Raw genomic sequence first — 121,545 nt, 5'->3', positions numbered from 1 at the left:
TGATTTCTCTAAATTAGAGGAATCCACCAGCAGGAGACTGATCACCTATGAAAGAGATCTCATTTTAAAAAAAGTGAAAAAATTAAAAAGAGACCAGGCAGATTATGCCATTAACCCTGTAGGTGACTGGAAGTCCAGCACCCTACCTATCCCTCACAAAGATACCATTTTGCCTGATTATGCCAACACTCAAAATAGGAATACTTTGGGCAAACCTAATCCTGCAACCCCACAGGATAGAGTCATGACTTACAGCAGGTCTTTCAGGAACAGCTCTAAGTCCAGACCTATCAACCGATTAAACGAGACAACATTACAAAGAAAACAAGTAAATCTTTCAGAGACCCAAAACCACCCTTCGAGAACTAACACTCCAACACCTGTCTCCAAATCCAGTTGCCACGACACAGTTCCAATCCCCACCCTGAACCCCATTCCAGAACCCAATTACCCTCCCTCACATAGACATTTCAGCCCCATGGTACCAATGAATGCCTTCAAATCCTCTGACCTAGCTATCCATCTATCTCGGTTACCCTCCACTTCTGAACCAATGGAAATCCTCCTACCCTCCATTATCCATTCCCCCATATCCCTGACCAATGACTCCACAGACGACATAGATGAGGACGATGGCAACAATTTCTCATCTCTACTCCAATTATCAATACACAATACTCCCTATTTCACCAATCCAATTTCACCCGAGGACCATTTCCACAGCCCACCAGAGGACCATAATACAACCCAGGGTTTCACAAACCCCAATATGGACCTGGCCACATCGGTCCTAGACTTTACATACGCAACAACGTCTTTTTTAGGACTGCCCTCCCAGTTAGTCAGACCTCCACTAACCCCCACTGTGGTGAGCAAGGACATCCTGATCCCCTACATCATAAGTCCCAAAGCCCAAACCATAACCCATTTCTTTCCAAAAATTCAAAAAATCACGACCAAAAGAAAATTAGACACAGACCTAGAGGACGGAGAGGAGGCAAAAAACGCACCAAACCAACATCTATCACTCAACAAAAAGAGGAACCTGGTCCAACAGTAAAATTGTTTAATCTGTCACTACACATCTTAAACAGTTCCGAGCATAGCCTTTTGAATAGGGGCCTCTCTTTCTGCCCCACAGCATCAACTGACAGTTTTGAACTCTTTATGGACCTTAACAGGTTCATAAGAAAACTCACACTCACTAGACACTTTGCTATGACCAAATCCACCACCACACCAGGTCCAATCATTGAATTACCTGGAAACCCTTCCACACTCAATGCCATCCCAGTGGAAGTCCACCCTAAGTCTAATTTTTACCCGACCCACCACCAGGGCCCAATGATAGAAACATTCTCGTCCCTGGTTAGCAACGAATTTAGGACACTAGACCTACCATCCCACTATATTGACAACCTAACTAATCATGAAAGAAGAGCCATGAAAAATCTCCAAAAGAACCAAGAAATTATAATTCACCCAGCCGACAAAGGGGGGGGGGGGCATAGTTATCCATGACAGACACAAGTATTTTGATGAGACCATGAGGATTCTTAGCGACACTACTTTCTACAGAAAACTCACTACCAACCCATTATCCACTTATACACAAGAATATAAAGACCTCATTGAGTCAGCTGCCAAGTCAGGACTGATAAACAAAAAAGAGAAGCGTTTCCTAACTGTCCCCTTCCCAAACATGCCCTTCATCTACCACCTGCCAAAAATCCACAAATCATTAATCGATCCGCCCGGACGCCCCATCATTTCGGGAATAGACTCCCTCACAAGCAATCTTTCACATTTCATTGACCTTCACCTCCAACCCCTTGTCCTCACCTTACCATCCCACCTCAAGGATTCCACACAATTAATTAGAGATTTAAATGACCTAAATTTTGACCCTTCAACATCCCCAATCAGTTTTTTAACAGCAGACGAAACTGCACTGTACAGCAACATCCCCCATAACAAAGGCATAGAAGTAGCCCATTCATTCCTCTCATCCACTAATACAATCCCCGAACCCCAGGTAGATTTCCTAATCAACTATATCGAATTCATCCTTAAACATAACATCTTCAGCTTCAACAGCAGCTTTTACCACCAGATTAAAGGATGTGCTATGGGCACCCGCTTTGCACCCTCATATGCCAACCTTTACATGGGATCCTTCGAAAAAACACACATCCATGGTGAACACCCCTATAAAAACAACGTAATGCTATATAAACGGTACATCGACGACCTGTTTATACTATGGAAAGGCACTGAGGAGGAGGCCGCTCGCTTCATTGAAACTTTAAACAACAACAACTACGACCTATCATTTACACACACATTTTCCCCTACCTCCATAGATTTTCTTGATCTCACCATCAATTACGACAACGACAGCAACAAATTTACGACAAATACACATTTTAAATTAGTAGACGTTAACAGTTATATAGATTTTAGAAGCGCCCACTATCGCCCTTGGCTCAAAAACATCCCTTTTGGGCAATTCAGGAGGATAAGGAAGAACTGCAGCACCGATAAAGACTTCAACAAAGAATGCATAATCTTAGAAAAAAGATTCAAAGATAAATATTTTCCCATAAACCTTATAAAAGGCGCAAGATCCAAAGCTTCGAAACTTACACAAAAATCTTGTTTAAACCCCTCCATAGAGAAACCCAAATCTGGCCCTAATAACTCCAATACCAACTTCATCACCACCTACAATAGAGGTAATAAAACGATTAGGAACATTCTCTCCAAACATTGGCACATCCTAAAAAATGATCCGCATATTAAGGACACACTACTAGACAAACCAAACATCACATTCAGACGTTCCCTAACCCTCAAAAATATTCTGGCTCCCAGCAGAATAAAGAAACACCCAACAACAAACACCAATTTCCTTTCCAATCTCAAAGGTTCCTATAAATGTGGACATTCACGCTGCCTCTGCTGCAACACCATAAGCCACAAAAAATACAATTACACTTCCACCGTCACCAATGAAACATTCACTATCCAAACACTCCTTAACTGTGGCAGCTCTTATGTCATTTACCTCTTAGAGTGCCCGTGTCACCCAATGCTTAAGAACCCGAGTCAATAATCACTGTTTCAATATTAACACTGGGTATCTCAAACACAGTGTATCCCGTCACTTCTCTCAGGCACATGAGTGCCAATCAAATAAAATTACAATCACACCCATTGAATACATTCACCCCGACGTCCCGAATAGATTCAACAAATTAAAACAAAGAGAAAATTTCTGGATTTTTAAAATGAATACACTATATCCATTGGGTTTAAATGACATCACAGAGTCATCCCTAGACTAACTATTGAACCATTCCTAAACATTGAATAAGCTCTGGATCCCACCAGCCCATACTTGCACATATACCTAATATTAAATATCTATAAATCTATACAGTACAATGAAACAGCCCACATATGAAACTATGGGACTCCTTTGATACTAATGCTCCGGCATTTCCCACTAACACTATTACAACTAGTTAATCCACCTTCCCCGCCCCTTAACAATAACCAGACAACCCCTGGTTCTGCATCTGCGGTTTCATACACAAACCCTAATGCACCAACGATCCTTGACAGAGACGCTCCCTCTCTAAGTAACTCTAAAAGTTAATCCAAAGGTATGCACCCATCCGTCCAGACAATAGAACCAACCTTTTCATTCCAATGAATCCAGGTATTGCCCCAACAAAATTCATTGATGCCATCCTCACCTTTATAATTATTCTAATTGTACCAAGCGACCCCTCAAATCAACCAATAATAATAATAATAAACATAAAATAAAAACTAATCATCACATGGAACACTGCGTCATGCCAATGAAAACATTAAGTCTAGTTTCCATCACTCACATTTAATCTATATTTACCTACTCCTTTTCGACAATCCGTTCTCTGTTCATCTGTCACTGTTCCTGCTGCATAGCTCGGCGACCTTTGGCGTTTTGCGGGTCACCGTGCGTTCCATCCTGTTCTGGACCGCGTCGGCCACCGTAGTATAGTTGGTCTTCTTGACAACAAGTAACAAATCCAACTTTCACACGTAACCACTCATGTTTCAGACACACAAACCTTTTACGCTCTAAATAAACAAATAAACTACAAATCGGTTACTACTTGTTCACCACCCGTTCCCTCCCGTTGTCACCAGTTAACCATTCAACCACAAAACACTGCCGTCTCCCATACACAATGTTCCTAGCCATCCCTCGACATTGTCATATAACAACAAAATAAGAGTTCTTTATCGTGACAACTCGTCTTTTATTTCTCTTATTGTTTTTACTTTGTTTTATTGATTAAAAACTATTAATTGTCATTTCAATAGACTGTACCCTTTGAACTCTGATCCGCCTGAGTTTTTGGCGTTTTTTTTACCTAATTGACCAGTCTGAACTGGCCCTAACCATATGACTTCCTTTTTTGTATATATACATGTCCTTTTCTTTGTGTTCACCATGCCTGACGAAAACGCCAGTTCGGCGTTGAAACGCGTTGCATAGCAATAAAACATTTACGTTTACCTGGATTTATCCTGTCTACACCACGCAGCAGCGCCATTATAGATCCAAACTTTCTCCACTTGCAATCATCATACCCAAGCGGTCACCTCGGTAACCGGCCTGGATCTGGCAGCAGCTATTTCGTGGACCCTTCAACTCTCCTAACCTCACGGTGAGCATTTACCGTATATACCGTTTATTCCTCACCTCCACCTTCTTTGATCCACACCAAGTGGCGCCGTGGTTTCTTCATTATTTTACAGTATCTATCAGTACCAGCCTTTCTGAAAGTGCATTGTATAGTTCCTATTATATCAAACAATCTTTTTTTTCCAACTAGAAATTATTTTTTTCTATTTTAAGACAGTCTTCTGTGAAGACCATAAATTAAAGGAGCTGGCACAAAATGCTTGGTTATGATTACAAGGAAGGAAAATATGCCAATATGGATGATGGTAATTAGGAGACTCACTGGGGACTAAGTGGAAGGGTTTCCAATCCCTTTATATAAACTGATATCAGGTCCAATGCAGGGACAAAAAGATTACCTCTCCTGCGTATAACACTCCAGCCTTGTCCTCCCATTCAGCCTTGTCCTCCCATTTACCATTGTTTGAACTAGAGTAGAAAACCAGAAGAATTGTCCCTTGGGGGAGGATTTATTTTGACAGGTTTTGCTTTGAGTGCCACCCCTGAACATGTTTTTAGTATTTCTTAGTACCTATAATTTCATGTTTTCTTAAAAGTACAATAATAATAACAGTACCATATTAGTATTAAAAATAATAATCATGAAGCTATTTGTAAAATTAATAGTACAATATAGCAAACAGATTCCTAGATTTTCCAAAAGTTTCATAAAAGTTCCACTTGGAGGTGTTAAAGCAATTAACAGGGATAAAATAATAAAAAGCAAAGGCATCTACTTACTTGTTCTGTGACCCGGTGCTCACATCTCCTAGCAACTGGTGACATTAGCAGCGGAGCCTGTGGTGATGGTAAATGATGCCAAGCAAACCTTGGGCTTGCTATAATCTCTAGTATCCCCTGTGTAATATCCCTTTGTCAGTTTAGCACAATGTTTATGTGCACACACCCATGCTTAGAAATGAAGACTACAGGGTATATTATTTGTTATTTTCTTATTTTCATCTTTGGTGGGATTGATAGATTTGGGAACTCCTGGAAATGTTCATGATTTGCTTCGATACATAGTCCAGGTCTTATCTCTCTTTCATAAATGACATTATTCCAGAACAAGGCAGTTGTCATTTATAACCAACGTAGAAAAAGAAGATAGTTCTGTTGCTTGTATTTATTATAGGAAGTTAATGGATGAACGCCCCCCCCCCTACCTAATTCTTATTGTATTCCCAAAATATTCATCTAATTGTAGCCAACAGTTGCTGCAAAGAGGAAAGATGATTTGGGCTCCTTATTTTTTTATTTTTTGGGGGGCATTCTTTATTTAATGAAGAACTTTCATAGAAGAGTAAAATAGAAAGTCATGAGCACAATTATGAGGAAAAGAGGCAGTAAGTGTACATGGAATGGGCACATATACCACGATGATACAACAGTCAATGGACACAAGGATATATCTAAAAAATGTCTTCCTTATAAACCATATGTAACTAAGTAATCATGACCATAGTTGTTATATCAATACTCTAAAAATGGAGAACTAATAACCGGGGAGGGAGAAGGGTTCACAATGCATCATCATCATCAAACGCAGTAACCATGAAAGAATACAGAGAATCTATAAGATAAGAACTATTATGTATATCCCAATACCATCTGTATCAGAAGCGAAGGGGAAGCAACAGTTTGGTGGGTCTACAGAGATACTATTAGGTAGAGGAAGAGTGTAACTCTTGGTATGTTTTGTAACAGCTCAGCCAAGATTTCCAGGTTTTGAAGAAAGATGAGTGGGTATGATTTTCCCAGCTGGAAAGTTCCTCTCACCTATAAATCTGGAGGGTTTTATTAATCTATTTTATATGAGAAAGTAGGTCTATTTGAAGCCAATGTAGTGGTATTAACATCTTAGCAGAAACAATTAAATGGGTCAAAAGATCCAATTTGGGCTCTTCATTTTATAAAGGAACCAACCCTATGTTCACAACGTATTTGGACCATATTTGAGGATGCTAATTTATTCAACTTGTCTCACTATTAGGGCATATGGACATCTTAGGGAAGGTCCCCTGCTTGAGGTCCCTCAATAAGCCAGAGAGGAAAGTCACTTACAAAGAACTACTCCCACTCTGGCGGACTCTGCCCATCCATCTATTTCATGGTTGCTTATTCCTTTAAAGTCCTGTTACCTATACAATATATATACAGTTACAGTTAGGTCCAGAATTATTTGGACAGTGACACAAGTTTTGCCATTTTAGCTGTTTACCAAAACATATTGAATATACAGTTATATAATCGATATGGGCTTAAAGTGCAGACTCTCAGCTTTAATTTGAGGGTATTCACATCCTAATTTGAGGAAGGAATTAGGAATTACAGCTCTTTAATATGTAGCTGCCTCTTTTTCAAGGGACCAAACGTAATTGGACAATTATCTCAAAAGCTTTTTAATGGGCTGCATGGGCTATTCCCTCGTTAATCCATCATCAATTAAGCAGGTAAAATGTCTGGAGTTGATTCCAGGTGTGGCATTTGCATTTGGAAGCTGTTGCTGTGAATCCACAACATGAGGTCAAAGGAGCTCTCAATGCAAGTGAAACAAACCATCGTGAGGCTAACAAAAATGAAGAAATACATCAGAGAGATCGCACAAATGTTAGGAGTGACCAAATCAACAGTTTGGTACATTCTTGAAAATGAAAAAAAGAGTGCACTGGTGATCTCGTGAACTCCAAAAGGCCTGGACGTCCACGGAAGACAACAGTGTTGGATGATCGCAGAATCCTTTCCATGGTGAAGGCAAAAATCTTCACAACATCTACCAAAGTGAAGCGCACTCTCCTGGAAGTAGGTGTATCAGTATCTAAGTCTACCATAAAGAGAAGACTTCATGAGAGCAAAAACAGAGGGTTCACCACAAGGTGAAAACCATTAATCAGCCTCAAAAATTTAAAGGCCAGATTAGACTTTGCCAAACAACATCTAAAGAAGCCGCCCAGTTCTGGAACAGCATTCTTTGGACAGATGAAACTAGGATCAACCTATACCAGAATGTTGGGAGGAAGAAAGTATGGATAAGGCTTTGAACGGCTAATGAACCAAAGCACACAACATCCTCTGCAAAACATGGCGGAGGCAGTGTGATGGCATGGGCATGCATGGCTGCCAAAGACACTGGGTCACTAATGTTTATAGATGATGTGACTGAAGACAGAAGCAGCCGGATGAATTCTGAAGTGTTCAGGGATTTACTTTCTGCTCAGATTCAACCAAATGCAGCAAGGTTGATTGGACGTCGCTTCACAGTACAGATGGACAATGACCCAAAACATACTGCAAAGCAACCCAGGAGTTTTTTAAGGCAAAAAAGTGGAATATTCTGCAGTGGCCAAGTCAATCACCAGATCTCAACCCGATCGATCATGCATTTCACTTGCTTAGGACAAAACTTAAGGCAGAAAGACCCACAAACAAGCAACAACTGAAGACACTGCAGTAAAGGCCCGGCAAAGCATCACTAAGGAGGAAACCCAGCGTTTGGTGATGTCCATGGGTTCCAGACTTCAGGCTGTCATTGCCTGCAAAGGATTCTCTACAAAATATTAAAAAAAACATTTTATTTATATTAAGGTCGTTTTGTTCAACCCCTTGAAATAAATCTAAATGTCTATACTTCAATTGCATCTCAGTTGTTTCATTTCAAATCCAATGTGGTGGCATGCAGAGCCCAAATCATGAAGATTGTGTCACTGTCCAAATAATTCCGGACCTAACTGTTTTTACAGATGTGATCTCCCTTACACCCTTACCTTATTTATAAACCCGACATATCCAGAAATATATGGCGCAAGATGTTAATCAAGCATGTAAAAAAAAGTATATCCCCGACAAATACCTCTGATTGGTGTCACCTGTCAGCTACATTTGCTTACATGTGATTTCTCAATGTTGCAATTAATTCTAATCATAGTCACATGGTATAAAGGAGAGGCACCAAATTCTAGATGGGTGGTTTAATCGCCAGACCATCTAACAATTGCATTTACACACAGCAATTTGCGGATTTTACAATCCAATTTTTTCTGCATATCCTGAAGTTTAAAAGTGGTCTCCTATTTGTATTTACACGTTGAAAAAATCGTCATTGACGATTTGAAATTATTTAAATCATACACAAGCTCAAAGTGTGTAAAGGCATCTTTATGGCGTTGTTACCTTCACACACACTGTAAATGACAAGTCGTATATAATTCTAGTATACGCTCAATGTATTGTCGGAAATGCATTAAAAAATCTGCATCATTGTGTCGGGACTAGATAATGATATTAATTAGAAGGTAGAGTATATTTTATTATATGTGGAACTTATAAAATGATATAAATATTTCCACTAATGTCATCACTATAATCTAATTAGAAATTCTTTATAGCTTCAAGTGTGAAAATATCTTGGTAACAGCCATACCGGTTTAACATAATAATTCCCATTTGCAGAGAACCTTTTTCGACAGTATAAAGCATCTGTCCTCCAGGCAAGTCATAGCTCTTTTCTTTGGGTGCTGCTATTTAGTCTTTAAGTGGCAAGTAACAGCCGAACAGCACCAAGAGTTAGTGTTCATGTCATGAGTGCAGAGATTTCAGGACCTGACAAGCTGTCAGTGCCGCAGGGAGGCGGAAACTGTGACCAGCTGATTTTTTCCTGCCAGTTTACCACATTTCAGTGAACATACTTACAGCTCACAACATGCAGCTGAAGCTTGGCAGGGTTTATCTTGTCCTGGTAATGCCGTAAACAGTTAAGACAAATCAGTCATTTATAATGATGGAGACATCAAAGTTGCGCTCCACCCTTGGTTTGATATGTCCCATCTGCTTTGCCAGGCTGTTAAGTCTCCCCTCCCCACTTTAATGACTTTTAAGTATATTCTTTATTTAAAATCACCATTAACATGAACCATATTTCTTTGTATTGTTCACTATAGTAATACAATTCCAATAATTCTGCATGATCTGGACCGGAAATGTTAATTCATTAAATTTGCCTAATCTGAAATTGAAGGTTCAACTGTTGAGTCAGAATATATTAGGGATTTACATGAATAGTGACACCTACTATAATGTTGTTATATGGAAATATGACCTTTATCTGTGAGAGTACTCTAATAAAAAAATCTGCAATACTATAGTGAACTTTAAGCTCCCTGCTTTTTCCCTGCTTATCCGGCAGTCATATAAGAGCCTATGCCTGCTTATGGGCCTGCAGGGCACAGCTTCAATGAATATTTATTCTGGATGACTACAGCAATTTTTGGCTCAAGGGCCACGTTATGAGATTACACTATAAGACGCGGAGACACTAACCTTTTTATATATTGTATATTCAAGAGCAGACTCGGAGTGGTCTGGGATGTGACGAATAATGGTCATGTGCCCCCTGCCAGCTTACCATACTTATAATACACTTGAGCTTTAACACATTGCGTTGTACATTATGGTTGTACATTAATGAGTGCCGCATTCTGACTAAAGACATGTGGGCACCCCTTCTTCTGCCCATGGGCCATTAGACACTGCCCAGATGCTCAAATGATCTGCACACATTTAGTTAAACTTTTCTGTATCAAAGAAGACATGTTTTTTATGACGGTAGATCTTAAGAACCTTCTGTATTATTATACAGTAGTAGATCCTTTACTTACCCAGGTTGCCTACCCCTGCTTTAAAGATTACCTGTCACCTCGCCTGACACGTCTATTTTATAAAATACTTGTATTCCTTATTTGATAATAATTATGGAACATATTATTTTTTAAGATCTCTGTATAGTGCTGTTTCTCTGCTATTACTCATAGAAAACTATGAATAAATTGACAACTGGGTGAATATAACAGTGCTTTTTACTGTCTACCATTTACTGTATACTTCAAAATAACTTTAACCTTACAATTATTATTATTGTTATATAAAATGGCTAAAAGTTGTTTTCTTGGACATGAAAATACAGTAGTAACAGTAGGGAAAAAAAAGACATTAAAGGGGTTGTCCAGGCACGTGGCGGTTTTTAATACTGATGACCTATCCACAGAATAGGTCATCAGTATATGATTGGTTAGGGTCCGGACCCCGCACCGATCAGCCTTTCTAGCTGCTTCCGGGCACCGGATACTATGCAGTGGTCAGTGTCGGAAGTAGAAGGCTCTAATCACAGCATAGCGGCTGTGCTACAGCTCTGCTTCTATTCACTTGAATGGTAGCAGAGCTGCAGCACGGCTGCTAAGCTGTGACCAGAGACATCTTCTTCTGGCACTAACAACTGCATAGTATCCGGAGCCAGCCGGAACAGCTGATTGAGCGGAGTCCGGGTGTTGGACCCCCACCGATCCTATACTGATGACCTATCCTGTGGATGGGTCATTAGTATTAAAAACCGCCCGGTGCCCGGACAACCCCTTTAAAATATATATATTTAGTTAACTATGTTTTCAGGTTAAACTTATAAAGTTAGAACTGTCATTTAGACCATTAAAATCTGAAATAATTTTTGCCTAAGGGATTTTACAGCTAGGGAATGGTTCAGGAATTAAAATCACTAAGTGGAGCTCCCATAGAAATGATAATGTCCTCTTATGCCCCCCTCCTCCATCTGTAACCCTCACTATATAGAATATTAAGGGTTATAGAAACCTGGTGTACTTTTGAAAACTGTATAACTTCAGGTTCCCCAGGAACACACCCCTCGGAGGTTAACAGATGAGCCTGGCAGACTTGAGATCATATTCACTTCTTTCCCTAGGTTCTCACTTCACTCCACATGATATCAGAAGAATCTTTTGATCAATCTCTGCTCCAGAAAGAAGGCAGCTCCCTACGGTGTAATGCTGACAGACAGTATGAAAGTTTTACTTGCACATGGCTCTTCCAATTCATCTTATTTCCCACCATGGTGTTCCTGTGGTTTTCTTCAAGTCCTAAAACCTCTGCCCAGAGAGGTTAATGTACCTGAATCGAACTTGATTTCAGAACTCCCTGCAGTGTCAATGTCAGGACTCAGGACTGCTGTGTGTTGCGGATTGTGATAGCGGAAATCCTATCAGATAAATCCAATTGTTCTCACACATCCTAGACTTCTTGAAAGATTGAGTTTATTTTTTTCCAATTCGATTTTCTGGATTGTAGAAGCTTGCAACTAATGGAAGAAGTCAATAACTACCCAGGCATCCATTCCTCCTTGGTCTCAATTTAATTTTACTAAGTCATGTCAGCTCTTTATTCGGTACATGCTGCATTTAACCATGTGATTTAACCCAAAAGACGGCACAAAGTATATTTACCAGTCTTTGACATGGAGATTTCTGTCTCTGCTCACTTGGCCGTGATGCTGCCTCTATGCTGAGCAATATCATATTATGGTATTTAGAAACATGTTAATGTAAAATTTTTGTTGTTCATATTGTTAAAGTGTATGTCCACTTTGGAGAACCATGTTACAGTTTACTCATAGAATAAGGAAAAAAAAAACAGATGAGTAACTTCATATACATGATATTACTAACCTTATTACAGCTTGTACTATAGTCCATAGCTGCGTTAAAAACTCTATAGGCTTCAGAGCTGAAATCTCCCAACATTCTTTGCTGGCTCATTATCTGCACAAAAGTTCCTCTGGTTATTTGCATTCTGGGAACTGGAGTCTTTACAGAAGTCTCTGTACAGCAATCTGATGTAAGAACTAACTGTCATACTGCATTATGGGAGTTCAGCCAAGATGTTAATGAACTGTCTGACAGCAAGCAGAATTGTGAATGCAGCTCTGGAGTATAATTCTAATAATCATCAGACTTGTTGCTATTGGACTTGGGATAGAGAAACAGAAATGATCACATTTGGTTTTATATTGGAAAGCAGGTCTTAATATAAAATTAGGAAACATTAGAATTAATCTATGGGGCACTGTGAAGTATGAACCTCACAAATCACTCAGCAATATGATCGCGCTGGCAAATGTAGAGGGAAGAATAGAGTATTAGTCCCTGTTTGACTGGCTTATATATGTAGGCTACAATAGAACAATTAAATATCTTCATTTATGTGAGTGCCTTGGACAATATTCTGTTATCTACAGCATTACAACATTTTTATCTTTTACAACTGAAGTCCACATATTTTTTTCATACAATCTCATACATTAACACACTATTTGTTGAAACTATAATACTCCATTAAATAAATCATCAGTGAAGTAGAAGTCGCTTGGCGGTGTTTAGTTTGGCATGATATGATTTTCCGCAGTAATTATAAAGGATTAAAATATAATCTACTTGCTTAAGACAATCCTGTTTATTTACAGATCCAAAATTCAAAAAATTATATGTATAAAAAAGTGTGTTGATACAGTAAGTCACATGCTAAAAATACTGGACGTTGCATAAAAATATTGTGCAGATAACAATACTAGTGTTCAAAGCGAGAAGTGTGATCCATATGTGTATTTCTTCAAACAATGGTCAAGAAAATCCATGTCACCGGCTGATAGGGCAACACTTCTGTCTTTGTTTGTGTGCACTATTTTTTTTTAAAAAGACCCTTCGTATTATTACTCTATAAACTAAGAAGAAAATCATTGCAAATCTATAAACATTAAAAGCGGTTTTATGGGTCTTTTAATTGAAGGACTGTCCTTTAGGATAGGACATCAATGTATGATCAGTGGGGGTCCAACCCCCTGGACCTCTGCTGATCATCAGATCAACATGGGATGTGCTGCTCTTTCATTGTTTCTCTGGGCCCATTGATGTGCAAGTGAATGTGCTGGGCAGGACTGAGCTACAGTGCCAGGCACAGCCACACTCCAGTATATGTCATTGTGCCTAGATATACAATAAAGGGATCATGGCGCTTATGTGAGCTGCTTCATTTTGATGATCATCAAGGTTTCTGAGCAGTTGGACCTCCACAGATCATACATCAGGAATAGAGTAACTTTATTTTATTGTTTACTAGAATTTTTAGGCATGGTAAAAATGGAAACATTGATAATAATTACTACTACTACTACTACTACTACTACTACTACGTATTCCTACAAGAAGGTTTGGCCAATAGTTCTAAAAATATATAACCAATTTTTGCGTCTGCATAGGTCTTTTTTGTTGCCGGTAAATATCCTCTTTCTTTCCATTTGTCCAATGTTCTGGAGACTCTCTGAGTATGAAATTAATGGATTGAACATTTATCCATTAGCTGTGACTAGTAGATAACTCTTCCAATTTAAATGTAAAGGATCTGCCAGACACAGCTTCTGTGTCGACGCCCATTGTTAGTCAGTCTGCACCTGCTCCTAAGTCTGATAGAGTGACTCCTTCTTCTACCACTCAGGCTGGGAGGCTGAGGAGTGGGAGAGCCTATCACAGCCTGGCCAGACGGAGCTAGCTCCCGCCCTCTGTCTATTTATACCTTAATTTCCTGCTTCTCCTTTGCCTGTGATTCTGCTTGTTTCCTGGCTCTGCTGCTGCTCCTTGTACTATTTGTCCTCTGCTTCATATTGACCCTGGCTTTACTGACTACGCTCCTGCTCTGCGTTTGATACCTCGTACACTCCTGGTTTGACTCGGCTCGTTCACTACTCTTGTAGCTCACGGTGTTGCCGTGGGCATCTGCCCCATTTCCCTTAGCTTCTATCTTCCCCTTGTCTGTTTGTCTGTCGTGCACATAGTGAGAGTAGGGACCGTCGCCCAGTTGTACCCCGTCGCCTAGGACGGGCCGTTGCAAGTAGGCAGGGACTGAGTGGCGGGTAGATTAGGGCTCACTTGTCTGTCTCCCTACCCCGTCTTTACATTAAATATGTCCCTGACATCTTTTCTTCTATAATGGTCAGTTGACTACAACGGTTGTTGCCAAACTGGAGATACTGGTGATGAACATTTTTTCGGGTAACCCTTTGGGGAACATGATTTCTTTGAAGCCAACCTGTCTGAAAATGAATGCGTAGAAACGGGGCTGTGTTGTATGATCAGGGCAGCATTGTAACATTAGCTGCCATTGCTTATAACAGTTGTACCATGTTTCCTAACTCTGTGGTGTCAGTTGTTGTAATTCCATACGGCACTTATAATAGTCCTCGGTGAATTATCTAATAATATTCTTACTGCTGTAGAACTCTCTAGAGCTAAGAAAAAATCTGAAATGTGCTCCGTTCTTTCAGCAACCTTATATATATTGTGTCAGCTTCTACATTACAATCACCTTGAAAATTGATTTTACGTGTCATTCAAGCCTGCCATCATCTGAACTGTGATGTCCGACTTAAATGAAGGCCTTGTAGTGTCGATATTCAGTTACTAGGACTTAGAAACTGTCATCAATAGGTCAGGCAAGAAAAAGAGTCTGTGTGCAGTTGGAGCGTTATATAAAGTCCTGCTACCAAAATTCACAAACCTGTGAAGCACATTGTATAATGGTATCTGTAGTCCAGAATGCAAGCAATGTATGCAGCACTTGTGCATTGGATAAAATAAAGAGGTACAATCTTTATTAGTATACGGTATGTGTGGCAACGCAATAAACAGGTACAAAGTACCGGTCTGAGCCTATAATGCGACTATCTCAGGCTCTTTCCCTAGTGAGAAGATGGTTATACATGGGCAACGGATCCTGAAATAATTATCTTTTGGGTTTTTTTTTGGTTTTTTTGTGTTTCTTTACATCACATAAAAATCATTCTTTAGGCTTAGTATATCTAGAACTGTTCATGTTATGCCCATATGGTTCAGATATTTATTTTCTATACCAATAACCATTCATAATGGTTAAAATTGTTGATGTGTTCCCCATAATGCACTCTGAGACATGCTATGCTATTCCATTTAGTGGCAGGTTAGGGAATAGCTCATGTAATCCACATATTGAATTAGCCAGGGAAAGGGATCCCAGAACAGTCATTATATGTTCCCTTGGATCCCTCCATTAGCCTTTAAGAGACATTTTTTTTTTCTTCTCTGTCTAATATTTCTAGTCAGTTGTAGGTCATTACCCGCGCCAATGTAATCTAGTTGCCGTGGTTTATCTATATTATGTCAGGGAAGAACTTTAATTGGTTGTCAGAACTTACAAAGTGCTGGAAGTCCCAATTCTCACTTGTGTCTCCTTGTCTTTTGGTTTCTGAGATCTACAGTTACATGGACAACCAACTATCTCTTCCTGTAATATAAATCCTGAAATAATGAGTTTTATAATATCTATATATCTATCAATACATGGTAAGGCAAGCAATTCCCCTTCTGCTCAGATGAAAGGAGACCAAGACTTACTCCAGATCAAGAGGTACAAAAGATTTGTAGTGTTGGGACAATATTAACACACTTGGCAAAGGAAATCTAAATGTAAAATTAAATTTCTGTCGCTTTCTTTTATTATTATTCAACATAACATGTGTTCATTACATTTTTGTGCTACCATGGCAATCTAGTTGCACAGTGAGACATTTTGTTGTTGGCGCGGATTGTGCTGCGGATTCACATCGCATTACATCCTGTACATTTGACAGTCCGCAGCACGCTTATTTTTCCTTGCAGAATATTTCCGCTGGGGAGAAAACCAGATTCACATGTAGTGTACTATAAATCCACGTCAAATTAGTGACCTTAGAGTAAACTCACGTAGACAACTCAAATCAAGAGAAGAATTGCTGTGCTACATTGTTGAATCGCTTTCTTCCTCTAGGGCAGCAGTGAGTTTGAGTCCTATGTAAAGATGACAACAACCAGGTCACAGTAATAATTATTACTAAAGTTAAAATTCCCTCTGTGAATTTCCTAACATAGAGTTTTTTTAGTTCAGGGCTACTCAAACTTTTTCTGCTAGGGCCTCACCGGCCATAACATAATGATGCCTGGGCATTACCATCTTTGGTTGAAGTCCATCTCAAAGTTAAAAAAATTGCTCAATTTACCTTTGTTCATTTGTCTCCTGAAACTCCTGAAAATAATCACATAAGGAGCCATTTATATTGCTAAACCAGATATTGCTACAGCCAGAGAAAGGACTGCGCAGCCTATGATCCCTTCTGTGAAAACTGACTCCCCAGCTGTTCGTTACCAACAACTAGACGGGCACCTCACAGTTAGAGAAGCACAGCTTTAAATTGTTTTGGAAATTGTATAATTCTAATAATTTTGAAAGCATTAGTTTGCTTCTGTAAAAATGCAGACACCTGGAAAAATGTTAAAGTGATGTTCCCAGAATCGATAATGATCACCTATCCACAGTACAGATGATAATTGTCTGATCACTGGGGGCTCCACAATTAAGACCCCAATGATCACAAAAAAAGGTCTCCCAAACCCCCTCACTGCAAGACTGCAGTGAGGAGGACATTGTATTAAGTGATGGTTGAGGGAATGAGCCAAGTACAAAGTCTGTTTGTTTCCGTCAGTACCATAGACATTGAATGGTGCGGCAGGCGCATGCTCAACCACCGCTCCATTCAAGCTCCTCCTCACTGCGGGGTTGCAGTGAGGATGATCTGGGAGTTCGGGCCCTCATTCTTGCGATCAGTGGGGCGCCCAGCGGCAGGGCCACCAGCGATCAGACAACTATTACCTATACTGTTGATAGGTGATAATTGTCTATTCTAGGACAACCTCTTTAAAATGTCACTATCTTTTAATATAATTGAAACACAATTACTTTGCTATTGGTTTAATTGCTTTTTTATATTTTTATGTTTTCTATTATTTAAACCTTTATTCCCAGTATCTTATTTGTTGACACCTGTCTACATATTGTAATTCTATATCTTAGAAAGGCTGGTTATGGAGGGGCAGTCTCACATGGGGTGGGTGCTCCCGATTCCCAGCCGTAGCACGCCCTGTGTAAGAGGCGGGCTCAGAATATAAATTGTAAGTGGCAAGTGAAAAGTAATGGCTTGCCAGGCTAGTAAGATGAAGACATATATAGCTAAAATAGATTACTTAATGGTGATAATGATAAAGAGGTTTTCACAAAAACACTGATAACCTCAATGTTAGATCGGATGGGGCTGTGCTGCTGTACCGGGCATATCTGAGCATACTGACGAGCCCATGTACCAGAATAAACATTGAAGTAGTCGTGGCAGTCATTCTGATAATCATCGGAGATCACATGGCTCTGACCCACACTGATTATTAAGAAAAATGTAATTCACAAAAGATATCAGTGCACAATAACACTGATCCTATTTTATTAGTGTATACTTTTAGATCTGAAAAAAAATCTTTTAAGACAACTGTAGACACAAGTTTTTTAAATAATTTTTTATTTATTTTTTAAAAATATGTTTCAACTTTTGCGAGTGTATATGAGTTTCACTGAATCATAGGTAATAGGCAGTTAAAGACACGGTGAGGGTCGCCTGAACTGTGATGAATTATATCGTTGAGCAAGAATCATTAAACATTTGAACTTGGCGCCCTATTAGTACATATACATTCTAACACGGTTTATTTTACATCTAAAATTACTGAGAGATACAATGTCAGCACTTATAAATATACAAACTGAAGTCCTAGTACCTACACATGATTTTATTCTAACTTCCAAAGGTATTGTACATGGTAAGAAGACTAAAGCAGTATTTGTTATTCTTTAATCTTTCAGGACTTTAGTTTTTAAGCACAGAATAAAAGAAAAAGATTAACACCTTCGAAATACACAATTTTGTATATTAAAGGCTTGTATGAATACATGCATGCAATTTTTCTGCAACCCTCATAGACATACCTTCTATGTCAACAGGTCAGCACATAAAAAGAGGATCAAGCACACATGAGACCTACTGTTTGTATAAGAGCTCATTCAGATGGTTGTATGGGCGGGGGAACCTTAAAAAGCAGTACACTCATTCAGTTTCCCACACAGAACTCAGCAAGTACTTACCACTAAGAGTAAAATCTGATATTAAGAGCCCAATGTCTGGATATATCTGCTGGTCAATGGTATACTCTGTAGGTGTTGGGTTAGTCCTTAACTTACCAATATTATAAGATATTTTTTCATTGGGGGCTAAACCAGAGCTTGAAGCACTGTGTATTAGAAAAGAAGAGGCACTCAGGCAGTGTGGTCAATGACAGACCAATGTCAGAGTGGTATTCCCAGTGGTGGAAGGGTTAAGGGAACCCCTAGACTTACTTTTTGTGTTTGAAGATTAGTACAAGTACACAACCTGTGTAATATGGTTTATTTGTGACTTAAATAAAGGCGAAGAGTATGTTTAGTGTGGTCAATAGGAGGTAAATAGCACCGACCTCGCAGATCAGGCACCACAGTCAATGACTAGGTCTTACTGTCTTTTTTTGACTATTTTTTTATTCTCTCTATCCAAAAGAAACAAAACAAATATTTGTAGTCAGTGAATGTCCCAATGACTTTTATAACAAAACATATAAAATATATGTAAAGTAGCTCCCTGCAAAAACAATGCATTGAAGGAAAGCCTCATCTACTCTATTCCTTCAGACAAATTCTGGGAATTTCCAATAAGGAAATCATAATGACTGGTAAACTATAGACTGTTCCCATTCTGGTCCATTGCCTGTTATAATGCCTCCATTTTCAACATTGTTCCCATACTCCAAAACTTTGCTCTCGAATGTCTTTACTTATGGACTACAGTAGACACTTTGGGTTAACCTTTTTAGCATCATTGATGGTTAATAATAGTAGTACATGGATATAAATAATCGATAAGCTTATTATTCAGGTGTCTCTAAGATGGACAACATCCTTTTTTCTTAGATACAAACCGTAACATTTCTAGAATATATAGCAAGTAATATTACACTCACAATCTCTCATACAAGCCTATAGGCCAAAACAATGGGGTCAGGATGGGATTTTACCCCCATGAGGCACAACAATTCACTGTTGAGGGGGGTTTTATATTACATTCAATTTAGTGAAGTTGCTACATTTATGAAGCTGATATTGTGGGATTTACAGTATGCCTTTATATAGTTAACTTGTAAGGACATAAAGTCCCGCTCTGCAATTAAAGGGATTGTCTGAGATTAGAAAGACATGACCGCTTTCTCTCAGAAACACCACCACTCTTGTTCATGGAGTTGCAATACCAGAGACAGCCCATTGACAAGAGTGGCACTGTTTCTAGAAGAAAGCAGCCATGTTTGAGAGAGACCCATTGATGTAAGATAATAACAACTGGAACTGTGGATTATTTGTTTAAATGGGATGATCTTAACTGACACAGAATTGTTGTTGTGATTGATGTCATCAGTTTTCATCAGTTGTGATTGATGTCATCAGTTGTGAATTTGCATTAATGCATAATTCTAAAAAATATTCTAATTAAAATTGTGCAAATTTGGAGCTAGCCTTTTAAATGCGGCTCACATTCGCTCACGCATTTCATACCACAATATATGACTTGAAGCAGTAGAATGAGGATAACTGACAGTCCCAATGGCAGAATAATCTTGGAGGCAGAATCATCATTATAACGCAACTCTTAAAGAGACTCCCAATACAGTTGTCTGCCAGGACTTTGCAATATTTAGCTGCCAGGATAAAAAGTCACAAGACTTAATGGATTCTTTTGTTAACAAGCTGTTAAGCCACAGGGGTGGTTTGAAAGTAAGGAAATCCCATAGAAATCAATTAATTTATATATCTAATAGAACTACAGCATTCGTCCACTTTGAAGATTGATAAATATTTCTTTTTGTTCTGATATGAATGTCTGTAAGATATGTCCTTTTCAATTTAAAGCAATATGTAAAGTAATGCAGCATGCAAATGTGGAGCATCTTGATAGGTGGATATTGATCAAGAATGTCTGTGTATTTATTATGATTGGATTGGATAGGTTTAGTCTTGTCAGTGTCTCTTCAAACCTACCACAAGAATGGCGTATTCTATGGAAAGTCTGTCAACTCATGTAATGATTATCATATATGGCACATGGAAAAGACATCAAAGAGGTTGTCCAGGATTAGGGAAAATGGTCTGCTTTTTTCCTCAGAAACAGCACCACTCTTGTCCATGGGCTGAGTCTGGTATTGCAGCTCAGCCTCATTCACTATAATTGGGATAAACTGCAATGCCAGACACAGCCAATGGACAGGCATGGTGCTGTTTCTGGAAAAAAAGCAGACCATTTATTATAACTCTGCACCAGTTTTGTTATATCCCCTTACCCAAAATACGATCATTCCAATACTCTTTCAATTCCCTCTACAGCATTGCAGAAGCATGATGGCTTTAAGTGCCCCTATATACGGCCATATTACAGATCCCTTTTATGTCCCATATTTACAGAACCCATAATATGGCTCCCATAGACTGCTATGGCTCCTATACTGCACCTTTGTGTGCCTCCAATTTTATATAGTGACTTTGGGGAAAAAAATGTTTAAACCTTGTGTGGCATAAAATTGTTGCACCTTCAACTGGAGGTAAAAGCAGTGGGACAGGTCAGCCTGTAGTTCCCATACAGTATGCTCTTTTATGGTGCACACAAGTAGCATAAGTGAATAATACATATATTGCGATATTGTAAATGTCCCAGCAAAGCCTCCATTGCTTGGTGAAAAAAAGTGCTATATCGTAATTAAGTACAGTGCCTATTATTATTATCATAATTTTTTTACATAATTGCACCGTTTTTCGGTATATATTTCTGTAACTTTCAAAAAGATATCTGCTGCTTAATATGTTAATAACATTTTCTGTTGTCAAAGGATATAATAATATAGAGGGCAAACACATAGAGCAAAGTTGATTTAATTGAATCATTCCGTAATTGTGATTACATGCTGCACATAATAATGAAGACCGTTCTATAGAAGATGAATGTGTCTGTACAAGGAGCTGCTGCTCTAGTGGTAGATGTCAACAATATATGTATGGAGAGAAACCAATTGTGGTCAATGTGTCCTAATGTCCCAAATATTAAAAACAGAGAGGGAGGATAGTCCACATGGAATTATCACCAACCACGAGTCTCACATTCATGTCTAATATAAAGCCAAAATATAAGCCCCTATTCTGCTTGCATCAAAGAACGTTCATCAAGCTAGAGAAATATTAAATGTCGAGATATACACTGAAATATGTGTTTTTATGGTCTATCTACTCCGCGGCACTTTCTTTCCTCCTCTGTTCACTACAGAAACACTGTTTTAATATATGTCTTGTTTGTTCACATATGACCTGTGGCTAAAAACTAGCTCTTCACCAGAAGATGAAGTGTCCCCGACATGTGTGCTTGATTCTGGAAATAACAAATAGGATAATCCAATGTGAGATTATATACCAACAACTCCATGTCTTTAAAGGAAAATGGATAAATGTGTTTGTTTTGTCTGCTGTAGAATAGCTCACTTAGATTATGGGGAGAAAATGAGCTGCAATTTCAAAGCAGTCAGTCACCAGGCACACGTGCATGCTCACACACACAATTTCTGTTGAAATATAATGTACATTCAGCTGTGTTTCCTGATCACTGTGTCATCTGATTACTATTTACTGCAGTCTTCCAAACTTGGTGGCATTGCCCATACAGGGCTGTGCAGCTCAGGGTCTACCAAATGTATCCTCCATCATCTGCCTCTCCTGTTTCTCCCTCTTCCTCTTCGGCCTCCTCACCGGCATCTTCTGTTTCTTTCTCTTCTTCGTCTTCCCAGCCAACACCGCTACCGAAATCTCCAGAGAATCCAACAATGTCATCTGGTACCAAACAGAAGAGAACAGTTTGGTCTCATGACTGAAATCAGTTGTTATGTCCACCTTGGAGCATCATTTAGTTTTATTTTTATCTAAACAGTTTCAACATTTTGTGCTGATTAATTTCTTAATATATCTTTATAGCGGTCAGAATTTATTTTCTATGATGCAGAGCTCCAATTCCCTGCATAGATGTAGAGCTAAATTATAAAAATCTGTCTGCCTGCAGCCACCACTAGAGGGAGCATAGTAGTTTATTGCAACTATTATATGATTGAGTTCAATGTATTATTAGTATGCAATAAGGTCCTATGCTCCCCCTAGTGGTGGCTGCAAGCCAGTTGATTATAGTTAAAGGGATATTCCCAGAACCTATCTATCATCTAAATAATAGGTGATACGTTTATGATCGTTAGGTGACCCTCCGCTGGGACCTCCACCGATCACTATAACAGGGGCCCTAAGCCCCCCATTCCTCCTCACTGCAAGACCGCAGTGAGAAGTCATTCAAAGTCTATGGGACTGACAGAATACAGCGCTCGGCTGTATCCGTCAGACTGATAGGCATTAAATAGATATCCAAGCTCCTCCTCACTACAGAGGGTGAGGTAAGGTTTAACAGGAGGCTTGGGAACTCATTCTAATGATTGGTGGGGTTCCAAGCCATGACACTTACTGTATCACCTATCCTGTGGATAAATGTCTATTCTGGTAATACCCCTTTGAGCTAAATATCCTACTTGTCTTCAAGTCCAACTCACAGGAGTCTGGGAAGCTGAGATCTGTATACTTGTTTGCAGTAGTACAACTTTCCCTATGTATGAAGAACTAACATGGAAAGAAAATGGTGGTCACCGGTAATCTGACAATGGCTACCTAATCTTGCCCAGCCATTATATTATTAGTCAGAAAATGAAATTTACAAGTGACCAGAGTGCTTCCAACATGTCAGAAACTAGCACAAGGACATCTAAACCATCTCTCTAATGTCAGGACCCCGCAGAAGGGAACAAGACCTCCCCAATGTGCGTGACATGGGGAAGAATAGCATACCTGACTTAAAGGTAGTCCTAGCTAAATGTTCAAGTTGTGAATTGGAAAAAAAAATTAAACATTAGGGGACAGGGTTGAATTGAGATTTATAAATATATATAATTTCATCTTTATATTTAAAGGTTCCACAGTACTTTCAAAGTAATACTTAGGGGTTGGTCAATAATGGCTCGGGATAAACTAGAAAAGAGAACTGTACTGACATTGCCATACCCTTTTAAATAATAATTATTAGCAAAAGTAAAAACTACTCAGATTTGATAAGAATAAGATTTTATTCTAATGTACTCTTCAGTAAATCTATATAAAGTGTGTCAAGATGTATAAAGTAAAACAAATGGCTTTCTCAGATGGATCCAATGGCAGACGTTGGCCCTCAGCAAGGAGAGGCATTGAGTAATATCTAAAGAAGATCTTGAGTGCCCTGCACCATAGGTTTGCCCTGTTCTGCATTTTTAATGTAGGTACCTTAGAAAAAAAAAAAAATCGTAGGCTTACAAGATAAATGCTATTGAGCATAAATGGAGCCAAAATGTTTGAGTGGCCACTACATTTACTTCTCTGTCCTAGACCCTGCTGGAATCCATTATTCGCATCAGCGATGTCTAAAAGGATGGTTTTAATCACTACCCCCTATGTGCTAAGTGGGGAAGCAGTCTGAAGTCTTGTCATCATCTATAAACCATGGTAACAGATGGAATTGTATTAGATGCTAGCAAGATTGCTGCCCAAATAAAATATGTTAAATTTAACTATTAAGACTCTTAAGGTTCCCTTTAACTTCCCTTTAAGTCAGATTTATAGAAAACACTCTATAGTAATAGTATATGATACACAATTCACCACAATTTTTTTTTTTTACTATACACAAAATAGTCATAAAAATAATCACATTTTCATTATAAATCATTTAAAACATTTTAAAGACATAATCAATTTTCAAGAAGGACCCTATAAACATCACAAAGTAATGTATAATATTACATACAGTGGTACTAGCATGACTATGGGAAATCACTTCACACAAATCACAGTAAATAAATGAGTATCAAAGTGGAGTCGCCATGTTTCTCAAAAGGAAGCCATTGATATGGCCAGGAGTCAAAATAGAGTACCTTACCCACATTTTAGATGGTAAGACCACCCTCTGATTTATGTGGTGTGCTTTATTTGAATTGTGAGTGTGATTACCTATAGTCATGCTAGTACTACTGTCTGATGCATCCACACTTTTTAGGATCCTTCTTGAAATATGATCAGGTGTGTGATATTTTGTTAATGCTATATATATATATATATATATATATATATATATATATATATATACATACATACACATATAAAATCTGTTTATTTTTATCATTGATTTGTGGATAGTAAATGTCTCTCTTTGGTGAAGTGTGGCTTGTATATCGGAATTTCTATCTGCTACTGTGATTGACTATGGCGGGGGGGGGGTGATAAGATACAAATATCAGGTGCTCAACCCTAATGTTGAACTTCTGCCTTGTGAGATATATGTTTGTAATAGTATATAATAATTCGGGAAATGGCTAATAAAGTTTAAAGTTTTCGGAACCCTTTGAAGGCTTTTTTTTTTACTAAAACAATGTATTATAGTGTTTTGTTTTATTTATTTATGTTTTTACTTTTTGAGATGCAGCTTCTATGCATCCTGGATACATAGAAGCTGCATCTTTCACTGAAACCCGAATCCGTCAAGTCAGCAGGACTGATGGTTTCGGTGACAGTGGGTCCTGAACTAAGATATGGTCGATAACAGGTGGCTCCGCTGTCCCCGCTGTCACCAAAGCCATTAGTCCTACTGATCTGACAGATTTGAGTTTCAGTGCTAGATGTAGCTTCTCTCTATCCAGGATACATAGAAGCTGTATCTCAAAACTTAATTATTATTTCTTTTTTAATAAAAAACAATTACAAAGTTGCACTAAACACTATAATACATTGTTTTGGAGAAGAAAAAAAAAGGCTTGAATGGTTTACATTTGTGCAGAAAAATGTAAACTTATGCACTTAGGATGAGGTACAAAATGTCCCCATTAGATATTAGATCTCTTGATCAAGAGGAACTTGAGATCTTGAGCATGTGAAACTTACCGCAGTCTGGGTTCCCATGTATTCTGGTGCCTGTTAGCTCGGAGCCGTGCTGATCCACACACCAACACTCCCCACTGGCCTGATCACACTGCATCTTTCTGTAATATCCGTCTTCATCACAGCTTGGAATAAACACCCCTACAACACAGACATCACTATTATTAAACCATACTTGTAAAAAGGGTTGATATATCATTACCATCCGGCATAACTAAAATACCATACAAATATTATAAAGTCTGGTAAACCATGCAATGCAGTGCATAAATGTGGAGCAATGTCTTATAACAAAGCAACTTTTTAAGCATGATCAAAACAATAATGAGGTTTTAGCGGACCCTAACTTTAGGGAGCTTCTGCAGCACAAGAAAAGATCCATAGCGCAGTTGTTAAAACTTGATGCCTTGCTATGTGTCTGCTGGCACCATTGTGTATATGCCTTCGGAAAGCAATGATTTTATACCACATTATATAATATTTTACTCACACATTTTTGTATATATTAAGCAACGTGTTAATGTTGGCACCAGGGCAAGCTTTACACTAAATTATGTTTTTTACGGTTTCTTCTATTGGTGCCCCTCCAATATGGCGTTCTATCATACAGTGCATTAATAACAAAACCATACAATGACTAATTACTGTATAAGTGCCATATATTCTGGTTCCGAAATAACAGGGCAATAAGTTGGTCAGGTAACGCTTCCAAATAACAATGCTAAACAGTGCCGCCATCACTTTACGCTGCAAAAATAATATACTGTAACAGTGTCACACAATGTAAAGAAGTATAAGAAGATATTGTGTCAGGCTCTCTGTGATTCCCCCTTCAGCAGGGCCAACTGATACGCCACCAAACCGTTCGCAGACCCCCAAGGCTTGCCCTGATGTGGACCATGCTCATGACATATAGAGCTTACCAGGCTTCTTCTTTGCTGCTTCTTGAATCTGTACTTTTTCAAGTTCAGCAAGGCATGGAGGCTCTAAAAAAAGAGGAAAAAACATCAATACTATGAACCACTACAGGCAACATGAAATCATATGGAGGTAGAGATAAGGGTAAAATTAATTACTTTGGGCCAACATTCTATTTTCAGGACAAGTATAGCATGAAGTGATGAGATTTTCTCTAAGGCTGCTAGTTACGTGCATCATGTCTTTATGTAGAAAAATCTACATTATATATAAAACCACATCATTGTCAGATTTACCAACAAAACCTTCCGTGAAGAGATTAGTCATTTTGCGTTTGCAAATACCGACAGCTACCTAGTCATCACAGATATGGTTTTATAAAAATGGCAATTTTGGAGAAACTTGTGTAGTTTTGGTAATGTCTGGACCCTTTAGAACGGCCTTCACTGGACTTGGCCCTACAAAACTCTATTGTTAACAGCTGAAATGTTTCCGTGCATCCATACAATTGTCTGCTCCATTTAAATACCATCTTAGTTCATTATCACAGCAACTGAAAGACTGGCATGGGCTATAATAGATAATAGCAATATATCTATTCTTGAAACCATGTTACACAAATGTGGATCACTTGAAAAACGATCTTTCCTTAGGGCTCATACACATGACAGTATATGAAATCTGCATGATAGGGGTCCTAAACATGGTGGTAATGCATATCTATCATAGATATAAATATGAGATCTGTGGGGGCCTGGCTGTCGAGACCCACCAATCTCTAGAACAGAGGACCTCCTTCCTACCTCATGGGCAGAATGGTGACGCAGTGGTTAGCACTAATAAGAACAGAGGTCCTGGGTTAAAATCCAACCAAGGGTAACAATCTCCATGGAGTTTGTATGAGTTTTTTACCTAGTACTCCGGTTAGCTCCCATACTCCCAAAATTAGAATGTGAGCACCATTAGGGACTGTTGTGAGTGATAACAATCTCTGTACAGTATTGCACTATAAAATAATAATCAGGACAGCTGGGGGGAGTAATAGTGGTTGGACATGAATCCTGCCGCGCCATACACTTAGAGAAATGCAAACAGCCGAGCGAGTGCTTAGCCACCGCTTCATACAACCAACCCTCACAGTGGCCATCCTGTCTCTACAACTTAATTGCTTACAATTTTAGTCTAAAAGGATGTCATAAAACAGTTTTTGTGGATACATACTACTATATTAATGGCATTAGTTTTCATAAATAGGACACACTGTAGCTCTAAAATACATGTGAATGAATGCTGGAATGGACAAGTTGTCTTTGAGGAAATGCTACAGCCCAATGAATGAAAGATTTACAGATTTGTTCACAGCTAAAGTTGTTTTCTCTGACATATATTGTTCCATTTTAATGTGACTTTCAATAATGCGACAAAGTCTTTTTTAATTTCTTGCTTACTCTCTCTCCAGAAACAGAAGCACCACTCAGCAGTGGATACCCGTCCATCCTTGTAAGTATCACAGGAGTTGAAGAAGGGCCGGATGCAGATCTCATACTTGTCAAGGTTGATGGCTGCCAGCTCTGCCAGGTCCAGAAAGAGGTCATTGTTGGAGTCCAGCTTAGAGAACATCCATCCTATTGAATCTTTGCAGCTGGCCACCAGGGTTTTGTCTAGCACTGCATACAGAACAGCCTCAGTTAATAACTTCTATTAAATGATTAAATTCTAAACGCAACATTAGAGTGAATCCGCAGAAGAATTAAGTTATAAAATAAAACTCCAGTCAGCATGAAAAGGACTATTGAAATACATCATCATAACTGGACAACATAAATACATTACTGTTACTGAAAAAAAAAACTTAAAGAGGTTATCTCATAAAGATAATCTCTTCTCTACAGATAGCCACCATGGTGATCATCTGATCGCTATAGTTCCAGCTTCTGGTACCCCAGGCAATCAGCGGTTATTGCCAGGGGAAACTCCAGCTGGCCATACACAGTATTACATGCATGTGATTCAAATTAATGGCGGACCATATACATGGAAAGAGGAAATGCTTCCGGGAGGGGACCCTCCTCGATGACGTCTCTTATAGGACATTTGAATAGAGGTTGCCTTTAATTATATCTTATTTATGAGACTCAGTGAGACATTTAGTAGGGTCTATCTCATACACATGTTCACAACTTATAACAGTGAATCCCCATTACTATCACTGTGTTACCAATTTAATGTGAAGACTTCAATATGAAGGCAGAGCTCTCACAATGGAAAATAAGTTCTCAGAAGAATCAAATGATTTCAAGGTAAGTCATTGGTACTAGCATCCATTACCAATGTCTCAGATCCCTCTTAGTCAGGGGCTACAACTTCATGATGTAGAGTGATAATACATAGTCATTTGATTCAAATACTACAGTCAAAATAGTTTCCTGCATAATCTGACGCTGTTGATTGGGGATTTAGCTACTGGCACCATAATGCCCATTCAGTGCTAAAGCCACTTACAAAGATTTAATATTCAATAAAGAAGGTTATTTATTTTCCACACAACAATTTACCTTGTGCTAAAGGTAAGAAGGAACAAATAAGAATATGAATTACAGGACAGAGAATTCATTGTCTAATTTATTAAGACTATGGCCTCAATCTGCAGAAGATTAGCATTTTTCTTGGGTTTAATGAAATATTCCAGGGCTTTTGCTCAGTAGTGTAACATCTGTGAAATGCCATTTAAGATAGACTCCATGCGTGCGTATGTTCTGGTCAGGACCATGTTAAACTGTTTGTCAACATCACTTGGTGGTACTATTGTCCCAGGGTCTTGCCAGGATATTCTGATAATTAACTTCTAAAATGTTTTGCTTTACTAACGAGGTGCTAATTAAGCAGTGAATCATTTCTCCAAAGAACTGATCAAGCTCTTGGAATGTGAAGTGCTCCAATAAATTATTGGCCCGAGTTTCATTCAAACTGTTCCTAAAACTAAGGCCAGATGCTTCATCGGAATCTTTTAATTGACACCCGCATTTATTGTTACATATGCCTCAACCATATTCATTAATTGCTATTGGAACGCTTTATTCTGGCTTCTCCTAGGAAAAAAAACAACATATATATCATGTATCTAAGAACTTCAGAGACCAAGGTTCTGGTGGCATTAGTCATAGCAAATGCAACATCTAAAATTCCAATCTATATGCTGAACACTGCCACAAATCAGTCCGATGAATATGAATTGCATTGAACTGATGAGCATATACCAATATGAAAATGAACAAACATCACAGTCATATACTATTCTGATGTTAAGCGACAACAGTTAAGTCAAATATGTAGGAAATTATTTTGCAATGAAAAAGGGACAATCTGTAGCAACGTTGGGACGAATAATAGTTACATCAACACAAAGAAGGGACACTTTATAACAGCATTAGCTCAGTAACATACAGAAAGCATTGACAGTAGCTCTAGGATGATTACCGTACCATTCACTTGTTTTGCTCCAGGATTTGCTGTGTTATTCTGCTTTGAATTCTCGTGAAGCAGTTGGAACCAATCCCGTAAACGGTCACCAAGATCCGCTAAATCCTGACCAGTACATGTTTCTCCTGAGGTAGGAAGAAAATATAAACATCAAGAAGGCACCTCAAATGTAACATTCAAACCAATCCCTTTATACATGACTATACACTGTTATATTAGATTATATAAAAAAAATCTGATCTTAAAAATAAAGTCCAAATTTAAGACTGCTTATCAATTCTCTTTTAAAGACCATAATATTCTGCATATATTCTGTCATGGTTTTTTATCTAGAATGCACACAAAATTCTAAAGTGGGTAAATGCCCATGGGCCTTCACCATCTATGAGCCTCAATCCCCATCCTGATGGTGATTATTATTTGGACAATGTATGATGGTAGAATTTGAAATGGCATAGTACTCCTATTTGTGCATGTTTGTAATCTTTACATACTATAGAAATATAATTTCCATCTTTCAACTTTAGCCTGTTTTTTTCTGAGCTACTGTCTCTTCTCTTCTCTCCAATAAAAGTGACTTCCCTCTTATAAAAGTGGGGTGTACCCACAAACATTTTTTGCCCATGGACCTCCACAGACCTGGATCTAGAGACTCTGGTACCTGCATCTAATTCTACAAGATGTCCTTATTAACAACCAAATTACGTTTCTTATTATATATATTACCCAAAATCTTCTGCAATGCTGATACACTCAAATACGTTTCGGTCACCAAAAACTTCCAAAAACTTGATTTGAAATGAAATATCAGTTCTTACAGAGAATAGCTCGAACAATTTGTATTGGGACTTCACCTTGTTTACTGGTATCCACAGTGGTGGTGGTGGTTGTTGTTGTTGTGGGAGTGTTTTCCGTTGGGCATGGGCATGAGCCTTGGCATCTAACAGTTAGCTGTTTGTTACTAAGACATGCCTGCTGCTCCAGTTTACACTAGTAAAGGAGAGAGAATCATGATCAGAGAGTTGCAATGCCAGTCCCTGCAGAGAAATGTGTGAACATGCCGGTAGCTTTTTCAAACAACCTGACTTGCTTTAGAACCAGTAATTGGAAATATACATTTCAATATCATTCCCAGACGGTACAGAGCTGTACAATATCATCACTCCACAATTGTAACGGAGTAGAAAAAAAGTTATTGAAAGTCCAGTATGATTTGTCAGTAAAAAGTTATAATTAGTTGCAACAATGTTATATCAATATTTTAATGTTGGCAATAGTAGTTACACATTTAGTATGTATAAGTATAAGTGCAAAATTGTGCAGTTTGTCGCAAAGGGGATAGCCCATCACAGAAACTGATGTCATATCACTAGGCTATGCCATTACTTTCTGATCACTGGGGGTTCGACTGCTGGGACCCCCACTGATCCTAAAAATGAAGGGGCTACAGCGCTGGTTTATCACTGTTTTTCCCTGCACAGAGGCACTCCCAGCTACTGGCTGTGCATGGTGCCATTCGCTTGAATTCTCAGGATCGATGGGATCCAAGCAATCGGACCTCCCACTGTTTAGAAAACGATGGCATATCTTAGCGATATGCCATCCTTTTCTATAATGGGAAAGACCCTTTAATCAGAGAGCTTAGGAAGGTATAGAAAAAACAAGATTATTAACTTGCACCCATGTACATGTGCTTCCAAGGATCTGTCCAATCTAAACTTGAAAGCATATCATATTTTATCTGTACGCTAAAGGGTTTTTCCCTTTACAAACATTTATGGCATATTGATAGGATATGCCATAAATATCTGATCTATGAAGGTTCCAGTGATGGTGGAGAGATGCCGGGGAGTGAACAGTCACTCTACACTATATTGTAGGTGAGATACAGAAACAGCCAAACGCATTAACATGGCTGCCTGTGTATCTTCAAGAGACTTTAATGGAGAGTGACCAAACATTCACATCCACCTCTCTGCTGTTCATTCTTTGGACCATTCTAGTTGCATGCCATAAATGTGTATGGTTGGAGAACCCCTTTAATGTATGCTACAAAAAAATCATATACTGTAATTGTGTATACATTCTAGAACTAAGTGAAGAATATGATAAAGTACAGATAAGCGAGAAGGATAATACAGTATTTCTTATGTCTCAGATAATATATTAGCTGTTTAGTACTACCCAGGGCAGTTGCCTAGGGTGCCCTTGAAAAAGGGGGGCACAATTTTTAGATTTGAAAAAAACTAAAAAACTTCCTTTTATTTTCTTTGTACATCAAACTTATGAGTTGGCACAAAGGGTACAAATTGCTGCAAATCAATCAAAATGTAATTAGACAAAAAAGTCTCACAGGGCACATGAATACTTTGGTGGGGAATATAAGTATCAACCACCTACATAGGTTGCTAGAGATAGAGACTCCAACAGGAATATATATAGACTAGAGAAAGAAGGAGTCCATTACTATCGTTTATGACAGAGTAGAAAATGTATTGATTATAGACAAAACAGAGAATCTAAAAACCAGGTCTATGTCTGGATCACCATTTAAATGCACACTGTCATAACATGTACAGAGAGTATACATAGCATGGGAAAATCACATGATCTTTATATCAGGATTAGAGATGTATCTACTCAAATAAGTACATATAAAACCTTAATAATATCTTATTTCAGTTACGCCTGTGTCGGAGTGCATATCTCTGAAGTTACTTCCCCTTTGCTATCTATCTTCCTTCATGCCAGGAATTAATTTGGGGATTTGGGTAAAGGCTGGAATATGTGACATAGGGTCATTGTATGATGGAGATGTACTAATACCTGTTTATAATTTGGTAGATAGTTACCACATTCCCAAACATGATCTGTTTAAATATTTTCAAATCCGCCATATTTTACAGTCAAGTTCTGTCGATTCCCCAGTTTTCCCTATTAGTGCACACAAGATATTTGTCTTAGCATCGTCAAAATCAAAAGGGATCTCTCTGCTCTATTCTGAAATTTCCCGATCTCAGTCGCTAGTTAAGCCTGGGTATTTGTTGCATTGGGAGCTAGATTTAAAGCTGAAAATTTCACTAAGTGAATGGTACTCTGCTATACATTGGGCCTCCAGGATTTCAAGGGGAGCTAGCCACAGAGAAATAGCGCAAAAAATACTACTTAGGTGGTATAGAACCCCTCTGCAAAATGCTAAATTTAATATTAATTATTCTCCGTCATGTTGGAGGGGTTGCGGAATAATAGGTAGTTATATGCATGTATGGTGGACTTGTCCCCTAGTATCCAAGTTTTGGAAATTAACCTTTACATTTATTTCTTCTATTGTACATTTCGGGATCTCTCCATCCCCAGCTCTGGCACTATGTTTTATTGGCCTTGTTGACATCCCTATAGAGTTTCGGTGGATTGTTGGCCATGTAATCTTGGCTGCCAGATTATTGATAGCTAGGTCTTGGAAGTCTTCAGATCCGATCACAATAATGGAGCTAAGTAACCTAGTACACTTTGACTATGTTATGGAGAAGAAGGTAGCTATACGTTTAAATACTTTCAATATCTTTCGTATACAATGGGCCCTATGGTCAGAATATAGGTTGTCCAGGACTCCTTCCCCCACTTCCCCCTCGTAACATGGGCGCTGGTAGTTCGGGGGGCAACGTATGGCTATAGGTTCATTTTCCATTTTCTAAACTTTTCTGTATAAACCAAATAATGCGGCAGGGGGAAAACTTCTGGCTCAGACTTCCATGTTTTGGAAGAAGGTAATACGGCGGCTTTTCTTTTTCTTTGTTAAATTTACTACTTATAGTCGAAGAATTTGAGGCTTGTTTATTTGTTATTTCTAATGTATTTGTACTATAAAATATTAAGATTTTTCACTAATTCTGTTGACAACGGAGGGAATTGTTTTTGTCTTTCCTTTCTTCTGATGGATTATATAGTGCAAATGTTTTATTTTTTGTTTCTTAACTGTTTTGTTGTTATGTTGAAAGCTTAATAAAAATGTAAATTTAAAAAAAGTACGTATAAAACCACCTCTATCAAAAAAAAGAACTCACTGTGAGAGTTTAAATGTAATTAAATAGAGTAACAAGTGGGGTAAATACGTGTAAGACCCAACAGATCGTTGGTAATAGACTTACCCATACCAAATGGCGTAATTACGTGACCCAGAAGGTAAGGTAGCGCCCCGACGCGATTTTCACAAGTCTAGCTTTCTCAAGAGGTCCTCAATGGGTCACGTAATTACGCCATTTAGTATGGGTAAGTCTATTACCAACGATCTGTTGGGTCTTACTTGTATTTACCCCACTTGTTACTCTATTTAATTACATTTAAACTCTCACAGTGAGTTCTTTACTCATTTTTTGATAGAAGTGGTTTTATATGTACTTATTTGAGTAGATACATCTCTAATCCTGGTATAAAGATCATGTGATTTTCCCATGCTATGTATACTCTCTGTACATGTTATGACAGTGTGCATTTAAATGGTGATCCAGACATAGACCTGGTTTTTAGATTCTCTGTTTTGTCTATTATTAATAAATTTTCTACTTTGTCATAAATGATAGTAATGGACTCCTTTTTTCTCTAGTCTATATAAATCAATCAAAATGGTACACATGGCATGATAAATTTGGTGCAACTCTTTTTGCATGTTAGATACTTTTCTCTTCCATATGCCACTTGTGGCTGGCATACATTTACACCAATATTTTTTGCCAAAAATTATGCACATTTTAATTTTATGACTCCTCTTGGCCACGGCCTTTTTAGGGTAAGGCCACACGGTGCGGCCTAGTTGCATTTATGTTGCTTTTTTAAACCGCAGCAAGTCATTTTTCAATATAAGTCAATGGTGACATTTTTGTTATGGACAGACTGCTACTATTATATGACAATGTGTTTTTTGTGCGGTTGACCGCATCTTCATAATGTCCAACCACATGCGGTTAAAGACCGCAATGCCAAGTTGTTGCTGAACTGCTTGTGTTTTTGCTGACAGTTCTGCAATTCACTGTAATGAACTATATACAGGAAGCCCCTAACAAACTTCAGCACGGGTGAAAACTATATCCATCAATTATTTCCTTTAAAAAAAAGAACAGAACTGCAGTATTACAGAGACAAAAAACGCATGCAGTTGACCGCATGCGGTTTTCAAATGCAACAAAACTGCAACAAAACCGCGTCAATGATGCACCGTGTGGCCTTACCCTTGGACATTTTTTGAAACTGTATAATAAATAAATCAATAGTGAATAAATAGTGTCTAAACTTTTTTAGAAGTTCCATATGCCCTTTATTTATTCATTGAATCAGTAGCGGCTGTTTACAGGGACTTCAATGCAACCACTCCTCACCACAGAGCTGTATGTGTGTCCATCCGAACCACAGACTGATGCAGGCTGAATTACATGGCATGGTTTGCAGAGGTTATCTTTGTTGCCGTGGAGCTTGAGGTTGGGCTGTTTAATTCTGGAGGCGAAAAACAAAATTGGAACAGAAAATTAAATGTATTTTGTGTACTGAAAAAAAGTACTTGAAATGAGGAGAATTAAGGCTAACGATTGTCCAAATTAATTTCCTTGAAATTTTCTAATATTTTTTTTCTGTGCCCACTGGGAACAGGGTTCAGGGGGGGGGGGTGTTATCTGATTGTCAATGGCAGATGTCATTATATTTGATTTTTGTCTTTGTACTAAATGCATAATAAAGAATAATTTGAAAAAAAAAAAAAAGGACCACAAAGCCTGACCCTATGTATGTATTGCATCTTTAGGCCCTGTTCACACAATGGAATTTTGAGGCGGAATCCACAGACAAAAGAAGCGTCCTGCCCGATCTTCGGATCTAAAGCTCCCATTGAAGTGAATGGGAGTAGGAATCTTCATGCTGACTGGACCCGCCAAGAAAAATCCGTCGTGTGAAGATAGCCCTATAGCAATCTGTATATATATATACTGGGGCACATTTACTAAGCTGTGTAAGTTTTAGACAGTGGAAATTTAGACCAGACAGTAAGAAGACGCACCAAATGTATTACAGTGGTGCATGCTGTATGATAAATTTGGTGCATATAGCTAGATTTGCTAGACACTTTTCTCCTCCTTATACAACCTTTTGATTTGGCTTAATTTGCAACTGAATTTTGTGCCAGATCTTTGGCAGTGTTTGGCGCATATAAAGGCGGAGGAGCTATTCTATAATGAAATGTGCCAAATTGTAATACATTATACGACACATTCTAGGCGCGGACACATTAATAAATCTGCACCAGTGTATCAAAAAGCATTGTCGTCTACAGTGATGTGAACAGGAAAGCTTAACAGATGGTGCAAATGAGAGTTAATAGTTAGTAGAAATGTTAGGCTGCGCACTGCTGCAATGTAGGACATAGACTGTATAATAATATTAGCTTCCAATCAATTAATTCATAGATTATTAATTCACCCTATAGTTCTATTTCGGGCTCATGCACACAGTCGTATTATGGCTCGGTTTTGTATGGAGCCATAATAGGACTTTCATATGGGTCCAAGAGGTACCTCCATATGCCTTTGATTGCATACAGGAGTTTGTGGCATGTTCCATCGGATGTCGTATGTACAGAAATGTTCTCCCCTAGAAGCATTACTTTTAGGTGAAGATATCTCCGTACATACAGCACTCGGCAGAATACATGGAGGATGTACGACTCTGGACTAAGGAACCATACAGCCTTCGTGCACTTCTCTACAGGCTCTGTGCACAGGGATCTGCTGTGTGTAGGAGCCCTAAAAGTAAGTTGACATCACATGGCTCAAGTCTTCAAAAGATTACATGCTTAAACCGGTTTTCCTATATTAGACATTTATGGCATATCCATTTCTTAAACGCCTACATATTGGGAGAAAGTGTGGCCCTTGACAGCCATTCTGCAATTGGTGGCTGCCTGCAAGCAGACTAAATGAGAGAGCGTCTACCTTCACTGAGATCTGCCACATGACATTGAAAATTCTGACAGCTGGTGTTCGGACTATACACTGCCACTTTCTACAATGTGGTATTATATAGGCACATCCTAGGCTCTAACTGTCAGCATTGTAAACGTCATGTGGCAGATCTCCGCAAAGGTGGGCTTGTATTTTAAGAAAACAGCCAAGCCACCTCTCCATTAAGTTTCCATACAGCTGCAGCCGGACACTTCTACTTGGTGGATGGCATTACGGGACCCCATTCTCTCAATGGGTTGGGATCCTAGAGGTCAGACCCCATTTATGATACATTTGTTTAAAATGGGAATACCCCTTTAACTCTTCCAGGAAGACACAGATGATACAGCTAATATGACTGATAATGACTACGGTGAGAAAAGATTCTTTCTGACCAAGTAAAATATTGTGCACTAGACATGCTGATTTTCCTTTTCCGGCAGATGGATTTATTGATATTCTGGTATCGTTACTGTAGTATGTAAAGGGTAACTAGCTAATAATACATTTCAATCAATTCAGGGATTTTCTTGTTATTTATCACAATGACACTTCATTGTAATAAAACTATGAGTGATTGTGCCTGAATAAATATTAATGTGGGAACCCAGATCTGAACACCATCCACATTCAACAACTGATCAGAAGGACAACGTTACCCAAAACTGGTCATTTTCCATATGTTGTCCACAAACACTGAGTCAGCAAGAGTGAGAGTAGAAGACAACTGGGAAACAACCCAAACTGGCCATTTTCCAAAGAAGCCAGAAGTCCACAGAACATATTTCATCATGAGGAGCAAAGAGAGAAAGCAACTAGGACATAGTCCGGTATCTTTTACACTCACCTGTGTTCCAACTTCTTCCGACTTATACACATTGCTTTCTGATATCCATGGGCTATGCAAATCTTATGTCGACTGCATTTCACTTTCTGGCAAGGGTCCTTTGTGGTGTCCAGGCCTGGAATGAGGAGAATAGTATGTTAATGGTATAAAAGTAAAATAAAGAAGGTTTATGGGTCTCATAAATATTAATGTAGAACAATCCCTGGGGTGACCTAACTTAAACTTCAAAATGTCTTTAATATATTTACATGTATATTTAAAAGAATATTACAAAAGTCAGTTCCTATCACTGTACTGTCTGAAACCCACAGTGTACTGTCAGATGTAAAATATCAGGAGATTTGTTGGATCTCATCAGTAGCTTGAAGTAATAACTGTTACAGGTCTCCTAAAAATCTAAGGACCACTCTGAAAGTGCCGCTAAATTGATAAGTGATTAAAAAAAGACTAGTCTTGGTGGTTAACCTCCAATAACTTCCTATGTGGTTATCTCATAAATTTAATTTTAGCTTATTTTATTAAATATAAATCAACAGACGAGAAAAAATGGTAAACATTTACTAAGCAGTTTGGGCGTAAAGTGTTGCAAAAAAAAAAAAGTAGCAAGTTGGACATCTGAAGAAATTTCACATTTGAAAAGTGTCAAGAAATGTGTTTGTGGTTTAAAGAGGCTCTGTCACCAGATTTTTCAACCCCTATCTGCTATTGCAGCAGATAGGCGCTGCAATGTAGATTACAGTAACGTTTTTATTTTTAAAAAACGAGCATTTTTGGCCAAGTTATGACCATTTTTGTAGTTATGCAAATGACGCTTGCAAAAATCCAAGTGGGTGTGTTTAAAAGTAAAAGTCCAAGTGGGTGTGTATTATGTGCGTACATCGGGGCGTTTTTAATACTTTTACTAGCTGGGCGCTCTGAAGAGAAGTAACATCCTCTTCTCTTCAGAACGCCCAGCTTCTGACAGTGCAGATCTGTGACGTCACTCACAGGTCCTGCATCGTGACGGCCACATCGGCACCAGAGGCTACAGTTGATTCTGCAGCAGCATCAGCGTTTGCAGGTAAGTCGATCTTACCTGCTAACGCCGAGGCTGCTGCAGAATCAACTGTAGCCTCTGGTGCCGATGTGGCCGTCACGATGCAGGACCTGTGAGTGACGTCACAGATCTGCACTGTCAGAAGCTGGGCGTTCTGAAGAGAAGAGGATGTTACTTCTCTTCAGAGCGCCCAGCTAGTGAAAGTATTAAAAACGCCCCGATGTACGCACATAATACACGCCCACTTGGACTTTTACTTTTAAACACACCCACTTGGACTTTTGCAAGCCTCATTTGCATAATTACAAAAATGGTCATAACTTGGCCAAAAATGCTCGTTTTTTAAAAATAAAAACGTTACTGTAATCTACATTGCAGCGCCTATCTGCTGCAATAGCAGATAGGGGTTGCAAAATCTGGTGACAGAGCCTCTTTAAGTCATATTTATTAAGTAAAATCTGTGGAAAAAGGTGCACGTTTCTGGTGCAAACCTAGATTTGATTTTTTTGACTGTTTGACAGGTCAAAATGCACCAAATTTATTAGCTACTAAATGTAAAAAAAAAAACACATTGGCTCACATTTACTATTTATCTTTTATTTTTTTTAAAAACTATCCAGGGTGCAGACATGCTGGAAGAGCACAATAATATACAGAAAAGTGTCACTAGAGTAACAGAGTCTCAAAGAAGAAACAGTTGCAAGAAAAAGTAAGTGAACCCTTTGGAATGACCTGAATTTCTGCATTGATTACTAATAAAATGTGGTCTGGTTGTTTTCTAAGTCACAATAATAGTATTTACACACCATTGTTGGCAATGCATCTTTATTATAAATTACATGTTAAATATGAAAATACATGTTTTTTTATTGTGTCATTTATGTCAAAATCTGTGTTAACATTGAGTGTTTAAGGCAATCTTGTGGTCATATTAGCTACTGTAGCGCATAGGACAAGACAACATTACTTGTTTCCTGCATTTTTAAGTTTTGTTGTGTAGACTGGGACAGGGTCCTCTGAGTCATCACATTTTCAAGAGCATTTGATGACAGTCGATAGATCTATTGTACTGCTAGAAGCTTAAATGAGGCATGATATCAACACTATACAAACAGATAAGGCTCTGTGTGCCCCTCTCCAGCCACTCCCTCTTCATTCAGGGAACATACAGTTGGAATTACCTGGATTTCTGTGTTGCTTACGAATAAAATGTGCTTTGATTGTTATGGAAGTCACAATTACAGACAAACACAATCTAACTAGACTCATAACACACAAACAGTTGTACTGTTCCTGTATTTTAGAGAGCACGATGAATAAACATGCATTTCCAACAATTGTGTGCAAATATTTCTAATTACCATTGTCCATTTTATACTTTTAGTCCAACAAGAATTATAAATCTATGGAGAGCAACCACTTTAAATTCAGCACACAGCTAAATCCCTCACTGATACATAATATAACATTGGAATAAATGTGCAGAGAATTTTACAATGTTGAATACAACCAGGAACACTTATATTAATCCACTGTATACATAGAATCTTGTCTCTAATCTTCTAAAACGGCCCTATCCAAAAGAAATTGAATTTCCAAAAGGCTTCCAGGGCTCCGTTTGTTTAGTAGGGACTCAGCAATTAAATGCAATTTATTTAGACACACCACAACAGTCTCATTGTGTAAGGGCTCATTCAGACAAGCGTAATACTCGTCCGTGTGCTGTGCGTTGAAATCACTCACAGCACCCGGACCCATGCAATTCAATGGGGCCATTCAAACATGCGTTGTTATTCACGCAACGAGTGTCCGTTCCGTGAAACTCACTGCATGTCCTATATTGGTGCGTTTTCACCCACCTAGTCACCTATTGATGTCTATGGGCGCGTGAAAACCACGAACAGCACACGGATGACATCCGTGTGCTGTCCGTGTTTCATGCATCAGTTACATAGAAAAGCAGAGAAATAAAGTTAAATAAAAAATGAAGTGCTTGCACGGATGTGAAAAACCCATGCCACACGCAAAGCACAGTGATGTCATACGCAACGCACACGGACAAGAAATGTAGGAAGAACGCTGCGCTTTTGTGCGCGCAAATCAAACATGCTCATCTTAATGTAGCCTTGGACGTCCTTCACCAGACCTGCATCCTCGTGTATTAATAATTAGTCTTTTAGATAATTGTATTGTGTATTCATCTCCATATGACCAAAATGCATTGCTTTCCCTCTTCAGGATAAAACTGTGAAAGAAATGTTAAACTCTAATCTTATGAATGGCAGACAATTAATTATAAGCTACAATATCGAAGGAAAACCTTATGTCATGACCCTTGCTGAAAGTTATCCTGGTTATTACATCACTATGGATTTCTATGACCACTTTCTCAATTTGCAACCATATTTTTATGGGTAAAGGAAATCTCCAGTGACTTCAAATATCCTTATACCTTCCAGTTGAGATTTAACACAGAAGTGAATCATTTGGAGAAAGAACAACTGGTAGTATTGAAGAGCAGCAGGTACTGCAGGACTTAGCACCCACTATATTAACTTACCATGAGGATTACATTGGTTTAGAATACAAATGTTTAATTATTACCTTCATCTCCTTGTTGGTTGTCTTCCCAACTCTTAATGTAGTCATCCTATAAAGTAGAACATACCTTGGATTAGAACGCAGTGGTAACAAATAAATTATTATTTAGCCCTACGTGTGGTCCTGGCTCAGCAAGCTGTAATAATTATGTCTCCTCCTGCCGCTCTACATAGGGGGCATGAGGCTGCGCCGCTCATGACGTATACATTAAACAAATATCATAACAGAATACGGGGGACGGTTTACCACTGTTCGGCATCCGTCACAGTCTACGTTTAATATATAAGTCGGGAACTTTTTCCAAACATATAAATGCTAAACATATACCAAAAACGTGATTTGGGGTCTCAGACACTTTTACTTACGGCACCTCTTGGCTGGCGTACTTTAAATTAATATTCTGCGCCTTTTTTTGTTTTGTTAATTAAACTAGTGCATTTTTTTTAATTTTTTTTAAGACACTTCTCAAAACTTTCTAGGAAAGTGCAAAAAGGTCTAACGCACAAAATAAATTTGGCTCACGCAATGTACCCAGCTTTTGTGGTGCAATTTGTACCAGAATTCTGGCACATTTTGTTTAGTAAATCTCCGCTATTGTACATGGTGCATCCCTGTATCACAAGAAGTTGCAGCATCCAGGCATGAAGCATATTATTACAATCCTGATGTTGAATTATTAATCGCTCCCTTGCAGCATAGTACTGTCATTTGCTTTATGGCTCTCTGACAATATAATAAATAAATCAGCATGTTTTATTTTCTCATTTTGTATCGATGACACAAATACTCTGCAATGTTTCAATCCTAATGTTAGATTACTATGTTTAGAAATGGAGAACATGCCGACGCAACAGTCCAGTGACTTCAATCAATGATGCAATTTTGTAGAATAGACACAATCATCATAACTTATTGCTTGCCTGCTAACTAGCTCGTGCTAACCTCAGATGTAACCTCTAGGCAATCTGCGCATTATATTTTATTATTTACATAACAGTAACAATACACTGTACATTTTATTACCGCCAGGTTAGCAGACATCCCTAGCCTCTTCATTCTCATAAGAATGTTAATGGAATTCTCGACTTGTGAGAATCTTTATCTGAGGCTGAAGTAATTGTGCTGATCTACAAATGTTGTCATGAAGTTCCCGTTCTAGTAAATTATTTCAATCTGCCTGCTGACCTGCCCCAAAGCATCCTTAACATACATAAATCATAACTCAATAGAACAGAGTGCTTCTGACATTCAGCATTTCTATTCAGCAGATGCAGCAAGAATTCTACTGGTGCCCGGGTACATTATTTTTTATTTTCTTTATAAAGCTAACTGCTCAGGGCTTATACAGAACAAGTCAGTGCAGAATAATTTGGTGTATACATATATAAGTGATATCTGGCCCTCCAGGGTCTCGCTGTACTCTACTTTTCACTACTTTGCCAAATCATTTCCGTTACTATTGAGGTCATAACTGGCTGTAATCCCTGATTATTGCTATGACAATCTGGAAATTTGATAATAACTGAGAATGTATGACTAATTTTGGATACTCTTATAAAAAGCAAATATAGACTAGAAAATAAATGTTCTTACAAGTATCAGTAAACAAGCATTTCTTATTACAATCAAGGTAAATGTTTGGAAAACGTAACTCTTTTATTACTTTTAAATGTCTCGTGCTATAACATGCAACAAATCATAACATAAAGAGAGATTAAGATTCAAGCATATTTAAAGAAAAAAAATTCTGTTCCGTATAAAAATTCAGGGACCTTAATCATGTACCACCTGGTATGGATAATCCTATCTTGCAAGATGTATACAGCACCTTGTAGTGTTCATTCAGGATAAAATAGCACAAACCACTTGGCTTTGTTAAGGGAAGCTAAAGTGGTATTTATCAGGTGTGAATATACCTTCCTCAACATTGAAATTGCAACAGCAAGAAGGGCGAGCCGTAAGGTTATACAAATTTAGGAAGTAGCAGGTGTCGCTAAGATCTGCAAATGATCACATTTTCAAGCTCCTAGCTCCAATCTGTGGCATGGAAGAATGGCGCATAGTGATCCACTCTGTACTGCAAGTGAAATTGGACGTCACATCCCAAGCCTAGGGGGGGCAACCAGTGTCGACACAAACCAACAGAAGGCGTTTGCACGAAATTGAGCTACGAGCCAGATGTCCAGCTACAGGTGTTCCATTGGCCACATGCCACCGCTCTCAAAGGCTAGCATGGTGGACAGCAAGACGGCAGAGGAGGCTGGAATGGAGATCTATCCCCTTCAGCGATAAGTCCCACTTTTGTCTCGGACGCAATGATAGCCGGAGATTGGTCTGGAGACCACTTGGGCAACGTCATGAAGAGGCCTTCAAAAGTGAACGTCACACTGGTCCTACTCTCGGGATTATGGTGTGAGGTAGTATAATGTTCAGTAGCCAGACCACTCTAGTCTTCATTTCAGGTACACTAACAGCTCCGCGCTACATTGATTTGGTCGTGGAACCAGTGGTACGGGCATTTCTCCAAAGTGTTCCAAAAGCGGTTTTCAACAGGACAACGCCAAGGCGTGTGATGCTCGTGCTACTGTGAGCAGCCTGCATCGCCTAAATGTGCTACCATGGCCTGTAGCGTCTCCGGACTTGTCTCCCATCGAGCACATCTAGGACGTCATTGGTCGGCAATTGCATTTATTGTGGCATAACTTTCCTCAGACAACCATTAATAACCTCATTGATAGCATGCCAAGGCGTATAAGTGCGTGTATTTCTGTGAATGGCGCTCATACTCGATACTGAATAAATCAAGTTGCTGGAATATTTTGTTTCCATTTTTCTATCATTTGCATATCATCAACATGTCTATCGATCCTGTGATTTTTACAATTCCAAATCTTTTCCTTGTTGGTGTTGCAATTTTAATGTTGAGGAGTGCATGTGCACTTTTTGTCTGGCAGAAAAAATCTCCCTCAAAATTCATTAAGGATTTTGAAATGCTATGGTTTTTTTAAGCTGTTTTTCCATGGTTTTTTTTAGGCATTTTTTGGCGGAAGTTTTATTCAGCCTGTAAAATCTAATGCAAAAAAACGCAGCAAATAACGCTCCAAATGAGTGGCGCAGGTTTTTCCTGCCTTCCATTGATTTCAACGGGAGGTCAGAAACCATTTAAATAAAGCCGCTTTTAATTTCCGCGATTGGCCAAAATAGGCCTGGGAAAATAAAACCTCTGCCTTCCATTGAAATTAATGGGGGACAATTTGGGGCATTTTCTGGTGCTGATTCCCATGCCAAAATCGGCACAAAAAAAAACCCCTGTGTGAACTACCCCTCAGGCTGGGTTCCCACAGTGCAGATTTGCTGTAGATTTTGCATGCATTTTTTTTAGTCAAAACCAGGAACAGAACCTAAACAGAAGAAATATATCAAGTAAAGCTTTATAGGTCTGCTCTCCTGGATCCAATTCTAGTTTTGGCTAATATAACGCATGCAAAATCTGCAGCAAATCTGCACTGTGGGAACCCAGCATATGAATGCAGTCAAAGGCAGCAGATTTTGTTGCAGAATTTTTCTGCAACTGAAAATCAGTTCCATTAATCTGAAGTTGTTTCTGCAGCAGGTGCATAGATTTCTGCAAATTTCATTCAGATGAATGGAACAAATTTTCAGCTGCAGAAAATTTCTGCAACAAAATCTGCAGAATTGGACTGCACTCGTAGACTTCCAACCTACCCTCTATCTGCATGGTATGGCACATGTCCTGGTAAGTTATCAGATATCTGGCTTGTTAGTATGGACTGGACTAACCTACCCTTCGTGATCTCGTAAACTTAAAAAAGTTATTCTAGTTTCAGCCAGTAAAGGTTATTTTTTTTGTATAATAAAAAGTTATCCAATTTCCAATACATTTTCTGTATAAATGCCTCACAGTTTTTTAAGATCTCTGCTTGCAGTCATTTCCTGAAAACCATCATTGTTTACTGCCAGGGAAAAAAAAATGCCCTGGTCGTGTGAGGATCACACAGGGGCACGGCTTGACACAGTACAATTATCAGAGCTGTGTATTGTAACGAGCCGTGCATCTGTGTGTCCATTACATGACCAGGACAGATGTTTAACCTCTGGAAGTAAACAATGATGTTCCGATTGAATGACAGTAGAGATTTTAAAAATCATGAAACACTGATACAAAAAGCATATTGAGTAATTAAACAAAGAATAACCTTTATTTGCTGAAACCGGGGCACCCCGTTTAGACTACTGGTAAAGAAGACTTAAGAGGTAGTAGTTTTGTGCTGGAGACTGACCTCAACCCCATCATACCCCTTTGGGATGAACTAGAACGGAGATTACCAGCCAGGCGCTCTGCTCCAACATCAGTGTCTGACCTCACAAATGTTATTGATGAATGGGAAATATTTCCACAGAAACACTCCAAAATCTTGTACAAAGTCTTCCCAGAAGAGTGAAAGACGTTTTACTGCAAATGGGGGACCAATTCCGCATTAATGTCTATGGATTTAGAATGGGGTGTCATAACAGCTCCTATAGGTGTAATGTGTAGATGTCCCAATACTTTTGTTCATATAGTGTATGTGTGTGTAACCATCCCCTTTTTTGTCATCCATTATATATTTAGGAGTGTTTTAGAATGAGAATTGCAGGAAAAAAATTGCAGCTAGAGGGTAACTTAGTCTATAATTGCACAATAATATTTTAAAAGACTTCTTTAAAAATATAATCCACAATAGTTAAAAAGAAAATGGTATCTGTCCATGGAAAGGTCGCAATAAAACAGTCCGCTTTAAACGTGAATTATGCTTAATTTTGGTGGGCATGTTCCCTGCATCATGGGTAACCTTGTATTACAACGCAAAACGAACAACGCTAAAGCCCATCCATCCAACCTGTGATCTTACAACATCAAGTTATCCACAGCAAATTAAAATGCGATCTCCGCAGGGAAAGAATGTCTGGCATTCCATAAATGTTACGTGTAGGACAGCGCACATACAGGAAGGAAAACAATATCAACAATATTATTACATGTTTGCTTTCATCCCAAGTTATTTTGCTTTCCACCTTGTAAGCCAGCTTTGATTGGGATCTATTCAGACCTGCGCTGGTTTATGTCCCTCGGTGAAAAGATGACTTTTAATAAATGTCAGAGGCTCAATAAAATATGCTCAACGCTGTGAAGAATTGTGAGGAATGGTTGGAGCAAGAGACAATGAGAACAGCGACAGCAGCGAGAGGTGACAAAACATCTACATATAAATATACAAGTAATATCACAAAAATATGACACCAGGGCTCAGCAACCGGAACTGACACTGTCACCGCTCACATGAAGCAAAACAATCCCTGTTCGATTTGGTTGTGTGAATTGCTGCCTTCACACCTTCATTATATATTATGACAGCCTCAGTGTGTATAAAGGATATTTGTTTTAGCATAATTAGGTTATTATTTATATACACTACGTTGCTAAACCTATGTGGAATCCTGTTCTTTGTTAGTGGGGTCAAGCAATTCTGCGTCACCCATTGACAACGGTATATCAAGTCAAGTACCCATTAGTAAACTGGCATTCAAGTGTTATGAAAGTAATACACTAAAATAAAGTAAAAACATACAAGCTAATATACTAATATAAAACCATAAAGAGGGTACTAATTAAAATGAAATATCACAAATTGGATATGCTGAATTACATTTGGATTTTTAATCTCTACCCTGCTAGACAACTGTATGCACCATTAGGATATGTGCACACGACCTCTTTTCAGACATAATGGAGGCGTTTTACGCCTCGAATTATGCCTAACAAGATGGCTCCAATACGCCTACAAACATCTGCCCATTGCTTGCAATGTGTCTTACATTGTTCTGTGTAGACGAGCCGTCATTTTACGCGTCGCTGTCAAAATACGGCGCGTAAAATGACGGCTCGTCAAAAGAAGTGCAGGACACTTCTTGGGATGTTTTTGGAGCCGTTTTCTCATAGACTCTATTGAAAACGCCTGGAAAAACGCAGCGAAATAAGCGAGTTGCTCAAAAAACATCTGAAAATCAGGGGCTGTTTTCCCTTGAAAACAGCTCCGTATTTTCAGACTTATTTTGTTAATCGTGTAAACATACCTTTAGGGCATGACCACACGTGGCGGATTTCCTCCGCAACTGTCCGCATCAATGCCGCACAGAATCTGCGTTGCAGATTCTGCTGCGGATCTGCACAAAATGTGCAGTACATTGATGCGGACTAGCTGCTGCGGACTGCGGGAAATGTGCTTCCCTTCTCTCTATCAGTGCAGGATAGAGAGAAGGGACAGCACTTTCCCTAGTGAAAGTAAACGATTTTCATACTTACCGGCCGTTGTCTTGGTGACGCGTCCCTCTTTCGGCATCCAGCCCGACCTCCCTGGATGACGCGCCAGTCCATGTGACCGCTGCAGCCTGTGCTTGGCCTGTGATTGGCTGCAGCCGTCACTTAGACTGAAACGTCATCCTGGGAGGCCGGACTGGAGACAGACGCAGGGAGTTCTCGGTAAGTATGAACTTATATGTTTTTTTACAGATACATGTATATTGAGATCGGTAGTCACTGTCCCGGGTGCAGAAACAGTTACTGCCGATCGCTTAACTCTTTCAGCACCCTGGACAGTGACTATTTACAGACGTCTCCTAGCAACGCTCCCGTCATTACGGGAGCCCCATTGACTTCTTCAGTCTGGCTGTAGACCTAGAAATACATAGGTCCAGCCAGAATGAAGAAATGTCATGGTAGTAAAACCAATACGCTCCGCAGCACACATAAGATCTGCGGACTTCATTGCGGAATTTTGACTCTCCATTGAAGTCAATGGCGAAATTCCGCCATGAGTCCGCCACTGCTCCGCAACAGACAGAGCATGCTGCGGACACCAAATTCCGCTCCGCAGCCTATGCTCCGCAGCGGAATTTTACGCCTCGTCTAAACGAACACTGCTAAATTAAAGTGTAAGTCAATGGACAAACGGCACCGCTGCGGATTAACGCTGCGGAGTGTCCGCAGCGGAATTTTAGTGAAATTCCGCCACGTGTGAACCCAGCCTTACTGTGAAGCAAAAACAGCTCAGCCGTGACGTGGAAGCCACACAAGCTTCTTGAAAGGGAAACGCAAGTTCGGATTTCTGTAGTTTGTACAATTTGCCTTCACTACCGACTACACAACTCCAGGCATGCCACTGGAGTAATGAAATCAGGGTACTCAATGTCTCTTGACAAATCAAGTTCTATAAAAATGGTGAGCTAAGACTTAGGGTATGTTCACACGGCCTATTTTCGGCCGTTTTTCTTTTTTGGAAGAAGAACACCTTTAAACATCTGCCCATTGATTTCAATGGGAAAAACGGTGTTCTGTTCTGACGGGGCGTCTTTTTACACGCCCGTTTTGAAAAACGGCCGCGTAAAAAAAACGCCAGCGGAAAAGAAGTGCATGTCACTTCTTGAGCCGTTTTTGGAGCTGTTTTTCATTGACTCCATAGAAAAAAGCTCCAAAAACGGCTGTAAAAAATGCAGCAAAAAACGCGAGTTACTCAAAAAACTTCTGAAAATCAGGAGCCGTTTTCCCTTCCAAACAGCTCCGTATTTGCAGACGTTTTTGAGTTTGTGTGTGCACATACCCTCAGGGCATGTTCAGACGTGGCAGAATTTTTCCACTGCAAATGTTGCTGCAAATTCGCGGCAATTACGCAACGAATCTGCAGCAACATTTACAAAGGCTGAAGTCCACAGTGAAATTCCGCTGCCTCTCCGCAACAGAATGAGCATGCTGCAGAGTGAAAATGCTGCACCGCAGCCTAAATTCTGCACTCTTATTTTCCGCATTGTCTGAACTAAGTTACCTAAAAAGGAATAGAAACTAATGAAAAAAAAAGCTGCTGCAATTTCCACTGCGAACTGTCCGCAGCAGAATTCAACAGCAATTCTGCCAAGTCTGAACATGCCCTTACGGTGCAGTCACACTTGGCAGATTTTGTTGCTGAAATATCTGCAAATGAAAATCAGTTAAATTTGTCTGAATGGAACTTGCGAAAATCCATGCGCCTGCTGCAGAAACAACCCAATTTAGATGAATACAACTGATTTTCAAATGCAAACATCTGCAACAAAATCTGCCGCATGTTAATATCAGCACTTATTTATTTATGAATAAATGAACCAGTCTTACACTGTCCAATCAGTGCTCTCAGTCTCAGGCTGTGCAGGGACACGCCCCTTTGATAAGATGAATGGTAACACCCATTTATGCATAAAATTTCCATAAGCAATAATAGAGAAACGGCACAATGCAGAGTTGTAAGGAAAGATGTTCTAGAATTGTAATTTCATGGGGAAATATTCACTATAAGGGTATGTTCACACGAGGGCGTCCGTTACGGCTGAAATTACGGAGATGTTTCAGCCTGAAAACATCCCCGTAATTTCAGCCGTACCGGCATGTGCAGGCGCTTGAACGCCGCGTCAATTACGGGCGTAATTAGCGCTGCTATTCATTGGAGTCAATGAATAACGGCTCTAATTACGGCCAAAGAAGTGACAGGTCACTTCTTTGACGCGGGCGTCTATTTACGCGCCGTCTTTTGACAGCGGCGCGTAAATATACGCCTCGTGTGAACAGACAAACGTCTGCCCATTGCTTTCAATGGGCAGATGTTTGTCAGCGCTATTGAGGCGCTATTTTCGGGCGTAATTCGGGGCAAAAACGCCAGATTTACGTCCGTAAATAGGCCGTGTGAACATACCCTAACAGACATGTCAGGAGAGGTGACAGGTCCTCTTTGAAGTGTACACACGTGAATACACTATTTTGCTAATTGATATTAACAAACCAATTCCTACAATACAAATAATGAAGAGGGGGGGGGGATGCTGGGTTGAAGAACTTTGGAGTTATAATTTTTCATTTTCTATGTATGGACTAATAACAATTAACCTTCAACAAACTCAGTATGGTTAAAGGGGTTGTCAGGTTCTCACACAACCTTTCAAATACCCTAAAAGGGAATATTGACCTGATAAAGTCATCTCTGGAAGAATGCCGGTATCCATTAAAAGAAGTGAAGCTCATTGATTGCAATGAGTGCTGTGTAACACTGCAGGGAAATGAACATTAGCATTCCTGTTATCCTAGCAATAGCAATGGATCAGCAGCTAGTATTAGTACTTCAGCCGTACGAAGCAGTAATACGGCACCACACTGTATCTCCATATGCCTCTGATTTTAGATGGAGGCATAGCATTTATATATATATATATATATATATATATATATATAAACCAAACCCATACCATGTTCTATCAAAGGGCAAATTATGGAGCTATTCACCCCTTGAAGTTGCTTCTATTTAAGAATGCGGCTATAATATGGTCACTTACAGGGGCACCATACTTGGAGTGTAAATGGCTCCTTAGTATGAGCTGTAGGGTCCCCGTACATGGTCCGTACACAAGGTATCCAGAATTTGGGAATCAGTCATTGCATTTATGACATTGTTTTCTCTCGATTAAGATTTTGACCCAATTAAAATTGATTTGAACTTAATTTTTTGATTCTGTTATTACATTGATGTAGAGCACTGGCATCTGTAACTTGTTTATTTGCAGCCACATTTCACACAGTGTTTTACTACTGGCTGACTGACGCTTCTTATTGCTGAAGCAACTACTTAAACACCAGTAAGATCATAGCTTTTCTGGCATTATAGGTTATTGATTGGCCACAGAGCAGCTGTTACAATGTCAACCTGTTCATCTATAAAATATTGCTGACTTGCTCTCTAGGGATCAATGAGTACAAGCTGAATTTGATTTGGAAATTAAGTCGAATATGGTAGATGCTTTGCTATTATGGTGTTTGTTGTGTTATAAAGAGTGCTGTATAAGTTTAGATTTTTATTTTTTTTAAACATAGAACTAGATCTATTCTATAACTGACATAAATATCTTGTATTATAAAAAAAAATACTTTATTACATTTTGGAACTGTTGGAGAAATGTATCTAGGCAATAAAATAAGGCAGCATCCTAGTACTTGGCCTAGAGCTCTATGAAGACAACAGGGCTCAACAGCAAATGCCCATCTAATGCTGTCAATGCAGTGGTTACTTTCCATCTTACATACTTTTACAGTCAGATGTTGAGTGTGTCACCTTAAGTGACATCATAGAGCCTGTATGGTGACCTCACTAAACTTTATCTGTCCTTTAAGCAGAACAGCAGGGTTATGTCTGACAGTCTGGTTACTGGGGATACACCATTGAATGTGGTTGTAAGTCCTTAGCAACCAGTCGGACTCAAATCTTTGGTTTAAGGAAGAATTGGCAAAGCACTGAAGATAAAGCACCCCCAAGGAGTTTGGAAAAATGAAAAATGTTCTTCTATTTTTATTAATGCCACATTAAACTTATAGACGTTCTTGTCGATGGCTGTAGCCTTCCACTATAAGGGTCAGTTCACACATAGCCTAAATACTGGGGATTATACTTACACAGAATTCTGTGTTTCTACATCCAGGCCGGCCTCCTGGGATGACGTTTCATCCCATGTGGCCGCTGCAGCCAATCAGAGGCTGCAGCGGTCACATAGGATTAAACAACATCCCAGGGCTGCAGAAGGTCAGAACGTCGGAGGGACGCGTCGCCATGGTAAGTATCAAAAAAAAATTTTGTGCAACTTTACGCAGCGGACATTCCGGTTGAAAAACTGCACCGGAATTTGGTGCGGTTTTTCGCTCGGAATTCCCTGTGTCGCATAGTTTACACAGCACATCCGACCTGTGTGAACACAGCCTTATTGTTCACATGAATAAAACAGTTCGAACCAAAAGTTTCCCACATCTAACTAGTAGCTATTGCCTATAGGCAACACTGACACTTTTTGTTACAACAGTTTTCATAAATTATGACCAGTGTGTTCTACTAGTCCTATGTGTCCTGGGCTCCTTTAGCTCAAATTGCTCCTACATCTTCTGAACTAAATCTTGAGTTTGAGTGCTGTCCACTTCCTCATGTTATACTTTACAATTAAATTATAGTCATTATTATAAGTGATATAACTGTTAGTAAACTGATTAGACCTTTTGCCACCTTGACAAACAGTGAATTGCTCTCAATATTGTAAGCTTCTTTTCTGATCCTTGAAGTAACATACAGTAGGTTCTTATCCCGCTGTCCTTGCTGAATCTGCCTAATTTACTCATAACCAAGGGAATTAAAGAGCTGATTAGTGTAGCATTGATGTGATTGTAATTAAACACCCACAGCAAGACTTTCAGACGAAGAGAAATCCTATCTGATCCAAGCACAAATGTGGTATCTCTAGTTACTGAAAAGATGTTAGGGAAAAGCTGAAGAGGTTCTGTCTAAATAAAGATGTGGAGTTAATTTTGGGTAAAAATTGGCTAATATACTGTATCTATTTATTCTCAAAAGTGCATATACTACTGACAATTCAATCCAAATTTATATACCGCATGACAATTGTATTGATGCTAAAGAATAAAATTGTACTGGTAATCTGTTAGAATTATAATTTTCAACTCCCATATCTATATATTGATGCATTCCTGTTGCCTACAGATTTATAAGCAAGTAATCAGATAGGCTTCATGAAATACTCTTTAATTGAGCCGTAAATGCCACAAACTCAGAGGGTCTTCCAGTATAGAACACTAATGAAATGTAAATTCGGTGGAAAAAATGGTGACATGTCATCTGTCAGGTTACAAAATAATTTCAATTTGGTCCTTAGTATTTCCTGATTATATTATTTGATAAATGATGAGATCTCAGAGCATATACTTCCTATTTGTACAATAATATCACATGTAGTACATTACTGCAAGCTGCCACTTATTTTATAGCTGCACTATGTCATGAACAAGTATCTGTATTTTTCTTGAGGGGCTAAAATGGAAGATTAACCTCAGAGCCTTCAATTGCAAATTTGAGAACATGCCATGGCCGTGTCATTTGGTCTCTGTAATTCTACTGTCATCGTCCAGGGATGTTCGATGATTTGGTGCTTGGACAATTAATTATTTTTGGCTTAGTTGATATCTTCTTTGATGTCAATTGACAACATCTTCAGTTATACCACATCTATCAAACATCAACTATCACAAGAACTGCCAATCTACAGCCATCTATTTACCTCTGCTGAAGTCTAATTTTGAGCTGCATTTTGTGGGATCCAGGCACTAATATGAATTCCATTACTGTAGTGGTTTCCAAATATAAATGTTTATTACGCTAATCATAGCCACAGAAGAAAACGTATAAACTCCCCCTATGAGGCTATTTTCTGAACATAAATCCTCTTCAAGCTAAGTTGATTTGGGAGAATTTCACTAAAAGTAACAACCAGGAGACCAAAAACAGACTGTGTTTATTATATACACAGTCAAGTCACATTATTATGACCGCCTCCTACTTTCAACATCGGCAGCACTTAGCCCATGAAGGAATTGATCTGTCGTGGGTTAGCTTGGCGAGGTGTGCGATATGCTGAGGTGTGCTCCATATGAGGTGTGCAATAGGCTGTCTGAATACATATCACTTGTTGTTGCCATGGGTAAAAGGGGTGATTTATCGGAGTTGCAAAAAGGGATGGATTATTGTCCTTCGGGGTATGGGTGACAGTATTTACCAAACAGCGCAGTTTGTGAACTGTCCGCGTGCTGCTCTGGTGAAAGCGTATCGTGAGTGGACGAATGACACCATTGGGAATAACCGACGTGGAAACCAGAACCCCACGTGTCATTGATGTGAGAGGTGAACGTCGACTACGAAGGTGTGCGAGGGCCGAATGACACGCTACAGTGGAGCAGCTCAATGTGAATATCAACTAGGGGGCTACCAGACGTGTGTCTAAAACAACAGTTCAGTGAACTCTACTGCGTATGGGGCTCCAAAGCAGACGGATGGTCACTGCTCCTATGCTAACAAAGGTGCATCGGTAAAAAAGGCTTAATTTTGCATGGCGGTATCGGAATTGGACCACCGATGTTTGGAAATGGGTTGCCTTCTCCGATGAGTCACATTTTCTGCTTCATCGAATGGATGGATGTTGGCGTGTCAGATGAGAAACATCAGAGAACAAACACTCTGCAACCATTACTGGAAGAACACAAGCTGGTGGTAGCAGCGTTATGGTCTTGGGAATTTTTTCATGGCATTCTCTGGGCCCACTTATCCATGTGGAAGGCACACTGAACCGATTTGGGTATGAATCCATCGATTTAGGTATGAAACCATCATTGCAGATCACGTCCACCCAATCATGCTGTTAGTCTGCCATGGGGCAGATGGAAAATGCGACACGTCACACAGCTAGAAATGTCCGACAGTGGTTGGAAGGGGAACGACCAAGACTTCCATGTATTTCCCTGGCCCTCTAATTTGCCAGACTTGAACCCAATTGAGAATCGGTGGGACCAACTCGATCATCTTGTTCGCTCTATGAATCCTCCCCCACGCAACCTCCAGCAAATGTGGGATGCACTGCAGTCAGCATGGCTCCACGTACCTGAGACATCCTATCAGCACCTTATAGAGTCACTCCCTGCCCGTCTAGCTGCTGTCCGTGTTGCACACGGCAGTTACTCTTGATATTAGTTGGTGGTCATAATAATTTGACTCGACTGTGTACATTACGGAGACCAAGTGTCTCTGTTTTCAATAGACTAGACTGGCCTCAGCCTTTGTCTATTTCCATTTTGTTTTTTTAGCATAAGCATACTTGTTCCCATTCTATGAGTTCGATTTGGAATGCAATATTTAGAGAAAGATTACAATATTTGTATTCAATATACAGTACCGTGCAATAGTGTTAATAGTTTTTTTTAATTAATTAACAAAATGCAAAATTATAGAACAGAAGAGAACTCTAAATCAAATCAATACTTAGTGTGACCACCTTTTGCCTTCAATACAGCATCAATTCTTCTAGGTAAACTTCAGCACAGTTTTTGAAGGAACTCGGCAGGGAGGTGGTTCCAAACGTCTTGGAGAACTAACCACAGATCTTCTGTAGATGTAGGCTTCCTTAAATCCTTCTGTCTCTTCATGTAATCCCAGACAGACTCGATGATGTTGAGATAAGGGCTCTGTGGGGGCCATATCATTACTTTCAGGGCTCCATGTTCTTTACACTGAAGATAGTTCTTAATGACATTGGCTGTATGTTTGGGGTCGTTGTCCTGTTGTAGAATAAATTTGGAGCTAATCAGCCTCCCTGATAGTATTGCATGATGGATAAGTATCTGCCTGTATTTCTCAGAATTGAGGACACCATTAAACCTGATCAAATCCCCAACTCCATTCGCTGAAATGCAACCACAATATCAATATTCTGCACACCAGTTGCTATGTTTCCATGCATAGTTGAGTCGCTTGGCCTTGTTTCCACGTCTAAGGTATGGCTTTTTACCCGCAATGCTTCCATGAAGACCATTTCTGTCCAGACTCCGCCTAACAGTAGATGGGTAAACCTGGGTCGCCCTGGTTTCTGCCAGTTCCGAGCTGATAGCACTGATGGACATCTTTCGACTTCGAAGAGAAGCAAGATGTGTCTTTGATCTGCTGCACTAGGTTTCCTTGGCTGACTACTGCATCTACGGTCCTCAACTTTGCCCATTTCTTTGTATTTCTGGAAAAGCACACCTTGAAACTCAAGTCTGCTTTAAAATCTTTGCCTGGGAGAGACCTTGCTGATGCAATATAACTACTCTGTGTCTTGTTGTTGTGCTCAGTCTTGACATGGTGGACCTGTGACATGTCTTCCACAACCTCACCTTTGTAGCTGAGTTTCCTCACCCAGATTTAAGCCTCCTACACAGCTGTTTCTGTTACAGTTAATGACTGTCTTTCATCCTACATATGAAAATGATGATTATTATCACCTGTTTGGTATAATTGGTTAATCATACACCTGACTATAATCCTACAAAATCAATGACTTAGTGCAGGTGTACCTAGAATAATTGATACTGTTTTAAAGGCAAAGGGTGGTCACGCCAAATATTGATTTAATTTAGATTGCTCTTCTGTTCATTAACTTTGTATTGTGTTAATTGATAAAAAAAGGATTAACACTTCTATTTTTGAAAGCATTTTTACATTGCAGCATTTTTCGACAACTGCCTAAAACATTTGTACAGTACTGTACAGCAAAGATGACAGTCTGACAATACTATTACAAGGCATTTGCGACATTGCTTGCTTTAAAAGTACATCAGTCAAATATTTTCTGTACAGAATCAAGTAGAGCACAGATTAACATTATTATTACAGTCCTCACATTTTCCTATGTGTCAAAAAATAACAATAAACCTGAGAATGTAATATAAACTTGTGATTAATTGCTTAAATCAATGTGTCAAAAATATGATCCTTTGATATTTGTATTAATGAAGATCCCCTAGTATTGCTTTCAAAGCTCACAGGAATAATTTCAGGAGGTGCATGGTCAATACATGTGATAGGAAAATACATCTGGTTTCATAGATAAAGGTCACACTGCAAACAACACAGTAAAGTATTACAATAAATGTAATCTTTGCTGTATATAATCCAATCTGCATTTGAATTTCAAACAGATTATTTCTCATTCTATATGAAATATTAAAGAGCAGTGAAGACAATAGTATGTATACTGATAAATTATTATATACATTGCTGCTGAGAAGAACCATCCATTAACAGTGCAAATATAAAGCACATAACATTGCATGTATCAGGTACGGATTGTGTGGTGCTGAACGGACAGCGTCACAGTCATATAATGGGAAGAATGAAGGAATGATCACATAACCATCACATGTAATGGTGAATATTTTAATACATTAAAGCAGTTGTCCAGTTTCTTGCAAATAATATAAAAAGTCTGGGATGATGTGCTAGGCACGCAGGGATTTATAGTTGTCATGTGCTGTCAATCACCTACAATTCTGCCTGGCAGAATGGAAGATGGGAAAAGACAAAGGGTCAGCAGTGATAATAAATTATATAAAAGAGAAGCACATTATGTATTTTTCCACACATTCAGGTTGAATATTCAAGAAAACCAGTTCATGTGCCGGCTCATTTATGTGTCAGTTTCATTCTGGTGACCGATCACCTTTAATAGTAGATTGTCAGACACTTTGAATATCTACCTTGGATTTTCCAGCTAGGGATGTGTTCACGTCTGCCACATACGAACATACCCTCATACTACTAGTACCAGGATGTCACACAGAATTATGTCTATTATAGCTGACATCAAACCACAGCCTGAGAAGTTCAATTTATGAATAACAAGCTTTACCGAAAATGACAAACAAAGGACAATTAGTTCTTACCTCCACCTCCTTTGTCAGATAGTACAGAAGCATGGAAAGAAAGAAAAAAAATCTGTGTTAGTCAATTTGCAGAGTTAAAGTATATCATAGTGCAGGGTAAGTACAGTCTTGTATTATACCCTCATTGCCACATCTTTGTAGATCACCATTAGAGGGCAGTAGCGAGTAAGTGCAATTGTAACACCTTTATATAACCTGCTCATAACAAATCTAAAAAACAGAGAACAGAAGAAAAGATCAATAAGGGGTAAAATAAAACAAAGCCCCGTTGTAATACAGGGATTGCGTCAGTACTCCCGATAAGCAATTTAAGGGCCCACTATTTTAGCTTTTATAGGTATCTTGCCAAAATGTGAAGGTGTCTACCTGTTAACAGATTTGCTTTTAGCCTGTCTAGGTAAGTTAAGATATTACTTAACTACAATTCTCTAAACTTTTTCATCCGTGACTGGGGATATTGGGCCTGTGTGTACTATACAGCTGATCGCTGCCATTTACACTTTCTCCGGTTCTGCTCTCTTACCTGAGTATGACCAACCTACAATGTTTGCTATCTAGTGCATTTCGTTCATAATGTAAAAGATATAAATTTCCCTAAATTAATATTGCTTTACCATTAAAACATTGGAAATTTCAATGCGGCATCCAGCCAAGTGATTTCAATGAGACAAAGCGAGATCCTGCAAAGACACAGGTGGTCCCTGCGCCACCTATGACAATATTAGCATTCAGACGAGTTAATATTCCTTGCTCTTCACCTTGTGAAATGGGAATATGTTAATTTAATTCAGCTTTGACTTTTTTGGTCTGCAAATTGTGACCACAGCTTCATATTCTACTGCTCTGCATATAAAATGCCTGTAGTTATTCAAGTTGATGCATTAAGCCCTTATCGACATTTCCCACATTGTGTCCAGATGCTCGGCAGAAGCACAGATCACACCAGTGGCTCCGCTTCAATTCTGATGGTGGCAGAAAATGAGGGAGAACTTTGACTCTTCAGCTAAAGAGTCGCTCTCCACAGGCAGATGTAATTAAAAACTTGTGATGCACAGAAAACGTTGTGATTTATGAAACGCTCTGCACAGGAGCTATTATGGGATAATCTCTGGAAGTACATTTGAGGAAAATAACAGTTTACTGTTTTCCCATTTAATACTACAACATATCTTTTTGCTCTAAGCAGATGGTACTGTAGTATTCTAAAGGGGCAATGCAGAATTTGTGGAAATGCATAAAGAAGGAGGGAGCCCGGGCATGCTGATAACCGCACCGCATACTAATCATCATAAACATCAATGTGTAATAAATGTGATAACATACAGACAGCCTTACATTCATCATTATCTTGTCTTGAATACAGTAAAAAATTGACACTTTTTGATAATCTGCCAACCCCAATTTCTTGTTCAGAACTCTTTATGTTTACTGGTATACCCCTTTATTCCTGAGCATGATACATGGGTTATACAATTTTAGATAAAAAACAAAAATTGATGGGTGTGGAGAATTTTTTAAAAAAAAGAGGAATGGTTAAAGAGCAGGTGGAGAGTGCCAAACTATCATGTACACGAGGTCCTGATGATAATGATACAGGTTGGAAGTCTTCTATATTCACAACTAACAATGTGCTGGAAGAATACCAAATGCCATTGTTGAGCATCATTACAACTAAACAAACCTTTATGAAATGTGTATATATATAAATCATCAACTGTAGACATCAGGTTGATTTTCGAGCATTAAAGACCATGTCCAACTATTTTATGTATTGCTCCAATGCAACTAAAATAAAAACAAGAAGGAACTTTGCAAGCCTTGATTTAAAATTTCCATGGTTACAGACTACAATAAACCCTGTGTAGTCTGATTATACCCCTTGCTTCTGTCCCCTGTATCCTGCTAACATACATTTGGTTATAGAATATATTATGGCAAGTAAACTTGTTATGTCTAGCAAGGGGAATATAGGTTATTGTTGTGAAATTGGGTTTGTGATATAACAATAATGTACTTTCTGTCTCCCGGTACTGTACATATTCTTTGTAAAAGTCATTTATTTTTCCCACCTACACATTGGATGTTGTTTAGCGCTCAGCTCATACTATTCATGAATGGTTTTTTGTTATAAGGTGATATAACTATCTTCTTCTAGACAAGCATACGGCCATTTATAAAGCATAGAACAGATTTATAGAAAATCTTCATGTTTAAATGGAAAAGTTTGCCATAACTTGAAAAGCTCCTTTATGAACAGGAGGAGATTTATTCCAAAAAAAACAAAAAACAACAGTGGCCGAATTGCTCCTGACTTTCTAAAACAGGCCGGAAAAGTGAAGCAGCATCCTGATTGGTTGATATGCAGCTCTTCTATGTGTCCCTTTAACTACTTTTCTGCTGCATATCTTTCACATTTTCATGTATGTAAATGTAAGGTTCTGGAATGCTGTCATATATGTGACAACATTCCAGAACCTGTTTGTTAGAAATCTTACATTGGGATAAGCATCTAAAATGCCCGTATCTGTTAAAAGGAGACCATGTTGCTTAACCAGGCAAACACTATTCAGTTATTATATTTGGACACGCATTTGAATGCATTTTGTCTAAAAACTCACATTTGAGCAATAAACCTACTGCACTTGCGGGCAGATGATCTACCCATAGTTGACCTAGTGCTAATCCTTTCTGTGCACATTGATTGTGCTGGAAATTATGCAATCGCCTTAGGGGAAAAAAAAGGGTATTTTTTATTTACTATAAACTGGAAGTCCCTGAAACCGTTTTTTCTGCTTAAAGGTTTATCATGGTCTGGTAATGCCACTGCTACCAGGCGAAAAACAATTCTACTGCCAAAGAATAATCTGTCAATAAGAAGTTATCTAGGAGACATTAAAATTTAGCAAGATTAAGGGGGTTGTACAGGATTAAAGACATGGCTGCTGCCACACCTGTCCATTGGTTGTGTCAAGTATTGCAGCTACGCTCCATTGAAATGAATAGAATTGAGCCAAAATACCTCAAAGACCCTGTAGGCAGTAGTGGCATTGTTTTTGGAAGAAAGCAGCCATGTTTTTCTAATCCAGTACAACCCCCTTTAATGGCTCATGCCCACGACTGTATTATGGCTACTTGCAAGAGATATCAACTTAGAGCCAAATACAGGAGCCGATTCCGTCCTGTGAGATCAGGAGGACTCATCTATCCATAGAGCATTGTTACAAACATTTTGGAGATGTTTTCCTTCAAATGTGCGGTGAGTATTAATACTACTCTGAAATCCTATATATACTCAGTCTCTAATTGTGTTTTTAGATTAATCTCGAAGATCTTTGGGTGTTCTTCTTGGATGTTTTGGAGTCACCACTTTGCCCTTGGAGTCATTTTGGCAGGCCAGCCACCCCCAGTAAGCCCACCACTGTTCCACATCCCCTAATATAAGAAAATGTCTTTCGCTGGGGTTTAATGAAGCTCAGTAATGTCATTGTAACTCTTTATAGTCTAGTATATGTCATCAACAGTTTATCTTCCCATTTCTTTTGGAATTTTTTAAGATCATAGCATAGTATTTTTGTAGTAACTTTATGGTGTGAGGTTTATATTCAACTGTATCTGCACTTAATCAGAAAATTCTTAAAGGGGTTGTCTGGTGTGGACATCCCCTATTCATGTGAAAGGTTTCCCAACAAAAAGCATGTCACAAGGGGCAACAAAGTCTGGAACCCATGCGATCAGCTGTTACCAACAATGGTGGTTTTTAACATTTTCGCATCCGTGATATTGAGGTTAATAATTGTAATATGGTGTTATTTGGTTACTCTAGTTCTCTTTGTTTAATTTCATAAATTGTTGTAAATATACAATATTATGGTATTTATATAAAAGCGGGCACTGACACAGCACTGTCTCTTAGAAAATCTTCCGCTATTTTGATTGGTGAAAATAGTTCAGTTAAGATTAATTTTAGTATCTTAGCATTCATTGAACCTTTCTCTAATATTTAAAGGGGTTCTCTGAGATTAGAAAATAAATGAGTCTACTATTTCTTTTCTGAACTTGCGCTACTATTGTCCATGAGCTGCAATACCAGATACAGCCCATGGACAAGAGTGGAGCTGTTTCTGGTAAAAAATAGATAATTTTTCCTATTGCCACAAAACCCTTTGTATTGCAAAAAATGTACATGACCCACATGAGAATTCATTTTTTTAGGCAAGTTATATAAATGAAATATACAGAGTTGAATCTATACAATTAACATAGGAAACATGTAGGAATGCTGGAGAGTTATAATGGATTTAATTTATACCTTTCAGCCATGTAGCAAACACTAATAATTCTTCCTCCATGACAGCAAAGCGTAAGCGCTCTCCCAGCATGCACCAATGCACACCCAGGGAGTAATGGAGTTTCACTCAATAAAATTAGAATTATGCAATTATTTTTTTATTTGCTTCACATATTACTCCTATGTGTCATTGACAGCAGTTCATAAAACCAATTTAAATCTTTGCTTGAACAGCTGAACAAATATTATAGAGGACGAAAATTATGCAAGTGGTTATTACAGAGGTGAAGTGGATAAACATACACATAAAATAATTGTGCCTACAAAAATGGAAAATGCCACAAGGAATATTCTGACAGTTAAGGACAGTGTTCTATCCGGCATGTCCTTCTGGTAAAAGAGATAGAGGCAGAAAGACATTAATGACCTACAGAGGCCCAGCAGCAGTCGTTGCCGGGAACAATGCTTCGCTGCCTCCAGGGACTCTGGGATGTATTCGTACAGTGCAAATAACAAGCAGCCAAGACATTTATTTACCAGAGCCAACTTAAATATGATAATATCGGTGAAAAGATCGGAATATTTTATCGTATGCTATAGAATCACTTGAATTTGCTCTGCAAGTACTTCTTTATGTAGTTGGGACCTAGAGAGCATTTAATGTATAAGCTGTATTTTTTAAAAACACTTTTACCGTCTCCTTACCTTATAGTAATAATTATCGTACATTATAGTGAATAAAGAAAAGCGTCAAGCAGTAGATTTAACAAGCGATTAAGTTTTCATATGCTAAAGAAAAATACTAGAGTTTAACCCACAGGGAGTTCAAAAAAATTGTAAAAAAATGATACTACAATTTCATTCCTAGAGATAAAGCTGTCGTTTTTGGTAAGGGCAGGAAAAGAATCTGTTAATATCTTGTTTCAGAACCTAAAAGTAACAGTTCTGTATCCATAAACACTTGCGATTTTTTTAAGGTGCCTGACTATAGTTGCCTTGTCGGTGTAAGGCTCAATTTGCACTAGAGATTGTTTGAATATTAGTGCGTTCCAATGTTTTTACAGAAAAACACGAAATGTTTCTGTTAACGTCCTTATTGATATACTGTAAATGGGATTTTTTTCATAGCAGGTGTCATCAGTTTGCTTCCATTTCACTAGGTTTTCATTGTAGTAGGAAGAGTAGCATAGTCTGTGACACTATACTACCCTGTAAAAAAGAACAGAACCCTGATGGATTCTCTTAAAGTTATAGGTATACCTATATGTGCGACTGTTTGGCGGCTGTAGGGTCTGTTGTATATGTATAGAAAAGTCTGTTTACTCTCAATCTCGTGGCAGCAGTCCTGCTTGTCTAGACACACGTCCATAGAGCAGCGGCATCAGCAGTTGCAGCCACAGATGTTGTATATAATTTCCTTTCTTGGTCTCATTTGATATGCAAACATTCTAGAGAACTGTTCGGTTTTTATATTCAATACATAGCAAGAATGCATCTCCAACTGGACTCCAAAGTCTAGGAGGCCTACAGGCCCTTCTGCCACATCGAGCCCTTTAGTCATTGGTGTAACTGCTATGGATACTACGGGGGCCCGCGAACTCAACAGGGCCTGGAACACAAGATCCTGACGCAGGCCAGCATAAAAAGGCATACAAAGGTACAGGGCCCCATAGACTTTTATGTGGGCCAACTCGGAGGCTGTAAGGAGCTGTAATATGGTAGGGCCTGATATAAATTTAGCTTAAACATGATATAATCAAACGTTATGTTTCAATTCCTTGCTATTTCAATATCAGTGCCATGTGTTGTCAATAAATTGGAATATTCTTTACCTGATCATAGCTTAGTGATGGATACAAGTCTATCCAGTGTCGGTATTCCTCTCTGAGCTAAATACCATGACTTTTATGTCTACTGATACATTGGTGCAAACTATCAGGACAGGAGAGAAGTCTGAGCTTCTGATGTATTAAGTTCAAGGGTTTTTAGCCTCTGAATTAAACAAGAATGGTCTCATTCACTGACAGTAAACAGAGATCTTGAAAAAACTGAAGAACCAAACATGATTATTTTTTCTTACATAAAGCTGCAAAATCCCTTTTACTTACTAAAGACATGGAGAGAAGTACATACAAATTCTCTATGGAAAACTGTATGAGGTAACAGACATTGCTCAATATTCCTGCATGTATAATACTCGTACATTATTTTTAATAATCATGATGATAATAATAACGAGTTCCTATGTCTCCCTTTATCTTAAATATGCAAGAAAAACAGCGGCAAGTATTTTAGACACGTAAGAGCTTCGCAGAACCTACTTGCTGTACAAATCGCTAACCTCACAAATTCCATCATTCAGACAGGATTTAGGTAAACCTGACCCCAGGTAAACAACAAGCTATAAATTAGGCATTGAAAATTCTAGACACATTTATTTAGAATATGTAGCAACAACAAAATATACTCTGACCCATTTAAAAAAGCGAACCACGATGATTAAACAGTTGGCAGATACATATCCAATTAAATCTGCATGCAACAGACTGAGCAGTGAAGTAATGAAAGGATAAGGATTAGGATGGAATAACGCTGTTTCACATTCCCTACTGCAATTACTTTTTGTTTTGAACTAAGTTGCTCTCATTGATCGTAGACGTGCTACATGTGTATTTTACAAGTTTATTCCATCAGCAGCTGAATAAGAACATGTTTCGAGTGGATTATATTGTAAGGTTTCCAACTAAAAAATGTTGACTGTAATATTGTATCTTCTATCAGTCCCTAAGGCTGGGTTCACACGACCTATTTTCAGGCGTAAACGAGGCGTATTATGCCTCGATTTACACCTGAAAATATGGCTCCAATACGTCGGCAAACATCTGCCCATTCATTTGAATGGGTTTGCCGACGTACTGTGCCGACGAGCTGTCATTTACGCGTCGTCGTCTGTCAAACGACAACGCGTCAAATATCAGCCTCGTCAAAGAAGTGCAGGACACTTCTTTGGATGTAATTTGAGCCGTTTTTCATTGATTCCAATGAAGAACAGCTCACAATTACGGCCGTCAAAGCCGTAATTTCAGACGTAAATGCAGTTAGGGTATGTGCACACACACTAATTACGTCCGTAATTGACGGACGTATTTCGGCTGCAAGTACCGGACCGAACACAGTGCAGGGAGCCGGGCTCCTAGCATCATACTTATATACGATGCTAGGAGTCCCTGCCTCTCTGCAGGACAACTATCCCGTACTGTAATCATGTTTTCAGTACGGGACAGTAGTTCCACGGAGAGGCAGGGACTCCTAGCATCATACATAACTATGATGCTAGGAGCCCGGCTCCCTGCACTGTGTTCGGTCCGGTACTTGCAGCCGAAATACGTCCGTCAATTACGGACGTAATTAGTGTGTGTGCACATAACCTCAGCGTGTGCACATACCCTAACATGTGTCCCTGTGCATAAAGACGGACAAATAAATTTTACTACTATTACTACTAAATGTTAATTTATTTATTTTTACTCAAAAAGTTGAAACAAATCCACCAAATATGTTGTATTAAAAGGAAGAGGTTTTTGGAATTTTATAATTAATTTAAGGTGGTCTCCCGTCATGTCATCAATGTCTGATCATTGGGGGTTGAATCCCAAGAGCAAGTAAGTACAAGAACAAGGGACCATTCACCTCCAATATGTAGATCGGTGAGGGACAAAGTAGTCAGACCTCCACTGATAAAACATTTATAGCATATCCATTCAAGACGTGACTTGAATGACCAATACTGACCACAGCATGAATTCATTTCATAAGATGATAAAGTCAAGAAAATGAACATTTCATGATATGACATCAACACATTTCTAATCCTGATGACAAATTTAATATGTGATTGAAATATGTTATTATTTACCCTCAAGTTTTATGACTTATTGAATGGACACTCAGCAGTCTCTGTAATTCAATGGAGAAAGTCACTCTTGGAAACGTTAAGGGTCCCTGTATCAAAGTTTTATAAGTCATATGACATTGTGGTGGGAAACCCTCTTAACAAATATGGATTTCTTATTTCTTCAAGCGGCAGAAAGCCATATACAACCAAATGACATGTATGACAAAATTTGGGAATGTTCTAATATGTTGAATCTTGATGTGCAATATTATCATTTCTGTTCACCATAAAATACTCTATATACCCCCTAAAAAGCCAAACTGTCATACCAGACAACAAAATCAGGTCTGCGACTAGACAGATTTATAAAGTCCTTTGTGCTACAATGGATAATTCTACACATGCTACAATGTACAAACTTACAAATTTAAATATAACAGTGTATATAGAAACATTTAGAATTTCTTGTTATGACTTGTTTATTATTTAATACGCTCCGGCCTTTTTTCAGTCTGTAATATAAAAAACAAAGAGTGGATTTTTTTCATTAAATGTGGTAGCTTTAAATGTGTCTAAATGTGGTTTGCATTTCTAAGGCTGCTAGTCTTAATGAAATGGATTTTAGTCATGGATATTTTTAATAATTCAAAAACTGCAGCAAGATATTAAAGTAAAAATGATCCATATAGTATAAGCAATGCATAAAATGTACGGATTCCATCATTAGCATGGAGTAATTGAAATAACCATGGAGATGGTTTACCAAGGAAAGTGAAAAGGAAAACATCCAATTACATATTGGCTAGATCTGACGTAAATTCCATAGAATACATCAACAACACATTGACATAAACTACTCTATTTTAAAGCAACAGCGTTTAAACCATAGAAATAAATTATTTACATGGCTTACAAAGATATTTTTTTCTTGTAAGTAATTTTTCAACACAAAAAGCTAATTTTCAGAATCACTGATCTTCAAAAGCTATTTCTTCTCTTTTAACAAAGTATTTGGATTTCCCGTAAAATTGGATTCACATCTGTAACTTTATTTTCTCATGTTCCCTTCATACTAGTCTCCGAAGAGTCTTTGTACATTTCTGCACCATGAAATTGGACCGTTTTTGGTTAATCGTGCCTTTTATAGGAATGGGAAGAGTTAATAATTAGGCAGAAATTATACCAACCAAGTAGATGATCCAATTAGCGGTTAAAAGGACTTTTCAGAAACTACCATCAAGCAAGAAGGAATTGCAAGCTTTAAAATAAGTGCCTACATTTTAATGCGGCTTTAAATTTCAAGAGACTCCTACAGGACTACATTTTTTTCGAAGCTGCAGAATCATGCAACCGTAAACCTCTTAAAGGTTACCCTATCGGGAGAATCTTTCCTTGGTGGACAGAGAGCCGGCTATATACAGCCAGGGTCTAATGAAGAGTATCTTGAGTCATAACATGTGCCACCCCCATACATTCGTTATACAGTTTTCTATTTTTAAGGGAAACCACCGACAGTATGCCATACTCCACACCTGCAACATCAACAAATAGTTATAGATCCTTACATGGTGAGGCCCACTCAATGGCGATACTATAACACCTCTGAGTGGGCCCTATTGTGGTCACTGGGGGTGCGACCAGGCCTGGAGGGGAAGGGGGCCTGCCCCTGATTTCCACAGGCTGCCAAATCAGAAAAGGTCTCTGACGCAGCGCATAGAAGGTTCTGACGCGGGGCATGTTCACTAGGTTGTGTGCTGCGTCACATACAACATCCTGACACTGCCTGCTACCTGGACCTTATATGCATTATGGCACATAGCCTGTGGGGATTTGGGATGGTGAGTAAATGTATTTTTTTTAATGTCCGATCTAGGTTCTGATTTAGTGGTCTATGCTAGGGGGGAGTCCATTCTTTGAGGGCTTATTAATGTGAGGGCACAAAATGGGATTATTACTATGGGGGCACAAAGTGGGTACTATTATTTTGTGGGGAGCACAAAATGGGCACTATAACTGGCGAGCACAAAGGGAGACATTTTATTGTGTAGGAGCACATTGGGGGCAGCTTTCACTTTGTGGGGGCACAAATGGGTTATTATTCCTTTGTGGGCACAAAAGGGGGCACTAGTAATGTGTGGGGCACAAATGAGGCAATATGACTGTGTAGGTGGCACTGAGAGGAGCATTGATGCAGCTGAAAGTTACACATGGGCCAAGGCCGTGTAGGGAAGTTGCTCGTGGGGGGTCCAAGGGTAGATTTTAGCACGAGGGCACATGAGCCTTTAGCTACACCTCTGCCAGTAAGGGATAAGCCAATCTAACCTATAAGAGAAAAAAAAGTCCAGTGTGTGCCCAAATAGTGATCAAACTGGATCAACATTCATGCAAGGATTCTTTAGTGGTTGAGAATGCATAAGATGAGTGCCATAATCATACCTCCTGTGTGTAATCCTATTGAATATTTTACTGTATCTCAAGCATGGCTCCAAGAGGCATGGGAATAATAGCCAACTAAGGAAGCACTGAGCTAGGTCAACTGGCTTACTGCTGATGCTGACCAACATTTAAATATTGTCCTCGTCAAAATAAGTTTTCATGGTCCATTCTTCAACCATCACTGATTTATCATTTTAGCTGGAGAATCCCTATAAAGTGCAAATCTGTAAATACATACAGCAAGACCTCTCTAAAAATAAACCTCCATGGGAAGACCACCACTGATCTAGAATAGATTTTTCTTTGCCGGATTTTTAATTCCTTTATATCTTATATATATTGGCCTCTTCCTTTGAGGAAGCCTCTACCCTAGAAGACCATTTTTTTCTGCGTAATCATCTTAAAAAGCTTTGATTGTATATCCAAGTCCCACCGTTGACTAACTATGAACCACAAGAGAGCACTGGAAGTGGAAGTTACCAACATTTTGTATTATTAACCTCGCCAAAACACTTGGGTTTCAGCGAGTTTACATTCCAAGCTCACAATAAGCAATTTAGCTTTGCTATAGTTTATTTCAAATCTGATACTGTATATTCCCAGTATCATTAATTTATGCTGGGGACAGTGATGGATTAGCAGGAACAATGGTATTGAAGCTGCACATCACTCATAAAAGGATTAACGTATATGATAGTGTCAACATGTTCAGGTAAAAATACAGCGTTAGATGTATTTCTTTATGACAGTTCTTATGCTCAAATGTTTCAATAATGACAAGAACATAAAAAAGATAACTGCCACCAATACTACAAAGTCACCTCTAACAAAGCTCAAATCCCTGCTCCAACTAATAACCACTATATCTGTACAGTACAAAGCCCCAGGAGCACCCGAGAAACAATCACATGATAAAAATAGCCTATTTACTTTATTTTTAGGGGAAAAGTTCTCATTGTTCTGTCTCATTCTGAATATTCCCTGGTTTCTAAATCAATTACATTGTACGATGGATATGTATTAGGGTATGTTCAAAAGCTAGACTAAAAACGTCTGAAAATACGGAGCTGTTTTCAAGGGAAAACAGCTCCTTATTTTCAGATGTTTTTTAAGCCACTCGCGATTTTTGCTGCGTTTTTTACGGCCAAGAAGTGACCTGCACTTCTTTTTTGCGCCCGTTTTTTTACGCGGCCATTTTTCAAAACGACCGCGTGAAAAAACGGCCCGTCGGAACGCCGTTTTTCCCATTGTAATCAATGGGCAGATGTTTGGAGGCGTTCTGCTTCCAATTTTTCGGCTGTTTTTCGGCCGCCCCGAAAAACGGCCAAAATAGGCTGTGTGAACATACCCTTACTGTGTTACAGATATTTGCACTTTTAAGAACCTGTTTGATCTGGTCAAGGTCAATGGGCTCTATGATCATTTATTTAAAGATTTAATTGTTCCAAACCCTAACCCCAAGGACAATCACTGATGCTTGGGTTGATATAATTATTTTTCACAGGTTGAAAATCTTGTGGGAGTTAGAGCGTTTTGGGACTAAATTTTGATGAAGAAGAAAGATATTGTAATTGAGTGATTATGTCGAGTAGCAATATATGAATACTGTAATAACATAATAATTTCACTACACTAGGCTAGGACTCCTCCTTACTATGGATTATTTGGCTCTGTATAATTGGGAAACCAGATATTTTTCTCATTGGTGAATTAGTTGCTTGTAGTTTAGAATTATTTTGTTCTTTCTGTAGAGGAAATCATCACAACAAGCACTGACTTTTTGGTGGACCTTAAAGGCAAGCTCGATGTCACCAAACCAGCGACTGTAGGAACATAGATGCTTATATGATCACTGCACCAGAGACTCTTAGGAACCCCTAGGATCCACATTCAATTTAACCCTTTTTGGTTTGATATGCCTGATATTAAACTAATTTGCATATTTGCTCCAATATGACTTAATAGCACTACATGCATGTTTTCTGTCTCTTCTCCCTTGTTTTATCCTGGTTTCATATCCCTTGTTCATAATGATGAGTTACCTGTGTCCAGAGGCATAGCTTTAAGCTCCTAGGCCCCGGGGCAAGATCTGTAACAGGGCCCCCACCTACTATGTGCCCTTTAGAGTACTCATATCTTGTTATAAGTTAGAAGGTCGTTAGGACCCACTCAGGCATCAGGGCCCGCGTGCGGCTGCTACCGCTACACCCCCTATAGCTACGCCTCTGCCTGCATCGCTAAAAGAAAAGATGCAGCCATTAACATTTTCTTAGAACACAGATGATGCATTCAGCAACTCAATACCGACTTGCATTCAGTGTGCCAGTTTCTTTCCCTGCTTTATTCAGACCCTAACACACAGATTGAATGTGCCCACGGCTTTGCCTGAGGCTGTCTCTGCCCATTGCGATGTACAAGACCTCAGAGATCACAGACCGTCTGCATGAGCATAACCAACAATTCCAATATCTGTATTGTCCCCATGACAACCGACTGGCCATACAATAGCTCCTAATATATTTTATTGAAATGACGCTCAGTCTGACAAAATCAAGAGATGTATGCCCAAAATGCCAGGCTTCATTTTATAAAGCAAACAATAAGAGTTTGATAACTTTTTGCTCAGCTTGACTTTCCATTCAATCCATTAAAGAAGTTAACTCAGTAGTTTCCCTTTAAAGGTTAATATCTACACTTCTGCCACCTCGCGAGTTTCTATGATGTCATCCTATTCTGTCTGAATGTTAATTTTCTTTCATTTTTAACTAAAGAAGTTATCGTATATGTATTTAGGATTGTGGCTGTCTGAAGATTTACTACGAGACAGTTACTAGTGGTCATTTCTATAGTAGAAATTAAGATCAAAGGAATGGCACAGCAGCAATGTTTTCCTGTTTTACAGGTAATAAGCCAACATTTAGTACAAATACATGTGTTTACCACAATGCAAGGTGGCATTAAAGGGGTTTTCCCATGAGGGACATTTATGATATATCCACAGGATATGTCATAAATGTCAGATAGATGCGGGACCCACCTCTGGGACACGCACCCATCTCTAGAACGGGGCCCCCTAAACCCCGTTCTGGCTTTTTCTGCTCACGCTGCCTCCAGGCCACTTACTGATTACATGGTTGGGAGTTACGGAAACAGAATAACTCACTGAGTCACACTGTTTCCGTAACTCCCATAGTATTGAATGGAAGTTACGGAAGCAACGTAGCAAGCATGCGACGCTATTTCCTTAACTACTATTTACTACTATGGGATTTACGTAAACAGCGTGACTCAGCGAGTTATTCTGTTTCCGTAACTCCCAACCATGTAATCAGTAAGTGGCCTGGAGGCAGCGTGAGCAGAAAAAGCCAGAACGGGGTTTAGGAGGCCCCGTTCCAGAGAGAGCTGCGGATGCCAGAGGTGGGTCCCGCATCTATCTGACATTTATGACATATCCTGTGGATATGTCATACATGTCCCTCATGGGAAAACCCCTTTAATTAATTTAACATGTTTTCAAAATAACAAAAAAGGTCAAGGAACAAACTGAAGCTGATAATGGCCTTATGAAGGAGCAGGGGAGAAAGTGAGACACCATAGAGATAATATATATATGGGTTTACACTCCAAAAACGACACACCTTTTCATGTAATACATTATAATATTTAATCTGATTTCTGAATGAAAATATGTATTGATATATTGTAAAAGATAATATATTACATAAGAAGAAATGGTGAACTGGAGACAAGGTCATTGGGGCCCAAAGCTTATGATGCGCATGGGAAGCGAAGGATGGCAGTCTGGTCCTGTTGATGCAACAACTGAGACAAAATATATTAGACTGAAATTTGTAATGGGTATGTCAACCGATACCCGCCCTCCAGTAATTTTATCCAGGTCCAAATCATGTTTTATCGATATATCGAGTGAGGAATAACACACAGACGCTGCTGGTATGACCAAAATACTCCTCTGAGGTTTATTGCCAAACTCAATTACAATAATATCATTCAGAAGGGGTGTAGGCTTGAGGTTAACCAATCAGAGGCAATGTGACAATATTTCAAATTCAGCCAATTACAGACAATCGATACATTTCAAGGTGTCAGAACAGACAGTGCCTCTCAGCTCGCTGCATTCGTGCTGAGTAGCCCTACACTTGTCAGAGCGCTGATGCTCACCCCTGTCCACTGAAAAAGCACCTACAATGGGCACATGAGCATCAGAACTCAACAATGGAGAAATGATAGAAGCTGGCCTGGTCTAATGAATCAGATTCTCATTCACATCATGTGAACGGCTGGATACGCATGTGAGCTTACCCGGGAAGAGATGGCCACAGGATGCACTAAGGCAAGAAGGTAAGCCGGTGGAGGCAATGTTCTGCTGGGATATCTTGGGTCCTGGCATTCATGTGAATTGTTTTGACACCTATCACCTACCTAAATATTGTTGCAGACCAAGTACACCCCTACATGGTAACGGTATTCCCTAATGGCAGTGGCCTCATTTAGCAGGATATAATGCCACACTGTGAAAATTGTTCAGGATTGGTTTGAGGAACATGACAAATAGTTTAAGTTATTGACATGGCCTCCAAATTCCCCAAATCTTAATATAATCGAGCATCTTTGGGATGTGCTGGAGAAGCAAGTCCGATGCATGGAGGCCCCACCTCGCAATTTACAGGACAGTATCTGCTGCTAACGTCTTGGTGCTAGATAAAACAGGACACCTTTAGCGGTCTTGTGAAGTCCATGCCTTGACAGGTCAGCGCTCTTTTGGTGGTACGAGGGGACGTAAACAACGTTAGAGAGTTGGTTTTAATGTTATGGCTGTACAGTGTACATTCAGCGAGCAGATATGATGTAATTAGAATGGGATGGAATACATGGAGTCAATAAGGTGGTGAAAAACAACACATTTTATCTTTTGCACAAGCCCTAAAATAACCGTCAGAATTGTCCACAGAGGATTTTCTAAGCGCCGGTGATGTCCTTAACAAACGAGCAAGCGCCTCAGCATGCCCGTATCACTCAAGTTAGCACATTTCATTTGGGATGGCCAGGTGAGCATGACATAACAAACAATCTAAACTGCTGCAAGGGCAATTACAATCTTATCATCATAAATGTTCATAGTGCACTGGATTAATGCCACACAGGACAACGCAGACTGGGAGAATGCCAGGTACCCAGAGTTGATGTAATTTCAGGTCTGACTGGTGCTGGCTTTTAATGTGGAGGGCCTAAGAGATGCACGGTCACACTTTACTAGAGTGGACAGCACATATATTACAACTGACATTCTGGCTGCCTTTTAAATAGCCCCAAACGTTAAGATATCTGGGAAAATGGAATTATATATACATGCCTACCAATAACTTGCTCTCTTCCAATGTCTTTAATAGATAGTCTTTCCTTCAGACTGATTTTGTTGCCTTAGCCTTGCATCTAAATACCCTAGCCAATGTAAAGTGGCTTATTACCGCCCGCACCTAGGCACATGCGCTGTCAGCCCCCCCCCCCCAATAGATTTATATATATATAGGCCTATAATTGGTTAATGATCTTTTGTATTATAGTATTTTTAGTACTGATTGTTTTTACATACTAAACTAGTATTTAATTTTGAGCATGTGAAATAAACATTTTCCTTACTGATAATAATATCTCACCCGTGTCACGCTGCGGTGGTGATGATGCCGCGCTCTTTTATTTCTGAATAATTTAAGACATGAAGGGACTGCAGCATTTTAGTGCTTATATCCTCTGCTGTACAGAACAGGACTGTCATTTCCCCTTTGCTTCTCTAAGGCACATTCTCTTGATAGTGGGCAGGGGTCTTATTAAGTAGGAAGATTGGGTACAGCAGAAAAAAGAAAGAAGCAGAAAGCAAGAAGAAATGTCTCATAAAACACAATGGTGGATAGCGTCTGTAGTGTAAATGTCACGGGCTTGTCTGGGATTAGGAGCTAATGTAGCTGTCCTTCATAGATGTATAAAACCTGACGAGCCGCAACTTGTGAATGGAGCTGCGACAGAAACTGGGGAGCGGAATATGACAAGACTGGCAGCTGCATATTAGAGATGGCGGCAGGCGCCTGAACCAGGGGCTGAGCAGCGCTTCTATGGGGCTACAGCTTCTTTACTAAATACGTAACTACATGGACATGGTATACCCAGGGTTGTGGTCACCCTATATGTTCATTGCGCACATTTCTAGCCATTACTTACTGCATAGAGATTTGTATTCTTTTTTTTTTCAACTTCATCTATTTTTTTTCTCTATTTCTATTTTTTCTTAAACCAATAGTTTGAGAAGGTATTTCAGCTCCTGGCCTATAGAATTTCTAAAGCCTTGTAATACCTGTAAGAGGATCACCTGTAAATTAATTCCTTATTGTACTACAGCCCTTTTAAGAGCTATGCTTGCTGTCAGTGAATGGAACTATTATATTTTATATCCAGAGGCTTAAACCTGTTCTACTCATGTCCGATTGAGACAGCTGCCAGGCTCTTTACAAGGGAGCTCTAAAACACTTAAAGTGAACCTGTTATGAGACTTTAGGCCCCTAAACTGCCAACAAGCTGGACAGTGATAGTATTATAAAGAAAGGCCGTGTATAATCTGTATAATGTGGAAAATGAACTTTTATAATAGCGCATGCTGTATTTAAATTACCGTTCAAAAGTCAACTAGGTGGTGCCCCTATCCTGAAGAATCATGCAGTCCGGTCCCTAAACATGCTTTTCCTGGCCTAACGGACGTCCCACAGGCCACAATAAGTGATTACAAGCCTGCTCCTGTGGGTCGTCCAGTATAATGACGTGGTGGTTTAGTGGCCTAAGAACTTGTGACAGGTTCCCTTTAATGAGCCCTGTATTTATGTCAGTTGGACATGGTCAGCACTGATTTTTAGCCTCTGGAGGTAGACATTTTTCCAATATTTCCATTCGCTTTCAGCAAGTAGAAATCTTGAAATGGGGAGGAACGTGTATAATTTGGCTTGTTTGTATTTTGCTTGGCTTTGTCTTGAATTTTGCATATTTGTCCTACTCTTTGGGCAAATACAACTTTCATGTAGTTCGTAAAAAATAAAATCTGTGATAAATGACTATTTATCATGTTCTACATGTACTATATTGTCTTTTCCTTGATGCAGATAATCTGACTCCGTCATCTGCCACTGTGCTAATAATCGTAGATGTACAGAATGACTAACGTTTAGGATATATCTCAGCTGGAATTCAGGAACATAATTCCAACAACTATTCTCCAAGGGCTCTTCAGAAAGGTACTGTGCGAAAACATAATCAATATGCAGGAAATGCTGCGTGCCCGGTTAATATTTTCAGATTCAAGTCTTTGTGTTTCCATGCAGTTCTGATTAGATAATTTACAGTTAATTGATGGATCTGCATTCTTAAATTCTGCTAGGAGACTGGAGAGAAAATGTCATATAAAACAGTCCTTGATAAGCAGAGAATGACATAGAATGTGAAGTGCACTTTACATAATTACGCTATAGACAATGGGGTAGATTTACTGTTCAAAATGCGACAGAATTCTGGCGTACATGCCGTGCGCCACATTTATTAAGTGCTTTAGACACTTTTTTCGACATGCTCGACAAGGTGGTGTGGCTTAGTCTGAAAGGGTGTAGTCTAGCAAAAAGGAAGCGGCATAAAAAATGACACCGCGTGGCAAAAATGCTCCAAAATTTTGGTGTAAAAAAACTCATAAGCAAAGCCAACTAATAGATAGTATAAGAAAAAGAAGTGTCTAGCATGTCTAACTAGATGCGCCCAATTTATTATACAATATGCACTACTTTGATAAGTTTGGTGCATTTTCTGAGTGACTTGTTTAAGTTTACACGGTCATTAACTTACATAATATTAATAAATCTGCCCCAGTGTTTTTTGCCTCATTCTAATGAACTTTTAGGATTTAAAATGAACAACACACATATTACAGTAAAGAATTTCTCCAGACATCAGTGCTTGTCTAGTTTACCAAACCCATTTCAGCAGTCTTTGTATAGGTCAGTTGAGTCTTTGAACAGCATTGGAGCGCAGTTGCTATTTGTATTGGTACTTTAGGACACATTGTGGCCAATGTGTGTGAAGAATAGAAGTGAAAATACATCACAATACATATTATAAAACAGAGTGAAACTAAGCTCTACCCCTTATTCATTTCGCAAAAGCCTGAGAACATCTAACCATAACCACTGCTTAGCAAGACCAAATCCAGTTTTGGAGTAGAATAAGAGGTGTCACATTGAAATCAGGGCTGCTTAAAGGCATGAATCACAGAACAATTTGGGGATTTCATTTAATGTCATATATATATATATATATATATATATATATATATATATGGGATTTGATATGAGAGAACTCAGCGCATGCGCATGCATCCATATGTTTAAGTATGTATGTGTCCATGTCCATGCCAATGAATCCTCCCCTTGCAAAATTCGGTATATATTTGTTTGCCCATAGGAACTAGAAGGGCTAGTCAATTCTTACAAATTACCGTTAAAGTTCCCTTTATAGCAATAAGTCACCAAATCTGGACTCGGCTTTTAAGTCTAATTTGCAGGGCGTCTTGCAGATCACCTGGGCATAGGTCTAACAGAGACTATGCCAATAGTATTGGTAACAATCACCTTTTGTGAATAAATAACCAGCCAGATTGTAATTCGTCTACAGGTTCCTTTGCCTTTAATATGGTAAATAATATCAGTTTGATATTTTTGAAATAACATTACCTAGGTACATGAAGGAAATATTCACTCACAAAGGAACGAAATAAAAAAAACATATATCAGCTTTCCTTACTCCAATCTTCTCTGGTGACAGTGTCTGGTGCTATCAAGCAATTAAATGTGTTTTCCTTTTTTCTGACCTTGATGTCTAGTCTTGGGCAGCGCTCCAAATAAAAATGTCAGCAAGAAAATCAAAGTTTTGCTGTGTTTGTTCTGATTTTGTTCTTATTACTCATCTCACTCCTCAGATCAATGAATTCAGAGCATTTCATCATGTTTGATTCATGTTTTTTTGACAGCTGGATGAAGATTTCACATTAAAACCAAGTCGCTTTGAAGGTTAGTGCAAACTGCCCTGCCACTTGCTCAGGTAAATGGGAAATGATCGTCTGTATTTCTGTAAGAGCCGTAATAAAAATTGCTCTTGATTAAGCTTGAATACATTTTACAAAAACAAGAACGTCAAATATCATGGCCACCAATGGGATCTAGGATTTTGTTCCACATTCAAAGGGAATACATATTATGGAACATCATTTCCTAAGTGATATTATGTATCGTCATTTACATGTTATCATATATAAGTTTATTCTTATATGTATATATATGTATATATATATATATGTGTGTGTGTGTGTGTGTGTGTGTGTGTGTGTGTATATATCTATATATTCTAATATTAAAGTTGATTATTAAAACTAGATAAAGAAAAATGTAGTTCACACAGTAATCGCAAAAGTAAATTCTATTATATGTATTACATATATACAGTATTTCCACTTTATATACTGTATCTATCAAAAGTAGAGGGACTGTAAAAGAGTCATGTAAAAGAGGCAGTTTTTATTATAGTCTACGATATTCCACAGAGCAGAGATGAGATTTCTCTTGGTTACTGCTGGAACCAGACCACAGTTTGTTGACAGACACACCCCTGACAGTTTAGCTGAGCTCCTGTAATGTAAGGGTCTCTGTACAGTACCAAGCGAAAAAAAAGACACTATCCATAATGAAAAACACCAGCGCAAGCTCTGAACAGACTCATCATCCACTGTGAATGCTGCCATTGATAAAAATGGCAATAATACAGGCCTTCGCCATTAGTTGTATATTTATGAAACTGAATTGATAATATTCATCATATTCATAATTTTTTTTATAAAACATCCTTATATGTATCATCTTCAAAAGAAACAAAAAACTTGGTTATTAAAAGGGTATTCCGATGTACGTCATGAATTGAAATACATAGATGTCTGCACTATTGTTGCTAGAACAAGAAACAACCCTAATTTATTATTTTCATAATTTTTTCAGATTCCTGGCGATCCACAGTAGTGCTATTTTAGTGAGTTGGCTTCCTTATTTAGCCCAAGTGACCAATGCCACTGATTGTACTACATTTCCCAGCACCCCTTGCTCTCTTTCACTATGCTGGCGTTTGCGTTCCCTTTGGTGAGCTGGCCGATACATCGACATGCCTTTCTTGCCCTGGGTGTGTAGTTATGGAGAATAAAGACATGACTAGCCAGGTTTTCACAAAGCCCACGTGCGAGTCTTAATATGTTGTGACGATTTAGCTCACATCATGCACGCGTGTGACTGCTCAGATGCGAGTGCGGAGATGTTCTCATCTAAATGTATGGCAAATCAAGTACGCATGCTCAGCCACCCTTCTATTAGCCTACAGGAGGTATCCGGGGGCAAGTATGCTATAAGGGCCCAAGTTTATGTTTAACAAATTTCTATTGATAGCAAACTTTGCAAAAGTATACAGAAAACTATAGACGGCCAGTCTTCAATATTGCAAAAGTACCATATAAAACAAGTCATTGGAAATAATATCGAAGTTATAAGAGCCCAGTTTTGATAGGTCCCTAACTCTTCAACATTTAAAAATAAGTAAATAATGTATCATTGGAAAATTATAAAATGAGCTGTTAATATCATGAAAAAACATTATATATAAGGCTGAGGTTTATTTTTGAAGCATGAACAATAAGTGTTCCAACCAACGGAGCAAATTTCCATTGGTCGGAACCATTCATTTTTAGTTCCCTCGATCATTTGTTGTTAATGATCGTAATATCGCTGGGATTATTAACGATAATGGTTACATTTATCTATCATTGAAGAAGACCCCCACCATGAAATGAACATTATAAAGGCTTTAGGTTTAGTATCCATTTAAGTCTTATGTAATGCATGTTTGGTTTAGTACTCAGAATTTGCAGCCCTATTCAGCAACATTCATTACCCTTCCTCAGCCACAATGATTCCAATCATCTAGTGACCAATGTTGCAGAGACAGTTGTTGTTAGCTAAATACACCATTTAGTCAATCGGCCACAAAAATAATATTGGTGGAAATTAAAAGTGGGATCACCTCTGGGTTTGTTTGATTGCACCATCTAAATGTGAAGAAAACAGTGAAAATGTAATCATTTAATGAAAGATGCCCTCTTCACCTTTCCAGGAATTTCACATCTAGCAAAAGAAACTGTAATTTCTTACATTGCAAATAATTATTCCTTTCTCCTTTTAAAATGTTGTTAAGACCATAGCATTAATCATAGGAGGAAAATGTAAAACTGGTAAGTATATGGTTCAGCAGTGGCCACCGACTAGTGGCTAGTGACCTAATAGCAGGACATGACTGTGAAGACTCATATGTGGAGCTTTACTGCCTTACTTTAATATGTGTGAATACGTCCATAGAGACTGCTAATCATATAGAATAGCCTGGGAGGGGAAGTCAAATACATATATGCTCATGCTCACTGTAGCCGGCAACATACATTGCAAACCAGGCCATTCCTTGGCTGCATAAGGAAAAGAGCATTTTTCTCCTTCTCATATCAAATTTTTGGCAAGGAAAGTTTTGGGGAGCACAACAACACGTAACGTGTAAGTTTTTTTTTACTGGATGGTGTGAGATTGTATTGAATTGTGAGAAATTGTATAAATTAATGCAATTCAAGAAAAGTTAAAGAGGCTCTGTCACCACATTATAAGTGCCCTATCTCCTACATAAGAAGATCGGCGCTATAATGTAGGTGACAGTAATGCTTTTTATTCAGAAAAACGATCTATTTTAAACCACTTTATTAGCAATTTTTAGCTTTATGCTAATGAGTTTCTTAATGCCCAAGTGAGCGTGTTTTTACTTTCGACCAAGTGGGCGTTGTACAGAGGAGTGTATGACGCTGACCAATCAGTGACCAGTCAGCATCATACACTCCTCTCCATTCATTTACACAGCAGCATCGCGTTCTTACTAGAACACGATGTGCAGCCACATACACACACATTAACGTTAATCAAGTGTCCTGATAATGAATATGCACTTATAATGTGGTGACAGAGCCTCTTTAAGGGTGGACATATCTGTAGCTTGAGAGTCACGCGTTAGAAATTGTTGGTATTAAGAGAAAAGGTAATAGAAATTGAGTGTATATATATATATATATATATATATATATATATATATATATATATATATATTGAACGCCAGTACTGCCAACAATACTTACTCATCCTGAGCTCCCTGATGTGATTTCAACATTGCGGTAGAGTTCCCCATATATCATTTAATGGATTTATAACTCTGTTTTGCTGACCAGGCACTATGCTTCACTTTAATGTACAAAGCGCTGGAGTCAAACGGTATCCTGTGCAAAGCACTTACAGAACACCACAGTTAGTGCTCAACTTGACTATACAGCATTTCAACATTGAAGAAAAACCTGTAATGCAATGTTGGAAAAATGATAGATCATTAGACTCAGTTCACACTAGAGTCATGTCTTCCATTTGTAATGGAGCCATAACAGTTATGCTGAATTGGTTTTGTAGAATGGAGAAAAAAAGGAAATAAAGCTCCTATGTGTGGCGCTCCCGTTGGTGAGATGTGCACAATTTGCGATGACGGAGAATAGGTTTTTTACTTCTTATTTATTTCAAATGAATATAAAAATAACAACCACCAGTACAACATGCTACGCGTTTCGACCTAGGACTACGGTCTTCATCAGGCTGAATTGGTTTTGCAAACGACACTGGCGAACCCGTTTTGCATTAATGGGATCTGCAAGGGTGTAATTTTTAAGAATAGTGCTGCAGACTGTGCTATTCTTGCCCAAAAAATTACCGGAAATACAGATGGAAACCGCAACAGAACGCAAGTGTAATAAGAGATTTGGAAGCTTCTTTCCTACCATCAAAATATGATCTATTCAATCAATATCCTACAACAATTATGTTCGGCAATTTTGAAAGCCAGTCACAGTAGTAGACTGTCACACAGTTCTCTTCCCTACAAGCTCTACAGTCTCATGTCAGTAGCAGAACCAGAGTACAGTCTATTCCAAAAAGCTGTACCCTGCTGCAAAAAATATATATTAAAATATGTCCATACTATGAAATCAATTCACTAGACTTCATGACATTGAGAAAATCCAGACAACACAGTTTCGGTCTAGAGTCACTAACCTGATTTATTTTTTTCTGGACAACCTACCCACAAATCACACCCAAAATGTTTATGGACACATTGGCAAATTAGAATGATTTATAAAGATCATAAGTAATATATGTCTATAACTCAGATACTAATACGAACACATTAGCAGCATTTACTGTGAATTGAAAAATGATGATAATTACAGTCGCAATAATCTGTCGCAATAATCTCTCCACCCCAGCTTCATGGATGCATCTATTGTTTTATGGACACTGGAAAAAAAGTCCCATATTTTATGGACTGTCCGTGAATTTACGGTGGTTGGCAACTCTTTTTCAGACCTACCAAGACCTTTATGAAATAATTTGTCGAGTACTATATACAGTGGAGGAAATAAGTATTTGATCCCTTGCTGATTTTGTAAATTTGCCCACTGTCAAAGTCATGAACAGTCTAGAATTTTTAGGCTAGGTTAATTTTACCAGTGAGAGATAAATTATATAAAAAAAAAAAAAGAAAATCACATTGTCACAATGATATATATTTATTTGCATTTTGCACAGAGAAATAAGTATTTGATCCCCTACCAACCATTCAGAGTTCAGCCTCCTCCAGACCGGTTACACGCTCCAAATCAACTTGGTGCCTGCATTAAAGACAGCTGTCTTACATGGTCACCTGTATAAAAGACTCCTGTCCACAGACTCAATTAATCAGTCTGACTCTAACCTCTACAACATGGGCAAGACCAAAGAGCTTTCTAAAGATGTCAGGGACAAGATCATAGACCTGCACAAGGCTGGAATGGGCTACAAAACCATAAGTAAGACGCTGGGTGAGAAGGAGACAACTGTTGGTGCAATAGTAAGAAAATGGAAGACATACAAAATGACTGTCAATTGACATCGATCTGGGGCTCCATGCAAAATCTCACCTCGTGGGGTATCCTTGATCCTGAGGAAGATGAAAGCTCAGCCGAAAACTACACGGGGCGAACTTGTTAATGATCTCAAGGCAGCTGGGACCACAGTCACCAAGAAAACCATTGGTAACACATTACGCCGTAATGGATTAAAATCCTGCAGTGCCCGCAAGGTCCCCCTGCTCAAGAAGGCACATGTGCAGGCCCATCTGAAGTTTGCAAATGAACATCTGGATGATTCTGAGAGTGATTGGGAGAAGGTGCTGTGGTCAGATGAGACTAAAATTTAGCTCTTTGACATTAACTCAACTCGCCGTTTTTGGAGGAAGAGAAATGCTGCCTATGACCCAAAGAACACCGTCCCCACTTTCAAGCATGGAGGTGGAAACATTATGTTTTGGGGGTGTTTCTCTGCTAAGGACACAGGACTACTTCACCGCATCAATGGGAGAATGTATGGAGCCATGTACCGTCAAATCCTGAGTGACAACCTCCTTCCCTCCACCAGGACATTAAAAATGGCTCGTGGCTGGGTCTTCCAGCACGACAATTACCCGAAACATACAGCCAAGGCAACAAAGGAGTGGCTCAAAAAGAAGCACATTAAGGTCATGGAGTGGCCTAGCCAGTCTCCAGACCTTAATCCCATCAAAAACTTATGGAGGCAGCTGAAGATCTGAGTTGCCAAGCGACAGCCTCGAAATCTTAATGATTTACACATGATCTGCAAAGAGGAGTGGGCCAAAATTCCATCTAACATGTGTGCAAACCTCATCATCAACTACTAAAAATGTCTGACTGCTGTGCTTGCCAACAAGGGTTTTGCCACCAAGTATTAAGTCTTGTTTGCCAAAGGGATCAAATACTTATTTCTCTGCGCACAATGCAAATACATTTATATAATTTTGACAATGTGATTTATTTTTATTTTTTTTATATAATCTATCTCTCACTGGTAAAATTAACCTAGCCTAAAAATTCTAGACTGTTCATGACTTTGACAGTGGGCAAACTTACAAAATCAGCAAGGGATCAAATACTTATTTCCTCCACTGTAACTATATTCATATGGAAACCTACTATGTGCACCCCACCCCCATAAGGAGGTAATTCCCATCTCCCATAGACTTTAATATGGAGTGAATGCACATGCACAGACACTCCTCAGAGAAAAGGGATCAGGTACCTTCTGATATCACGATCATGGTGGTCTTAGTAGTCAGAACCCTCGTTAATCAAACTTTTATGCCCTATCCAGTGGATAAGCCAGAAGCAGTTTTGCAGTACACCCCTCTAAATACACATATACAGAAGCAGAGTTACGTAATCGTACATTTAAACGGTCATTCTATATGATGCTGGGTTTATAGGGTTTATATATAATCTTCTCCATTTCTCTTTCTTATGCATAAGTCTAAAGCTTCTACTATACTCAACTGTATATGCCGAACTTGATCAGGTTTATGAAGATCCATACAGTAGCTTAATGTATTATTTTATTGATGCTTCAATGCTCGTAGTTAGGGAATGATTGCAAAACAAGGTTTCTTTGTATTCAAGCACAATTGTCCCATGTGCCTTTAAGCGCACAATCTCATTGGCTCTATACGTTACTGTTGCTAGGTCCATCCATCTGGGGAAAGACAAATTATAGGTATGCACCGCAGCCAGAGTCCTGTGCTAAGAATATAACAATGAATTATCTCTGTCTGAAGTGGCATTTTCATTACAATCAATAACCACCCCATCCTGTGCCATGCTTACTAATACTGCAGCAACCACAGCCAGGGGGCAGGTGTTTTGCTCGGAGAAAGAGACTGAATAAAAAATGAGAATTCATCTGGGATATTTCTTCATACACAAAGAAAAGAGACGGATCTTCAGGAAAACACTGAAAGACACTTTATCTCAGTTACTAAACCCCATTTCTCATTGAATATCACATTTTGGATATAATAAATGCTGTTTTTTTATCTGCCAACCTCTAGAATGTTTTTTTTTGCATTGTGCGGATATGAGTAATCTACAAAATTGTGCGGATATGAGTAATCTACAAAATTGTGCGGATATGAGTAATCAACAAAATTGCACTTCTCAGGCCCCATGTACACCAACGTGCTTTTGTGGCCGCAATTCCCCTGAAAATCCACGGGAGAATTCATTTCAATGGGCCCATGCGCATGACCGTGGTTTCCACGGTCTGTGCATGGCCCAGGAGCCTGGACCGCAAAAAGAACGGACATGTCTTATTACGGCCGTGTTCTGTGGTCCAGGCTCATAGAAATGAATGCACGCGGCCATGTGCATGGCCCGCAATTTGCGGGGGGCTCGCGGGTGACACTCCGCGGCCAGCCGACCCGAAAATGACCTCCGTGCACATGGCTACGGTCATGTGCATGAGGCCTAAGTAGAAAAATATGACATTGTCAAAGAGGGTATGGCATCTTTTTAAATGCCCTCTGCCATCTGCACCTGCATTGTTCACTCCATGTCCAGCACACAAATATGCACGAGAAGCTGAATATGATCAGTATCTAATAATCTTATCGCATTCATGTTTATATACTAAGCTATGGTTTGGGATGGAGCCTCGATTAGTCAATAGGCTATGCAAGATCCGTGCAAAGACAGTATAATGGCAATTTAAGGGGTATTCCAATTAAAGTCTTCCAGCTTAGTCTTCACCTGATTTAGAGCCATTGGTCTCAGAGATGCCATATTGTGTATACATAACTCAGCACTACTGATATCAATGTCTTTTCTGAAGTAGTGATTTGGCAGAAATTCTGAATTATCCCATTTTCTAACCAGGCACAGAGTGTTTCTAGTGGCCCTTTTGTTTTTGGAATCAGTGGGGCTCCCATATAATTGACCACTACTGTTGTTATCTTCTAGAGCAGTGGTAGGCAACCATGGTGAAGTAGAGCTCTACCGTAACAATAAAGTAGACTCCTAAGCTCTACCGTGATACAAAGATCTTTTTTTGGACCTGTTTAGACCATACGCTATACTCATACATGGTGCTATTTTTATGATGGTTTTAATTTTTCACAAACATTTAAGTCTGCAAATGTTTTTCCATAAAAATGGAGCAGAAATAAAGTATAAGATGTATAAGATTACCGTCTGCTGGGGCCCTGCATCTAAGCCTAACAAGTGGTAGGCTTAGATACAGGGTCCAACAGACAGTATCACACATGGGCCCTGTATCTAAGCCTACCACCTGTTTTACTACTGTTTTTTTTTGTGTATTTGTGTTTTTTTACAGGTTCAGTCATTGGACTTATTATAAAGCTGTATCAGTTGTATAAGAAAGACCAAGAACCCAAGCAATCTACTGGTTCAGAAAGCCTTAGACTAAAACCGATTATAATTAAACTGCAAAGAAGGATTCCCCCATACAAGTGGAGTGACAGAATTTCTTACAAACATGTGTTCTGCTACTGCCCCATGATAATTGGTGAAAGTCCCTGACATTTTCAGATCTATTATTAAATAGCAAAAAATAGTACACATCGTAAATCAACAGAAACAAATATGCTGATGCAGCACAGTGAGTTCTCTGCATCATTTGTATACTGCACACAATGCCCAGAGAAGGAAGTCAGGGGACAGACTAAAGTTTGATGACACATTCAGCCATAAGGAGGTCACCCTCATACATCCTTGTCTCGCTAGCACAGAATCAGGATCATAAATACAACCCTAAAGCACTAGATCCTCAAGAAAGGGGATATGATATGCAATACTACCAAAAAACACCTTTGATCTGTTATCGTGGACCTACAATAATAAATCAAATCTTCATGCTCTGTTATATTATGTACATCAACCAGAAGCTAATGGTGGTTAAAGGGGAATTCTATAGTAGACCACACCTATCTGACCCTTTATTAACTAAAATAGGTTGGTCTGAGCTGCCCCTACTATTAGCTAAACTGGGACCTAAATCTACTACAGCTCAGACCAGTAATGGACCATGTTGAATTCAATCAAAAGAATGAACACCTATTGATCTAAACTAGTTCTCTGTCACAGTCAACCGCTGATTGTGGGGGGCTCCAAGCAACACCCCTTCCCATTATTAGCATGTTTGATGGGGGGCCAGCAATGCACGCTCTGAATTTCCTGTTTCCCATCAAAAGGCCATAAAGTGAAATGATAAAATTCTGTCTGCCTGCAGCCACCACTAGGGAGAACTTGGTAGCTTACTGAAGACAGACACCAAATCAGTATGCCGTATGCCCCTGTTAGTGGTGGCTTCAGGCAGCCAACATTTTATAATTTCACTCTATGATTTGGAGCTCTGCAACAGAAAATCAGAGCTCAGAATCCTATAATGATAGATTATGAAATGTTGGATCTAAAATGTAAATAATGTTCATAAATGGAAATACACTTTAAGTTATATGGCATAGCTTGGTTCCCTGTAGTATATACATACGATATTGAGAGGACAGATTGCAACATAGTGATCATCCAACGCATGATAAATAACATAACCTTTTATAATATCTAACCACACATTTTCATTTAAAGCAATGAGGTTCTCTTTTTCCTTTTGTTATCTCGCCAGTTCCCTATGTCTAGGAGGAAACACTTAGTCATTTTGCGTATAACACATTTATTCCTCCTATGAGAATATTCCAGATGTAGTTCTGAGGATTCTGTCATTGCCACTGAAGTAATTAAATTGCTTAAAATTACAGAATCAGCACAAATTGCCTTCACCTGCTTCCCTGCTGGACTGTTAGCTCCACCGCTCACTGGGAAGCAAGGCTCCTTTGTATGGGAATCTATTGCATAAGATATCCATGACTCTATCAGACATTCTGTTATTTGCTAGCAGATGAAAGCCTCCTTCCGTTCCTTATACATACAGTGGGTATTCTATTGCTGGGCCTTGCCAAGAAAAACAGTAGCGAAAAATCACATTGATAATAATAACAGCTGTCTACTGAGTGCTTTTTTATCCATACCTAGCGCTTACTAAAAGTGCATTCACTTAATGAAAAATTACCAATCCTCTATTCAACTCATATTAAAAATCGAGCTTTACTCGTCACCCTTAAACCATTAATCCTAGATATAGTAATTTTGTATTAATGTAAAAGATTACAAGCAGCGTGCTAGGAAACTAAGATCCATTACAAAAGCAGGGTGTGCAAAAAGCATTACACATAGATACCAAACAAAATGCCAGTTTCTATGCAAATATATCTTACTGCAGCAATTAGTGTATCCAAGTGAAATTTCATATATATACCAGGGCTTTTAGGTTGGACATGAGTTTCTTTGGGTGGTAATTAAGGTTATCTTTTATCATACATAGGCTATGGTTGATGTTAGGTCTAATGATGTTTCTGCTACTGATCACAGTGTCTTAAACTATTACTGCAGGCTATGTTGGCGACAATAAAGGAGTATTCCCATTTGCGACAATTATGTCATATACACAGGATATGGCATCTCTGGGGACCCCTCAATCAAAAGAACGGGGGTCTCCTGACCTCTGATTCGCATGGCAAGGCAGACACAGACTGTAAGGAGAGGTGGGAATTGCTCTCGCTATTCAAGTCTATGGGAGTTACAGAAAGATCTGAGCAAGCTTGGCAGAATGGGGCCATCGTTCTTCCGATGGGTGAGGGGTCTATCAGACTAAGCACATCCTATGGATGACAAGAGATAGGAAAACCCTAATATATAATCTATAGGTGACAAATCAAAATAAGCAATAAAAATACAGCAAAATGTTCAGGTCAGTAAAAGAATGGATTGTACCAAGAATAGCGTTTTAACTCCTCTGGAGGGGCTGGCGATGAGCTGTGCAGCAACCCCAGGAACATATTTTCCTGTATTTTGGGGGAATGTTACAGACATCTATTACTTACTAAAACCATCTAGCCTGAAATCACTGTGGCTTCTCAGACATCGAATTAATGGATTTTACGATAAAGAGCCAACACCTCTAATTTTACCAGTCATATTGATGGCACAACCTAACAACCTTCCTGTATTCCACAATTAGCTGGCTGGGTTCAGCTTCTGCAGTGATATGCAGAATAATAAAATTCTTATTGTAATCGGCCATCAAATCTATAATTTTAATAGGTTGAGTGGTGTGTACAGATGGACATTTCACGTGCTGTATTTTCAAGAGTGCCCATAAAAAATAGAACCATGAAATCTCAAAGGCCCTTTATATATCGTAACATCTATTTATTGTTGGCCATTTAGAAGAATCACAAAATATTATGAACGTTACAACATCACTGAATCACTTTAATGGTGCTCGAAGAGTACTGCTAAGAGAATCCGGTGCGATGTATAAAGAGGAGCCTATAGAATATTACAGGAAAATGAACTTCAATCAAAATGTGTACAACTATGTCCAAGGCGGTTATATGTGCATTTTATGCTGCCTTTTTATTTAACCACATTTATTTATATTTAATTATTGTTATATTATATAGTTTTGACTACATTGATAGCAAGCTAGGAACTGAAATAGGCAAATAACCAAGACTGTAAATATGAGTTTAAACATACTTTAGTACGACGCAATAGACTGAACAGTAGAATTTTCTTTATAAAGTATAATGTTATGAACCTTCATTATTATGAGTGACAGACCAGACCCCCTTAGGCCCACCAGAGAAATTATTTTGAGGGCTTACAGTAATGTAGGGCAAGAACAGGTCCACTCTAAATTGCATTGTAAATTCTGCCTTTGTCATTGTATATATCATCAATAAGGACTAACGGGTAACCTCATATAACCCAAAAAGAAACAAAACCCCCAGTGACCCACTCTCCTTTTCGCTTCAGATAGGGTTGGCATCTGCTGGACCATATTATTGGGTAGACTCTGTTATTTTGTCTGAACCAGAGCCCATCAGGGGATCCATTAATTCTCTGTTGGTCAGTTGTATACTTACAATTTTCTATTAATATACTATTACCATATTATGCAGCAACATATGATCATACCTGCCAAGTGTGCCTCTTTTGTAGGGACCGTCCCTACTTTTGATAATAAATTATTCTGTCCCGTTATGTTCCTTAAATGTCCCTCTTTTTTGACCTGATGAATAGATTTTCATTAATACATTAACTACAGTATATTGCTCCAGATAATGTCTGCTATGTTGCTAACTGTATCTTAAACCCCACCTTGTATAGTATTTCATAATTTGTTGAAATTTTGATATAAAAAAATTCTAGATTCAGATGATATTTGTGTTAATATGTAAATGAAAAACTATTCAAGCATACAGATACAAACAAAAAAGTGAATCGTATACACAATGAACCATGTCAATCTGTACTATTCAAAAAGTTGAGAGGTACTGTATGCATACGCTGAACTTGTTCATTGACATCAGTCCCCAAGACAGAGAAGTTCCAACATAATTTTCCTTCCATTGGAATGAACACACACACATATAATATTACTTATAGGGGTATTTCCATCACATAATATTATGGCATATTACTAGTGGAACGACGGGGCCCCCGCCGATCATCAAGTGATGGCGTATCCTAGCAATATGCCATTAGTTGTAATAGTGGGAAACCACTTTAAAGGCTAAATTTGGTTAAAGAATAATCAGAGTTATCTCTATTCCTATTTAAAATTTCCATAAACCTGATCCAATCTGGATAAAAGAAAATCTGCTTAACATTCATTGCTAGTAAGTCTTATACCAGCGGTCTTGTGTTAATACAACTTAGATGTCTGCCTGGAAGTATTTTATCCTATTTCTGTACACAGAGCTGCAGGATCATATCATTGTTCCATATTTTCTATGGTTAAATACAGGACTTTGACTTAAAGACTTTCAAAAAACCTTCTAAATGTTCTATGTGAGCCGTCTTCAGCCTAACAAGGAACGCTGATCATAGCCGAAGATGCACCCGTTTCAGCAAAGACATATCAAAAGTTTTAGAAAATACAGAAACTCTATAAGGTTTTAGAAATATTTTTTGTAATGCATGATGCCCATTTTTGTAAAAGGCATATTATCTTTCTGTCAACTGGCCTTTATAAAAATTAGACCCCTAGTGAATTGAACAGGGAGGCCTAGCTTGGAATGAACAGAAGACAATTATGTTACAGTAGTTAGTACGGTTGAAGAAAGACAAACCATTAAGCGTAACCAGGGTAAGGGAGCGGATGTGGATAAAGGCAAAAGTAACTTTGTTTCACCCATTAATCCAGAGGAAAGAGGAAAAAACCATAAGGTCTGAGCCAATCTGCCCTAAAATGAAAAACATTTTCCTTGTGATTCCAAGTGGCATTTAGACAAGAATTCTAAATTTACAAAAGCACTTATCCTTTTTTGTTGTAAGAAATTATCTAGGCCTTTCGTGAAGCCATAAACTGTTTTTGCTAAAACAAGTTGCTGAGGGGAATATTTCCGATTCACAGTTCTTATTGTTTTTTTTTCTCTAATTGGGGGGAATGCCCTCTTGTCCTTTGGTGGGAATTTAACTATTTATTTTTCGTAGTGTCGACTTGAAGAGCTCTATGGATCTCTCAAACAGTCATACCGACATGGACATGAGTTCTCCATGCATTGACTTCCTGGTGGGCTTGTGGTGGGTTTATTAAACTCATTCACATTGGTACGTGTAACATTAGCATAGTCATGCATTCTGTTCACTATTATTTATTTTTAAATTGTCTCCTCCCGATGTTAATGGCTGGCCACTACACACCCCTTTATTTTCCTTTGGCCCATGACGGAACCACCAGCTGCTGCTATCATAGGACTGAAGAAATCCATTTATCTTCTCCACTTTCTTAGAAGGGTCTCTTGACAATAATCTGATCATAAAGTGTCCCACTGCTGGCACCACCAGCGATCAGCTGCAATCTGTAGGGAAACCTGGCAGTAAGTGTTCAGTTTCTCTGCAGTGCCACCACAGGGGAAATTTAAATTTCACAGTGCATACATAGTAGTGTGTGTAATGCAGGACAGGACAGGTCCTCCATAGCGAAGGACAATCTTTGTAACCGCTGTCCATTGCAGCCAAGAGACGATGATCCTGAACGAGGACCCTCCTCTATTAACTCAGAATTCCCCAATAAGGTGTATGGAAACGGGTTTTCTAAACTTGAGAACCGCTTTAATTGTTAATTTGCCTTTAATTTTATAAACATTTCATACAAATTTCTATGATTTTAACGGAGCACAGATGTTCTCACACATTCACTTACTGCTACAAAGTGCCATACAATGCCCAACAGAACAATCATACTGTTAAGTTACTCAAATAACATTACCATGCCTTATAAAGTGCCAAATGCTACCATACATATCAATTCAGTCTAGATTCTAAAAAGTAAATACTAGAAAGGAAGGAGGGGAAGCTGCAGTAGCATCTCTCCCTCAGTGTCTGTGCGCTGGGTAGGGGAGGAGGAGAGGGATCATATTTCAAATTAAACAAGATATTTCTTTACTGCATTTCTGAGTCATCCAAATAACAGTACAAGTGCCATTGTCTTGTAACTCCTACCACAAAAAATGAATTAAAAATAAGATGCCGGGTCCCTCTACCCCACCACAGTCAGTCAGGTGGACAAAGGGCAATTGACATTTGTAAAACTACACATATAAATTGTCTGTAATTATACCCTACATGTTGATTTATTGCTCAAATATAATAGAGATTTTTTTTCCATTGTTCTTTGGCAAGTTCAATTATTCTTTGTTCGCTCCATTATTTGCTGTATTTACTGTTAGCAGGGCTGTCTTTCTTCTATGGTCAAATTGACTATTCCATGAATAGCAGCAAACAACCTACAGTTTTCTAAATCAAATCACGTACCAGTTATTTATATACTGTATACTGGCGTTAAAAATATACTTAAACATCCTCTTTTTTTCTGATTTGTTTTTATTCTATGTTTGTATATTTTTTGTCCTATATACATTCAATGATTGTGTAAGCAGCAGCTACAGAGATTTTTTTTGTCTTATTCACTTCTATGGGAGAGTGTTGGGGGCATGCTTTGTGACGAGTGCAGAGGTCTACTAGGCGGGAGGATTGAGGAGGAGGAGGTGAGCTCCATAACCTATAGTATTGTCAATTGTGTGATCAAGGATGAATGTACCATGCGGTTGCTATGGAGTTCCTGCAGAAAGAGGGCCCATTACAAGTTAGTCTCGGCTTTAATTGAATAGGTGGTGAAAAGTTGACTGCGCTATTGGTTCCATCAAGAACAATGGAACCCTGTCACAACGGTGACAGACGGAAACCATTATGGTGAGGGAAACGGAAGCTTAGGTTTCCGTTTGCCTTTCCGTTGAGGGGTTAATTTGACGGAAACGTCTGACGGAACCCCTCAACGGAAGGGCAACAGTCATGTGGACAGGCCCTTAGATGGAAAATAGTGGCTATGGTCTCCCTGTTAATGTATGTGAGTGATGCTGAACACTACGAGTCTGCAAATGTGTTGATTGGTGTAACCTCAGAGCCAGCTGAATCAAGCAGTAGTGATCTGCCATTAGATCTAGAGGATCAGCCTAGTATTAATGTAGTCCCAGATGACACACCTGAGTTCCTGGAGTCAGTGAAGTGTGTGTGCTGGTGGATGTGGCCTTGGTCTCTATTGAACCAGATATATCAGAAAACATCTCTTTAGAGTTTGGGATTATCAATGTTGACAAGGTGTATGATACTGCCATGCATGATGATCACAATAAAAATGTGTATAGTGCAATAGGGGTGACTGCATCACCTTTAGAAATGTTGTCCCCTGTAGGTGATTTTAATTATGTAGAAACTGAGACCTACCGTGGTGCTTGTAAGTTTGTGAACCCTTCAGAATTTTCTGTATTTCTGCATAAACTTGACCTAAAACTACATCGAATTTCCACACAAGTCTTAAAAGTAGATAAAGAGAACCAAATCAAAAAAATTGGTAAAAAATATTAGAATTGTTTTTTATTTATTGAGGAAAATGTTCCAATATCTGTGAGTGGCAGAAGTATGTGAACCTTTGCTTTCAGTATTTGGTGTGACCCCCTTGTGCAGCAATAACTGCATCTAAATGTTTCCGGTAATTGTTGATTAGTCCTGCACATCGGCTTGGAGGAATTTTAGCCCATTTCTCTGTACAAAACAGCTTCAACTCTGTTAAGTTGGTTGGTTTCCTCCCATGAACTGCTCACTTCAGGTCCTTCCACAACATTTCTATTGGATTAAGGTCAGGACTTTGACTTGGCCATTTCAAAACTTAACTTTATTCTTCTTTAGCCGTTCTTTGGTAGAACTACTTGTGTGCTTAGGGTTGTTGTCTTGCTGGATGACCCACGTTCTCTTGAGATTCAGCTCATGGACAGATGTCCTGACATTTTCCTTTAAAATTTGCTGGTATAATTCAGAATTCATTGTTCCATCATTGATGGTAAGCCGTCTTGGCCCAGATGAAAATCTGATGCAGTTTTAGATCAAATTTATGCCAAAATATAGAAAATTCTGAAGGGATCACAAACTTTCAAGCACCACCATAGGTTTTAGTTTCTACCTAATTAAAATTACCTACAAGGGGCAAAATTTCTAAAGGTGGTGCAGTCACCCCTATTGCACTATACACATTTTTATCTGTAAGTTAAACAAACTTTAAAGCACCACTGTTGGTAGTGCTCAGTCGTTCCAATGAGGTGAGGGAAGCCATAGAGTTGGACTCTAAACCTTGTTCAGTGGATACTGATATAGTGTATGCTTCAGCCACTGATGTTACCGGTAATAGAAATAAGGTTGCTTGTGGTAACAAGCCATGTTATACCATTAAGTAGGAGGATGGCCCTAACACTCTGTGGAGATGACCACCACTTGACCATCTTAACCCCAAAATACCTAATTAGTGTCATACGAAATAGCCCTGGACAGCCAGTCTGAGTATATAAATGCTGAGACACATGTGGCTGTCAAGATAGAAGGGAGTAAAGCTGCTGAAAGAGGTTTTGCAATGGTTAAAGAGGCTCTGTCACCAGATTTTGCAACCCCTATCTCCTATTGCAGCAGATCGGCGCTGCAATGTAGATAAGAGTAAGGTTTTTTTTTTTTTTAAAAAAACGAGCATTTTTGGCCAAGTTATGACCATTTTTTTATTTATGCAAATGAGGCTTTCTTAAGTACAACTGGGCGTGTTTAAAGTTATGTACAACTGGGCGTGTATTGTGTTTGTAACATCTGGGCGTTTTTACTTATTTTACTAGCTGGGCGTTGTGAATAGAAGTGTATGATGCTGACGAATGAGCATCATCCACTTCTCTTCGTTACCACCCAGCTTCTGGCAGTGCACAGACACACAGCGTGTTCTCGAGAGATCACGCTGTGACGTCACTTCCTGCCCCAGGTCCTGCATCGTGTCGGACGAGCGAGGACACATCGGCACCAGGCGACAGAGACTACAGTTCATTCTGCAGCAGCATCGGCGTTTGCAGGTAAGTAATCAATGAAGAGAAATATGATAAACAGAAACCATTATTATTAGGTGTGAACGTAACGAAAATTTAAGGTAAGCTATTTTTACTTTCTGGTTGACAATCCAGCCTGATGTTAGTTAGTCAGGCCTGTCCAATATAAAGGACTTGTCACCATAAAAACTTTACAAGTGCAATATATTACCACAGTAGAGTTCTTCCAACACCACACTCAGAAACATATTTATCATACATTTCATAGCAGTAAAGCAACGTTGCCTGGATGATAATGATATAAATGTAATCATGCTGGTATATTGATGTATAAAAGATGTTGACTTAAAGGGGGTACCTCACTATGATGCCCTAATAGGGCATATGGACATCTTAGAGGGAAGTCCATTTCTTGCGATCGGACTCTACAGCCAAGAGCAGTGAGAAGCTAAGTACAGTATAAGCTGCTCCCACTCTGGCGGACCAGACCTGTCTATATATTATATGGATGGCCATTCGTATGAATGGCCGCTATAGAATACTACTTTTACCCTGTAGTGTAAAAAGTGTAAATCATTCAGGTACATCTTCAGAGTTCTACCTAGTGAACCTGCTCAGCAGTATACCTCACATATCATTTGGTCTTCTAGGTGCATATACTTCAAACACAATAGGATGCAACAACTGGAAATGATTATTCTTTTAATAACCTCTTCCATGCCTAAATGGGTAGACAGGCAAGGTTTTCTTACAATTGTATACTCCGTCGAGTCAGCGCTTTCCAAATTACAATTTCTGTACCAGATAAATGTCCCAAACCATTCAGCTCAGTTCTCTGACAAGCAAATTCGAAAGAACTGTCAAAAGGTCAACAATTATATTGAGCAGAAACGTCTATGGACACAATACAGTCAAGAGTTCATGGAGGGAAATGTGATCTGACAGGCAATTTTGTTCTATTAATATCTCTATCTCTCAAATACTGTATATGACCTAACAGTGTACCGCTCCGCATATATAAAATGGATACTGTCCTCATAACTTTTATCATTTCCAAGTCTGTCTTCTTACTTAAGCTAGAATGACCACCAACAACTGTAACATAGAAGAGAGGATTATGCTGATATGTTTAAAGGGAACCTATAAGCAGCTATGAAGGTCTCAAACCTGCTGATAGAGTGATAAAGTGAAGGGGATTTTGTACATACCTTTTTTTCTGGGTCACGCAAGTTGCATGAACGAGAACCCGGGATTTCATTCCCTCGGGGTGGTGGTCGCAAAATAGCAAAATCTATACATTACTTCACTATTTTTATTAACTGGTAATCACAAATAATCGCTATTATCCTCTTCCTCTACATAAGAGGCGTACACTATATTAGAGCTGACCTTACTGACAGGACAAAACACTTGCATTTGCTCTTTCTAGTCTAAAAGCCACACAGTACTTGGGCAATCACAAGACAAACTTAGGCCCCATGCACACGACCGTAAAAAACCTCAGTTTTTTGTGGATGCAATTGCGGTCCGCAAAAACGGAGCCATTCACTTTCATTGAACACTGACACCTTTCCGTAGCACTACGGAAAGGTGTCCGTGCCGTGGAAATGTTCCGGGAATTATGGAACATGTCCGTTCTTGCGCAATTTGCGGGCCGTGCTCCGATACTTTGTATGGGAGCACGGCCCGAAAATGCGGCTGTCAGTCAGCGGCCGGCCGTGCCCGCAATCGCGGGCCGTGATTGTGGGCACGGTCGTGTGCATGGGGCCTTAGACAGTATAATCATATACTGCATACAATTTAAGACCACATACAGGAATAGAAAAAGCCCAAATTTATTTATGGTCTTTAAGTACAATGTAATGCTTAAAGCACAGAACAGACCCCTTTAAAGGCAATGTACACCTTTTAGTATTTTTTTTACATTTTTAAATAAAACAATGTTTTAAGTAACTTCTCAATTTACTTTAATATTTATTTATTTATTTGTATACAAGGCTGGACTGGCCATCTGGCAGTTATGGCAAATGTCAGATTGGCTGATGTACAGTGGGCAGGTTGGCTGCCACCTGGAGTTTTGTTTAAAGGGGTTTTCCCAAAAATCATTAATTAGCACCAATTTGCTTATTGCTAGGGGCCCCACTGCTGGGACCCCCACCGATCGTGAGACCGAGGGTCCTGAACTACCAGAACCTTCTCAGTGCTCAAACCTTCTCAGTGCTCTAACACAGTGAGGAGGACATTGAATGGAGTGGCGGTCGAGCTTGCGCACTGCCACTCCATTCATTGTCTACGGGAATGACGGAAACAGCGCTCGACTCTTTCCGTTATTCTTATAGTCATTCTCGCTTCATTCAAGCTACTCACTGGGCAGTGTATAGGATCTGGGGGTTCAGAACACTTGTTCTCGCAAAGGGTGTGGGTCCCAGTGGTGGTGTCGCCAGCAATCAGAAAATTATTACCCATCCTGGGGATGGGCTTACATAAATGCAGGAATTATGGGGGTTATATAAATACAGGGATGATGGTGTTATATTTCATCCCTGTATATAACCACCTTGATCCCTGTACAACCGCCTTCATCCTTTTTTTTAGAGCAGCGATTCTAACGTTTGATTTTTTTTATTTTTTACGACGTTAACCGTGTCACAGGCAGGGCTTAACAGAGGCAGAGTGAAGGCAGTCCTGGGGGCATTTATTAGGCCCCTGGGCTGCCATGACAACCATCGTCACCCCCAATCTCATTTCGGGGGGGCCATGAGCTGTCGGAGGCAACAAAATATAGTTAAGAGAATATAAAAAGTTGGGGTTAGCTGAAATCTGTACAACCAAAACCTTAATAGACTTATGAGACCACATGAAGGGAGTGATGGGTTTCAATGATCTAATAGCAGAGGAGGGAGCTGAAAAATGTAAAATTTCAGATTTACCCAAGTTGACTTTAAAGTTAGAAACTTTGCCAAACAGATCGAACAATTGTAGGATCAAGTGAACCGCTATGACAGGGTTAGTAATCAAAACAACTAGATTATTTGCAAAGGCTGCAGTGGTATGGGTATAATTACCTGTCAAACCCTGTATATCAGGGGTTTGCCTAATCTTCTGAAGGAGCGTTTCAATAATCAGGATGAAAAGCGCTGGGGAGAGGGGGCATCCATGCCGAGTAACATTTTTAATATGAAATTGATTAGAAAGTGTACCATTAACTCTAACCCGAGCTGCTGGCATAGAGTATAAGCAAAACACGGCTGAGATGAAACTAGATGGGAAACCAAACTTCATAAGGGTAGAACGCATAAAATATCAGTTGACACAGTCGAAAGTCTTTTCAACATCCGTATTGAAAAGAATCAATGGTGCCCTACCTGGAATAAATCCCATTTGTTCGGGACCGATCAATATTTAGAAGAGAAATCGGACGGTAATGAGAGCAAAGTTCTGGATCTTTCCCTTCTTTTGGGATAATAGAAATATAAGCCTCCAAAGCCTGAGTAGGCCAGAAAGCACCCACCATGGGATTTATAAACCTTTACAGTACTGGGAACCAGGCTGTCAGAGAATCTCTTGTAATAAGCAATCAGACACTTCTCTGGAACCGGCTCTTACCCGTTGGTATGGTAAAAAGCACTGTCAAGGCCTCAGCAGCCGTAACTGGGGCCAAAAGTTTGGTTATAAATTCTTCTGATAGAAAGGGGAAATTAACGGAGTCTAAAAAAGAAGTTATGCTGTTCTGTCTAGAAAGGGCATCCCTGCCATCAGGAGTCGTGTTGATAGTATAAAGGTATTATAATAGTAGAAATTGCAATTATTTAGCAAAACTGTCCGTGTCTCGTCAATGCCGCCCAAAAGAGGACCTCACTGCATGGGCAAAAGACCATTCTTTTTGCTTCTTAAGCATTGATGATGTGATTTTGGATCCTCTGTCACAAAGGACACGGTGCTTATATTTACATAAATGAAATGCCCTAGTAGCTTTTACAGTGAGCAGGTCCTTCAGCTCCTGTCTGAGGAGCGAAAGGTCCCCTTGAGCAGTTTCGTTGCATGTTTACTCAAGTTCTCAAGGGTAGATATCTGAGAATTAATAGAATTAATACACTTCTCCCTCTGCTTCTTTAATCTAGAACCTAGAAATTAAAATTCTCCGAAGGACAGCTCTATGGGATTCCCATATGTTGTTATCAGAGACATCTGGAGTGCTATTAAGGGAGAAAAACTCCATTAGAGAGTCGCGTCCACTTTAGGTGTGCTTAGAATCTTGAATCAAAATTTAATTCAGAGTCCAAGTGAACGCTCTCTTGGGAAGGGAATCAGGTCGGATTATGATAGAATCAAGTGCGTGCTCAGAGACCAATTTCACAGCTATATCAGAATCCACTACTGCAGGTCATATACGTTCACTGAGGAACAAGTAGTCCAGTCTGTGATATGTTTGATGTCTACTGGAAAATAAGGTGTAATATCTCAAGTTCACGTGTAAGCATCTCCAAACATCTCTAATGTGTAACTAAAACAAAGACAATTTCAGTTTCCATAATAGATTGTAGGGGGGAGGACAGTCATTTTTGGAAGTGTCCAAGGTGGGGGTTCTAAGAGAATATTCAAATCTCCACCTAATAAACCTCTTAGGGCCCTATTCACGAGCCAATGATCGGGCAACAAGCTCTTTTATGCGCTGCCGACTTGATAAAAATGTATGGGGATTAGCGATCAGAGTAATGAGCGTTGGTCCCACATAAGCAATGATTGCATTGCTCCGTGTGAAAGGAGCAAATGAGCGCCGATCAATGAGCTGTCTCAATGATCGGCGCTCGTTTACATGGCCCATGTAGGACCGTGTAATAGGACCCTAAGACTGCAATTAATCAAGAAATCGGCTTAATATTAGGGGTATATAAATTGACAAAAGTAAACTTCTAATTCGCCTTTATTCCCTTTAAGAAACAAATAACGCCCCTCAGGGTCTTGTTGCATTTATAGTAGTTTAACTCCTTGAGGACACAATCCGTTTTGGCCTTATGGACCATGCCATTTTTTTCAAATCTGATGTGTCATTTTATGTGGTAATAACTTTGGAATGCTATTGTTTTTTCCGACATTATTTTCTTCTGATTTAGGCCTGTTTTACACGAGCGTGTGCGGCGTTTTGTGTGCGCAAAAGGCACTTAACAGCTCCGTGTGTCATCACCATATGATGTGCGGCTGCGTGATTTTCGCGCAGCCGCCATCATTATGACACTCCGTTTGGATGTTTGTAAACAGAAAAGCACGTGGTGCTTTTCTGTTTTCATTCATCCTTTTCAGTGCTGTTGCGCGAATCACGCGCGTCACACGGAAGTGCTTCCGTGTGACATGCGTGTTTTTTTACGCACCCATTGACTTCAATGGGTGCGTGATGCGCGAACAATGCACAAATATAGGACATGTCGTGAGTTTTTCGCAGCGGACTCGTGCTGCGCAAAACTCACGGACTGTCTGCACTGCCCCATAGACTAATATAGGTCCGTATAACACACGTGAAAATGATATGACCAGGGCTGACATGATTTCTGTAGAATCTGATATAATCAGCCCCTACGGAAGTCATATCATCACCTACAGAAGCAATTTCAGCCGCTACAGAAGTCATAGGCACTTAAAAAGGTTATATCAGCCACTGATATGACCTTTGTAGGAATGTTTGACTTCTGTAGGGGCTGATCATAGGAGTTTGCCAGGCAGAAATGGGTATTTTTAGTGTCAAGGGGGCATTATTACTTTCTAGAGGGCAAAAAGGGGGAATTATTACTTTATTGGGGGCGAAACAGTTGTCATTATTACTATGTAGGGACACAAAAGGGTCATCATTGTTGTGTGGGAGCACAAAGGGGGAGGGGACACTAAGAGGAGCACCATTACTGTTTGTGGCCATAATGTGGCACTATTAGCGAGTGGGGTACAAAGTATGACACTTTTATTGTCTGGTGCACTATTATTTTGTATAACTTATTTAGGGGTCTAGTCTCGGGTTTGAATTGATTTAGGCGGTCTGGTCTAGGGTCTGAATTTATTTCTATTACTAGGCGGGAATGGCTGCAGAATCTTAAAGACATATAATTCTTGGCAGGAAACTCTGCAGTTGTCAGGAAAAGTCGTCATGTCTGTCTGGGCTGGAGGGAGAAGAAAAGAAGTCAACTGTGAGTCACTGGATTTATAGAGGATCTGTCACCTCTCCTGACATGTCTGTTATAGTAAATTTTTGTATTCCACATGAGATGATAATTCTCCAGTATCTTAAAACTCTTTGCTGTGCCATTCCTCTGTTATTTATCCTGCAAATGTATGAATAAAGCTTGGCCTAGCACAACTAACCGATTTTAACTATAAAGCTAAAGCGGCAGTAAAAAGCAATATATTTAGTTGCATGAAATCTTGTGGACTGCAGCTGTCACTTGATAGTTTAAATCAATCAGTAGCGCTACAAAAATTCTAAGATATGTTCCTACAGTCTGATACCGTCAGCGATGATTGGACACTGAGTGTATAGGGACGTAGCGCTTTGATATGGAGGATTGTAAGTCAGTTGTCAATTTGTTCATACACTTTCAGGAGTATTAACAGAGGAGTAAAGGCACAATGCAGAGTCCTAAGAAAACATGCTCCAGAATTGGTGATTACACATATTTTCTTAAACAGGTCCAGAGAGCTGATAAGTCCTCTTTAATTATGTCTTCTTCTTGTGACCGAGTCTGATCAGTATTGTATTCTCTTATCTGGTCTCCAGCGTGATAAATCTCTGCCGACTGCCTGTGTAGACCTGCTATGTGACCGCTATGTGGTCATTGTATGGCGGTATTATCAGTTATATTGGGGCTTGTAAAGTGGTAGTATGCTGTCGTCCCTGACTGAAAAAGCGATGCTTGTCCTCGATCGTATGGTTAGTTTTTTTTCTATATTACGATATTATTTTCCTTCTTTTGTTAATAATGTGGTTTACATATTTAAGGGAGGTGTAAGAGGCTTGGCAAAGCAAAGAAACATATAAGCAGCGCGCCGCTATTTATCCACAATATTGGGAAACGGTAGTGTATTATATGTGGGCTGCTGGGCTTTGTGTTCCAGGGCTGCTTTTTAGTCTCAGTCCGGCCCTGCCTGAATAGAGAGAAGCTGTATCTTGCCATCAAAGCCCATTCCGTCAGGTTAGCTGGACTGACGCCTCGGCAGAAAGCTGATCCTGTGTGTTTTTCTGACACGTGGGATCCACTTAATAACGATCACATCTAAGTTCATATTTTACGTGCAGATTTTATTGCAGATTTGCAGCGCATTGCAAAGGGTGAAATCCGCTGTAAAAATCAGCAACATAAATGAACATGATGTGGATTTCAAATCTGCATCGCCTGTCAATTAATTCATACAGACAATTTATAAATATGACCAAATGCAAAAGGTCTATAAAAGCATACTTTGTCCCCTGCTCTGTGAGGTATTTGGGAAGAGCTTTCCAAGATTCACTTAATCTTTGGGACTGGAACTTTTATGATAAGATTATCATTGTACAAAGCAGTCAAATAAAGTACACAGATGACCAAACAGAGCAGGGTTATGCAGTACAGTGGGGAGCGGAGTCGAAGAGGAGTCAAACAAGCTGGGTCAAATCAGGAGTCAAACCTCTAAGCAGAATATGGCAGGGTAAATCAAGCCTAGCAAGGGTACAAATATCTTATAACTGGCACCGTGGCAAGTGTGCAAGTAGTTTCAATATTTTGACCTTCATTCTAATTGACAAGGCGGCCGCACACACTCTGCGGATGCACTGCCCAGCATCCCTGCCAGCCTTGCAATTAGACTCACTATAGCAGCTTCTGGAGTGGAGTGGAGAAGAGACGGCACTGGGGCGCAGACGGGTAAGTACATGAAAGTAATATTTTTCACAACAGTTTCCCTAGCTAGTTGCCTTTTTTATAAAAACTGTATCTCCATTACTTGAGTTTATAGATGGCTTGCTCTTCTGTTACTTTATCTAGAGTTATAACCTGTCCAGTAGGTAAAATTTTAACGTTCTTGAGATCTCATTACATGGCAATTTTTGTAACTGTGAAAAAAGGACCAATATGAAAACCATGTCTCTTGATACAGAATCATTTTAAGAATGTCACGACCCCATGTTGAAAGTATCAAAAAGTTCTGTGAATTTTTGCACTGTCAGTATAACATTTTGACCCATTTCTTTACATGTTACAATTCACCTGCTACCCAGCCTTATCTCTACACCACACATTAACCTCAAGACCAGTCAAAAAAGGCTGAGTCGAAATAAACAATTAGAAAACCTTTGGGACTCTCTCTCCTCAAACCAACTTTTTGCCTTCTTATCTGCATCCATCCAATAATCCAGAATGTCTAATAATGAAGGGCACGTCATCCAAAGAATGTCATAAAAATTTTTATGTTACTGTATACCCTTAAAGCAATGCTATAGGGACTGTAGAATAAACAATTCCATGCCAAATATTATTTGTGAAGTTAAAATAAACATTAAGGTGGGTCTAGTCGCTGCTTCAATCAGATATCCTGATCTTAAGTCTACTGCCTTGAGGAGTTTTCATAAGCAAAAGTCAGTTCCTGCCAAGATATAAATAATAATATGCGCATTTTAAGAATATTCTTTCTGTGTTTAGATAAGGCATGAAAACTGGAAGAGATAAAGAGGACTGCTGAAACCCAACATTTTATTGCTCTTTCTATGACTGATACAAATTACATTTTATAAGAACATCATAATACAAGAGCGGAGATATTTTCACATCAAAGAGTAACCCATGTGGATGTCAACTTGCAGACACCAGAATGAGATATGTATAGACAATTTACAATTCCATTGATTTATTAAACGTAAATGGCCGAAAAATGGCCGAAAAATTCTGTTCCGATGGGCCGTTTTTTTACGCGGCCGTTTCGAAAAACGGACGCATAAAAAAACGGCAGCGAAAAAGACGTGCATTACACTTCTTGGGACACTTTTGGAGCTGTTTTTCATGGACTCTATTGAAAACAGCTCCAAAAATGGCCGTAAAAAAACGCAGCAAAAAACGCAGCAAAAAACGCGACTGGCTTAAAAAACGTCTGAAAATCAGGAGCTGTTTTCCCTTGAAAATAGCTCTGTATTTTCAAACGTTTTTAGTCTAGCATGTGAACATACCCTAAAAGTGATATCTAAGGAAACCTAGTGAGGGTTCAAAGGTGGGCAACTAGATTAATAAATTAGATAAATAGTCTGAAAAAAAAACTGGACTTGTTTAGCTTGGAAAATTTATGTGATCTTATTAATATGCATAAACATATACAAGGCCAAAAAAATAATTGCCACTGTCCATTCCAACAATTTGATATGTATTCATAACAACTTTCTTAGGCTTCATAAACACGACCATAGATTTTATCCGCAATTATGGATCCATAATTGCAGATAAAATACTAACCCATTCATTTCTATTGGCCACGGACACCTTCCCATATATTTACGTGTGTGGGTCTGGGACATGTCCTATTTTTCGCATTTACGAACCATGCTCCTATACTTATTACTGTAAGCTCCTACAGACTGTGTCGGGGCTTATTTTTAGGACTAAGACTAAGGACAGCCTGCTACCCTCTGAAGACCATTTCTAATTGTGTCGCTAACGGCATCTATTTGCAAATGAATCACATCTTGTTTACTCCTCTTGACCCAGATATTAGCCTTATGGTATCCATAAACATTAGGTGGCTTTCATCTCAACCATACAGTTTTGTCAGTATCGTGCACCAGCCTTTGTATTTCACAGCAGAATAAACTGCCCCAGCTGAACTGATCTTTTAAAAAAACAGCAATTGGTTGGAGTTTTTGGAAAGTCCCTGTATTTTCTCTGTCAAGCAGGATGAAGTAAGTGAGCTACTTCCTGTCTGTATGCACATAACCATGCATGTTTGGGTCAATGCATTGTATATGTTTATAGAAAGATCTTTATGAAGGAATGCCTAGCCGCTATATAGTGTTTATAGCAACAATTCAATACAATTCACTAATGGTACATTGCACATTGCCAATGCCAACAATGATACAACAATAACAATTAGCATGAACTTCAGTCATAGTGATGTCACAGGGCCTGGGTAATGAAGTAAAAGGACAGCACGATGATGCAAACCGTGATCATGCTCACAGTAAACACTATCCAGGAATAATGTACACAATGATGTCACAGATCAGGGATTATTAACCTAGTTATGTCACAGCTAATAGCTAAGGACCACAGGGATTTTACAGCACAGGTATAATAATCACATAATAATATAGTGATAATGCATACAGTGATGTCACAGTACTGGGTCAATGAACACAGTAATTTCATAGTACAGGGATAATTGATGATGACGGTAACAAAGCTAAAAAGATAATGCACACAGTGATGTCACATTAAAGGGACAGTAAACAGTGATGTCACAATACAGAGAGTAAACACTAGTTTTAATTCACTTATGTGGCCGAGTGACTGTTGGACCTCCTCGGGTCCCAGGGCATAGGTGCAACTATAACCTCTGCATTTGATATAGTTACGCCCCTAGTAAGAAGCATATTCTGAAAAATATACAAATGTTGTTGGAAAAAAAAAAAAAAAAGACATTTTATAATGAAAATATTACTTATGTTTGACTGATAATTATACTTGATCTTCCGATATTTTTTAGGAGTCTTTCATCCTTTATGATTCTAAACATGGTTACTGCTACAAAGCATATATTACTGGCTTGCAGCCATTTTAAAAGGACAAGAAGAAATCAGAGATAAGAATTAGTCCAATCAACTTATTTTCAATGCTATGAGTAGGATCCCAAAATGTCTGGCGAGCCATTATGCCGTAATGAAAAGAAATTTATTTTTTATTGTACAGTGCAAGAGACAGTTTTACCTACTGGAAAATGTCAACTTTCTAAATCAAAGAAAACGGTATAATTCTTAAAGTGAATATTTTACCAGAAATTCCCATACTGTTTCAATCCTCAACCTACAACAGCATGAGGCACAAAGTTACGGAGTCAGTAATCTATTCAAGCATTCAGTTTCAAGATTTTTAAACTCATTAGACCACAATTAGTTTCTTCAAATTCTATTTAAAGTGGAAATTGTGATATTCGCCTAATACTTTTATGGAAATTTGATGGCAGGGAATCTTATTTGCATGTCTGCACGACAGGATCGAATCATTTGCAATTCAAACACTAAGAAATAGTTACATAAAATGAAATAAGTCTGTGGACCATGGTTGAGCAGCACTGTATAAACAGACAACTTAAAAAGCTGCATATTGAGCAGTAGTGTTGGATATACATAAAGTTTGTTAATTGCTTAAAGGGATTTTCCAACATAGACTATGAACCTATTCCTTAGTAAAATATTATAACGAAAATCACTCCCTATAGCCACTGGTGCATTCCAGCAATAATCTGCCAAGCTATTGGGGAGTTATACTTCTGCCTTGTAGACCTATCAATAGACCAACAGAATGAAGGCAGCCTGTATTCCGTCAATGGACTACAGAAAGAGGCTGAAGATCTGTGGACTTTTAACGTTTTATAAAAATCCTTCTTCAGTACCATTGAGTATAATAAAATATAAAAATAATCCTCTAAATCTGGATGAAAGGGATGGATAATCAGTGATAGGAGCATTCTGGTTTACGACGTAATACTTCTCACAGCTGAGAGTTTGCTACTATTATGTTCAGTCTAGGCAATCCTCTGTGAGCTAGCAACACAAATCTCTGTTCTTGTCCTGATAGTTTGCTACAATGTATCAGCTGGAGTCAAGGCTTTTCAGTTACAGAGAATTGCCTACACTGGATTTAATTGTGGCAAACCCTTAGGCCTCATGCACATGACCATGAATTTGTGGCCGTATACTATCTGTAATTGCGGAGCCGTAATTGCAGATAGTATAGAACACATCCTATCCTATGGGCCAATGTAATTGACCGTGATTTCCATGGTCGGTGCATTGCCCGGAGCCCGGACTGCAAAAAAAAAATAGGACAAAAAAGGGTTAGATAATTTCCTAGAACAAAAAAATATTAGCTCCTATGTGTAGAAATTTTTCCTTCCCTTTTCCCTTCCCTTGGTTGAACTTGATGGACATGTGTCTTTTTTCAGCCGTACTAACTATGTAACTATGTAACTATGTAACTATGTCATTATATGGTCCACATTGGAGTCAATGCACATTTTGTGTGTGCACGGTCCGTGATTGCAGATGGCCCGCGGATGACATTCCGCAGTCCGTCCGTGCCGTAGTCATAGACCGTGCACACCTCTATGGTCGTGTGCATGAGGCCTTGGATTTAACAGTATCAGTCTGCATGGGTTTTCAGCCTTTGGCTATAAACAAGAATGTGAAGCTTCATTTTAAAGCCATTACATCACAGTCCACATGAAACCTATGGATTCATGCATAAAGATTTTCAATGACAGTACATTCTCTTAATGTAACCAATAAAAAAAAATCACATTATAAAAACCAGAAGTTTTAAGGTATGTGTTTTAAGACCTGGACTGCTGAAGAAATCTACAAATAAAGAACAATATACTAGACAGGACCCAGCAGAAAAGACATACTGAGAGGTACAAAAGTGCAGATGCAGCAGTTTTAATTTATAGGCCTCAGACCTACGTCTTAGAGATGGCTGAGAGCTTTATGTTTGATGGTTGCATGTGGGACTATCTGAGTGACAATAAACTTTAAAAGAGTGTCACATGCAATTTGGCAAAGAGAAATGATTTGAAGTGAAGATCCCAGACTCACCATCCGTGCAGATTAAATTATCCGTGTCTGCTGAGGAAGGAGCGTGAGGAGAGACCGTGTCAGGGAACAGCTGGGACCGCTTGCTTGAAAGTAAACTTAGACATGTTCACAAATTAGCTAGCTTCAAACTAATAGTATCTGATTTACAGCTACATGTCTGCTGACTAGTCTTAAGGTGGCTTTATACTTAATGTACGAACAATCCAACCAGCAATATGACAGAACATCGAAAAAAAAACAGAACATCCAGTTATCTACTGGACTATCCTATACACCATTTCCTAGACTTGTGCTCCGCTTTTAATACTTTCAATCACTTATTACTACTAATGTCTTCGGTGCATCTCGAGGTTCTGCCCTTCTTCTTCTCTATCTACACATAGGTTCTTGGCCAATTCATGAATGGTTTCCAATATCACTTCAATTCCGAGGACAATCAAGTCCATCGCTGGTCCGTATCTTTCTTCCTTCTTTTCCTAAGTTCCTGACTGTTTAACAGCTGCCACTTCTTTCATGTTCACTTGCTTTCCCAAATTCACTATGGAGAAAACTGAATGTCTCATTTGATACATGTGTCTTTATCATTTTCATAAACATTCTCCATTTTGTAGCATTTCTGGTCATTTCGTTTCTCAAGAATAAACACGCCTCATGTCTACACTTAAGGTGCATCCAAACCAATGCACGACCTGCACAGATTACCATACAACGAGCCTGGAAATCCATAACTCATTATCTGAACACCAAGTGGGAAGCTCTACTCTTATTGAAATATAAATTCCATTGACCAGATAATGCATTACTTTTTGCTTGTTATTGACTTCCCATCTCTTTCATGCTCTATGTAGAAATAGCTAAAGCATTCCTATACAGAATATTTTCAACTCTGAAGTGCTAATAATATAATGTATGTACTGATCTGCCAGCTAATAAAAATGCATAAAAAATGCATAAAAAAGCTAATAAAAATGCATGCAATAGCACTTCAAGAATCAAAACTGCAAATGTAAAAAACAGAATCGTAGACCATGGGATTATTTTTGTTTTGTTTCTTTGAGTATGTGTTGAAGTGTTTTTTAGTGTTTTCATACAGGATACTGAGGGACATCGCCTCTTCAAATTGTGTAGCAATAATTGGAGATCCACTTTAAAGAGACCTACCATAGGAAAATAAAAATAAGCCTTTAGTGCATATTAAAAATGCAAAATCAGTTTTTTTTTAATATCCTATTGCTATGCTGAGATGAATAGAGGACAGCCGAGCATCAGATTACAGAGGGACTTTGATGACGATAAGTACCCTTCCGATTTATCTGATTTATATCTGGTGCAGTGTTGTTATAAAGGGTGAGTGGATCCAAATCACCAAAAACAACATCTACTTCCTACCTGACTTAAATAGTGACAAATATGTGTGTTCATGTCAGGAAATCATGGTCAACGACAACTCTGCAAATGACTGAAAGCAGAACAGGAAATGTTGTCATCAGAATTTCCCAGTAATAAAACCTCAGGCTTTTGGCCTGCACCTTCAAGCGCTCATATTTTAGCACAAAAGTAAGATATTAAAACCGGTTTACTGTAAAAAAAATAAAAAAATACAGTTTTCATTTTATTCTCTCTTAAGTAAATATTAAATATTTTTACTGTTTACTGCAGGATAGCAGCATAGTTAGTGTAGATACTGAGGATTGCAGAATCAATGTATTAGGGTTAATTATCTCATAGGCTGAGTAACCTGCCAAGACATAAGCTGACCATACACTTTACATAGCTGTCAGCCGTACACTTATTTGGCCAACAGCTATTCCTCCCGACCCCCCCCCCCCCATGCTCAATAGGGAAATGGGAGTAAGTTGCTGCCAGTCTCCTCTGACAACGCTTATCTTCTTACAAACAAATAGATTGGGCAAGTTAAAATCCAGCAGCTGATCCTTCCCTCTCCCGACAGTAGAAGTCAGGACGCCGCCATACACATTAGATGGTTAGATAGTTTTGCTGAAATAGGCGGGTTCAGCTGACATTCATCTAATGTGTATGGCCACCATACAAGGACTAATATTTAGAAGAAAGATGATCGATAGGATGTCATTCATATACTAGTTAGTGATTCAGACATAGCTATGACTTACTGCTGTGATAGAGGGAGAATGAGCAGCTTCAATCAGTGTCTGGAAAGAGAGCTGAATACATTGATGCAACAGAAACCTTCCACTTTTAAATACTGACAAATTAGAACAAAACTTCATAATGGACCATGGATTACATTATATTATATTTGTTGGGGTGGAGGTAGTTTTTGCATTTTATATGCATATGCTTTGAAAGTTGCACTTTTGGATGTTCCTCAGCTTTATTGCTTGGCAATATGACAATAATGCATCAATGTTCAACACCTTATCATTGTATACTGTACCATCATGATAGTTGTTATAAATGTAGCACCAGGAATCAGTGAATACTATTGTTACCCTGCTGTAAAATGAAAGGAGGACTAGAGCTGAAGTAAGATCTGCATAACCTCTACTGCATACAGAATCCCCTCCTTCAGATTTATTGACTTTTTCTTAATTGTACAGCTCAATAAAGTAGGCAGAAGGCAATCTCCTTTATTATACAGAGGAGTGTGTAAAGATGTACTGTAGGGAGCGGCTGATCAGCGATACTGCAGTCCTGGAAATGCAGAGGGTAGAAACAGAAGGCCCAATTTATTGCTTATTTCAACAACTGAAGCCCCTTATACCATACAATATACAAAGGTTTTTCCCACTAACAAGCATCTTCCCAGTTCTGCTGATGTGTGGGAGTATAATTTGCAGACACCAATACTCCCCCACAGCCCCATCAATAAGACTCCTGTATATGGCCGTACAAGTAGCCTTATTAACAAAGCCAAGCAGATGCAGCCTATAGCTAATAAACCATTACGCTAATAAGAGTGGGGGTAGGGAATGGGGTAATGATGTATTGTTTACAGTAACTAACACAAATGTTATATTAATTATCTCATTGTTATTTAACAATATGATAGAAATAAGATGTGTATATTAACAGAAACAAACATACATATATAAATAAGCTATGCTATACCAGAGTACAGAATTAGCATGGTCTGCAATGGGACCGCTAGCACCACTGATTTCCATTCTTCTGTTTTATTTTTATCCACTCATCAAAGTAGGAAATGATGAGAAACAATGTAATATTATAATGATATGTGATGATGCCGCGCCAGCTGTTTAGACTGAAATCCAATGTCTCCTGAGAGTAGATGCAAGCATTATACATTCAGGAAGGCTGTCTATGACACAAATAAGAAGCCTATGTGCAGGATCTACATAGAAATTCACACTTTCCGGTGATACATTTTAGCCTACATGAAGAAGTAGTCGATTTTACACAACTAATGTCACACTAGACAAAGGCCATTCAACCTATTCTTGAAAAAAAAATTCCAGGAGGCATAGGGCTGGGAAATTGCTCCATATTCAACCTGCTATTTGACCTCTTTTAGATTCCTCTACTAACAAATCTGCTTCTTTTCCTGTTCTCTCATTAGTGATGTTTACTGAATGGAGTATTAGTTTTACTCATTAACCCCTCATCAGAGAAAGAGGTTAGCAGTGTTCTGCAAGGCATTCTTACCCAACGTTGTGAGACGGCCAGCGTGTTAGTCATTTCATTATACATTTGCATATGCTATTATATAGTAATGATATGGAGATATATGTGATAATAACATCCAACACAATGGAACATAGAAAATTAAAGAGAGAGTGTGGAATGACACAATTACTACGTGGAATACTCATATTCAGCTCTTGGGATCATGCTATAGGCCAGTCATCTCAGCTGGAATGGGAATTAATACATTGTATAACCCATGTTAGCACTTTTCTAATGATACATTGTTTGTCTTTGCATATATCACGGCCATACAGTCTCCTAATGGCCTTTAATTATTCTTGTTGATTATTTCATAGCCATCGCTTTCCTACCACTCTTTGAATTAATAAATCATAATTACTGTACCGGAAGTAAAACAAAAAAAGTAACATTAAACCCAAATTGCTAAGCGCATGTTACACATATACCTACTAAAATTATTTTCCATTTTTGTGAAGGTTCTCAGAACTGGAGATAGGTGACAAAGTAGTAATCATGACAGACATTTTTCTAAAAGTCCCTGTAAGTGGCCCTACAGGGAAACGCTACAGCCAGACTCACCCAGCCTGAAATTACTGATGACAGCGAATGTCTGTAATAAACTGTACAGTAAATGTAGGTAATAAAAACTTTAGGTCTAGTGTCCCTTTAAACCATGCACCAGGACCTGATAACTCCTTTTTCCCCATTCTCTGGTATACTCCAATTGTCTTGAATTGTTTGTTATTTATTATAAGTTTTCATTTCAATATATTGTACCACTTATAAAATTCATAATTTATTCATATTACATAGTTATAAGACCATGACCTTCACTATTCTCAGCTTATATCGCCCACTATGGTCTGAAGAATAGCGTTATAGCAGGTGGTCAGATTAGTAGAAAAACATTAATGTTGTGCTCACAGATCATATCCTCTAGATATACAGATTCTACTAACAACATTGCATTTCTTTTTCATCAGCACAGCCTCACTCTCTCATCAAAGCTACTAAACCACTTATCTTACTTCCATCAGGTTTATGTTGACAACACCCATCTGTACTACACCACAGCCTGATATATTCAGTTCACTTCCTCACCTTATACAACTCACATCACACACCACATAAAATATAAACCTTTGTTATTCTTATAATAAATCACTTTCTCTTGTTATTTCTCTAAAAAGTTTGGCACATACTCTGGTTCTGGCTATAGACATTTGCTTGCTTTACCTATGTTACATAATTGCAATTATTGTTTACTATTAAAAATTAAACATTGAAATAAGTAACAATAACATTTAATTTCATTTGTTTATTTGGTTAGTTGTAGTGTAACTATTTCTCCATTTGCTTTACCATAACCCCATCAATCTGATGTTACTCCTACACCTATCCACTCTGTCACCTTCATCTTCTCTTATTTGTACTAAACAGAACATTTAGATCTTGTGTCACATATATACATACAAATACAACATTCTTGTATTAACAGCATCAACCCTAACAGGAGATATACTCCAGACCCCACACCCCACCAGCACAGCCTTGGAACACAACTTCTTCTATTATATCTCATTATTATTTATGGGCTCAACCTTTATTATTATCAAAACATTTAATCAATATACCCTACTCAACATATATCATCAATATACCCTATTCTAAATCTCTATCAGCACTACACAGCCCCTCACTGTATTCACTCCACTACTAGAATATCCCCATGCCCAGGGAATAGTGCAACGAGATCCACACGACAGTATATACCAATATTCCTATAATATAATGATACACAGTCTCACACCCCTAGAATTAACCCCTCACTGGTCTATTAAACCTCCTCTGCATTGTCTACATCAGCATCACTTACATTATTCAGTCCTGCATTGTTTCCCATTAGTAACAAGCAACTTGCACCCCTTGTGCACTGCATATTGATATACACCCCTTGTGCACGGCATATTGATATACACCCCTTGTGCACTGCATATTGATATACACCCCTTGTGCACTGCATATTGATATACACCCCTTGTGCACTGCATATTGATATACACCCCTTGTGCACTGCATATTGATATACACCCCTTGTGCACTGCATATTGATATACACCCCTTGTGCACTGCATATTGATATACACCCCTTGTGCACCTCATATTGATATACACCCCTTGTGCACGGCATATTGATATACACCCCTTGTGCACTGCATATTGATATACACCCCTGTACAATAGTATTGCAGTCACATATAATCAATGCAGTGAATCACTGTCTCTACTGTACCATGTTAATACTGCTCCCTTTGATGGTGCACTATAGATATATGAAGCAATGCAGCCCCATCCTCTTCATCATTCCTGCAATTACCTCCATTTAACCTTTTCAGCATCACCTGTCCCCTCCCCCTCCCCAGGACTCACATCTCTGAAGCGGTTCCAGTGCTTGATCTTGCCGCTATACTGGTTGATGGAGGACAGCCATTGCTCATCTTCCATGAAATTGCCAGTGTTCTCCTGCTCCTTACCGTCTCCCTGGGTGCAGACTAAGGGCAGGAGCAGGGGCAGCAGGAGGAGGCAAGGGTTTTTCATTCTGGCAGGCTTCAGGCAGAGCCTTGGTCCTGGCTTGATGATGCAGGAGATGCTTGGAGACTTGAGCTGCCTTGGAGAAAGCCCCAGAGCAGACAGCAGTGGCACAGTCTGGAGAGAAACTGTACAGGATGGATGGAGGGATGAAGGGATGGAGGGGGGAGCACAGAGCCTGCGCCACAGCAGCATCACAGGAAGGAGGGGGTGATCTGGCTCCACACCTGCTCTAACATGACAGGGTGGGAAAGAAAGCTGCTGTATGATATTGTAACACAGCTACAGATCATCACCTCACTGCATCCACATGTACTACACTGTGTCTCTACTATCTATCTATCTATCTATCTATCTATCTATCTATCTATCTATCTATCTATCTATCTATCTATCTATCTATCTATCTATCCCTCTCTCTCTCTCTCTCTCTCGCTAGTATATGTAGATCTATCTATTTCTCTCTCTCTCTCTATCGCTAGTATATGTACATCTATTTATCTATATATATATATAGCAGACAAAAAATGGCGACAGCACTCTGCGAACACCAATGTCACCTAAACCGCTAAGTATAAATAAATATGCATTACTGCTAAATCTACTTACAATAGGGAGGTTCTTAGTGCACATCTTGATCAAAAAGTGTTTGCCCACCTGCCACGACAAGGCGTCCTCCATAAGGTGGGGACCTACTCTGCACATACACCCCGAACTGGGACTAAGCCTACATATATATCTGGAGATGGTAGGAACCAGCATTAAACTAATTAAAATCACCCAGGGCAGAATGGGAGAAGTGCAAGCACAAAAAATGGAGGCCGTCACTAACCCCACATATATGGATCACATAAACAACACAAAAGCTTGAACAGCACATTCCAACAAAATTATATAAAATGTGTATGCAGGTGCAAGAACGCCTGTGACTGCAAATATACAGCAGACGAAGAATGGCGATAGCACACTGTCTTCTATTTATCTATAGATCTATCTATCCATCTTTTTCTCTCCATCTATCTATCTCTATCTATCTATCTATCTATCTATCTATCTATCTATCTATCTCTAGTATATGTAGATCTATATATAACCTTTTCTAATTTTTCCCTAAGCACAATGTAAAAAAATAAATAAATTGGTATCGCTGCGTTTATAAAAGTCCGAACTATTACAATATACCGTTATTTAATTCACACGGTGATTGGCGTAGAAAAAATGTGGTCACCTTAGCGCTCGCTAAAACAAAAATGGAATAAAAAGTGATCAAAATATTGTATGCACCAAAAAATAGTGCCAATAACAACTACAGCTGAAAAAAAAGCCCTGACACCGCTCAGTTAACAGAAAAATATATAAGTTATGGTTTGCAGAATGTGGTGAAACAGAACAATTTGTTTTTTACAAATAGTTTTTTCTTTGTAAAAGTAGTAAAATATTAAATAATTTTTTGTCACTTTAAGGTTGTCATGACTACTAGCCTAGCTTCTGGGTGGCCCCGGTTTGAGATGCAGAGCCAATCTCATTCCTCTGTCTGCTACCTATAAGGGCCAAATGTGTAGTATTTGAATCTGTTCAGTCTTCTCATTGTTGCTTGTGATTCTCTTGTGTATGCATGTGTCTGATCAAGCTCCTGGTTACACCCTGTATCACCTTGACTGTTTGGATTCTTCGAACTGGACTTCAGCTTGTCTTTGAATTTAAACCTCTGCTCACTGAATTGGACTTTTAGTATCTCCTGGTTTTGCACTTTGCTTTCTGATTACCCCTTTTGCTTGTCTGTTTATTCTTTCTAGTATTGCCTACAGTTGCACATCCTGTCCAACACAGTATTCTGTAAAAGCAACCTGGGTTCTATGCAGCCAAATCCAACCTGCCTTGCGGTGGGCTCTGGTGAAGACCATAGAGTAGCCTTAGACTCTGTTGACAAGAGTGGAGACGGACTTGAGGTACCTGATTTAACTGCACGCCTGATAGAGACAGTCTCCAGATTCTTTGGGGAATTGCTCGTATAATAATTATATAAACTTGCACTCTGGGGAATTGCTCAAGTAGTGATTGACAAACTACATATACAGTGGATATAAAAAGTCTACGCACCCCTGTTAAAATGCCAGTTTTTGTCATGTTACAAAATCAGTACAAGATGAACCATTTCAGAACTTTTTCCACCTTTAATGTGACCCATAATCTGTACAATTCCATTGAAAGACAAACTGAAATCTTTTAGGGTGGAAAAATAAATATAAAAAACAAAAATAATGCGGTTGCATAAATATGCACACCCTTAAACTAATACTTTGTTGAATTATCCTTTTACATTATGACAACATTCGTTCTTTTTGGGTAGAAGTCTATCAGTATGGCACATCCTGACTTGGCAATTGTTGCCCACTCTTCCTTGCAAAAGCGCTCCAAATCTGTCAGGTTGCGAGGGCATCTCCTGTGTACAGCCCTCTTCAGGTCACCGCACAGATTTTCAATGGGATTCAGGTCTGGGCTCTGGAGCTATGCTTTGGGTTGTTGTCGTGCTGAAAGGTGAAATTCCTCTTCATCTTTAGCATTTTAGCAGAGGCCTGCAGGTTTTGTGCCAATATTGACTGATATTTGGAACTGCAAAGCCCCAGTTCCAGCTGCAGAAAAACAGCCTCCACCATGCTCCATAATGCTGCCTCCACCATGCTCCATAATGCTGCCTCCACCATGCTCCATAATACTGCCTCCACCATGGTTCACTGTGGGCATGGTGTTCTTTTGGTGATGTGCAGTGTTGGTTTGCACCAAACGTACCTTTTGGAATTATGGTCAAAAAGTTCAACCTTGGTCTCATCAGACCATAACACATTTTCCTACATGCTTTTGGCAGACTTGTTGTAGGTCTTTGCAAAACATAGCAGGGCTTGGATGTTTTTCTATGTTAGAAAGGGCTTTCGTCTTGCCACCCTACCCCACAGCCTAGGCATATGGAGAATACGGAAGATTGTTGTCACATGCACTACACAACCAGTACCTGCCAGAAAGTCCTGCAACTCCTTTAATGTTGCTGTAGTCCTCTTGGTTGCCTCCCAGACCAATGATCAGCTTGTCTTTTCATCAGGTTTTGAGGAACGTCCAGTTCTTGGTAATGTCACTGTTGTGCCAAATATAATCTGCTTCTTGATGACTGTCTTCACTGTGTTCCATGGTATATCTAATGCCTTGGAAATTATTTGGTACCCTTCTCCTGACTGATGCCTTTCAACAATCAGATCCCTTTGATGTGTTGTAAACTCTTTACAGACCATGGCTTTTGCTGTCACATGTAACAAAGAAAATGTCAGGAAAATCCTAATAGAACAGCTGAACTTTATATGGGGTTACTCAGTATCACTTTAGATAATGGCAGCTGTGTACTGACTACTATTTAACATGAGTTTAAATGTGATTGGCTAATTCTGAACACAACCACATCCTCAATTATAAGAGGGTGTTCACACTTATGCAGCCACATTATTTTTGTTTTTATTTTTTCCCTATAAATGATTTCAGTTTGTTTTTCAATGGAATTGTACAGATTATGGGTCACATTAAAGATGGAACAAGTTCTGAAATGATTGATCTTGTACTGATTTTATAACATGACAAAATCTGGCATTTTAACAGGGATGTGTAGACTTTTTATATCCACTGTATATAGCACCAGAACTAATCTCACTATATATATATCCAGCACAAAATTAAGCTCAGTACGTACATACAGCACAAAATTATGCTCAGTACATAGTTCTGGTACTGTATTTACGCTCAGTACATACATTCATACAGCACTAGAACCAAGCTCAGTACATATATGTGATACCAGCACAAATAGAGCTCAGTACAGTGATCATTTGCAAATGCAGGTTAGCCCCTGCCATATAAGTTTGTACGGCGCAAATCTACAGCTCCCAGAATGACCTGAACAATGGTAAGGATATGCTCGTAGTTGCTGTTTCACAAAAAACAATGCTATCACCCATCTTTTCACTGCAGATCAGACAGTGACTACAGTACTGATCAGTCAGAGGGGAAAAAACTTTTACATTAAGTGATTCACAGGTGACATCTCAGATTCTAGTCTGCAGAGTTTGCCACTCAGATTCTCCTTTCTTCTCGATGCGGTCTAGACCTCTATAATGACTTTTTCTGGCCACAACCCATTTCTGCAGAGTTTGTCACTCAGATGCCTTTGGCTCCTCACTTTTCCAACAATTCTACACCTATAACCTAAGATAAAATTCTCATGGTGGCACGCACTATGCCCCTAAATATCATAACACCATACACTGTGCCCCTGAATAAAATTGTGTCAAACACTGCAAAGTAAAGCAGCACACACACACACACACACACACACACACACACAGTGCCCCATGTAGATAGCGCCACTCACAGTGCCCCCTGTAGAAAGTGCCACTCACAAAGCCCCCTTTAGATAGTGCCATTCACAAAGCCCCCTGTAGAAAGTGCCACACACAATGCCACCTGTAGATAGTGCCACACACAATGCCTCCTGTAGAAAGTGCCATTCACAATGCCACCTGTATATAGTGCCCCATAGAGCATATGGGGGCACTTTAGATGAAGCCCCACATAGAGCCCGCTGTAGTTTCTACCATTCACAATGCCCCTATAGAGCAAACTTTAGATAATGCCCCTTATAAAGCCCCCTGTCGATAGTGCCCCTTATCATGCCACCTACATAACAGGTAAAGCGCCGAATGGCAAAGAAGGGAACTGATAGTTCCGTTGCCTCGCCAGCACTAGACTGCGCAATTGTATCCACATCCAGATTCAATTGAGTGGATCCCACCTCCGAGAAATCCCCCCTGGCGCAGTGGGCCCAGGTTTTTGCTGGTTTACACTGACCCTAACTCCCTTGAGAAAATTATGTGTACACAGTATATTCACATTGATAAAGGGAATGTATCATCAGAAAACTGCATATTTTATAACATATCTTTTTAGACTTTTGGGACTATTGGCCTTTTTGCGCCACCCTCACTTTTGTGGAAATGGGTTCATGGTCTTGGGGAAGGCCTGACAAGTTTATTATAATTTATGCAAGAAAACTGGCGTAAATTCTAGTGGAAATCTACACCAGCCTCCTACATCAGCCCCCCGACAAGACTACCACCCAGCCCCTTACATTGGACAGTTAAATTAAAAAATTATACTATAATATTCCATATTATACTCACTGCTTCTTTTCTCTCCTCCGGCTCCCTCCTCACAGCAGCAAAGCTCATGCAAGGACCTGACACCGAGCAGCGTCAGGACGTTGTATGTGATGCAGCACTAATGAAGTTGAAGTGCTGCGTCGCATACAAAGGCCCTGACACTGCACGGCATCAGGTCCTTGTACGAGCGTTGCTGCAGTGATGAGGGAGCCAGACGATAGAAGAGGAGCGCTGGGGCGAGTATGTGTTTTGATTTTTTTCTTGGGTGAAGGGAGGGAATGTATGGCGCATGGCCACAGTCATAGTGCCACAATTGTGGCGCACTGCCCAGACGAAAGATGCAACACATTTATTAAGAGGCTTTTGCCTTTTAATAAATGTGTGAGAGTTTACTCCAACGTTCACTCTAATAAGACTGGCGTATGAAACATTATTTCTCTCCTACAGACTGACATCTAATTAATGAAACTAAAATTAAATACGTGAGACATTCCCTTTAAAAGTACAAGTAATTTATTTCATTCAGAGACTATAAAGGGTTGTTCCAGTTGTATGTAGTTAAACCTTTCTCCTTGTTTAATATAAAACAGTGGTATTAAACCTGCGGCTCTCCAGCTGTGGCAAAACTACAACTTCCAGCATGGCCTGATAGCCTGTGACCATTGATATAAAATATTTGTGTTTGCTGTTGATGAAAATCTTCTAACTTCTAACAGCCAAGGCTTCGTTCATATCTGCGTCAGGGCTGACAGATGAAGAATGACAGTTACAATACACTGCACGATATACATAAGTAGTGCAGTGTATTATACTGGGGATCAGAAGATCAGATCTTCAAGTCCCCAGGTAAGTGTAAAAAAAAAAAGAGTGAAAAAAAGTAAAAAAATTTTTTAAGAAAAATAAATACAAAGTTTTAGGTAAAAAATAAAATAATCGCCCAGTTTCCCTCATCAAGTCCTTTATAAATGTAAAATAAATGAAAAAAATAAAAAAAATATATACATAATAGGTATCGCTGCGTTCGGAACGGCCTGTACTATAAAAATATCACGTTATTTTTACCGCACTGTGAACACCGTAAAAAAATAAAATAAAAAAACAAGGACAGGATTTGTTTTTTTGGTCACTTTGTCTCAGAAAAAAAATATAATAAAAAGTAATCAAAAAGTCGAAAGTACTCCAAAATCTACACTTCGTTACGCAAAAAACAAGCGCTCCCACAGCGATATCAACTGAAAAATACAAAAGTTATGGCTGTCAGAAAATGGCGACACTAAAACATGATTTTTTTTTAGAAATTAGCATTTTCATTGTGGGAAAGTAGTAAAATGTAAAAAAAACAATATAAATTTGCTGTCACTGTAATCGTATCGACCTGCAGAATTAAATTAACATGTTGTTTATACTGCACGGTGAACGCTGTAAAAAAGAAGAAACAAAACCGTGCTAGAATTGCTGGTTTTTGGTTTCCTCGTCTCCCAAAAAATTGAATAAATAGTGATAAAAAAAATCGCATGTACCCCAAAATGGAACCAATAAAAATGACAGCTCGTTCCACAAAAACCAAGCCCTCACACAGCTCCATCAATACGTTATGATTCTCAAAACGCAATGATGCAAAATGACGGCCCAGACTAATTTTTTAGGTCCAGTAGTTTTTCACAAAAAAACCCACATCATCATTTGCTAGACCCCACAGGTGGACACTGTAGATGCAGCGGAGATGAGGAAACTTTAGGGCCTTGTGCTCCTTATGGTGCCTGTGAAGAAGTCAAAGACTAGGCAATACTGGAGCGCAGATATTTTGCACAATACCCAATAAACCCGGCCTGCCCATAAAGGATTGGTTCAAAGCGCAACACACCAATCCATGGATTATTAATTTTATTATTTATTCACCCCATTATTGCATCATCCTATTATGCCCTGATGCACTCCACCCAGCTTACATATACACTGATGTACTCCGCCCAGCTTACACATACCCTGATGCACTCCGCAGATTACATATATCCTGATGTACTTCACACAGATTACATATACCCTGATGTACTCCACACAGATTACATATACCCTGATGTACTCCTCACAGCTTACATATACCCTGATGTACTCCGCCCAGCTTAAATATATCCTGATGTACTTCACACAGACTACATATACCCTGATGTACTCCACACAGATTACATATACCCTGATGTACTTCACACAGATTACATATACCCTGATGTACTCCACACAGATTACATATACCCTGATG

The 121,545-nt window shown here is 39.0% G+C and overlaps 1 protein-coding gene across 1 annotated transcript; it reads right to left on the bottom strand.

Annotated features, from left to right (window-relative positions):
- Nucleotides 1–17,973: 17,973 nt before the first annotated feature.
- On the bottom strand, nt 17,974–114,297 carry SPOCK2 (SPARC (osteonectin), cwcv and kazal like domains proteoglycan 2). The gene is made up of 11 exons (XM_075841561.1): nt 113,929–114,297; nt 57,826–57,834; nt 41,451–41,496; nt 37,811–37,925; nt 35,353–35,467; nt 30,835–30,970; nt 29,983–30,105; nt 27,949–28,167; nt 26,506–26,568; nt 25,586–25,723; nt 17,974–22,417 (listed from the first exon to the last, which is right to left on the bottom strand). Exons 1-11 carry the CDS (start codon nt 114,280–114,282, stop codon nt 22,272–22,274), a joined length of 1,464 nt encoding a protein of 487 aa, XP_075697676.1. The 5' UTR covers nt 114,283–114,297; the 3' UTR covers nt 17,974–22,271.
- Nucleotides 114,298–121,545: the final 7,248 nt, after the last annotated feature.

The sequence above is a fragment of the Rhinoderma darwinii genome, chromosome 11 (genome assembly GCF_050947455.1).
Source record: "Rhinoderma darwinii isolate aRhiDar2 chromosome 11, aRhiDar2.hap1, whole genome shotgun sequence".
In the NCBI taxonomy this organism is placed as follows: Eukaryota; Metazoa; Chordata; class Amphibia; order Anura; family Rhinodermatidae; genus Rhinoderma; species Rhinoderma darwinii.
This window is presented reverse-complemented; position numbering and strand designations above follow the sequence as displayed.

Coding starts and splice junctions, on each gene's coding strand:
- SPOCK2 (XM_075841561.1), bottom strand. CDS start 114,282: ATGCTGCTGTGGCGCAGGCTCTGTGCTCCCCCCTCCATCCCTTCATCC. Junction 37,926..41,450: donor CAACCAACAAGGAGATGAAG/GTAATAATTAAA, acceptor TCCTCATTCCAG/GCCTGGACACCACAAAGGAC. Junction 28,168..29,982: donor TGGAGCAAAACAAGTGAATG/GTACGGTAATCA, acceptor TTCTGTATGCAG/TGCTAGACAAAACCCTGGTG.